Below are 135,207 nucleotides of genomic sequence, written 5' to 3'. Positions count from 1 at the left end.
TCTCTTCTATGACTAGGCAGCTTCGCTTCTAAAGGGACTTTAACACTAACAAGGCCTGCAAGACAACAGCTGAGACATCAGATACGATTTCGAAAGACATTTTAAAAGACATGTCCAAAATCCAGTTGTGCTAGTTTCTGTAATTTCTCCTAATGCAGAGCAATGCCACTGCTTTCTCTGCCGATACTCACAACACACCGTTAGATTCATCCCTCCTGCAGACTGAGATTCCAGTGTTCTTTTTAAAAAGTCTGTGGGAACAGGAAAAATACTATTTAATATACAGAAAGTTCAAAATAGATAGTGGCAAAAGAAAATGGTCCTGGCTCTAGCTCTCTTTTTCTATATTTAGTAGCAGTTAAGTCAAAAAAAAAAGTCATCAGTTTCCTGGTTATGACAGCTAAAGCTTTCATCCTCTTCCTATGGGGAGCCCTTGCTTTCAACAGACATACCAATTCTGTGAGCTCATCTATCCTCTAAAGTACAGAAAGAAAAGTTGTAAGACACAGAATGATTATAAAGTCTTTGCTCTGGTAAGATAGGAATTAAAAGGACTAGGAAAAAAAAAAAAAAAGCACCTTAGGGCCCAAACAGGCAAGTGCATATCCTCCATTCTCTTTTTAGTCTGGTTGATGTTACATTATACTTTGAATACCAGTTCTCTGCAAGGAATTCACATTCTCCGTCATTAAATGCTGTTGTCATTAATGACTATCTCACTTCAGCCTTAAGAGGAATTCCATTTTCTGCAGAATCTCAGGCAAGTATAAAGTGAGTACAATTATTTAGCAATTATGTACCTAATGCTTCAGACAAGTATCTCTGAACCAAATGCCAGGAGATTCTCATAACCATAGCATACATTATCAGAAACAGCTTAAGGGCTCTAAGTAAACTTTCGACTATACTAGAGTGAAGCAACTACCACTCGAAAGAATACAATCACTCTGACTCTTCTCGAGTATGTCATTTTGTAATGGCATATATTTCTACAAATAGTTTCAAGATGTAGCCTAAAACATATTTGTTACCAAAGAAAGCACAAAGACTTACACAGGGCTCTCAATGATGAGGAGTCTTAATTGTGCAAGGCAGACACCAAATATCCTGAAATGATAAACTCTGGAAGTACTGCATTGCTGAGACAGAAAGTTCTCACACTTTTCCTGGCTCAAAGGAAATTCCAAAAGAATGGGAAACAGTATAGCAACAACCACAGAAAAAAAAAAAAAAAAAAAAAAAGATTTTTTTGGAGGTCTTTAACAATAAAATCTAAGATTTTTGAAAATTAACTCTTCTGTCAGAAATTGAGTGGAATGATTCAGAAGTTACTCCTTCTGTTCTCCAAAGAGGAGTTTTTTTATTTTCCACTATGTGCTTAATGCCACTGTGCCAAAAGGGCGGGAGAAGGACAACTGTGCACATCTGCGCACCCATCCTCAAAACCAATCTTTTATTTGTTTACCTACCAATACTGATAGCAAGCTAACATCGCGAATCCTGACATGAACTTGGACAATCTAAATTTTCTATTATGTACAATTTGCAAAGTTATTCCATGGTGTTTTAAGGAAGATAAAAGCAGGAGAAAGCTTTTCAAAGACGATGGCATAGTTGCAGTCTAACTAACTGAAGCACACAGTAGAAATGTTAAACAAACATAGAAGGAAAGCAAAAATAAGAGAACTAAGTTTCTGCATGGATGCCCTAGTAACCATTAATAGAATATAATGGCCCTTATAAGCCTAAGGGGTCAGTCCCAGAAGCTGTATTACATACAGAAGCATTTAAGAAGCAATCATTTTAATAACAGAATAATATATGTAAAATATAATCCTCATAATGTTTTTTATTGTTGTTTTATAATCTTGTATAATGCTTTTCCATAACTTAAAGCCTATGGTGTCGGAAGAAAGGTTCTTTTGCCTTTAAATCTTGTCTGGTGGCAAAAACCGCCCTGGATAAGCTGACAACAGCCCTGGGGCAGCCAGAGTCGAGCTGCGCTGGCAGAGAGGATGGGCAGCTCCCCCGTGTGTCAGTTACCAGGTTTGCAGCAGTCCCCAGGCAGGGTCCCACTGTGACACAGGAGCCTCGTTCCAGGTGAGTGACCCGAGCTGGCCAGTGGTGGACAAATATCTGACTGTATCCTAGACGGGACCTTTGCCAACCAGCAAAATGGAAGGATGAAAACTTAAACGAGCTCGGGGAACACCACAAGCCTCCATTACAATGAAACACATGAAAGTGAAGCTAAGGGACAAGGCATTTCTGTAGTGAAGTCAGTTACTAGCAGAAGGGGATGTTAGACACAACACTGATGTCACACATATGTAACGAGGAGTGAAAGTCTTGGTTCCTCTGCACATACCTCCAGCTGTAATAATCCGTTTATAAAGCTCTGTTTTGGCTCAAAACCAAACTGCAGGCATACTGTTCTCTAGAGGTGGCAAAGCCACCAGAGCACTAGCACTTACTATCAACAGGAGCAAACCCAACAAGCCCAGGGTCACCCGGCTGCAGCAGGGCAGGCTCAGCTGCTGCGGTTGTGCTAGGAGCTGATAATGCCGGGTGCCTGGGAGCAGCGGCCAGGCCTCACCACAGGAAGGACTTACCCTGGCACGCCTTGTAGAAGCAGGGAATCTCCCCAGGTCTGCAACAACTACCGACACACAAGCGTTGGAAACCGGTAAATCTTTCCATCACCTTTATCTGAAGTCCCGTGAGCTTGAGTCACCCTTTCCTACCCATTACTGGGAGGAGTCTGCCATCTACTGACTACACTAGCTCTCTGTGCTTGCAGCTCTCTACCCAGTTTGTGGAAAAACCCAGTTGTTTTTAATGCGATAAAGTCCACTTCCACAATTTAAAATTTGGAGCCAAACTCCTCTTGGATGTTATAAGAGCAGTTGTTCCTTTCCAGAGGTAAATTCTTTTCTAAAACAGTAAAAACAGATGAACTATTTTCCTCCAAATTCTATATGCAGAAAGTTTACACGCTACATATTAGTAGCAAATAAACAGATCTTTCCATCTCTCAGAAAATAGAACACTTTCCTGCATACTTGGTCAGGGCTTAATCAATATTTTTCACAAATGAAAACTCTATTCAGTCATCTCCAATAGCTAGACTTTACGGAATGATTAATTTTGTTCTGATCTTCTGTTAGTCCATCATTACCTGTGCTATACAGAGGGAAGGAATAGTTCTGCTTTACAGATCAGTATTCCCTTGGTTCTACGCACTGTTTTTGTGGTTATCTTCTACTCTGCTAAAGCGGTGTGTGAATTCTTTGGTTACTTTATCTGACAAACTATGTTCATACCACGGTTTCATTTTGTTTTGCTCTTTTAAGCATGTATTATTCTCAGACAAGTAATGTGTAAGGTGCTAGAACCAAAGCATTTGCTTGAAATCAGTAGCATGGGATGCAGTTAACGTTTAATGACTTCAGCATGATGGAAAGCCATTGACAGGAGCCTTTTAATCAACAACTTGAAGGTTTTCAAGTTCATTTTCCATAAAATTATTCATGACAGTAAGGGAGTATCTTATGTCAGACCGCCTAATTCCCGTACCCAGCTAATATGCAGAACCCTAAATGGAAGAACATGAAGAGAAATGTCTTTGCTCAGAGCCTAGCTGTTGGTTACAGGCTCAGCTTTTTTACATTCAATTTCCAGGCTGACTAGGGATTTTCCACCAGCATTTTCTCACCTCTTCTGATTACAGTCATGAACCCATTCCATCATATACTGCCAGTTAATCTGTCACTGGGGATTTTAGCTTTTTTTTCTTTCTTTCTTTTCTTTTTAACATTTGTCATCTGAAGTCAAATATTGGCACATTGCAGATTCAAGCTTTCCATCAGAAGTCAATGAAGGACACATTTGTTCTAAAAGATTTTTCAGGACTAGCAAGCTTGAAACTTTCTACTTCTCTCGTTTGGGAAAAATCTAGAAAATGAAAACAATCTAGAAAAACATGTCATTAATGGATAAACCTATGGTAGCTTGAGAATTGTCTCATGACAAGGAAATCCTATAAAAGTTTCCCTTAAAGATCTCATGTTAGCGTAACTACTGAAAAATGCGAAATACTAACAAGAAGCTAACTATGGCTGCAAATTTATTCAGCTTTTAATAGTACCAGAAGAGAGGCATTTTGGGGGTATCTGAAGTTCATGGTAAAAAACTGAGCACTATCTTGGTGTTAGCTTTTGAAGCACACAGCAATGCTGACTGAAGTACCTTCAGAAAACAAAGGAAGAATAGACTTATGATCATATATATGGATCAAATATAGCCAACAGAGTGTGAAGATATGGCAAAAATCTATGCATTGAACTTTCAGGTCCGTCCTGGAAATCCTCATCTGGGCAAACAGTCATCTCATCTGCAAACACTTCCACTGAGTTTGACTGCCCACACTGACAGTGCCTGGGACTGTGAAGGTTTGCAGAGGGACAACCTTGATAGGCTCTTCTTAGACAGTAAAAGCACAAGTACTGAAATAAAGAACCTATCAGATATAAAAAATGTCCCTAATTTGGAGCTGGTGTAAAATGTCTCTCTACTTAGGAGCTTGAAGGAGGAAACAAAAGAACAAAACAGTAATAATCTGTATGGGAATGTCTGAAGCCAACAGCTATCAGGATTTGAATATACAAATAAATAAATAAATAAATAAATAAATAAATAAGGAGGATCACATGTGATCAGCTTGTTACAAACTGGGATATTGTCGAGCCCAGCTTCAGTTTTTCTAGTTTTGGTTTTGATCAGCAAAGTTCACAACTGCTTACTGGTAACTGAAATAAATTTAAGGCCATGGCTGAAGAGTTTGCCTTTCATCTGCCAAGTGCTGACTTATCACTCTGTGCTTCTCTAATACCCTTCCTGCTGTTCCTATGCAGCTCTTCGAAGGAAAAAAAAAATGTGCAGGAGATCTCTAATGGCTGATCATATAGAAAAATAGCTTGCATTCAAAGACATAATAGCTAGTCATTTTTATATAAGAAAAGCGCAGGAAATAAATTCTTTTTTATTATTATCAAAATTATTAGTTTACTCAAGTACAGTGTACTGCTTTATGGAGAATGTATTTCTTTTCGTGCCTGCTGGAGAGAAGAGCATCATCTGGATGGGGACAAAGTCCAAGCAATTAAAATATCTCAGTCTACCCTCCTCTCTAATTTATCAAATAACATATTCATATAATCCAAATACATTTTATTTGTATAAAATGATAACAGTTTAATGTTTTTACCAGAAAGAAAGTATAAATAGGCATATATTCAAGTTTCTTAACAACCCACCTGCCTTACATTAAAAATGGGACAGCAGAAGTTTCAGTGAAATGTGGCCAAAAGCTTAAGCATTAATAGTATCATTACAGTATGGGAATAAATAAGATTATATAAGTATCCATATGGTTATGCTTAAAAACAACAGCATGTACCTGACACACCATTTGACGGTCACGATCTGTGTCAAAGCAAAGCAAAAAGAGTGGGAAGATAATATAGATAATATACTGCCTGAAATAGATGATAGAAGTGGTGTTAACTTACAGTGTGAAATTCTGCCTTGCTTACGCTTTCTCGGATTCATATACTGCTATTTCCATAAATTTGGGCAAATGTCCTAGTCATGTGATTATCAACCATCCTACAGTTATTAAAGGTGAAAACTCTCTTTTGCCATCTGAAATGACACTTCTGAAATGCTGGTACCTCTACAATACTGAAAGACTTGCAGGGAAATAATGAGAAAACTGCAAGCAGAAACAGCATGAAGAAAACCAAGGTGAAACTCTGAAAACCTAGGGAAAAAAAACTGCTCTGTGAAAACCTGAAAGAAAACAAACTTAAAAACCCTGCTTCAGCTTATTATAGAAAGAGGGAAAAAGGCTGAAAAATTTGCTGACTGAGGTTCTTTTTATGACTCACTGTGTTGGTCATTCTTATACTGCAGAAGTCATTAAGTAACAGGGGAAACTATTAACTTTTCTATGTCCACAGCTAATAGTGCAGGAGTTTAGCATTACTTTGTCTACTGCTAAACACACCTTTTTTTGCAAAATATAGTCTATCAGTGTAAATAACTTTTTTTATTAGAATATTCTTCCTGTATCTAGTAATAATGATGCTGCATATTTACTTTAAGTGTAAATTTCTACCATACCTATGCTGCTCTGCTGGGCCTTTTGTGTAATCATCAAGGAAAAATACATATAAATGTATATAAAATCAAGTATACTTGGAAATTTAATAAAGTGTGAAATTGGAGAAAACCAAAAGCACAGAATGTCATTTGAAGCTAGATTATTTTGGTTATGATTATCATTCAGATTCAAGATGAAATAGCCCAGACTAACTGCTATTTTATGCTTGTTTATTTTGACTCTTCTTGAATGAAAAAAGAGACATATTCCATGCATAGTTTACAATACTAATCCCAAATCCATGAATGCTGATTTATTTTGAATAAATTAACAAAGAGTATTTAACAAGGAAACACAGTCAGAGATTTATTCACACGAAAAGTAAATTAAAGGGTTCCATGTATCCTCTTCAAAACAAACCTTCTCATTGTCTTTTATAGCTTTTAATGATATGGATTAAGTAACCCTAAAGTTAGTTTTATCTCTTCTTAGTTTTTGAAAATGAAATGGCTTAATTTTGATTAGTAAAAAGCTGTCGCTTCCCTTTTTTTTTTCTGTTTTTCCACTGAATGAGACACTCCCATGCTTGTATCTATAGCAATGATCCTCTGCTTCCCCAGTGACTCATGAGGCTCCTGGTTGACCAGCTTGCATTTAAGTATTTTCCAAAAGCCCTAACACATCTCTTAAACAGCTTCAAATAGCCGAGATAGGTCAGATATCTGTGTGTGCCCCTTGTTGACCTAGGCTGAATGCAAACCTGAGGCAGCAGGGCTGTTTGAAAGCGGAATTACTATTCCAAACACACTGTGCAAGGATCAGTCTTTGCAAGGAGATCTGCAGATTTTCATGCAGCAAACAGGTCAGCAGCAGAACCAAGGTCTAAATAACTTAATAATACTGAGCCACAGCTCACTAAAATCTAAGTCTAAAGGCTAAAACCTCTGATCTAATTGGGAAAGCTAATAGCCTTAGCAGGTGCCAGATGCCATTACTGCGCCACCAAAAGTGAATTTCTTACAAAATAAGCAAAGTTTAGGCAGTGGCATTTTTATTTTCTTTTGCAAATGTTTACCATTTCTGCTCCTGGAAGGATTGCCACGTTTTCTATTACAGAATTTAACCTCTCTACTCAGCTAGAAGATGGCTAGTTCTTTGCTAGTAGGATAATGTCCACTAGAACTATAAAAATAATACAGTATATTACAGAATAATAAAGTTTCCGGCAGATTTTCCATATGATAGGGTCTGTGGGAAATTCCCAAGCACTCTATCAAACTTAAAGCCAAACAGTAAATTGAAGACAGCGGCCTTTTAGATGGAAAGCAAATTTTAAATGGGGAGACAGAAACTTCATGAATATTACAAATGTTAGGGAAATTTGAAGAAAAACAGTATGGTAACAGGGCTAATATAGAAATTTGGAAAACTGTGGAATAAATATGGAATTGATGTGGTAAGACTGAGTGCCTTCTTCAATATTATGTAAAGATCATGATTTCAGAACAGAAAGGAAACAAATGTACATTCAATTTTTTTCTTTTTTGGCTTAAAATCCTTACTTTTCACGCATCTTCCTTTTTATATGTCTCCAAGTAGCCCTTGCAGGTAACATGGTATTCTCTGTAGGAACATGAATACAGACAGCAAATATATCAATACACTGAATAAGCCAGGAATGTGCATTATCTTCTGTTTTGGTTCTATTCTCTATTTTTGGTTCTATTCTCCATAAAAAGAGACAGGGAGAGAATAAAATAGCCATTTTCCTTTTTCCCAGAAGCGTGCTTTTGCTAAGAGAGAAATCATTTTTAAAGCTTTTTCTAGGATATTTGGAAATTACACACATGAATCTACAGAAAAAGAAACATTAATGCCATTCAAATATTGGAAGGACTGTGAAAATAAACCCATTCATGTTCCTGAAGCACTTGCATAGTGTACTGAAGAATGTCACAGAAATGCCAATATAGAAATAAATAAATCTGGGGCCTGAAGAATAGAGATTGTATAGCCCATAGTAAATAAATTTTAGGCCAGCCAACTGAGTAAGACAGAGCAGAGCATTGGATACATATTCATTCAAACAGTCCTTTCATTTTGTGCAGTGAATAAGACAAATATCTCATGGAAAAGCAAATGATCGTAAACGTGCAATTATTTGCAAGCAAATTCTGATATTTTCTATCTTTTGACAAGTCTTCTCAATATTGCATAGCCATTTATGGGAGTAGGTGTATAAATTTCCAGGTTTATAAATCCCACAGAATTATGATGTTGGATTTTATGACATATCACACTTAGATCTGCATCACAGACCACTGACGTGATAGCTAACAGATACTAGCTGCATAATTTTGCAGATACTACCTACAAGAACCCTCTTGTGCAGGGGAAAAAGTCCCCTTATCCTTAAATGAACACTTCTGATCATAGCCTATTTTTTTCAAATTTTTCTAAGTCATAACCTCACAACACTCCCCATCTTCCTAAATCTCAGGTCAAGTCTGTCCAAGTTCATCTGTCACTTCCCTGACTTCCCCTCAGCTGTTCCACGATCTTTAACCGTCCTATAGATTCCCACATGCAATAACTGATCTTCTGTCTCCCTTTTCTATATGTGTCCTACTCGCCAGAGCCAATCTTTCTTTCCTGGGCTCAACTTTCTCCTAGACCCCTTGCCTCTCTTTCTGTCTCCTTCTTCTATGCCTTTGTGTCATTCTAATATGTCATTAGGGGAATCTATCTTTTAGAAGGTTAAAAAAAAACAACCAAACAAACAAAAAACTATGGAGCACCTTCAGAATGTCACCAAAAAGGAGACCAAAAGTTAAGATGATAATATTTATCAGATCTATTTGGATGTCAAAATGAGAGCATTAGCCAATCAGAAGAGAGAGGCTTATCACAGCCAAAACAAGTTGTATGAATATGAATAATGTTCAGCATGACTCAATATATTGAAGATGTTCCTTATTAACCATTCAGTACAATTCAGTAACAGTATCATGATCCTAGTTAGCCTGGGCTAGTTATTATCAAGCTATTAGGTAACAAAGAAGTTATCATTTAATGAGTCTACCTAGAAAGACAGAATTGTTAAAAGAGAACATCCAAAAGTTACCTTTTAATTAATCTCGCAGAGATGATACAATATCAGTGTTATCTGCATTTATTTTTAGACATAAAATATATCCAGATATATTAAAAAAAATATGCAGGTTTTGAACTGCTAGCACATTGAGAGCATAGTCTCTGTACATCTTTGGCTTGGCAAAGAATACAACAAAAATGGATAAAGCACAGTGGATCTGATTCCCAGGAAGTTCTCTGGGCAACCCGTATTTTGGCATCTGCTAAACTTTAGGAGTAAAAAGGGCAAAATTTAGAAGACAGGATATTTACCTTGGCGTTGTATCTTTGAAAAACTTCCTGCAGTCCTCTACGATTCCAGTCATATAGTAGTGCTTCAAAGTACTGTTGTTACTGTTAGCTGCTGAAATAAAAAAAAAGACACAGTTACTAAGCATAGCCCTCCCCCTGATTAATTATCCTACCAAAGCTAACAGGAAGCTGGTGTATACCATAGAGATCTTTCCATACTAAGACTGGAGAGAGTCCGGTCAGTGTATGGCCAAATAGCAGCGTCCTGTTTCAGAGTGGGTAGTCACGCACGTGCCTACACAGAGAACTGGTTATGAGTAGGGGGGTGGAGCAGCTCTTCCCAGCTCTGCTATGAACTAATTTCCTCGTAAGACAAGGAAGGGTGGAGGAATGTTTTCTCCTTTCTCCAGAAAGCTGACATTCTGCTCCATCTTTATAGACAGTACTGGGACAGGGAGTTGTTTTGTCCTTTGCTCACTGCGTGCAGGCTAGGTCCTTTGTTACTGCTATAAAACACAATACAGATATTTAAAAATGGGAAGAGCCCCACTATTATGGGTTGTATTTACAAACACCATCTTTGCTGCAACTGCAGAGAATCCCGGCACTGGCTCTGTACACTTTTTCAAGCATACGCTCTGTACACTTGAACAATTCAGACATCCTGAACCACAGTCTTTCAGATTAGGTGCTATCACCGAAATAGTCCAGTGGAGTGTTAATTATTTAGTGGTAGACTGGAACTCTTCATTCCTTCTAGATTTCAATAATGGGATCATAAGGATAGTCCTCGCTCACTAGATTGCAGGTGTCCTTAAGTCTTGCAAATGATAGCATTTAAACTGACAAGGTCAGATCGACATATGCAGTAATTCTTCACATGAAAGGCCTAGAAGTAACAAAGATGGCCGCTCTGTTTCAAGATGGACTGAAACAACTAAACATGTTACCTTATAGGAAGACACCAAAGAAGACACCGTTTTGTTATTCTTCCTTTATAATGAGAACATGCCAATATGGCTCCCAGCTCTGTTAAGTGACTGGGAGTCTGTGAAAGCTATAGCTGAAACATTGTCTCTGTCATAGCGAGAAATAAAACTGTCAATGGAGTGATGATTCTGCTTATTATTTAATTTTTAAAAGTAAATTGTAAATATTAAAATTGGAAGAAAATTATAAAAAACAACATTTTTATATTCCAGGCTTCCCACAAAAATTCAAGTGAACAGGAAATAAAGCCATATACTGCAAAATATTAAGCAGTAGGAAATGTCAAAAAAAAAAAGAAAGAAAGAAAACGAGAATGCTGTTGTCTACGTCTATGCGTGAGGTGGATTAGGGACTGGCTGGATGGCAGAGCCCAGAGGGTGGTGATCAGTGGTGCAGTCTAGTTGGAGGCCTGTAGCTAGCGGGGTCCCCCAGGGGTCAGTCCTTGGTCCAGTCCTGTTCAATTTATTCATCAATGACCTGGATGAAGGCACAGAGTGCTCCCTCAGCAAGTTTGCTGATGATACCAAACTGGGAGGAGTAGCTGATACCCCAGAGGGCTATGCTGCCATCCAGAGGGACCTGGACAGACTGGACAACTGGGCGGTGAAAAACCTCATGCAATTCAACAAGGCCAAGTGCAAGGTCCTGCACCTGGGGAGGAATAACCCCAGACACCAGTACAGGCTGGGGACTGACCTTCTGGAGAGCAGCTCTGCGGAGAGGGACGTGGGTGTCATGGTGGATGATAAGTTGACCATGAGGCAGCAGTGTGCCCTCGTGGCCAAGAAGGCCAGTGGGATCCTGGGGTGCATTAAGAAGAGCGTCTCCAGCAGGTGGAGGGAGGTGATCCTGCCCCTCTACCCAGCCCTGGTGAGGCCGCATCTGGAGTACTGTGTCCAGTTCTGGGCTCCACAGTATAAGAGGAATGTGGATCTACTGGAGAGAGTCCAGCGCAGGGCCACAAGGATGATCAGGGGCCTGGAACATCTGCCCTATGAGGAGAGGCTGAGGGAGCTGGGCCTGTTCAGCCTGGAGAAGAGAAGGCTGAGAGGGGATCAGTGTCTACAAGTACCTCAAGGGAGGCAGTGAGGAGGATGGTGCTGGCCTCTTTTCAGTGGTGACTGCTGACAGAACTAGAGGTAATGGCCACAAACTGAAGCATCAAAAGTTCCACAGGAACTTAAGGAAACATTTCTTAACAGTGAGGGTGACAGAGCACTGGAACAGGCTGCCCAGAGAGGTTGTGGAGTCTCCTTCTCTGGAGATCTTCAAAACCCGCTTGGACGCAGTCCTGTGCCACGTGCTCTAGGTGACCCTGCGTGTGCAGGGGGGTTGGACTAGATGACCTCTAGAGGTCCCTTCCAACCTGAAGCATTCTATGATTCTATAATTTCATAGATGCTTTACAGTTAATCAATCATGAAATCCTAACTTAATTCCTGAAAGATATTTTACCATTTTGTACAATGTAGTATCTACATTTTTCCTTCTCAGTTGCTATTCATACCTGCATCATTTACTTTTTCCCTGAATAATCATTTCTTCTCTGACAGTTTCTCTTTCTGTCACAGTATCTCACTCTTAATCTGTGTTCTCCTTTCCTGCTATCATGTCTCTGCATTTTTTTTTCCGTATGACCAAAGACAGCATCACTGCATATACCAAAACTCATCCAAAAGCACAGGTGGTCTTTAAAAAAAAGGCAGACAAATAATTACATAGTTTATTATTGAAATATTAACTTGAACTGAAAAAAAAAATATGCTGAAACATAATATGTTTAGGTTAAAATCTACCTAAAAATTACTAATTGCCAGTTTTGTTACACCAATTGCATTATGCAAATGTTCTTCTTTGGTATCTAGTAATAAACCTATCAAGGTGACTCTTCAGCTACTATGCTTTTACCTACCTAACAACATGAAGTACTAAGATGAAAGACAACCCTCCCATCCCCAAACCAAACTGTCCAAGCCAATAAACAGAATAGGAAAATTTCCCTCAACCACTCCAAAAGCGCTCCACTAAAGAAATTCCTCTGAATCTTACCACTTTTCCTTGGAAGAAGTTTTCCACAATTCCTAATAAAACATTTTTTTTCTCCAAACTTCTGTGACTAAAAGTAATTTATCAGCTCCCCAAATGTAGCGCTGTTTTGCCATTAGCATTATTCTACCTTGATGCGGCACACTCAGACGACTACAGTTATGAAAAGGACCTTGTAATCTTTCAAATATTTTATGCAAATTATAAGACATGAAATTATATTATGTGGTAACAAAAATGATATTAAAAAAGCAATATGCATCTTATAATTTTCATCTGTTTTCTATGATACTTGGTCTAGTATATCCAAAACCACAGCTTTTAATACATAACAGTTATATGTTCCTCAGCTGTTCACGTGCACATTTTAAGAGTACTCTTTCACAGAAAGGCATGTTAGGACCAAGTGTTCCGGTTTGAGGCATGTTTCAAAATATTTACCCCAATCTTTAGGTATTTATAGGAGATTGCCATAAATTGTCATAACACTGCTGTAGCTTACAGCATGCTGGGAGATCTTCTGTATCTTGTACAGAATATGGGAAACGGATGAAAGGGAGTGCATAAACCCTGTAACTTTCAAGAATGGCTACACAACCATATAAACCAATTGGTGTTTCACCAATATTAACATGGAACTTCATGTTACTTGTACAGTCACACAAAAAACACATAATTAAAAAGCATACGTAGTTTGTTGACTGTGCAGTGTACTTTGCATGGCTCGGTTAAAAAGGAAGCCACAAGTTAGGGACATTTTGCATACAAGTAAGGTACCACTCTTCTTGTGACATGCTTTTGCCACAAGCTGGTAGCAGGCCTCAAAATGGCAACGCAGGGGTGCAGAAGCCATTGAAAACTGGCAACACTGCAGTTTGTTTTCCATCTGATGGCAAACCTGAGAGCTACCTGGAGACCAGCTAACACATGTAGAGGTAGATTCTCCAAGATCATGAAAGGGGGAGCTAAGGTCTGTGGGACTGCCTTCAAACACACATGACTAAAATGGCAGCCAGCTGCCACCACCACCACTGCAGTCTTGAGGATTCATATCCCCTCAGGCCACCATCCTTCCTACTAAGAAAATACCTGCTCACAAAAGCTGTATAACCACAAGCCTCCAGGAGCTGGGCACTGAGAACACTACTAATTTGCCCATGAGTTGTCGTTAAAACACCAGAGGGAGCGAAAACACAGGTAGAGCCATTCAGGACACGCACGTCCTCCATCCTCCCCCATCCCTAATGGCTTCCCCCCCACGCCCAACGGCTCCCTCACGTCCAACGGCTCCCTCATCCTCAACGGCAACTCCCCCCCGCCCAGTCCCCAACGGCTCCTCTCTCTCCCCGCCCCGCACTGAGGTGACAGGGCAGGGAGGGAGGGAAGGAGACTTTGCCCCCGCGCGCGGCCGAGGAGGAGAAGGAGCGCTCAGAGGGCGGGCGGTAGAGGCGGCGTGGCGGGCGGGACCGCGGCTCCCGGCGAGGCGGAGGGCGGCGGGGAGGCAGCGCCTATATCAGCTGACCGCGTCCCGTGACGGCTCCGGGCCTGACGGTGTCTGCGTCGGCAGGGCGGTCTCGCTGCCGGAGCTAAGATGGCGGCCTCCAGAGGCAGCCTCTGAGGGGGCTGGAGAGGCGCCGCGGCTGCCGCCTGCCCGGGGGGCTGAGCGCTCCGCTCTGCGGCCCTTATCGCCGGCGGCGGCGGGACGTGCGTTGCTGGCGGTCGTGGTGGGGCAGGCCCGGGCAGCGCAGGCTCCTCGGCCAGGTAAATGCTAGCGGCGAGGAAAGCGAGGAGAAGGCGGCGGCCGCCGCTGCCTCCCCGCACCCCGGGCGGAGCCGATGGGCAGCGGGGTGGGGGGCGGGGCGCACGCTGGCCGTTGGCGGCGGCCGTTGGGGCTGGGGGGAGGGCGGGGAGCGCGGCCGGGGCCGTCGCCTCCGCTGGCGAAGCCCTCCCTTCCCGGGGACAAGGTGCGATGGCGGGGGGTAAAAGCGGCCCCCCGGCCCGGCCCCGGCCCTCCGGGCGGAGGGGAGCTGCGCGCTCTGCCCGGCGCCGCGTTGGACGCGCCGCGCTGCTCAGGCGCCTTTCTGTAGCTGGCGGGCAGCATCCGGCTCCTTCCCCAGAGGAGTGCAAGCGTGTGCATTAAGAAAGGATGCTTTATTTCTTTATTATTATTTTTTTCTTCTTCTCCTGGATTCGGATCTAAACAGAACCATCCTAGGGTGCTTTGGGGAGCTAATTTAAGAATGGGAGCTTGTAGGTGAAGGTTTGTGCTTAGAGGGGTCAACATTTTCTCGGTGAGGGCAGTCTCAAGAGAAGGTGAAGAACTAAATGCATCTTTCAGAAAATCCCCACTGTTTTTTTTTTTTTTTTCTTTCCCATCCCCTCAAGAGATGTTTAGTTTTTCCTGGTTGTGTTTTGCCTACTTCTTGCCTTCTGGAAGTCAAAGCAAGCGGGTGTGCAAAATGGCTTTGCATCCACAGTGAAGTGCTGACAGCTGTGGAGGTAGAGCCTCCTGCCCTGTGGTGTGGAGCCTGTGTCTTGGTACCTGCGTCTGCACAGCGGGACGAGACCTAGGGTGTGAAGATGTTGTATAGTGGCCATGCTTCCCCCCCTGCCAAATAACTTACTGCCTTTGAGCTGAGGGAGGGGATTGAGCCTGCTATTGGGGGGAAATGTGGGGTGATAAGTTTATAATTGTTATACCTATTAATGCACTTAAATCTTCTGCTTTGTGGCTGCTTTTAAAGGTCATGTAATTGGGAATGTTTTTTCCCTGTTCTGTTGTGCACTTTCATGCACATTGAATTTATAGTAGTGAGTCTGAGAAGAAGTTGAGTAGATAGCTACTTTGCTTCCTGATGTTTCCTGCTGATTAAATAAAACTGTTTTGGAAAGTCGTGCTAGCTTTAGAGCTTAAGCTCTTTGATATCTAAATTTCTGCTTCTGGCTAATGAGAAGATTGTCTCCCCAGCAATAGGCTGCTGGAACGTAGAAAGGGAGGAAGCCTGTCACAGGGATTGCTAGCTACTCTAGTTTCATCTTTGAATTGGGTTAGGAAGCTACTGCACAAACAGACTCAGTGTTACCGTCAATTGTGCTTGGCATACATACTGAGCATACAGATATGCATCTTGGTTTGACTGCTGCCTGCTGTAGGCAGGCAAATGCCAGAGCACTTGCATCAAATACTACTGACTTCTCCCCATTGCTGATGCTGGCTTTTCCCACCTTTAATAAGTTTTCAAGTGTTTGGAGACTCTAAACTATGTTTCTTTGTAGCATTGGCTTTCCAGGAGGTTTACCTGGCATCTTAGGCTTTTGGAAATAACTTTTCTAAGTGAGTTATCTTGCATGTATCACTGTTCTTTTGATGGGATGTGTTATTCATCATATTTTCCAAATACTTGTTTGTCTTGAGGGATTGAATCACTGGATATTTCCAGATTTCTTCTTTTAAGTGGTATTCTAGGGAGTAATGCTTCTAATGGCCAGAATTTTATGTTGCAGTAGACTGATCAAGTGATGTTAGATTATGTTTGAAGCTGGTAGATGAAGCCTTCTGACTTAAATAACTCTTCAGCTGACATTGAGCCATATGACTCCTTCAACTGTTCTGCCCCTTGGTTTGCCTCCAAAATCTATTTTCCTGCCCAAAAAGAAAAAAAACAATTATTGTCTTTCACGACTAATACTTAGAATTGAACCATGCAGTGAAAATAACTATAACTATATATATATATATATATATATAGTTATAGTTATTTTCACTGTATATATATATACACACACAAGATGACTACATTGTTCCTGAATGAAATCTTGTTCTTCCCTCTAGCAAGTAACCCTCTTTGCCAGACAAGCTAGTGAATCATTTTGGTTCATTGATCCAGAAGAAAACTAATGCAGACGAAAAGGCATCTGAATATAGATGAGTTGGTGATCCTCAGTGTTGTTCCTTAGCAAGGGAGTGGCAGAACGAGGTGAAGGACAGACGCTAATATCTGTTCTGGTAGTAGCAAGGTCTGAATTCCCAGTGTGTCCCGATGACCTGCATCCTGAAGCGCTGAAGACAGCGATGCTGCCGTCACTGAGGCACCCTGCACTGTTTTAAAAGGGCTGGGTAGGTTTTGTCTGTCTCCCCTCTCAAAGGGCTGTGACTTCCTGCACAACTTCCTGGGTGGGGTGTTTTTTGTTATGTTTTTTAGTGCTCTGTTCTTGTTGCTTTCTAATTCTTCGCTATTTTACCATGTATGTGTATTCTTTCTCTTGAGGTGAAAAATCACAACTTGACTTGAAATATAGCCTTGCTAAAAAGTTATTGCCCCATAAGACAAAAATGAGTGGAGTAGAATAATGTTGCTTGCAGCTCTGAAATGCTGCCTTAACCTAAAAACAAGTTATGGAAAATGTCTAATAGCATAGGAAGATGTCTAATAGTATCCAGGAAAAAAATGTGATTTCAGTTCTTCACAGAACTTTGAAACATGAACCAAACTTCTGATTTCATGAATAAGTATCACAGTAGGCATTTATGCCTATTGCTTTGATGTCTGCAAAGTCTCAGGTTCACTTCGAACTCTGCAAAGCTGCTTTGTTTGTGGCTTATTTTGTTTTCTCAGGTTCTGATTTTTTTGTTTTTTGGGGTTTTTTGGTAGCAATTTTGTTTATAAGAACATGCAGCAAATGTTAGATAACAGGAATGTGTTTGAGCTGAACACAGCTTGTGTGGGGGTAATTCATATATCTAAAACTCTAGCAGCTCAGTATGTTTAAGTTTTAAGGACTGCTCTTTTTGGTATATGCAGTGCAAACAGGTGCAGCTTTAGCTCTTCCTGCAAAATTGTTTTGCTACTGCTTGCAGTAGGAAAAAATGCAGAAATATATTCCTGAACTACTGTTTTGTGGAAGAGTTAAATTATCCAGGAGATCAAGGACTGATTTAGGTAGGTGCTCAGAGTTGTGTCATGGACAATATTTTGTCTGTGAAAACTACAGAGTATTTTTGCCTGTATTTTGCTCGTAAGAGCACTCTCCCTCTGCCATAAATATGTTTATAAAATTAAACTTTTAAGGTATTTTTTTGCCTGTAGTCCAATAGAAATCAGAACTAAGTATTTCTCCAGTGTTAAACCTTTGGGAGCTGTAAGTACGGGATACCAAAGAGCTGTGTTAGAATATGTAATAACAATCTTCACATTTTTTAAATGAGATGCACTGGGCCGCTAATGTAATTTAGTGGCACTGCATTGTCCTGGTTGCTTTTATAAGTGAAACCATAAAGAGTTGGCTGACTAGACACAAAAGTGGAATTTAAAATAAAGGAGAAAGATAATGGTAACAATAAGAATGTCGTCTTATTTTGTGAAATGAATGTGAATATCATTAAGCAAGCTACTATAATCACTGACAGTATGGCTGAACTGAATCCTGGAATCTAACATGTGTGCTAGCAAATGAAATCCTAGTGTGTGCTCTAATAAATCAGTGCGTATGCTATTTCAGATAGTCAAGAAATATGTGTGACTAGATATTACAACATGAGTTTTGCCACATGTTGTTTTACAAGAATGAGTAAAGGAAGATAACTTCGTTTCCTTTTTCTAAACTGTCTTTGTTTAGTGTCATGAACTAAACTCTTTCATATTGCTCTGCCATGGAGGCAAAGAAAATGAGTGCTGAACTTCCACATAGCTGCTTGGAACACTAGACTATTGTTAGCTGCATTTCTTGTTAAATTGCAGGAAAATGTGTGCAAGAATTGTTGCTAACTTTCAGCGTATTCTGCCTCTTTGATAATATTTTCACTGGGAGAGAGGGTTAAAATCACTATCCAGAAGCACAATGATTTGTAAAGCCTCAAACCTTGAAGGCTTTAATGGTTTTAGTGTGAATAAAACCAAACATACTGAAGTAGACTGTCACTTACAGCTGCATGAAACAGTGCATACAGTGGATCCTGAATCTAGTGAAATGCTGGTATAAAATTAAATTAATGGAGACTGTGGGTACATGTTCAAAGCAATGTTTCTCAGAACTGCATTGTTGAGGCTAGATGCTATCTGCGAGCATAAGGACACCTTGCTTTAAATATTCTGTACAGCAGGTGGTATTCAGGTCTGGGATACTTAACAGAGCTGGTCAGATCCAAGACTTAGTGGAACAAGTCTTGTTATAAGCTTGTTATTCCACTTACGTGAGTCATAAGAATGTCCAAACTGATTTAAATAAAGAAGATATAGAAAGAGTGCCTTGCAGCTTGTTCTGAAAGATGGCGTTAAATCATGAAAATGAAAAAAAGTTCACAGAAAGCTCTGTAATTTGCGATGTTTTGGTATTTGCATGTCAATTAGCTTACTAATAAAACCCCATTCTAAAATGGGGGGAAAGCAGAGAACTTAAAACAATGCTGTTGAACATCTTTTTCCCTATGAAACTCTGCTCCCAAAGTTGCATGGGGGGATTTCTTCATGACAGAAGTCAATGGGGTGTTAACTCTGGAGTCAAATTTAAGTTACTGAAATGTATAAATATCTCTTTCCAGAGACATTACACAAAATTCTTCACTAGGAAGTGATGACTGTGCTCACTCTCCACCTTGAGAACAGGAGTTCTTCATTTCGGTCACGTTATTCATTCTTCAGGCTCACGATTAGATAACTGCCACAGCATTTGCTCGGGAAGTAAATAGACTTAAGTTCTAGGGGTGGAAGTTAACAATGAGATAACATTTGCCAAAATAACTAGAAGAGAATGAATGCAAAGATAATTGAGAATTGAGGCTGTAACTTAACTGTACTCAGTGGGGTACTGACAGTGGGGTTGGATTGCTTCAGTGTTACTTTACCAAGCTGCAAGTATGGATTCTTGCAGACTATTTTCTTAAGCCTGATGTTTTGGTGACACAGTTGCATTAGTAGCATGAACTTGACAATAGTAGCAGTTCGAGTAGTCGGGCAGAGAAGCTTGTTTTGACACACGAAGAAATAAAGCAAGCACTGTAGCAGTAAACTCGGAGTGGTAAATGCTAGCCTTGCAACTGAATCTGAGTATCTCCACTTAAATGCCTTTTATAGGTAATGAAAGCAAAGTGAAGCAAAATGGAAGTTTAAATCTGAAGTACTCAGCATTGAGCAATTGCAGTTGCCGAAGACAATGTTAGGGTTCAGGAGGATTCCTCAGAATTTAGCAGCTCCTGGAGCAAAGATCAAGTCAAGCAGTTTTGGGCAAGTTTAAGTACATTCCTGCGTATATTTGGCAAATAGCTATTCCTGTTTGAACTAAGTATGTCAGGATGTCAGTGGAGGAATTGCATTAACTTGTACAGTACAGAAAGGGTACCTAGCTTTAAAAAAAAAAAATGTAAATCATAACATTTGGCTGATTAATTGGGTTCTCAATTCTGTTTCAGATTGAAAAGTAAGCTGTTCTGTCTGGTCAGTTTTCTCACACCGTTTATTCAAAACAGCAGTAGGAATCTGGCTTAGTTAGGGTTATGAATGTAGCCTCTTTGTTGGAATCATTTTGATGCTATAGAACTGTAAAATGCAGTTAAATCTGAAAAATCAAAGGTGCCAAGAATGTAGTAATGATTACAATGTGGCAAATAATAAGTTACCATAACATAATACTGTTAAAGAGTAACTGGTGGACCAATAAGTGAGAAACTGATAATTAGTCTGTTTCCCCAGGTAGTTAACCCATGCATTCCATCTGGTAAACAGGAATATTCCTGGTATATTCAGTCACTGTTTAAATTGTCAATTCTAAGTAAAGATAAAAACAAAGCCTTTTTCTTGAAGGATATTGATGAATGATTGAATAGGCTTTGGTCTTAAATAAAAATGAGTACTAACAAGATGTCTCTTTTGCTTTCAGGTCTTGGCACAAAATGAATATAATTAGGGAAAATAGAGATCTTGCTTGTTTCTACACGACAAAACATTCATGGAGGGGAAAGTAAGTACTTCAAGTTTTTAAGTGTTTAGTGTGATGTTTATCCTCTCCATTCCTGGGTTCAACTACATACTTCCTGTATTTCAAGCTAAAACTGAACTAAGAGCTTCTGCTGCTCAGTCTCTGAACTGACTGCATCCTCCCTAGCATCAATTTGCAGATAAAACATTGTTTCATTCTCTGTGCATGTGTTACTGCACTTTGGTATAACTCTGGAATAAATCCTGTGGCTTATGCACTTCGGGATTCTGTTAATCTTGCAACATGAAATATTCAAGTGGATAGTCTTCATCTTGGAAAAGGTTATTTGAAAGTCTTGTGCACCTGAATATATTAGGGTCATTGGTCCAGGCATACACTTAACATGTTGTATTATAGATTATCTGCTAAACTGTTGAGATTGCTTGAAAGACATATATTGGTAGAAACATACTTGCCCCAGTCTTCAGCAGTACTTCAGCCTGCAAGAGGCAGGATATTTCTGAAGACTATCCGCTGAACTCTTGAAACACATCGCAGATACTAGTTACAAGTCAGCTATTGTGTACTACTTGAAGCCTGATATCTCATCATAGGCATTTGTTTCGCTTAGAATTTTGTACCAATTTGGTATCCTTGCCCTGTGTGCTTCTTATATCTGTAATAGTACTGTGAGACATTTTCTTGCTACCTAAACATTAGCAGAACAAAGAAAGCCTGTTGTCTGAACTTTAAGAGTGCAAGTAACTGCTGTACTCTAGCAACTATACAGAAAGGTGGTGTCTGGCTCTGATTTTTGGCCAGTGAATTGAAACTGGTATTTTCTCACTGTCTGCCGATGCTTTCTGGAATCCATGAATATTGGGAGATGGAGGAGGATGGGATTGTGTAAGGTAGCAGCCATAAATCTTTCTCAGTCTGTGCCTTCAGGAGCCATGAACTTGTTTCAGTCTATAACCAGCGTGCTCCTAAATCTTAGAGATCAACAGGAACTAAGGCCTTGGGTAGTTCAAAGTCCACAATGGACTGAGCAGCTGTTGCCTACAAGGGTAAAATACCATTTCAGGAGTCACAATGGGCTTGTGAAAGTGTTGACTTGGAAAAACTTAGTTTGCTGTGTTAGAATTCTAACTGAAGATTTCATTATCCATGTATAGGCAAGTCCACACGTCTAGATTTGTGTGAACAGATATGAAAACTGTCTCATTACTAAATGAGATACTGTTTTGGGGGGCAATATTAGAATAATTTCTCCCTCTTATCTTCTCCTGTCCACAGAGTGTATCTTGTCCTTCCTTGTGAAGCTTCTGTGGCAGAGTTGTAAGTGTGGTGGGCCAAAGTGCAGGGCTAAAATTTAGCCACTTGCTGCAGTAAAATACACAGTGCTCCAATTACTTTTTATGTCCAGTATTCCCCATTAAAGAGCTTGTTCCTGCATGATGTAGGCTATTAGACTAAGATTATCTTAAGCTTTGGTAACATTCTAGTAAAAAGACTAAGTGTTATACTGAGGCTTTGTTTAAAACTCAGTAGTTCTTTATTCATACTTAATTCAGTGAGTAGTTGCCTTTTCCTGCAATGCATAAAAAAGCTTATGACCTTTTACAAGGTTTGTATTTGAGTGTTAAAGTCCACTCTGTAAATAGTAGTGTTGCTTCTCTGTAGCTTAAGTCTCACCTCCAGATAGTTCTCATGACATGAATCTTTTCAGTCATTCTTCTGAACATAATTTCTGAGAAAATGCTGTATACGTATTTTCAGCATTATCTATAGATAACGCACAAAAATCTCAGTATCCAAATGTTCAGTGGTAAATTGGCCCGAGTCACTGCTTTGACTCATCATGTGAATTAGCACTCGGTGAAATGTGGGCTGTATGCAAGGCAGTTAAGCTACCTCAGAGTAGTACAAATGAGGCAAGGCATAGATCTGTAGTTTTGTAAAATTAATTAACACTGTTGTATTCCCTTAAGTGTGGCAGTGTGGAGAGAAAAAAATCTAGAAGTTTTAATCAAGATGAGCCTGAATCAGAATGTCTGACTTGTGCAGTGTTTATAAGCAACTAGCAAGCAGGTAATAGCCCCCTTAATGGGAAGAGAATTTATGCTCTGAATTTGTTCTTAAAACAGCGTGGCAATCTCTCTCAAGCTACTCCATAGTATGCAGGGTATAATCAATGGTAAAATCTTAGGAGCTTGGAGATGCATATGTTTTTTTATGTTTAAATCCGGCCAAAGTTCATAGTCTCTTCAGTTCTCACAACAAAATGATTCTCCTGAATTTGTGTAGGGAGAGGTTGAAGGAAATGAACTCAGCAAATCTGCTTTTATTTAAATCTTGTGTTGCTCACTGGGTCATGTTAATGCTGGATAATTTTTCCCATATATTGAAATACTAGTGCTGTACGTGTAAGGTAGAAGACATGGTGCTGCTGTTACTGCACAGTCCTTTTAAACCACAAAAAACTGAAGTTCATCAGTTTTTTTTCTTTTTTTTTCTTTTTTTTTTCTCCTCCCCTTCCCCCCACCCCCTGCCCAAGCAGGTAAAAGCCAAAATGCCTCCTTAAATTGTGCAGCAAGAGGAGAAGGAGCAATCAGTTGTCCAAGAAGTCTTTTCTTGTATTCAAAGAACTGAAATGCTCTTTGACAGCCTGAATATAGTAGAAACATTGAGAGCTAGAGTAACAATTTGAGAAATGATTATGGATTTTTTTTTCCCTAACAATAACTAAACTATAGTATCCTGACAGGCTTTGCAGCTCAACAAGGTTTTGTCTTGAGTTCTGAAACTAATATGCTCTTACTCTTCCAGGTATAAGAGGGTCTTTTCAGTTGGAACCCATGCTGTCACCACATACAATCCCAACACACTAGAAGTTACAAATCAGGTAACTGTCTTCTCTGAACAGAAGACTATAGAGAAAGTTATACTGAGTTTTTGCCTTCTGTTCACTAACCAAAGAGCACAGTGGTATTCTGTTTTCAGCAGCTACTACCAACTCTAAGATCTCTGTGAAAACTAAGAATGGCAACTGCTACAAAGAAGCATAACTGATTTTTTTTTTTTTTTTTTTTTTTTTTCATCCCCCCTCCCACCCTCCCCTCCCCTCCTTCCCATTACCTTTACAGGTATCCAACAGACTTTTGTGCTTTCAGTTTGTCTGTGTTGGGCAATAAATAGTTTGCTCTTGTTCATCCTGTTCTGGATGACCTGGATAGGGCTGATCACTGAGGCTCGGTTCTAGAAGGGGATCAGGATGCTTGCTTTGCAAAGTGTCAGGCAGGAAGCTTGCTCTAAAGCCTCCTTGTGTGCTACCTATTGTCTCATTATATCGAATTAGTTACAGGTATTCTGGTGTTTTGAGTGGAAAACATGCAGCTTTGACTTTAAAGCTACTAATGGTGTAACCTATTTACTTTGATTTGTCTAGTGGCCTTATGGAGATATCTGTAGTATTTCTCCTGTCGGAAAAGGACAAGGAACGGAATTTAGCCTCACTTTTCGGAAAGGGAGTGGAAAGAAGTCTGAAACTCTTAAGTTTTCCACAGAGCACAGAACAGAACTTCTTACAGAAGCGCTGGTAAGACTCTTTTTGGTATCTTTGAGCATGCAAGGGATACTTAGAAGTCATTACAAGTTGTGGAAGTTTTATATGCTTTCCTTACCTAAAAGAAAGTAAGAAACCAAGTTGTGTTTAGAGCAGTTATGTTAATGTCACTGATCTAGTGTCAGCTGGAGTAACTAGTGTGCAATTCAGCATTTATAGTTTTGCTTGATATTTAGGAATGTATTATTTTACAGAGAAATAGAAGTAAGGCTTAGTCCAAGTCATTTAAAACAGTGTCAGCTTAAACTTAGACATTTTGGAAGGATTGACTATAACTTGCATTTTCATTCCTGGCTAACTCTTTTTTCAAAAACAGAGATTCAGGACAGACTTTTCAGAAGGAAAAATCACAGGACGGGTAAGTATTTGGCTTGTCTGAATCAAGGGGTATTTAATAAACTGATCTGAAGATTTAAATCTCCACAGTGAAGAACTAAAACAGATCTCATAAGCTTGGGTCTGAGGTTAAGTCTCCTCTCTGAGGAATTTGAGCTCATTCAAAAGGAGTCAAAAGGTTTCTACCTTTCTAACTGAATATTTGAGTCCTCTTCACTTGGCCTGAGCTTCCCTCCAGTGCATATAAAGACTGAGTGTTATCTTTTAAATAAAGAGCTTTGCTATGTGAAGCTTGTTAGTTGGAGGAAAGAAAGTATTAATCACTACTTAATTGTTAGTATTTCCAGCACTTTATTTTCTGACTGAAGCTTTCTGCATAACATAACTCCTGATTTTTTCTAAAAAAAAAAAAAAAAAAAAACCTGTTTCCTAGCAGAGTCAAGGCAAAACTGCTATTTTCTGAATCTTACTACTTGTATTTGGTAATAAGAAAGGCAATATACAGAGCTGTGACTTGTTCTTGTGGACTTAAGATAGCTGAAGCCCATAAGACATACCAAAAACCTCCTGACCTGCAGGTCACATATGCTAGAACATGCAGTGCCTTAAAGCATTGCATAGAGCAAATTGGGAGCACAGGAACCCTTGCTGGAACATGGACACCTGTTTGTCTTTTTTGCTGTTTAGTGCAGTCCATTAAGTTTTCTGACTTCAGTAAACGTGTGTTATTCATAATGGAACATGACTGGGGTGGAGAGGAGGGAACTTGCACTGTATTTTTTTTTATTAGCTGAAAAACAGCACCTTGTGCAGTAGGTGGTTCTTGTCTAATCAGATGTGCATATGCTATGACCCTAGACCTTCTCCTGCACCAGAAGGAAGTTACTTCCTCTAAGTTGGCTGTCTTGAAATTATTATTCTTTCTTTTAAAAGAAGATATTGTTTAAACCTTGACTGCTATGACTTCCTTGTCAGTACATAGCTATTATCCTTTGATTCATAATCTTCTTATAGCACTTACCTCAGTGCTTTGTGGCTGATTCTTTGAGCATTATACTTATGTTTCTTAATATTTCTTAGAGTTTTTATTTTTTTTAAAAAAATTGCTCTTTAATGGAGAAGTATGTGTAGACAAGTCTGAAAGCTGTTCTCTTTGCAGAGGTACAACTGCTATAAACATCACTGGAGTGATACAAGGAAATCTGTGGTTCTGGAAGTGACCCCTGGAAGTATTGACCAAATTGATCCTGCAACAAATAAAGTCCTGTGCTCCTATGACTACAGAAATATTGAAGGCTTTGTTGATATTGCTGGCTATCAGGGAGGTTTCTGTATCCTCTATGGAGGATTTAGTAGATTGGTGAGTACTGAAAAGCACAATCTTGGCGTGGCTGTTGAAATGTATAGCTTTGTGTTCAGTAATGAGGCTTCAGTGTGACTTGAAAATACCAGTACCTGTGTCTGTGGAACCCAGTGACCAGTCCTAGCTCGTGGCTTTTAAACACTCATTACCACAGCAACTGGAAATTAGTTAAAGCCAGGGGAGAGAGAGAAGGAAAAAAAAAAAAACATGCCTGAGGAAAAAAAAAATCTACTAATTCTTATCTTAACTGTTTCAAAATCACAGAGCATAGAATATAGTTATCCATATTTGGGTACCTAATGTGGCTGCAAGCTGCACATGGAGTGGTGTGAGTTTGCTGGTAGTTCTCAAAGTTACCAAAGTGGCAGGCAACATTATTAAGTTAACTGACTGAGCTGACTTTTTAGATGTGTGATCTGAGATACAGTACCATGGTTTGAGGAAGTATTTGCTGCAGTGTAATGTTAGAATAAAAAAAAGTAAATGGATTTAAGTGTATTACAGTATAAGCAATTGAAGTAGATCTGTAGGAATTCATGATTAGTAGCTGAAATATAACTACTTTATTTCACTACTGGTAAACAAGAATGAGTTTCTACAGTACTGTGGAATGCATTTCTCTAAATTACAAATACCACATGATAAATCTCATAGAGCATCCCTAACCCTGTCCAGCAAGGCTGCTCGGCAGCCCTGTGGATAACTGCTGCGCCTGTCAGCATGATACCCTCTTGCCAGGCTGTCAGAGTATGTTGCCAAGGGTGCTCAGACATGCAGGTCTTTCTGTGGCATATAAGCCTGCTTTAACACAGTGTCTTTTAGGAAGAGCTACTGTAGATTTTTGAAACAGTAATATAAACTGAATAGCTGATTTGAGGACATTCTCTTCTTTATAGCATACACTTAGTGAAGGCAAGTCCAGCAGCTAGGAAGATGCTTTATTGTTAGGCAAATATCTAATGGAAGAGGGAAGGGTGTTGCTTGTGAAAGTTACTGTTCGTTAGTGGGAAGGTAATGCTTGGGGGACTGAGACATGTGATACTTCACAGCCTATTTTCTTAATATAGCATATTTTTTCACCTGTTGCTTCTTGTCAAAATCTGCAGCACCTGTTTGCATCTGAGCAAAGGGAAGAAATTATCAAGAGTGCTATAGAGCATGCTGGCAACTTCATAGGCATCTCCTTGCGGATAAGAAAGGAATCTCTAGAATTTGAACAATACTTGAATCTTCGCTTTGGGAAGTACAGCAATGATGAATCCATAACATCTTTAGCAGAGTTTGTTGTTCAAAAAATAACACCTAGACATTTGGTAAGAGCATACAATCAATATGTGGTTGCTCCTAAGTGCAAGTGTTCTCTCTTCTAACATGTCCTTTCTTTAAGGAACCCGTGAAAAGAGTGCTAGCTCTTACAGAAACTTGTTTAGTTGAGAGGGATCCAGCTACCTATAACATTGCAACTTTGAAACCTCTAGGAGAGGTAAGAGGTGACTTTAATACTACTTGAAACAATTTGAGGTTCTAAAAGATGAAAATAGAAATTTGATTTACATGAGATGACCTTAATCTGCAGAGTAGAAATAGTGCATCTTCATAAACATGATCCTTTTCTCTTATTGATTCTTCTAGGTATTTGCAATAGTATGTGACTGTGAAAATCCACAACTTTTTACCATTGAATTTATCAAAGGACAAATCCGGAAGTATTCTTCAACTGAACGGTAACTGGAGCTTATGTGGGTTAAACTCAAATGGGAGTTATTATTCCAATCTTAATATCTCAACCTCTTTAAATTCAGAGGCTTGACAGTGTTAACTCAAAGCCTTACTATTCTAGTGGTCTGCCTCTTACAAATCTTGAAAGTATAGGGAGGGATTTAGATCTTGCAACAAATCTTCTCCCTTTTAAATGTTTAGGGAGTTTCTGATGGCCAGGTAAGGGTGTTAAAGTTGGATACAGTTTGTCTCTCCTAGGCAGGATTCTTCTGCATTTTTTCCTACTTGGTTAGGCATCGTATTTGAGAAGGAAAGAAAGAATAATTAGCAGGGAAATGTAAAGGCTGTAAATCCTGTGAGCTGTCTGCGTGGCTTAGTCGTCTTTGATTCTATTTAGAACAACCAACAGAATAGTCTGAGTGCGCATGTGGTTGTAATGCAGTCTAATCCTGCCAAGTGAGGTTTTGCAGAAGGTGCAGAGATGGATTCACAACCTGTAACTCACAGACAGCTAATCTAGAGTTGATCTGCTTTAGTGGGAGACTACAGCTGGCTATATTTGGTACAAGACAGCTTTGTTCTTAGAGTGAGCAAAGCAATGCTGAAAGCTAGCAGCCTCTTCAGTCTTGGTAAATGATATTAAGGATTTCTACTGCCTACTTTTTTGTTTTTCTGGATTACTTTTTCTGATATAAGGGATCTAAACTTTATTGTCATCTTGTCCCAACGCAGGGATTCTCTCTTGGCCAGCTTGCTGGATGGAGTGAGAGCTTCAGGTAATAGAGATGTCTGTGTGAAAATGACCTCCACGCACAAAGGCCAGCGCTGGGGATTACTCAGTATGCCTGTAGATGAAGAAGTAGAGAGCCTTCATCTGAGGTTTTTGGCTGCTCCCCCGAGTAAGCTAGCATTTATTTCACAGTTTTATAGTCCTCTTTAAAATATCCAGTAACTCTTAGTTGGATACTGTTTACTCAGCTCTTTTGTTATGTCTTCCTGCAGATGGCAACTTTGCAGATGCTGTGTTCAGGTTCAATGCTAACATTTCCTATAGTGGGGTACTGCATGCAGTAACACAAGATGTAAGAATAACTCGTCTACCCATCCTCTTATGATGTTGTTAATGTATAAAGGTATTAACTCTTCTTTTTGTTTGTTATTTTTTTTAAAAAAACAGGGCCTATTCTCTGAAAATAAGGAGAAACTGATTAATAATGCCATAACAGCATTACTCTCTCAAGAGGGAGATGTTGCAGCATCTAATGCAGAACTGGAAAGTCAATTCCAAGCAGTGAGAAGACTAGTGGCTTCAAAAGCAGGCTTCCTTGCCTTTACTCAGCTTCCAAAGTAAGTGAGAAGTCTCCTAAGCTTGGAAGCAGTAGGTAAAAACTTGAGTTTGGGGGCTTTTGATGTCTGATATTTAAAGCTGCCCACTTGAGTTAAGGATCCTTCTGAAAAGGGCTGGAAGGCTCTGTACATACAAGTTTCAGTAGTATGAGACTAAGTGCTCTGTGAATTGAGAATCGCAAGTGATCAGCTGGAGCTAATTCTCTGCCAGTGGCTTTTTAATTAAAACACTGAAGTCTTTTTTTAGATGACTTTCTAAAATAAACTTTCACTGGTCCTTGAAGTAGACACTTTTTCATTAAGTTAATTACAACTGATAATTGCATTAAGATACATACTTTTTCTAACATCAAATCCTCCTCCTGGAGGAAAGGTTAAGGTTATGGCACAGTTGGATGCTGTGAAGAGTAATGTATTTAAGTCTGAGATCTCTAGAAGCTGCAGGGTGGAGGTGTCAGGAATGTCTTGTGCTGAATCGCGAATTTCACAAATAAGATCTTAATGGAAGTGCTCTCAGCATATTGTTAACAGTGAAGTCTATGTTGGTGTTCCTACCAAAGAATCTCATACTAATGTGAACTTGTGAGTTCTGGCTTGCTAAAAACCATGCAGGCAGGGTTTTATCCTAACTTTTAAGACTCCTCTTTCATCTAACTGGTATTTCTGCTTCCCCTTCTCCCACCGCTTCAAAAGATTTCGGGAACGTTTAGGAGTGAAGGTTGTAAAAGCTCTCAAGAGGAACAATGATGGAGTAACCCATGCCTCTATTGATATGCTGTGTGCTCTTATGTGTGTAAGTATTAAATTCAATATCTCAGAATGTACGAACTTCAGACTGCTGAAAAAAAAATAGGGACGTCAGGTTAACTTAGTGTGCTCAGGCATGAAATAACCTGTAATATAATGGTTTTCTAGCAAGCTTGAGGAAAAGATGTCATGCCCATAATTTTGTGTTCACTATTTGTTAAGGCTTTGGGGAACTAGAGCTATTAAGAGTTGAGGGTTGAAATGTGATTTATGTTGTTTATTTTTTTAATAGCCCATGCATGATGACTATGACTTGAGACAGGAGCAGCTGAACAAAGCTTCTCTCCTTTCTTCAAAGAAGTTTTTAGAAAACTTGCTAGAAAAATTCAATTCCCATGTGGTAAGTCAAACTTTGAAATAGCTTCTTATAGTGTATTTCTAATTGAAATTCTAATTGATATGAAAATATCTGTATTATAATAGAGTTATCTTTGAACATCTTACTGCCTAGAATTAAAGCATAGGAAATGCAGCGATGTCTGGCTCTGAAAACTGTTCTTAGGCCTCGATGTAGACAGGTTAAAATCAAACTCTACTACAGGGCTTTAGGACACTCGCTGGAGCAACGTTTTCATGTTCAGTGTTGAAAGTGGCTATTCCTGTTACATTCCACTAACTGAAAGGACAGTGAGTAGGTAGCTTGCAATATATTGATGTCGTGAGTTTTTAGCTTGCTCTTGGAGTCAATCCTTTGTCATCAGAGTATGGTAATGCCCTGGTATGTGGAACTTGCAACTTGCGTTTTCAGATAGTATTTTATCATATGTAAGGGAAGGGTCCTTTCAACATCGTAATTCCTGAATACGACTTTGAGCGCTGTTTTGTGCAGTAGGTTCTGTATATTACTTTTCTCTCTCTGAATTTCAGGATCATGGGACAGGTGCCCTAGTAATTAGTTCACTTTTGGACTTCCTGACATTTGCCCTGTGTGCTCCATACAGTGAGACTACTGAAGGGCAGCAGTTTGACATGCTTTTGGAAATGGTGGCATCTAATGGGCGAACACTATTTAAGTTATTTCAGGTGAGACTTCACTTTTGCTGTTGCAAAATGAGAATGATGTAATTCCTGATGTTCTTTAGAAATAGACTGAATTTCTTGGGCAGAGGAGGTGCTAGTGTAACTTGCTTGGCATATGAACAGTGGTACTGGACACTTTAAGCAGTCAGTCAGTGAATGTGAACTGTTGTGTTCTCCTGAAGCTGAGTGCCCCTTCCATTGAGGGTATGTAGTGTGCTGAAATCTTTTGTACCTTGGTGAGCTTTGGGTGCCTGTTTTAGCTTTAGTTGTCAATCTGGGTGGTTATTCTACAGTGAATGATATATTGAAATGTTTCAAAATAAAAATGCTGAAGACTTGTAATTTTTAAATACAGGGCATAATATTAAGCTAAATGGACAGATCCTTGTTTGTTCCCCTTTCTATTTTTTCAGACAAGTAAGAGCAGCTCTCTCTTCAATAGTAAACCTTTTAAGGATTCTTGCATTCCTGGCTAAAAAGTCATGCTTTCTACCTGTAAAAAGAGGAATGCTCTTCTGTTCTTTAGATACTGTCTGACATAAGCTGGTACGATAAGTGAGGCTTCCCCAGCACTATTGCAGCATCCTTCATACTCCACTCTTCATTGCCTAGAAATCCAGGTGATAGCTGCATAACAGGTTTTTGTTTGAAGTTATATGCTAAGTGACTGGGGACTAGCTTTCAGAAAACTTGAGGGGGTTTGACTCCAGCTCTAAGTGGGAAGTGAAACAGTGTTAGGTGAGTCGAGGAAGCCGAGTTGTTGATGATCAGACATTCATATTCCGAACTCAAATAACTTTATGAACTTTCTCTTGTAGCATCCTTCCATGGCAATTGTGAAAGGAGCAGGTTTGGTAATGAAGGCAATAATAGAGGTGAGACACTTCCTAGGTGTTACATGGGGCAGTATGGAGCAGTATGGGGCGCTGTTTGTTTCAAAGGCAAAACTGCAGTAATGCCTTACCAAAATAGTAGCTGCTTATGGTAGCTGTTGGGGAGAGGAAGGAAGGAAGAGAACACTTGCTTAATTGAGAGTGTAAATATAGCAACTTGCTTTATAACACTTGAGAAGGGTGGCAGACATGTGAGTTGGGATGTTAGGGTAGTGCCTTGCATGTTTTCATACTATAGTCCAGGTTTGGCTGTTTATCTTAATGGTACGTAGCTCAGTTACATGCCTCAGAGCCAGCAGACTTCTGCATGTCGAAGGGGTCAAAGAGGACAGGCCATATTTCCTGGGATCTTACTGATGCACTGCCAGATAGTATGGGCCTGTGCCCAGAGCAGGCTAATGATGTCAGCCTCTGTTCTTGCACTTCCTGCTTCAACCAAGGATTTGGCTTTGTTAACCTCCATACCAGAGCTACACCATGATGTATGGGCCGAGCCCATACTTAGAGGCTGCTTGTGACTGTTGTGGGGCGACCTTGCTGACTGACTCTCGACACTTCCTGTGTTGAAATTCAGGGCTTAAGTTTCTGCCTCGGTGTGTCACAATGGCTTATGCATCTGAACTGCATCTAGTACTCTCTTGGAATGGAAGTGAATGAACACTTGAAATAGAGATGCTATAAACTGCAGGTTTCCATTGGTATACCAGCTACTCTTAGCTCAAAGATGCTGTGCTGTTTGTTACTACTGCTGTCAGAGCTGTAGCTCTGTCAGTCCAACTAGAGTTGGGCACAGGCAAGGTTTTTTTTTAAAAAAAAAAAAAAAAAATGCAGTGAGATCTATTATATCCACATTTTATTGCAAGTCAAGTAGCAAGTAATTACTTGCAATTGCAGTTAGGAAGTGGCACTTGTAAATGTAGCATTGATTTCTTAACTTGTGCTGAAAGACACTTCCTACATCTTATCCTACCCAGTTATTATCCTCCAAGGCGTAATTGCCATTATCATGGTCTGTGGTTTTCCTGCAACTTCGATCAGTTGAGTTTGAGAACCTCCTAGATAAAGCCCCTCACTTTGTAGCTTTGGCTGTTTGTTGACATAGCTGGTGGTCAAGAAGGTTTCAGAACTGTAGATTAAGATAAAAGCAGCCTAATGAAGATTCTTTCTCTAGTAATCATCTTGCCCTGTTTCCAAAGGAAGGAGACAAAGAGATTGCTACCAAAATGCAAGATCTTGCCCTCAGTGAAGGTGCCTTACCTCGTCATTTGCACACTGCTATGTTTACAATAAGCACAGATCAGAGGATGCTTACGAATAGGTATGTCAGTCTCACTTGATATATTATGCTTAAAAAGTCTCAAGTGATGGCCAGCTATGATTAGAAACTCGGATTTTAGGAAGAAACTGCCATTCTTCAGGAGTTAGTATACTTAAACTGAGTAAACTTCACTTGAGACTGCATCTGCTTCAACTTTTTTTTTTTTTTTTTTTTTTTCCCTTTGCCAAATGGGATTTCAGTTAGCTATGTGCTAAAGTGTCTTGGGTTGTCTTAATTCTTTGAAAATGTTCAGAGCAGAAAAGGCTGTAGAATGTCAGAATATCAAAATTCTCAAAAATTATATTAGTGTATAAATCTTGGTATGCACACCACAATCATTTTGCACGCAGTTAGTTTTCTGAGTGAAAAGCTTCCTCTTAAGCAAAGCATTTCATGAATTTCAGAGAGCAGAATTTGAGCTGTGACTCTGGCTCTGAGGTCATGCTGAAGAGCATATGGGAGTGATGATTCAATTAATTTTTCAAAATGCAAGACTAGGAATGTGCAGCTAAAGCTTCTGTAAAGAGCTAGAAACAGAGCTAATAAGCAATATAATGACATGGGAAGCTTCCTGCCACTGTGTGGCTTTTTGAGGAGAGCTAGTGTGACTGCAGACTTCATACTAGTTTGGTTTGGGCCTACTTATGACTGGTTTAAGTGGTTCTTTTGTGAACGCTGTCACTAGGGTTCTAATACTAGGACTCAAATGTTAGTTGGCATAGAAGGCAGGCTCCCAAAAAAGGCTTTCTAGCCAATAACCGATCTCCAAATGGAGTAATTAACAGTTCTAATAGCTTTTAAACTTCTAATTTTAACTGTAGTTTAAGATTGACTGGATGAATTTACGCTTGGTCATTAGCTGTTTAGTTCTTGCTCTATTGCTCAAGTGTTCTTTTGAGGTCTAGATCAGAAAGCATGTGCTGCTAATGTTCCACTAACTTCACTAGAACTTCTAAAAGGCAACACCTCAAAGCATGCAAGCATATATTTGAACTGGAACCATCTAATGCTCTGTGCCATTGCTCACTTGAAGTAGCCATCTTCATTCTGTCAGCATGGTAAGAGTAGAAGTTTAGTGGGTAAAGCATTGCTAAAAATATTAACTTGCGGTTTGTTCGTTTTAACGGCTTTTTCAGGCAGTTAAGTAGACATTTGGTTGGCCTCTGGACAGCTGAGAACAAAACTGCTATGAACTTGTTGAAACGTATTTTGGTGAGTAAAGTGGGATATGAAGGGGGAAAGAATAAATATCTGACAGGCTGTAACGCTGCAGACCTTGGAATAGGCTGTGTGGCAGGAACCCTCCCCTCTCTCCTTGAGGGCAAGGGCTTAACATGGTGCTGGGCTGCTGAGCCCCCTCCTACTTGAAGGATATTCGTGACTACCTATTTCTCAGACCTCTGGGAACTGTTATTCCATCACTCCCTCCGTCAATCTTAATGGTGCTGGGTGTAATCAGAATATAATGCCTGGCCCCTTTTTTTTTTTTTTTTTTTTTTTTTTTTTCCCCCCTATTGAAAGCAAGACATGGTTCAGGAGGCATGGTGAAAGTCTTAATGCTTAGTGCCATGAAGAAATTAAGGCAGCAGCTCTGTTTATTCTTTCATGCCTATACAGTTTCATCTGCTTATAACACTACTGAACTTAAATGCTAGCCAACACTTCTGGCTTTTCACCTCTACAGCTTTTGGAAAAGTTCTGGCTTAATTGCTTCAGTGAAGCAAGGAATGCTTAAACTAGGGGCAGGGGGCATGCCAGTTTTAGGTTCAAAATAGAAATTCTTGCACTTGTGGCAGTGCAGAGTGTTTTGATGCTCATCACTATCTTGAAGGCTTAGTCTAATTAGACTCTCTTATCCATTATGTTGCAGGCAGCCTGTCTTCTGTAGGGGAAGATATGGGTGAATTTTAGAGTTTTTGGTGGTGTTCTTCAATATTGCTGGAGGATCAGCAGTCTTTAGCTTCATTAGGCATGCCTTGAGTTCCACTACACTGAAGTTAATATTGTGCACTTACTGAAATGATTCTGTGATTTAGACAGAACTGAAAGTGGCCTTTTAGTTATAAAAACAAAGCTGCTCTACTTTCTTCAAAGCTACATACTTTCTTCAAAATCGCTAATTTCAAAACAGAATAATTCTAAGTATTTAACATTGCCTGTTTTGATGATTTCTGTTCTACAAACCACTGGTGTTTACGCTACTTCTAAATTTTTAAGCCACCAGGTTTGCTGGCCTACCTCGACAGTGCTGATCCTGTCCCTGAGAAAGATGCTGATAGGATGCATGTTAGAGATAACTTAAAAATTGCAACTGTAAGTAAATGTTGTCTTGTCTCCTCTGTTGGCTAGATGTATAGTCTTAAAACTAGCTTACTTAAGTATTGCATTGGTCTGCATCACTCTAGAAATACAGCTTTTTCTCTTTTTCTGCAGGATCAGTATGGCAAGTTTAATAAAGTGCCAGAATGGCAGAGATTAGCTGGAAAAGCTGCAAAAGAAGTTGAAAAATTTGCCAAAGAGAAGGTGGATCTAGTCTTGATGCACTGGAGGGACAGAATGGGCATAGCTCAAAAAGAGGTAAAAGTACTTGGTATTTTTTTTTTAAGCTCTTTGTTTGCGAAGTGGTTAGTTACTGTCAAAATTACTTCTCCAACCACACAAAGTCAGTATGGGGACTTGTGAGACTGAACTGTTCTGCTTACTGTTGACCTTTCCTCCATGTGCATCTCTTTCAAGATTACTACACACTTGAAGTTTTGAGGGGTGGGGGCAGGGGAAAGCCTCTAAACTATATTTAGGAGATTTTTATGTGAATTGCTCATTTGTATCCTAATGGTATTTTAGTTACGGAAGAAGAATTTTCTTCCCCTGAAGAAACTCAGACCTGCCTTAGATTTTTCAGCAACGGAATTTCTTTGTCATAGTGGTAATTCACCTGAGTTTGTTAGAACCTGGAGCCAGGTATCTAAGCATAAAACTGCATATAAAACCTTGGTTAAAATCAATTTGAAAAGTTTGTCCCGATCGAAGGCAACCAGGACATCTAGGGGATCACTGAATTCTTATTATTGGTGCCCTTTCATACTTAATGTGACAACAACAATGACAAATTCAGAACCATGGGGTTCTTCCCTTTATTTTCTCTAGTCCCCTGATCAAGGTTGGTTTTCATGCATTCTGGAAAAAAAGAACTCCCTGTACATAAGGAAGTGTGAAAAGGGCAATGGATGGCAGTGTATTGAATGTGCCTGTCCCTGTTGCAGTTGCTCTGATATAACTATACACTTGAATTTAGGAAGACTAACTTGGCAAAATGTAGTTCTAAGTTTCAGGTAGACTGATGTAGACAGGTAACTCCTCTGGAATTGTAATGAAATAGATTCAAAATGAGTATTAATAGACAAAAGTTGTTGAGGGGTGAATTGTCCTCAGGAATCTGATTTCTGCAGTGCGTAGGATGTGTGGTGGTAGCATCTCTTAACATCCTATCTGGACACTGGGTTTAAATAGTTGCTTTTTCTATCTGTGGAATTCTGAGCTATTAAATTTGACACTGAGGTTTCATGCAAGTGTGGTTTGGAAAGAGTTGTAGCAAGTTTGACATTACCACTCTGAAGTATGCAATGGCTGTGGCTTGTTAAATATTCCTTTTCTTTTTCTTCCAACTTTCCAATCACAATCAGGACAGAAACAATATGGTGAGTCTGTGTCTCTGCTACTTGTGTGGATTGTGTTGCTCTGACTTCTGCCTGCATGTGATGCCTCATCTAGAGTACTGTACTGGTTTCATGCTTGGTCAAACTAGGGAACCTTTCAGTGGCTGAGTCAGGTTTGTGACTTGTTTTTGACTTGCTCTAGTCTCCTTGCAAAAGTGCAGAGCAGCCCTGGTGTGGGTTTTCCCTTCCATCAGCTTCGGAGCTGCCAGTCTTACTGTCTTGAAAGATAGGCTGAGCTTTGCTTGTGGTCCAGCTTGGTGCTGAGAGTACTGTCCTGGTGCATGGGTGGTGTATGCATGAAATACAGAATATTGAAACAGACCGGCTTAAACTGTCAGTCATCTTGGCACCCCTCAGTGGGCTAATGGGTGGTGGGAGATAAGCTCTCTCTCATTGAGAAAAACTCAAATAAGTCATTTGTTTAGAAGTAACAGCTGAAAGTTTCCCTGGCATAAATATACTTAATTTGATGTAAATAACACTTGTGAAAATCTGTTGCTATTTACTAGGAAAGGAGAGCTAAGTTAAGGTGGGCTTTTCTGAATAAATACTAATTTTATTTTAAAGGGGGAGAGTTTCTGTTGCTATCAATTTCTTAAACTTGGCTCTTTTTCAGAACATCATTCAAAAGCCAGTAATACTCAGGAAACGAAGACAAAGAATAAAAATAGAAGCAAACTGGGATCTCTTCTATTACAGGTAAAAACTTAAAGTAAATAACCACCTGTATTACCATATTTATCTGGATATTTTGTTAATTTCTACTGAGTTGCTATGTTTTGTTTCCAATTACTTTTTGCCTTGAAATGCTGTTGGTGTTTTGTAATAGGATCCTCTAAAAAATGAGATGCCAAAATACCCAGGGCTTTAGCTAGCCTTTAAGAGAGGGGGAGACTTGGAGAGTTTCTCTGCTGGGATCATGCAAGCTGCACATGCAGGTTCAGCATGAAGCTGAGGGCTAAGCGAAGTATCCCTAGAAGCCCTAGTAGGGAGCTGGTGCTTTGTCCTGTAAGCTACCTTTTCACTTGGGAATAGAAATTAAAATGATTAAAATGCGTAAGGCAGACCAATAGAAAACCTGGATATTAGATTGCAGGTAGTGTCACAAATCTGAAGTGTGACTTGCTTATCTGTGTTGAGGTTTTTAGTATATTTTGGGGTTTCTACACTGAGGAGGGGCCCCCATTTGCAAGGGGAAGTATCACCTTGGTCTGGCTACGAATGTTTATACTAAATGCACTAATAAAGATAAATCATTCTTCAAACTTAAGATTTGAGGAGATTGAGTGACCTTGGTTTGATTCGGTACTTAATATTTCTAAAGGACAATAGTAGTTACGCAGGGCTACACTATGCGAGAGGAAGACTTGAGTATTCTCCTAAGCCTGGAATAGAGATTACTGTGCTCAGTTTCTGGACATGAATGCAGCTTTGTAGTTGCCGCTAGCGTCGGCTGCCTCGTGATGCTTAGACAACAACTTCTGCTTTGCTATGTGAGCTGCCCTTGTGCAACATGTTTGATGTGTCTGTCTGCTGCCCTAAGGTACTGTTTGCTTCTAGCTTTTACTGGACATGCGGTCTGGATAGCAAGACTTCTCCAGTGTATAAAGTAGCTATGCCACTAATGGAGCCCAAATGTGACAAAAGGCATGTTTTAATTATGCTGACCTGTAGGACTATGACTCTATATAAGTGAACGGTCTTATTTAACAAACTAGAAACAATTACTCAGTCCTTCCTACATAAAGTTTGCTAGTGCTCATCCTCTCCAGTTTGCCTGCTGAGAATTGCTTGTGGTTTTAGATAATGTTTGAAGGGCTTAAACTGTAACTTCTGTCCTAGATTTCTTCAAGATCATGCTAGATCAAACCTGATTTGGAACTTCAAAACACGGGAAGAACTGAGAGATACTCTTGAATCTGAGATGAGAGCATTTAGTATTGACAGAGAACTTGGTAGTGCTAGTGTCATCTCATGGAACCATCAAGAGTTTGAGGTAAATGACTTGTAGGAAAGCCTGCATGTGTAAAATACAGGTACCTTAAATGTCACTTTTCTGTCTAACTACCTGAGTGAGTCTTGTGTTAACAGTCTCTGCATGGAAGACAAAATTCTCTTGGGAGTTACGGAGTAAGGGGCTAATATGTTGACCTTGAGAGACACACCACTCATCAGTGTCACTTTCTTAGGTTGGAATCACTTCACCCTGATATGGCCTTGTGGAATTAAGGGTTCCAGTTAGTACCTTAACACTTGTATAAGAGGGGAAAGAGTTTAAGTGACTACACTGATGTATAGATGTGCTTAAGGGAGCATGTTAAAGAAGTTATTTTTAGCTTGCTTCATAAGTCACTTTCTGGTGGCAAGGTCCCTGGCCTCTACTTCCATGCCTCATTTGTTTTGAGACCTTAAATACTGGGCTGCCAAGTTATGGAGCTCCATAGGTTATGGAGCTAAAAGCACGCTGCTCTGTAGCATTAAAGATCCTGTCTTTGTTCTAGCAATGGTAGTGTTAAAAGTCAAAATATTTCAAGCTTCTGCAAAGCAGTTGGTACCATTCTAATTATTGGAGTGGGGGTTTGGAATCAACTTTCAAGATGTTTTCCAATATTATGTCTAAACACCTCCTGTAACTTCCTCTTGTCTCAAACTGCTACATTTTTCACATAGCTATTTGTGCATTTGGCCTGTAATGCTAAAGCAAAACAAGACTTCAACAGCAAAATATTCTTGGGCCCTCTGAGCGCTAGCCTGGTTGCAGAACAAGGTTACAGTCTCTCTGGTTGTCCCTCTGGTTACAATCTGAGCAGAAGAGTAGTAGTAAAAAACCTGCTGCTCTTGAAATTTGCAGATGTTGCAGTGTCTCCTGCTTGTCGGAGTAGTTGTCAATGTGATACTTCCAAGAGGGAGCACTATTACATGTCCTCCCTCTACTTGATGTCGTGCAGCTGCAGACTGCTAGTTACCCTTATGCAATATCTAGCTAAATTTGAATCGATGCTTCTGCACTGATATTTAGTTCTTCAAACTTTCTTCAGGTATTGATGAGCCAAAGTACTTCTGGGCACCCTACCCTGTCTGCTTTTCCCTGACAGTGCCATATAGTCAGAAGAAGTAATCTCTTATTGTGGCCTTTGTCATTTAAAAAAAAAATCTTGCTTTTCCAACACTACTACAAGGTGTTGGTGTGCATAAAACACATAATCTGTCCTTTGCAGGTGCAGATTGGAGCAGTACTGGAGCAGCTTCTGCAGTTATAGTTCAGCAGCTAGGGCCTAGCTTGAGGGGGCTTCTGTAACACAAGCTTACAGAAGAGCTGCTGTCTAAGACTTTTGTTAGGTTAGGTGTTAAGTGTTTTGAACTAACTCTCTAACAGTGACCAAAGACTCCTCTGCAAACCAGAACATGCCAAGGACACTTGCCAAGGTGCAAGCTCTCCTGCTCAGCAGAGCTTTGGAAGGGTGCCGGTTTGGGACCCCTTTATCATGTGCTATGGTCAGATTTGCAGGTTGCCTGATAACAAGTGACTCGTGGACCGCAGTTAAGAACAGCTGCTGTAGAGTGGCTTTTGTGGTGTGTCAGGCACCTCTTGAAATGCTGTGCCAAATGCCTAAAGCTGTTAAACCTAACTATATGGCTTTAAATGTTTAATGTAGTTGCTGTGAAATTAATGATGGTTTTCGTTGTGCAATTTCATTTTAGGTTCTTGCTGTACATACTGATGCCTCTAGGCTTTAATTACCTAGTGCAGTAGCTAGTACTACCAGTAATTACTGATGTTTGTTTCACATTGTGTAACACTTACAATACCACGCAGTGAGAAAACTACTTATTATAGCTTGAGTCACTGGGTAGATCATGTATTATCCAAACTTAGTTACTGAAACAAATCTGACAGTAGGAGAAGAAGAAAAAAAAAAAAAGGGGGGGGGAAGTACTGTAGAGACTAGAAGATAGGATTTTGCTAAGATGAAAACTTTGTTTCTAGGGAGCAGTAAAAGTTTACAGTGTAGTGCTATAGACTTGTATACTTCAACAGCAAATTTACAAAGGATTTAATCTTCCTCCTATTATAAGGACTAGTTTATTAATCTTGATGAGGGTATGGCTACAAGTAAATATAGTATTATACAAGTAAAGAAGTGAAGGAAAATTTTGTGTTAATCTATTTTCATCTTATAGGTAAAATATGAGTGCCTTTCTGAAGAAATAAAAATAGGAGATTATTACCTAAGATTGCTGCTTGAAGAAGATGAAACTGAAGAAAGTGGAGCAATCAAAAAATCGTGAGCCGTTATTAAAATCTTCTCTCATTCTGAAGCTCTGTTTTCTTCCCTAACATCTCCTCTCCTCTCTTAGGTATGAGTTCTTCAATGAACTCTACCATCGCTTCTTGCTTACCCCAAAAGTGAATATGAAGTGTTTATGTCTGCAAGCACTGGCCATCGTTTATGGAAGATGTCATGAAGAAATAGGCCCATTTTCTGATACCAAGTACATCGTTGGAATGTTAGAAAGGGTAAGAATTACTTAACATGACTTGTAGTGCCACATAGCTAGTCCAAATGATGCTCAGGGCTTGCAAGTTACTCTGAAACATGAGCTTTGTTTTTTCAGCATAATGCCTTAGGTTTTTGTATTTCAACATTGAATGTACAAAGGATTTCAATTTTCCTGCTACTATAGGAGGACAGTTTCAGTAGGGAGTAACATCAAAGACCTGTTCCATCTGCTGGCAAAGAACAGCTTGCCTTGCCTTGGTTGTGCTGCCTGGCTCCCTGGGAAATCTGAGTGCCCTTATAAATAGCAGAAGACTGGTTGGCAAAAAAAAAAAGTGGGCCTAAGCTTCAGATCCAGAGGAACAGATTGAGTGGTGGACAGGAACAGGCTGCGGCAGAGCGCTGTTTGTTAGGTGTGTTTGTTAGCTGTGCATGAAACTGTACCCTTAGCCACTGACAGTTTATTCCAGGCACGACAAGAAAGGAAAGGGGCCTTTGCAGGCACAACTGTATTTTATTGACTCTTGGAGGTAACTTCTCATAATAGATGCTATCAAATGTTGTTCTTCTCTTGCAACAGTGCACTGATAGGCTTGAGCGGGACAGACTGATACTGTTTCTCAACAAGCTCATCCTTAATAAGGTAAGAGACATATGCATATTTAGTTCATGGATCTTCTCCCTTAATAAAATTCCCCCTTACTGAACTAGTCTTTCAAGGTGAACTTAAGCAAAAACTTAAGTCTTGTTGCCCAGTAGAGACAGATCTTTAAAATGTAAGTGCTTGCTGCGGTGTTCTTGGGTATGGTAACTGTTAGGGAAGCCACTGCAGAAAGCTGGAGAAAGTATGGCACCTTTGCTAGGTACATGGGATTAGGCAATTCAGAGTCTGCTTTGACTGTGCTCGCGTGTGCTTCATGTTTGGAAACTGTTCACTGACCTGTTCAAAACTGTATTTGTAAAAACCCTCATCTAAATATCCTCATGTTAACTCCAACGCCTTCATTCCCAGAAAAATGTGAAAGACCTCATGGATTCAAATGGCGTTAGGATTCTTGTGGATCTGCTTACTCTAGCACATCTTCACACAAGTAGGGCTACAGTCCCGTTGCAGGTGTGTAATTTTACTATTCCGTATCTTTTTTTCCTTTAAAGCAAACTTACGGGCAAACACTGAAAAAGTGATAATGTGTGGGTTGTGTGTTTGGTTTTTTTTGTTTGTTTTTTTGTAACTAATCATACAAACATCAACTTCTAGAGCAATGTGATTGAGGCAGCACCTGATATGAAGAGAGAGAGTGAGAAAGAATGGTACTTCGGCAATGCTGACAAAGAAAGGAGTGGTCCTTACAGCTTTCAAGAGGTACCTCTCTGCTTCTGACCTTCAAGCTTGATAGAGGATATTTTCATTTTGATGGCAAGGTGGTTTTCAAAGTTGTGAGTGATAGAAAACTTAATAATGCAAAGCAATACTCAAAGTTAACTGCTTAAGGATAAGGCAAGAGAATAATTCTTCTAATGTCATGTAAATGATTTGATTTGTTATGCCAAAAATCCATCCCTCAAGGGCACAGAGAGGCAGAACTAAAGACCTAATTTTGAAACAAACGCTTATAACATTTGCTACAACAGTTATTAAACAATGTCCATTAGAGCTCGTGACTTCTGATATATAGACTTTTGTCTGAGTTTTCCATAGTCTGAAACTTATTCATGACACCTCAGTTGCCATGCACTATTTTAGCAGTTTGGTTTCTCTAATTTAGAAGTCTTAAGTAATTTCTTTGTCACATGCAAGTGTCCTGAAAGAGGGGAAGTAGGAAAAGGGGTAGAGATAGTGTTTGGGGAAAAGGCAATTGCTATTAAAATAGTAGCCCCCCCAACACCTCAGCAGCTCTTCCTCCCAGCAATTGAAAAGTTAATTGCAACAAATCCTGCCTTTTTGGTAAGGCTGCCTGTCCTTCCATGTCCTCTTTCCATGAGGAAAGTGGTTGAAGGTGAGGATTAGAAATAATCAAATCCGTTCCATATTTATTGACAGTTATGAATGTGTTGGTTTCATGCAACCACTTATAGCTGCAACAAGCTCATGATTCTGAGTCTTCAGGAGCAAAGATTAGCTGGATGCTTTAATTAGCTAATACATCTCTAATTTCACTATAGATGCAGGAGCTGTGGGACAGTGGAAAACTGACTTCCAAGACACGTTGTTGGGCTCAGGGCATGGATGGATGGCGACCACTGCAGGTCATCCCCCAGCTGAAGTGGTGCTTGTTGGCCAGTGGCCAGGCTGTGTTGAACGAGACGGATCTTGCCACGCTTATACTCAATATGCTCATAACGATGTGTGGATACTTTCCCAGCAGGTAAACACTGTTCAGTGGAAATGGTTAACTTTCTCTAGCCTGTATATACATTCATAACTTCTCCCTTGGACCTTTTCTTAGAAGCAAAGTAGTGTATACATGTTCTATATTAAAGAACCTCTTTCACTGTAGTACCAAGTCTTAAATCCTGAGTGCAAATATGAAGTTTCTCAAAGAGACAAAGTATTAATATATGAACAAGCTATGTTTATAATGCACTAGGCAGTCCCTTGTTTTAGATGAAAATAAAGCTGCTTTAATAAAAGCATTAAACCGTGCTTAGCACATCAATCCAATTAAATGTAATGAAGTGAATGGTGGCTCTGAATATGATTTTGAGTACCTGGTACTTAATGAGATGCCCATTCTAGTAAGAAAGTGCACATATCTGCTTACTGTTGTACTGCCTGTTTTTAGGGATCAAGACAATGCTATTATAAGACCTCTGCCTAGAGTGAAAAGGCTGCTATCGGATAGTACTTGTCTTCCCCATATCATTCAAGTAAGTGCCTTTTTCTCTCTCTCTCTCTCTCCAAAAAAGCATTAAAACTGACTTTGAGCTGGTTATTTTCAAGCTGAAATTCTTTAACTGAAGTATTCTAATAAGTTGGCCATTTGTCACAATATTGAGTTAACTAAAAAATGAGTTTTTGACTAGGTAACTTGCACAACTCAAATGGCTAATACAAGTGCTTATTTTCTTTGATTTCAGCTGCTGTTGACTTTTGATCCTATCCTTGTGGAGAAGGTTGCTATACTGCTGTTTCATGTCATGCAAGATAACCCCCAGTTACCTCGTTTCTATCTGAGTGGAGTGTTCTTCTTTATCATGATGTATACGGGTTCCAATGTGCTTCCTATTGCAAGGTGAGAAAGAGAATACTTGATGCCTCTTGACTGTGCTAAAAGGGCTCTTACTCTAAATGCCTCCAGGGATGCAGTTCTCTAGGAGCCATAGGTGAATCAGTGGTTGACTTAGTTGTGTGGATGTAATTTTGCTAGGGGTTGATTAGTTAATCCAGTTTTTGAATAGTAACGAGCTATCAAGATTGCAAAAATCCTATACTCCATTTAGAATTGAGACATTGAACAACTAAATTGACCCTTTTTACCAAACTTCACATGCAAATGACTACTGTAGGTTGTTCCAATACTCTTTCCCTAAATTCAATGACTTAAAAAAGCTATTATACAGTCCAGACCATTTCTTTATCAAAATGGATTGGGAAATGATTGCATGTTAGAGTGATGACACCAGTGTAACAAGAGTCTCTAAGTCAAGTCTAAAGCCACCTTGCTTCCCTTTCTGTAAGGATGGTCTGAGGCTGTAGGGAAACAGTTGTAGCTGCCTGTCTCCTTATTAGCTTCACTTTATGGTGTCAGAAAACCAGGCTTTCAAGAACAGAACTTTCAAGCCAAGATGATAAACATGAGCATTTCAACATGCTGTGTGTTCTGGCCTTGGCTTGGTGGGGTTCTCAAGAATTTGTCAAACTCTGGTTACAGATGCATTCAGTGATGGGTGTGTTCTCATCTCAAAGTAAATGAGAACTCTTGAACCGGAGTATGCTTATCTTGCAACTGTAGCTTAAGTATCACTTAAACAATATCTGCTTTCTTCCAGGTTTCTGAAATATACACACGCAAAACAAGCTTTCAAGTCTGAAGAGGTAAGTAGACCACAAAGAAATAACTTCCTCTGTCCCCACATAGTCTGGCAAACCACCTGTAACTGCTTTAATACATTGTTTGTTCTTTATTCTAAGTTCTTAAGAATTAGAATTTAACGCCTGTAAGGGGAAGGTGCTTTTAGATCTTGAATTGCTTAGGAAGACTGAATTCAGCCTAACCTCTGAGATGATTGTGTGATCCTTTCTTTAGACAAAAGGTCAAGATATAGTTCAAAGAAGTATACTTGGACATATTCTTCCTGAAGCAATGGTGTGTTATTTAGAGAACTATGAGCCAGAAAAGTTTTCTGAGATATTCCTTGGAGAATTTGACACTCCAGAAGCAATTTGGAGCAATGAAATGAGGTAACTGTTTCTGTGAGAGGGACAAATCTTTGGCATTTCCATAGAATATCTGAAATGACTGAATCCTGGGCCCCATTTGTCTCCATCCTATCACCCAAAAATAACTAGGGTGAAATTAGCAGAGGGAAGAGGATTATTGCCTTGTACACCTGAGAGCATGCTTTGTCTGCCTGTGTCATCCTCAACTAACTTCATTCTTAAATAACTTCATGACAGTGTAAAACCATAATCCCTCCTGAAACAGTAAAGCTTTTGCAGGAAACAATTGAACTTACAGTTATCCTATTGGAACAGGCTGCCAGGAAAGCGGTGGAGTCGTTGTCCCTGGCAGTGCTCAGGAAATGTGTAGATGAGATGTTTAGCAACATGGTTTAGCAGACATGGTGGGCATGGTTTTACGGTTGGACTCGATCTTGAAGGTCTTTTCCAACCATAATGATTCTGTGATTCTCTGACTGTGCTTAGCAAGTGTCAACCCAAACTTTCTGACTTTCAGGCGTCTTATGATAGAGAAGATTGCTGCTCACCTTGCTGACTTCACCCCTCGCCTTCAAAGCAATACAAGGGCACTCTACCAATACTGTCCTATTCCAGTTATCAACTATCCACAACTAGAAAATGAACTGTTCTGTAATATATATTACCTCAAGCATCTGTGTGATACACTCCGATTTCCAGACTGGCCAATAAAAGATCCTGTAAGAAAGATTTTTAAGGATTATTTTAGTTCTTGCCATGGGTACTTTCAGGAGTATGAAAGAGCAAATACTAAGGATGTTAAATGTTACATTTGTTAAAAGTAGGTGGTTCTTTGCTTGTGAACTGAAAGTCAGGATTGATATGTCCAAGATAGCAAATATTGTTTAAGTAGAATATTATGTCTTTGAGTATATATTGCTTGCAGTGGATACTAAGTGAGAAAGGTAATGCCTCTAACAAGCTCTAGGTAGTGTTTAAGCCTATGGGGAAGATAGATCAGCTTTTTTGGTTTCTTGGCCACGCTGGACATGAAACTGAGTTGAGTTCATACTAGTACATAACTAAACTGGTGCTACGTACAGTACTATTTGATGGTCTAGATCAGTCTAGTCAGCTGCACTTATTCCTGCAGTTTTGTTGCAGGTCATCTAGTATGGAGATGGGAGTTCAGTGAAGTGGTTCTCTCTCTTCTAATACAACTCTTAAATAGACACTCTCATCTCATCTGTTCTTAATAATGAATAGAATACATGCCACTGCAGTGAAGCAAAGTCTTAACCCTGAATTGACTGGAGGGGGAGCTCTGATTACTGAAGGTGAGAGGGTTAGATAAAGCATCTGAGCTCCTGTGGTGGGTGATAAGAATTCCTTAAAGCAGCACTTTGCTGTTGCAGCCCTGTAAAGCAAAAGGGGACATTTCAGTCTGCATAAATTAAACACTAATACATTTTAATTATTCAGGTTAAACTCTTGAAAGATACCCTAGAAGCTTGGAAGAAGGAGGTAGAAAAGAAGCCACCTGCCATGTCAATAGATGATGCTTACGAAGTCCTTAGCCTTCCCAAAGGACAAGGACAGTAAGTTGTTTTCAGTAATTAAAGCAGTGTATGATTGTTATGTTTCTATAGCCTGTTGGAACAGGCAAACTTCTGCTTATCTTGCAACCAGTTATTGATACCAGTGCAGTTACGTCTAGCACCTGTTTCTCTCACAAGAGAAAGTTGCTTTATTTAGTAAGAAACAAAGCCTGAAAAAAACTCCCTACTTTTTTTTTTTTTTTTTTTTTTTTTTTTTTTTTTTTTTTGAGAGAGAGAGAAGTTGAGTCTAGACTAATTAAAACTGAAAAAGAGTCTGAACTGCTCTTCAAAGCATTCACTAGGCTGGTCTACTGGACAGAAACATTAGATGCAGCCCTAATGAGATGTGAACTTGAATGTGTTCAAAGCGGAACTCTCCTCTCCCTTCCAAACTGTCGTCTTTTCTTGGTAGCAACACCCTAAGGATTTTTGTTTTTCCCTCCTGTTTTGCTCCTGGTTTCTCACTTTGGGCCTTTAGAAGTGAACTAACAACACTCGGTATTTCAAAAACTTACTAATTGTAAATATGGTAAGTTGCATTTTTTATAGATCACTAATAGGAATGTCAGTTATCACTTTCAGCTCCCTTAACCTTTCAGAAGGTTCAGTGACTCTGAGCCTTTGCTGGTTCTTGAAACTGAGTAAGGGATACACAAAATTCTTTCTATTCTCAGGCCAGATTGCCCTGTTCAGTGTCACTTGATGAATCAAATTTAAAATGGATCGAAGTGAAACTTTGTAGTCTTCATTTAATTACAGTTACTACTGTTAATGGTGGTGTAACAATCCAGCCTTCTTTTCATGTTACTCAGTGTAACAGGACTTGTCTTGTTCCAGGCATGATGAAAGCAAGATCAGGAAGGCTTATTTCAGGTTGGCACAAAAATATCACCCAGACAAGAATCCTGAAGGCCGGGTATGTACAACCCAAACCTGTGGTGTTAGGTTGAGGAGGGGAAACTGCCCATTTGAGGCAGGATTGAGGAGGGGAAACTGCCCATTTGAGGAAGGATTTGAGATCGCTGCTTTGAAAGTTTTCTCTGGATTTTTCTTTCCTTGTAAAAGTTATAGCCTAAATAAATCTTGGAATACGAAGTAATGCTATTCAAGGATTTTGAGCATTTTTTACAGCAAACTCAGAAGTGTGGTAAGATCTAATCGCATTAGGAAGTGTCTGGTCTAAACAGTTACCCAGTTCTAAAATGAAATAGGGGTGGCTTCTCAGACTTCCTCCTCTGCCCATCAAAGCTTTATCTACTCCTTTGCCATGGAAGAGTCAATACATTGTTTTAGTTCCTCTCATGCGGTGGAGTGTGGGAAATAACACTAAAACTGTCTTTTGAATCAGTTACTTGTTTTGTTGCTTTATTATTTATTACTTCTTCAGAAAATGTTCCAAGCACTGTGACCAGTAACATACAATGCTAGAATTTTGCCTGTGGCTAAAATGGTGCTGCAGAGTTGTAGTGATTCAAGGGGTAGTAGGAAATGCTGAAGGCTATTCCTCTTTTATCTGCAGGATATGTTTGAAAAAGTGAATAAAGCATATGAGTTTCTATGCACAAAGTCTGCCAAAGTAGTTGATGGGCCAGATCCAGAAAATATCATCTTGATCTTGAAAACTCAGAGCATCCTCTTCAACAGGCATAAGGAAGGTAGGCATATGCTATCTCAGATTTTTTTGGTCATTTTCTTAAGGTCCTGTTAATTTGGCTTCCAACTTGCCATAGCATTATGTAGTTATAGTATATGGCATCTAACAACAGCTGTTTTTCTCTGATCCCTAGTTCTTATATACTGCTATATGTTTTCCAGAGCTAATTATATGCAGGTTTAAAATGGCTCAAACTCTGCATGTATATGAACACAAAGGCTTTTTTCTTTCTTTCAGAGTTGAAACCTTACAAGTATGCAGGCTATCCTATGCTGATAAAGACTATTACCAGTGAAACATCAGATGACCTTTTGTTTTCCAAAGAATCTCCTCTGTTGCCTGCTGCTACAGAACTTGCTTTCCACACTGTCAATTGTTCAGCACTAAATGCAGAAGAACTGAGAAGAGAAAATGGAATTGAGGTAGACAAACTTGAAGTGGATTTTTGGTTTAATATGGTTAAAGCTGCAGATCCTTGATTTCCTCTCCACCCACTCCCGCAATGCATATTTCGTGCATCTGTGAATCACTTTTGACCTTGTCAAGACAGTTGTCCAATTTAACGCTCTCTACTGTATCCAGGCAAGAGAAGCTTCTTGCAGAACATACTCCTTTCTGGACCTGGCTTTTCAGCTAAACCATAGATTAGCAAATGATATATGTTGCTCTGTGTTTCTTTACAAAACTCTGAGGTTTTGTGTATTTCTGTTCTGTGAAAGAATAGAGAAATGCAAACAAGTCCCTTTCATTGCATACATGAGCACACATGTGAGAATGCTGTTAATTCTCATGAAGTGCTAGTATTGGCACTTTCAATGAACTTTTGCCCTGTAAAAAGCACTTCTGCCAGCAACAGACTGCTTTGTCAAATCAAATGTTTCCTGTCAAGATACTGACAAACGAATACTTTATTTGATCCTTTTTCTGTTGTGACAACTTTTGCATCAACTAATCCTTGCAGGCGCTGCAAGAAGCATTTAATCGCTGTGTGGCAGTCTTGACTCATTCTAGTAAACCAGATGATATGTCTGTACAGGTAAGTTGCAGTAATTTGAACTGATATTTGTATCAGTCCTTTGAGAATCTATGTGTATATGTATACAATAAACTTATAAACATTCTTCCCTTTGTTTGGAACTCAAAAAGTGTTGTTTTTATAGGTATGTGGCTATGTAAGCAAGTGTTACAGTGTGGCAGCGCAGTTTGAAGACTGCAGAGAGAAGATTACAGAAATGCCCAACATCATTAAGGATCTCTGTAGATTACTTTATTATGGCAAGGTAAGAGTTCTCTTGCTCTGCTTAAATGGATACTTACCTATTAAATGTCTATGGGAATGTGATTGCATATGTATTTTCTTCTCAGTGGAAGCTGAGCAATTTCAGAAAACTGATCAAACACCTCTGAGGTCCTAGCCGTCATTATGGTGTGCAGTGCTCTATTGTAGATAGATGAGGGATATTGAGATAGATATTGAGATAGATGAGGATAGATAGAGGGGAGAGCGGTGGATGTCATCTATTTTGACTTCACCAAGGCTTTTGACACCATCCTTCACAACATCCCCCTGGGCAAGCTCCGGAAGTGTGGGATAGATGAGTGCACAGTGAGGTGGATTAGGAACTGGCTGGATGGCAGAGCCCAGAGGGTGGTGATCAGTGGTGCAGTCTAGTTGGAGGCCTGTAGCTAGCGGGGTCCCCCAGGGGTCAGTCCTCGGTCCAGTCCTGTTCAATTTATTCATCAATGACCTGGATGAAGGCACAGAGTGCTCCCTCAGCAAGTTTGCTGATGATACCAAACTGGGAGGAGTAGCTGATACCCCAGAGGGCTGCACTGCCATCCAGAGGGACCTGGACAGACTGGACAACTGGGTGGGGAGAAACCTCATGCAATTCAACAAGGCCAAGTGCAAGGTCCTGCACCTGGGGAAGAATAACCCCAGACACCAGTACAGGCTGGGGACCGACCTTGTGGAGAGCAGCTCTACAGAGAAAGACCTGGGTGTCATGGTGGATGATAAGTTGACCTCGTGGCCAAGAAGGCCAGTGGAATCCTGGGCTGCATTAAGAAGAGCGTCTCCAGCAGGTCGAGGGAGGTGATCCTGCCCCTCTACTCAGCCCTGGTGAGGCCGCATCTGGAGTATTGTGTCCAGTTCTGGGCCCCACAGTACAAGAGGGATGTGGAGCTGCTGGAGAGAGTCCAGCGCAGGGCTACAAGGATGATCAGGGGCCTGGAACATCTGCCCTATGAGGAGAGGCTGAGGGAGCTGGGGCTGTTCAGCCTGGGGAAGAGAAGGCTGAGAGGGGATCAGTGTCTATAAGTACCTCAAGGGAGGGAGTGAAGAGGATGGTGCTGGCCTCTTTTCAGTGGTGACTGCTGACAGAACTAGAGGTAATGGCCACATACTGAAGCATCAAAAGTTCCACAGGAACTTCAGGAAACATTTCTTAACAGCGAGGGTGACAGAGCACTGGAACAGGCTGCCCAGAGAGGCTGTGGAGTCTCCTTCTCTGGAGATCTTCAAAACCCGCTTGGATGCAGTCCTGTGCCACGTGCTCCAGGTGACCCTGCGTGTGCAGGGGGGTTGGACTAGATGACCTCTAGAGGTCCCTTCCAACGTTAGGCATTCTGTGATTCTGTGATTGTCTTGTTCTTAACACTTGTAGTTCCATCCATTTATTGGACTTAATTCAGTGACTATAAAAATTCACTGACTTGTGCCTCTTAGCCAAGCAGCCACACAAAATTCAGTTGAATGCACTGAGTCGGCAGATGTAAATTCCTGAGCTAGATCTCATGCAAGCAGATAAACTAATAAATTAACCTAGTCTCTGGGAACAGCCTTCAAGAATTTTTGTTGCCATTAGCTCTTGGGAACTTACCTTGTGTTATGTAAATATTGTGGTGCGTTGGTGGTTCCCCCCCCCCCTTTTTTTTTCCTAAATTAAGAGTGAGGATCTCATCTTGGAGCTTTACAGAGAAATGTGAAAACAGAAGCACCAACCTGAGTAGTATTTCACTGTAGATGTTTCTCACTCACTCAGTTTTTTGACTTCAGCCTCCATACAGTTTAAGCAGTGTTCCAAAACTAGCAACAACGTTTAAATCTCTGCTTGGTAAGGCAAACAGCTGGCTGGCTTTGGTCACAAGTACTAAAATCAATTGCTGCTTTCTCCCCTTGCTCCCTGCCAGAACATACCCCGAGTAGCTTCCCTGGGAGTCGAATGCGTTAGCTCCTTTGCCTTAGACTACTGGCTGCAGACGCACTTGTTCCAAGCTGGAGTTCTCTGGTACCTCCTGGGGTATCTCTTCAACTATGACTACACGCTGGAAGAAAGCGGCATTCAGAAAAGTGAGGATTCCAACCATCAGGTAATGTTAACAGCGTGCATGCCTTCAGACATCCATCTGTCTTGCCATCTCAAATTAACAAAAACTGTTCTAATGCTTGTTAGAACAATTAACACTATTGTTCATGCATTTTGAAGCTGTTTGGAAGTGGTGTTTGACATAATGCAAGTGTAAATACTATCTCTAAAAGAAACTTAAGTAGTTCATGTCTTGTTCAAATGCCACTGCCGCAAAACAGCGGTCATAAATAGACTAAAAAACTTGTCTTCTGAATTGTGAAATGAGGTATTATAACCTGTTGCTCAGGAGTTTTAAAAATTACATTTCTTCCTATGGTAGAAAAAAAAAAGAAAAATCTCTTGAAATGCAACTGAAAAGATGGTCTAGAAACAATGTAATGAACTTATTTCAAATCTCTCTTTGCCTTGTGACCATGAAGGTACCTTCATGTTCATTCCCCTTAAATGATGCCATTCTAAGTAGGACACTTATTTTTCTCTGCTACTGGACAAGTTAATTACAAGCATTATGCGAAACTGATTCTGTAGCTTTCAGCTTATCTCAGTTACTTGGTTTCCTACTTATGAATGATCATATCTAACTAAACCTTTTAAGCCCACAACACAATGATTTGCAGCACTTAATGTCTTATGAGAGGGTCCTGTATTAGTGGGGATGCAGGTAAACTGTTCTGTTCATTTTGGTGTGCAAGTATTGGAGAATGCTTTAGCTCTTCTGATGTGAAATCAGCTAGCTCCAGCTTGCTCATGTCTTGTATTTTTCAGGAGGTAGCAAATAGCCTTGCTAAACTCAGTCTCCGAGCCTTGAGTCGTCTTGGAGGGTACCTCTCTGAAGAACAGGCTACCCCCGAAAATCCAGCTATCAGGAAAAGCTTGGCTGGAATGTTGACACCCTATATTGCAAGGAAGCTTGCTGTGATCAGTCCTACTGAGGTAAACTTCAGTTGGCTAAAATTGTTCAGTAATTCACAGAAGTAACTGTGCTTCTAATAGAGCTCTCCAGGGAAACATGGCTTCAGAGACAGCAGTGCAACTGCAGCTGCAGTTACTGATCGCAAGGGAAATGTTCCTTAAACAGTCAGACTCGGTGTGAACAGTAGCTTATAGAATAATGTTCCCAAAACTCATATGGGACAAAACTTGAGTTAAATTGTGCAGATTGAAGGCTACAGTGATGGTAGCAATCACAGGTTCAACTCTCTTCAGGGTGCTGCTAAGGAAATTGTAAAATGAGACTCTGTAGATGCTTGCTGTCAGAAGTAGAGGAGTCTGAGAAGCACAGTGAAGCTGGAAGAAATATAAAGAATTTTTTTCCTGTACCAAATAACTTCCACATACTGTTTTTCTGGAATACAGAGAGCTTTACATTTTAAACCTGTTTATGCAATCAGTCTGAGTCAAGCTATATCAAACTTGTATCATGAAAAACTTGTTACTCTGCATAGTGATCCTAAACCTGAGTTTGTAAACTTGCTAAATTACAAATTTCCTTACTCCTTAGATTTTGAAGATGCTTAACAGTAACACAGAGAATCCCTACTTGATTTGGAACAATAGGACGAGAGCTGAACTACTGGAATTCTTGGAATCTCAGCAAGAAAGCATGATGAAGAGAGTAAGATGCTCTTAACTTAAAGTTAGATTTAAATATTTAAAAATAAGTGATTAATACATTATTTAATAAATATCTTAATAGTGATTTCTAGTGTTTCAAGTTGTCTTGCGTTTTTCTATATGCCAAAGTCTCATTTTTTCCAAGTATTGCTATATTGTATTATTCAAATTATTGCTTTATATTTTCTACAAGTTTTCTGTGCATCTGAGCTTGTGCTACTCATCTGTTTTGTTAAAGGGAGACTGTGACAAAAGCTATGGATCTGACTTTGTCTTTGGCGACCATGCAAAAGAACTTATTGTGGGAGAGATCTTTGTTAGAGTCTACAATGAGGTCCCTACCTTCCAACTAGAGGTGAGATTTAGCTAAAAACTTTCTGTTAAACTAGTACCTGATGTTGTTTCCTACCAGTCTGTCAGTGCACGCAGATCTTTTTCCATAAGGCTTAGAGCGGGTAAAATGCTTCAGTCCGAGTAGAATGTTCCGAGATACTTCTCTGTTGGAGCAAGATACAATAAAAAGAACACTGAATCTATCAGGGTAAGACTGCTGCTTCAAATGCTTCAGTGCCTTTTCTCTGTGTCCTTGTAAGGCAGATGCTGAGGGTGATGCAGTAATTTCAGATGTTATTGATTCTACCCGATATCATTGTTTGTCTGCATATACAGATATACATAGCTTGAGTGCTGTTGAAATAGAGGTAACTTTCTAAGGGTTTATTTGGACATAACATGTTAAAATAGTCCAGATGTGCAGTTGTTATACTGGAAAATTCTTTGTGTGGAAGAAGCTGGTATGTTAAAAGGAGTTAGTCAACTGTACTGTCCTGTAATATGAATACTGCTTCATCACACAGCTAACAATGCTCTTCTCTCTGGTTTTTAATGTGAAGCTTCCTAAAGCGTTTGCAGCAAGCCTCTTGGATTATATTGGCTCGCAAGCTCAGTATCTCCACACCTTAATGGCAATAACGCAGACTGGGAAAGTAGAGTCCCATCAGCATGGAGATCGCCTACGAAGGGTTGAAATGGCTCTGGAGGCCCTGAGAAATGTCATAAAGCACAATCCAGGTAGGCTTAAAATGAACTGTGCTGGTAGACTTTCTTTTGGACCACCTTAATAAGGCGACAGAGTTTTACACTTTTGGCTCCTTTATAGGAGGAAGCCTATTTGCTGGCACTCAGGCCTTAGCATTGCTAATAAGCTATGTATAGGCTTGCTTTCTCTACTGGAGAATGTTTTCAGTAAACACCTTGGTTTGGTGTGAAGTCTAAGCCTTGTCTATTTTTCTTCCCCAATAGAAATTGTAGCCAGCCAGTTGCCAAGAAGCCTTACACTTCTTGGATCAAAACTGTTCCTTTGTTCTTTCAAATCATCTTTAGTGGATTTTTTTTTTTGAGCTTCCTTGCATCAAAGAAGCCCCTTCAACTGTATACTAGTAAATACTTTCCTCAGAACCTCATGAAAGGAGAAGATGCTCTTAAGAGTGCAGAGACCTATGAGCAGATAAGGTACAGATAGTAACCTGCCTCTGAACTGAGAATTGGAAACAGGGGAATTGTCTCTAGAGACAAGCAGTACTGGCAGCTAATGTTAGATAATCAGACTTGCAGTTATCTTGGAAAAACAAGAACAATTGGCTTAGTTAATTGCCTTGGAGAAAGCAAGAAATTCCAAAATACTCTTGGCCTTGAGAATGCCTGTTAGTGTAGCTTCTGCACAGAATTTAATCTTCTAACTCTGTTGTGGGAGCTGTTGCAATTGCTGTGCCAGACTGCATACAGACATCTCTAGTACCTCCTATGCAGCCAGATGTGGACTTGGAATGACCTTCAGCAAATGTTTTTGCTAATATGAGAATAACTTATTTGGTCTTTTGCAGGTTCTGAATGTGAATGCATAGGTCACTTTAAGTTGATATTTTCCCTTCTGCGTGTCCATGGAGCTGGCCTGGTGCAGCAGTTGGCTCTGGAGGTAAAAGAAAGAATATCATGGATTTGGTGTACACACTATAACTGTGTAACTGCCGAGTGGCACCTACAGACAGTCCAGATGGAGGTTTCCTGGTGTCAGGCAGCTTCTCCCCTGAGGAACAAAATGATAGCCTCGTGCCTGTGTCTTTTGTGCTCTCAGGCAGATAAGGGAATAAGTCAGCTTTGTAGCAGGAATAAGCGTAGTTATGTTGACTAACAAGACTGATTTCTTCACTGCATACTATGTTGTCTTGATTGTGGTGTAACAGTTACAATACAGTTAACTCCTGTTCCTCATCTCTTACAGGTAGTGAACATAGTAACCAGTAACCAAGAATGTGTTAACAACATTGCTGAGGCAATGGTTCTTTCCAACTTGCTGGCCCTCCTGCATTCCCTGCCTTCAAGTATGTACCATGTAGTTCTTTGGTCTTGCACGGCAACAGGTTTTCAGCTCACAAAACTCCTTAGAATGCAGCTGATTGAGCTTTCTTGCTAATTTTTGTGTAAAAGGGTTTCAATGGGGATGATCAGGAAGCCATTTTACATGACCAATTCATAGTCTTAGGTACGAGCTAAAAAGGTTGAGTTGGGAAGATTTGCCTAGCAGATCATGGACTACTTACTGAGTATTGACTGCCTAAATTCTCTAAACAAGCAATGTCTGACTAGATTGTATGATTGGATGCTCTTTAACCTGCCTCACCTAACTTAACTTAGCCAGAAATCCATAAACTGCTCATTCTTAGTGTATGTACTTCTGACCAGACCTTCTTATTTTATTATTTTAGTGCAGTGTTCTGCTAAAATGACTGGTTTAGTTTATCTTTGATCGATTAATCATGTATATGGCAGATATAGTTCTTGAAGTTTTTCTTGTTTATTTTGACAGGTCGGCAACTTGTTCTTGAAACTTTATATGCTTTAACATCTAGCACAAAAATAATTAAAGAAGCCATGGCAAAAGGTATAGTAATAAATCAGAAGTTACATTTTTTGACAATACTGGTTAGTGGCCAAAACTTTTCTTTAAAACAGCATAGAATCTGATTTCTATGACTCAAGATCATAAGAAAATCTGAACATTTCTGTATGTTTCTACAGGTGCTTTAATCTACTTATTAGATATGTTTTGTAACTCAACTCATCCCAAGTCAGAGCCCAGACAGCAGAGCTTTTTGCCAAAATGACTGCAGATAAGCTGGTGGGTCCAAAGGTAAGAATCCTAAGCGTGCTTGTTGGAACTGTAATCTTGACATTCGCAGCCTCTCTCTAAAGACTGTGTGGAAACAGCTCTTCCATGACAAACATTCTGTGAAGAGCAAACTGACTTCCTCGTGATTAATACGCAAGCAGATTTTTTTGAAGCAATTTTCTGCTTGTAAAGATCCTCCGTCTCCCTAGATGTGTTCACTTTGACAGCAGCTCAAGCTCGCTAATGTAATAAGTGGTCTCAACTAAGAAGAGATACTTAGGCAACAGGTCTCCACATACTCTACATCATTTCTCGCTGATCTGTTGTTGATACTCTCTCCCTGGAGTTGTCATTCCAAGATTAACTCAGGATTTTCATGAGTTCCCGAGGGAACTCATGAAAATCCTGAGTTAATTTGGAATGACAACTCCAGGGAGAGAGTATCAACAACAGTTCGAGAAATGATGCTAGAGTATGTGGAGACCTGTTGCCTAAGTATATCTTCTTAGTTGAGACCACTTTTAACATTAGCGAGCTTGAGCTGCTGTCAAAGTGAACCCTCTAGGGAGGAGGATCTTTACAAGCCAGACTCTGTAGTAAAAAGGCTTGTTTACTCCTGTGTGTTGTGCATGTAACTGGTGACTGGCCACGTGCAGTCTGTGTACACTCCAGGGTAACTGCTCACAGTGACAAGATTCTGAAAGGAGAGAATATGGGGGTATAGAAACTGGACCTAATTCATGAATGATGGAGAGGGAGGCTAACAAGGGGCAAAGGAGGGACAGACTGAAACTTCCACCACTCATTAAACTCTTTTCTTTTAAAGGCACTTTAAACTTCAGAGGGACAACCCTGATACTAGTTGGAAGGTAAGAGCAGAATATCTGTGCTGTGGGGTCCCCCTAGGGAGACTGTAGAAAAACCTGACGAATATATACATATGTAACAACTCAAATGGTTTCCTTGTCCTTGTATTGATAAGCGCCAACAGAAGTCAACGTTATGCTAACATAATATTTTAGCATCGAACTGATGCTTTTATACTTTAAAATCAGAGTTACTTTATTTCCTTTTGTTGGAAGGGCAGGTTCTAAATATTTTGAATTTTATGAAAAGCTCAGGCCCTTCATAAAGCTTCTCAAAAGTTGGCAACTAAGGAGAATACTGGTTTGCTGGGGAGAGCAGGTCGCTTACTGCATGGCCGTAGTAAACTTGCTCTTGGTGAGTATTCAGGAACACCACTAAGCTACTGAACTGTAGTGAAAGTGGCTGTCCTGAGCTGTTCCATATGTTAGCTCAGTCACTGAGATATGTTTCGCTCTCTAGCATTACCCAATATCTATAAAACCAATAGCCAAAGCTCAAAATAAGCTTTAAACAGAAAGAGGAAAACCACGTTGTTGGAAGTGTAAGCTAGAAGTTTCCCTGGGTTGGACGGTGAAAGGAAGAAAGGAAAGGGCTTGACTAATCAGCCACACAACTTAATATTGCTTCTCTGAACTTGCTTAGCACCGCTCTAGCTGCACACCTAGCTACTTGGGATTCTTTGCAAGGAAAGTCCATTGTGGGTAATTCTACCTGTATTTTTTTCTACCACCACTCTTTTTCATGTTTATAAAAGATATTTGATATTTGTTGGTCTTGTACCAATGCTAGCTCCCATTTTAGCTGGTTCAGAGTTCTTGTCGTTGGAAAAGTGTGGTATTGTGGAAACAAATGCTGCTTTCACAAATATTCCTTGCCAGGTAATAATTCTTTGTGTTTGTTATGATTCTACAGCTGCCTGAAGACTTTGCTGTGGTATATGGTGAAGCAGAAGGTGAACTTTCAGTAGGGGGAGTCTTCTTAAGGATTTTTATTGCCCAGCCGGCCTGGGTTTTACGGAAACCAAGAGAATTTCTCATTGCACTGTTGGAAAAACTTACTGAACTACTGGAGAAAAATAACCCCCATGTAAGATGACTTTCTCTTTCTGCTCTTTGAACTCTTAGTAGTCTGGTATTGCTATACAGTTAGTTTCTGATTAACTCTGCTTCTCACACTTTCTTCCCACCATAAATGACAAATCATATCTCTGTTATTTTAGATAGTCAGGAAGGTAACAGTCTCTGATCCCAATTCAGTGTTGTGTGTGGGGGGGTTTTTTGTTTTGTTTTGTTGTTTTTGTTTGTTTGTTAAGTCCCTGAAGCCACAGAATTGGCCTCAGTAAGTCTGAGTCATATGTTAGGGTGGTAATGAGTCTTTTAATTATTCTGCAGCTGACTGATATGGCACCTGTTTTCTCACAGCCTCAAATCTTTCAAGTCTTGATGCACTTTCTGGTGTTTTCTTTCTGCAGTACTGGTTTCTCATGCTGATGGTGTGAATTTATGGGACCTGGAGTTGTCATCTGACAAATAGCTTAATACAAAACTCTTATTCAAACTGAAACATTAGTTCTATGTGCAAGTCAGTGGCTTAATTACACTGGTAATAAACTGATTTTTAAAGTGTTCAGACAGATGCTAGGGGCAAATTAAAAGAGGCAACTTACTTGTGATATGAATGTAATAGCCTTAGTACAGAGATGTGCTGGAGTTTGCATGGGCATGCAGCATTCAGCAGGTGTGATCAGTCTGGCTGCAGGCACTGCAGAAATCCCTTCAGACAGCCTAAACATCCTTACTGTCGCCAAGCTTGTGTGCTGCTCTGCCAGCCAACAGCTCCTCTGGACTGAAAACAGGGTTCAATTTCAGTGTAATCCGTGAAGTTCAGTGTGTATTTGGCCACGGCTACTGGAACTGTTTCTTCTGGTTCCTTGTTTTAACAGTTTCAACAGTAAAAGTATGAGGCAGTGTGTACTGTAATGGCATGGAAGTGTGAATCATTATTCCTAATATGATGAGACATTAGGCTTTACTGATTTATTTATTTATTTTCCCCCTGCAGGGGGAAACCTTAGAAACTATAACCACAGCAACTGTGTGCCTATTCAGCGCCCAGCCTCAGCTTGCTGACCAAGTCCCTCCACTTGGTCATCTTCACAAGATAATCCAGGCCATGAATCACAAGAACAACGCCATTCCGAAAAGTGCCATTCGTGTCATGCACATACTGTCTGACAATGAGGTACCAAATCACTCTTGAGAAATTATTTTAAAAGCTATAAGTAGGTTTTTGTTTGCTAATGATCCTAGTGCATTATTCTGATTATAAATATTGCATAGCAGATAAGCAGAGACTCAGTGGAGAGTCAAGAGTTTAATGACACTGAGAAGCTTGGTCTTGGCTGATCAGAATCAAGGTTGGCCTAAAAAAAGATAAAATAAAACATTCTGGATGCTTGTCTCCTCATAGCTTTGTGTTCGAGCAATGGCATCACTTGAGACCATTGGCCCTCTCATGAATGGAATGAAAAAGAGATCCGATATAGTTGGTGTAGCCTGTGAAGCCCTTAATCGGATGTTTCAGAAGGAACAAAATGACTTAGTAGCCCAAGTAAGTAGCATGTTCTTACTCTGTAGAATGATGTAACTTTTGTTCATCTAATCTCTTTATAAAAAGAGGTACCATCCAATTCAAGAGTCAAGCAATGTCAGAAGCCATCCAATAATGTACTTTCCATATTGGAGAAGACAAACTTACCCCTTACTCAAAACATAAGCCTGCTCAAGGATGTTAACCCCAGTACTGAAACTTAGTGCACAGGAAAAGGTTTGAGCCTGTTTCTTGAAAAAGCAGCAAGATGTGAAGGTTGCTAATCAAACTAAACTTGTTAAAACGTGTTAAGTGCATATCAAGGTAACTCACTTGTGTCTGTTTACAGGCTTTGAAAGCAGATTTGGTCCCTTATCTTCTAAAACTGCTAGAAGGTATTGGCCTTGAAAACTTGGAAAGCCCATCTGCCACAAAAGCTCAAATTGTGAAAGCTCTCAAGTCCATGTCTCGCAGCCTACAGTACGGGGAGCAGGTATGTTCTGACCAGCCCTTAACTGGGCTTTGTGCACCTGCAAAATCCAACACTGAACAAGTCTTGTCCCATCTTACTGTGGCTTTTGTGTTCAGCTCCACCTGGAACATTAACAACCTATAGCTACAAAATCATGATGGAGCGAAACTTCTCTTGTGGAGAACTCGTATTGACTCAATTGAGTAGTAAAAAGCACTAGTTGGAGACAAAATCCAAATGTAAGAATGTGCTATAAGCATCAGCTAGGCTTTTACAGACAACTCTTCATTTGGAAACCACAGTTGTTCTTTTGTTTGATGGTGATGACCATTGCTGTAGACAACTGCAGCAGTATAACATACTTGTATTCAAGTCAAGTATTCATTCAATAAAATCTTTCTTGAACTGGATTCTTCTCCCCTTGACCTTGTGTTGAAGGCTAGGCCAAAAGCAGTAGGTTTTTCCTTCAAATTGGGCATATTTTCCTGCTGTAAGCTTAAGCTCTAGGCACAAGGCAAGTGGCTGTTCCCAGGATTGCTTTTCTTGGCCTCCCAACTGAAGGGAGAAAAATCAAGCTCCTGAAGACGCTGAGCCTTCCACACTGTATGGTGCAGTGCTCAGCTGCACAGCTCAGTTGGAGAAGCAAGTTCTTAGTCTCCTCTGGAACTTCAGATCAGGATATGAAATCACAAATACTGCTGTCCTACTTGGTGATCCCTTCAAATTGACTTAGCTCTCAAAAATTAGGTTGTTTCTTCTAGACCCGTGTCACTTGTTCATTGTGTTAATCTCTCTTAATGCTGTAGGTAAACGAAATTCTGTCTCGTTCCTCTGTGTGGAGTGCCTTCAAAGATCAGAAACACGACCTGTTCATTTCTGAGACACAAACATCAGGATACCTCACAGGTTTGCAACTCTTTCCTATTCATGTCCTGAATAATACTGACCTCTTTGACTCAGTTGTGTCAGACAGAACTCCTGTAGTGCTGATGCTCAGGATCTGGTGTCGTCTGTTGCCTAAACAGCTGAACTGTTAATTCTGCCCTGCTGCTCTTGCTAGAGCATTGGGCAGTGTGAGTGTTAGTGGCTTTCTGGGAGTGTGGGGATGTTTCCCTGGCTCAGCAGTGGTTCTCCAGTGATCACCCATGCTTGTGGTACCCACCGACTGTGCTTATGGAGTGTCTCTTGAGGGTTTCCTGGGGGTGCTGTCAGGGCTGCAGCTGTCTCCAAGCTGGGAGCACAAGACCTGACTTCCTGGAAGTGGCTGCCCAGGATCTTGGGTAGATGCTGAAGGAGCAATGCCTGAAGTCTTGCCCTTTTCCACAGGCTTGTTCCAAACTGCAGCCCTAAACAGCAGCTGCCTGTTCTCTTGCACCATTTACTCTCTGATGCCACATTGACAAAGAATGTAAATTGTTAGCTGGTGCTAAAAAAGCCATTAGTAATCTGTAAACTGGGGAGTAAACCTCAGCCAAAAACAACTATGCTGGAAACTTGCAGGCTTGCAAGCGGGGGCAGTGTGGCTCAGCAGCTCTAGGCTGGGATAATGTTGTCTTAAGGCCTGTGCGTTGTTTGACTTGCCTGGTGTTTAGTGCAGAATGAAGACGCTGTAAACTGAACCACTAGCAGCTTTTAATCTGCATTTTCTTGTGTTCTGCCTATTTCTTGCTTCAACTTGCTTTGCAGTTTGCACTTCCCTTAAACTTCCCCTTGCTTATTTCTTTCCCTCAGGTGTCTCTTCTCCTTCCCTTCTAACTGGCAGCAGTCCCCTTCACCTGAGAAGTGGGCTTTAGGTCTGCTGTGCCAGGCAGCTTGCTAACTTCTGTGTAGCTCTCTAAAGCAGGTAGATACCACCTTGTGAAATGCATGCCGCGCTCCACGGAACAGGTGCATGTCAAAGTCGTAGCAAATGTGGACCCCCGAGCTGGAAAACTCAAACTTCTCATCCTTATGCACACAGCAGAAAACTAACAGTGCCACAACTGGCACTTGCTGGTTCTACAGATGCGTTAATCTTCTGAAGTGTTCAAATGCCCAATTATGGGAAGATTCGAAGGTGAAGGGGTGGCCTTCTTGCACCAGGACATGCACAAGTGGGTCTGGATCTTCGCAATGTCCCCATGGGCTAGTGAAGAGCAGTGCCCTTGGGGTGAGGGAGCTTTTACCAAAGGCACCGTGTGCTTTGTGCGCTCGCTTGCAGTAGCATCATGGGGCTGTTGCTGAACAAACCCTGAGATTCTGGCTCCAGGCTGTGGTGTGAGAAGGGAGGGTGGGGGATGAAGGGACAGTAAATATGGGAGAATTTAAGGGAAGTGTAAAGGGCCAAGCAGAACTTTTGCCTACTCAGGACTATTGACTTTGTAGGCTGAAGAACTGGTACCAAGTCAATCCCTAGCAACTCAGAAGCGTGTTGAGTGTGGGCAGTTTTCTACAACTACTGATCGGAAAAGACTTGTCCTTAACACAATGCCTTCTACTGCAATAGGAGCAATTTTATAGCACTTGGTGGAGATTTCTGTAGTGTCCAAGTACAAACTGACTGAGAAGAGATGCTTTGCTTTCAGTACAAAATTGTTCAGGGCAGCTGTTTGTGCCTTCAGTTAAATAAAACAGTATCCTTGGGATGCCTGGGCTCTGTTCCAGAGATGCAAAGCACTTGACACAAGCCAGTCTAACAGATCAGTGCATGGGTCAAACATGAGGCAGTTCAGTGAACTTGCTGCAGTCAGTCAACTTGCTGCAGTCAGAAAAAACTGTGCCTGGGGCTGCTGTACTTCCACAGTCCTTTCCTTAGCATTAGGAAGCCCCACTCCACTCTTCCCTGCTGGGAGATGAGATGGCTGATACTGTTGGGGTTTTGTCATCCAAAGGGTGTATAGAAATGGAAATACTCTGTGTGGCCTAAGAATGGTCTATGTCAGTTTCTTTACTAAGTAGCTAAGAAATTCAGCGGTCTTAGTTCTAGTGTTCCTGGATTGTGAAAAATTGAATTCCAAAACTCTGATCTCAAGGAAGTTGACTTGAATGATGTATTTGAGCGTTACCAGAGAGAAATTACAGCTGTTCAGTCACTTTAAAAGTGCAACTAATCACCACTGTTCTCTGTGTGTGTTCGTGTTTTTGTTTTTTTTCTCCCCCCAAGGCCCTGGAGTTGCTGGTTACCTCACTGCAGGGACGACATCATCCGTAATGCTCAACGTACCACCCCCCGTAGACAACGATGTGGGAGATGTCAGCTAGGGATTGGAAATTCTCATGGAAAGACACAGAAGCAGCCTGGCCAGTGATGAGGAACAGCCTTTTCCTCTAATGTTGAAGTGAACTTACTGCCTTTCCAAATCTTTAATGACAGTGTTATTCCTTTTTCTATGACTGTTTTTTTAGGAAAAGTCAGTGATTCTAACTATCACACTGTAACATAAGAAAGCACTCTGTGGATCAGTTGAAATGGGTACACAAGAATTTTTTTCTTGTTGTACGTAAGCACATTTTGTTCCTTTATATTTGTTTACAAGACTGTGAATCAAACTTTCCTAGTTTTTATATTTTATGAATTAGCATGACTGGAGTTGAGCTACAGTCTCAAGGAATTGGGCTAAATCACTTTGACCTCACTGACCCCACTAAAAGGGCACTCCCTTCTCCCAGCCTGACACGATCACTCTCCATCGAATGCGACTTGCAAAGGATTTGTCCCTGTCCCCTTCACCGACCTTAATCATTAACATGATCCTCGTGAGATCAAACTGCATTAGACAGTCGTATGTATAACTGGCTTTACCAAATTGAAAAAGCTTCAGCAAAAAACTTAAAGTTGACATGTTATGTAAGAAATTAGTGTAATTGTGAAATGTTCTATACATTATCCAGTATATAAAAACTTTCTATATAGAGTGTACATTATACAGATCATTCACATGTACATAAAATTTTAAAAATAAAGGGAATTAAGAGCCTTGTTAATGAGAAAGGAGGTGTTCTTATGTAGCTGTTTTTGGGAGGGGAACAGGAAGAGAAGCAGGGGGGACCTTAATTTGAGTGCAGGTAACTAGGGCTGCTTGGGAGTCTGTAGGGGGAGAGATGGGGTTGTGGGTCCTGGCCCCTACCCCTATGGGGCTAGACCTCCTCGAGCACAACTGTGAGGAGGGGGAGCTGCTGTGTTTGAACTATACTTCAGCAGGGACTTGCTGGTATTCTCGACTTCCTCTGAACTAGCCTTGGCAGGAAGTGAGAGGAAACTAGGATGGATGAAAATATAAACAATCACTACTGCAGTGATGGAGCAAGTGTGGAACTTGTTTGCAGGCAGCTGTCACTTCCCGGGAGCTGTCAGGGTGTGGCTGCTACCGTTCAGCTGAGCAGGCAGCTCTGGCTCCTCCTGCAGGAGCAGATCCAGCAAGTTCTGCCTTTGAGCTCTGTGACTCCTCACTTCCCCAGGCTCCAGCCAGAGGCCTGTAATTGTTAGCTGGGAACTGACACCTCTACAGTGAAGGATTCTTTATAGTTCTTTAGCACACACAAAAATCCCTAAGTCAGTTGTTGCTAACTGTACCCAAGCTGTAACTCTGCCCACATGCTGGAAGAAAGACTCCCCTACCTTACAGAACAGTGCCCCCTCACTGCTGTTTCCTAGGCTGCACGTGGCTCTGAACAGTTGCTGGTTAGCACTGCAGTGCTGTTAAGGCACTTCTAACCTTTGAAAACATAAGAAATATTAAGAGTTTAGCTCCGAACAAATAAAGCAGTCTGTTAGAAAATTTATTTTATTCAATGTTATAGAGAATTCATACGCTTTTGAGCATTTGAGGTGCTTTTCACAGAGTGAAATTCTACAGCCTTGCAGTAAGCCCCTGATTTGTAAGTGCAGTAATCATAAGGAAGGGTTATAAGAATATGTCTTGCTTCAAGACAGAAGCAAATCCTTTGTACTCATCTAGCTATAGCTTTAACAGGGTTATTGCTTTGAACACTACAATCATTCCTTTGATCTGTCCCCTGTAAGAGCTGCCTTAAGGCTGGCATTAGATTTTTGCAGTGAGCTTCTTTGCCTGGTCACGTAGCTCCTGTTCTGCAATGGTGGAGAGATGAACTTCATCAGGCCCGTCGGCCAGGCGCAGGGCCCGTACGTTAGCAAACCTGTGTAGAGAGGCCTGAATTAGGTAGAGACTAGATGAGACCTGCTACAGCAGGAAGCCAAGCAGGGCAAAAATGTCTGCACTGCACCTAGAGCAAGGCAATTGCTCTAGGATACGTTTATTAAAAGCAGCTGGTGACATTTCATAACTTGTGTAGTAGTAAGCTTGACGAAGGAGAGGCTCCCAGAGGTAAGCAGGCAGGTACAGGCATTATAAAACTGTATGGTCTTAAAAGGAAGCTATCTAGAAATTAGAGATAAGTCTCCCCTACTCACATGGCAGCCAAGGGAAAATCCTGCGACACTCCACCTCCACCACAGACTTGGATTGCGTGGTCAATCACTTTAAGGGCAGCTCTAGGCACAACCACTTTGGTCATGGCTACCTGCAGTTAAGAGAACTCACATGATCAGCCCTAGAAGGGAGGGGGACATTTAGGTGACAGTTTCACTGAAGCTTCAGTCCACCCAGGACAAGATTTGCTCTCTAGCCTGAGAGACAGCCCTACTGTCTCTATTCCATACATAAAGTAAGATTATCTCTAACGGCAATGATTATCCAGAACTACATCTTCGTGTTAAGAGACTATTGAGCAATGCTTTTCCTTCTTGAATTTTTAAAAGTACCTCATCAGCTTGATCTTGGACATCTTCAAAGGGACTGTACTGTCCAGCATTGTTAACCTTAAGATGGACTCTTGGCTCCCTTGTTTGCCTTCCAGAGGAAGTTGTGCCATAAAGTCTTTTTTTTTTTTTTTTTTTTGTGTGTGTGTGTGTGTGTGTGTGTGAAATACTGTAGCTTAAATTTCAACCATCTGCCTTCTGAAAATGCACCAGTATCCCCCCTCCCGGCCTGTCACCCACTCTTCTCCTATCGGGAAAGAAAGTCACCTCCTTCCGCGCATGCCTGTTGCCCAGCCGGTCGATCAGGCTGGCCGTTTTCAGTGTGAGCAGTCGGGCTTGCTCTATGGTGAGGCGGCTCTCAGCAATCCAGTGGGCAACCACTTCCTGAAGAGAAAGGCCAAGGAAAGGAGCAGAAAGTCAGTTAAGGTGGCCAGGCTTGCGCCTGCCCTACTGCAAAGCCATCTTCTATTCCTCAGCTTCTGCATTCCCACTCGTTTAGCAACATCCTGGTGCAAATTAAAGCTACTCTGACACATAATCTGATACAAAAACAAAACCCCACCCTGTGAGTGATACAAATGCTAAGGCTACAACAAACTCCTTGGCAGGAAAGTGCACGAGGAAAAAAAAACATGGACTCCCCTTCATTTCCCTGATGAGGCACATGCAAACCACCCTCCTGCAGCCATTTGGAGTCTACTCTTTGCTCTCTATCTATCTTCCTCAACCTGCTCCCCCTACTCCTAGCTGGGCTCTGCCCTTCCCTGTGCAGAGGCAGGGGCTGGGAGAGCAGAGCAGGACGAACAGGGCTGTTTCCTCCAGCTAAGGCCAGGGTGGGTAGCGTGTGCCCAGGCAAACAGCTGCCGCGCCAATGGGGAGCCAGGAGCAACCTTGATGCAAAAGGAGTTTGGGAATGGCCCTTGCAGGCCCTGTTAGGAAACTGTTCCCTAAGAACACTGCGCCTGTTGGTGCTGAAGCTGGTCGTTAGAGGCTCCACGTGCGTGGAGGTGACAGTCTGTCATCCCAAGGCAGCCGACAGCTTCACCACGAGAGGTGCCCTGGAGCTGAGAAGAACCGCAGCCCTGGCCCCAGCTCTGACTCCTGACGCACGGGAGCTGGAGCTTTGTCAAATGTTATTTAACCTCACTGGGCTTCTGAGAAACCCAGGGCTCCTCTCCACCCGCTTATGGTAATTCCAGGTCATGGCAGGGAGTGGAAATTTGGCCATGACAGGATGGAAACAGAGAGAATTTTCCTCTCTCTGCATCTGCACAAGTCTTTTCTATGACTCGTGCCAGACACTAATTCAAATAAAAGCGATGTGAAGAGGAAACTGTTTCTTTCCAATAAATTCATCTTATCTCTTGGCTGAGAATCAGGAACCCACAAAATGCGATAGCCCAACCATCAAATGCTAAAGAAAGATCCCTACAAAAAAACAAGCTGTTCTCTTTTTCCTACTCCCCTTAATAAAAATATCGTAATCACCGTCCTCAGGTGTCAGCATTTCACCACCAGAGCTAGATAAGCCCAAACCACCCCCACCCCGCCTCCGTTCAGCCCCTGCCCGGCAGCCTCCGTTCCCGGAGGCACAAGGTGAGCGCCCCGCTCACAGCGCGAGGCCTGGCGCCCCTGCTCACATGGTTGTAGAGCTTCTTGCCAAAGGCCTCCCGCTCTGCCGCGCGCTTGCACAGGATCTCCAGGGCGGCCTCGGCGGCGCCAATCGTCCTCATGCAGTGGTGAATGCGGCCCGGCCCAAGGCGACCCTGAGCGATCTCGAACCCTCTTCCTTCACCTGGGTGAAAAGGAAAACGCGTGCGCGGATCACCCCATTCCTGCCTGAACTGATCCGTGGCTCAGAAGAGAAGTGGCCACACTGCCACGCAGCTGGACGCCAGCTTTTTATAAGTTGCTTGTGCAGGACTGTTTGTTTACTTCAGCTAGATCCATGCTGGCACACTGTTAATGCTAGTCACAGCATGCTAAGCTGGTTTCTGAGAGGGTTTGATATATTTAACTAAAAAATTACTAATCTTACATTGAAAAAATACATTTATGAGATTTGGCATGAGGATCTGAGAGAAAGAATTGAGGTTTCCAGATCTAATGTCTATTCGAGCAAGAAGATTCTCTAAGGAAAGAAAGATAGCTGGGAGGAAACTATGTAAACCCTGGCTTCCCTAGGAGCAAGTAGAGCAAAGTTCTCCGTGCACAAAGTTACAAGGGCTGCCTGCTCCTTTTTTGCCTTTTTTCTTTTTCTCCAGTGCTGTAAGTCTGCAGGCACGCAGGCTAGTGCAGCTCCAGGCTACCACAGAACCCTGGCTCTTAAACAGTCAAATCCATGAAAACTGTGTTTAGGGCAAGAATATCACCAACCCTCTCTGCTTTGCTTCAGGGAAAAGAGTTGTAGTGTGGTAGCTAACGCTGTCCCACCCCTGGCTCAGCCAGGCTTGGCTCATCTTACCTAAAGGATCCCCTACTAGGTATCTGCAATAACTTATGGTGACTTATAAAACAAATCAGTGTTTCTTAAAATTTCTGTCATCCATTATACGTACACAAAGGCATTAATACTGAAACTCACCTAGTATTATATTAGACACAGGTACTCGCACATCAGTGAAGTGTACCTCAAAATGTCCTCCGTGGAGCTCATCTACAGATACACAGAAAACACAACAGAGGGTAAAACAAAGGAGGCTGGTACATGCATTAAAAAAAAAAAAAGGCAAAAAAGAAAAAAGAAAAAAAGCCTTTTGATTCATATCCCTTTTTCTATACATGCATTTTCCTGGCCTATTTCATACTGAGCATTTGTTAGTACTACTGCAGCTCCTGAGTTGATTGCTGCCAAATCAACACAAACCCAGCTGATAAACCTGGTCTGCTCACCCAGGTAACCAAACAGTGAGAGGGGTCTTATCAGCTTCACGCCTGGACTGTCCATAGGAACAAGGACCATGCTGTGCTGCTTGTGCCTGGTGGAAACAAGAGCAAAAAGTTCTCATCGATTCCATCAGCTTTGGCCACTTGGCCAGACCACCACCACCACGTTCACTTTTTAGCTTATAGTCCCCACTTAGCATTTGCCTAAAGCAATGGTTGGATTTGCCTAGACTGACTGCAGCGGTCCAGCTCGCTGGCAGTGGGGCACACATCCCGCAGTGCTCCCTGAGCCCCCCCATCAAAAATCAGTATCACATAATGCCTGCCACGAACTTTGGTTCATCTTCCAGAAGCTCAGCAGCCACCTCTGCCCGTACGGCACTGGGCAAACAGGCTGCAGAGTCAAAGAAAGCTGTGACTGCTCCCGGGCAAATCCAAACTTAAGATTTCTCAGCAGAATCTGGGCTCACATCCAACTAAGAGGCATGACTGTTTCCAACTTTATGCAGCAGGAGCTGCTCAATTTCAGTGAAACCCGTCATAAAGCAAACTACTCATCACAGACCCAAGGGCTGATAAGAGGTGATTTTAGTTTTGTACTAAGCTCAACATCAGATGACTTAGTGTTTCTTTTAAACATCAAGAGGGAAGTGTTACATTTACATATACAGGAATGTGAATGATTAGGCTGATGAAAGACACTTTTTTATTCTCTCCGCTCTTGTAATTCCGAGGTATGTATAACACGTTACAAGTCCTATTTCATGCTGATTTTCCTACCTGCAGATAATTTTGTGAAAAATTCAGTACATAACTTCAGGTCTCAGATACAGCACTTATATTCGATCTGTTCAGGAACACTCTAAAAAGGCTTGCTTTTATTATCCCCTTCACAACCAGTTTAAGCTGGCACAAGCCTACACTGCCAGCAAAGGAAGTTTTCCCACCCTCCTGTGGGTCGGAGAAGTGATCCAGATGAGAATAAGTGTGGCCAAGGTGAAGGCAGTGAACCCCAAATTTTCCTGATTCGATTCATCAGGTGGCTGCACAAACACGAGCTGGTGTGTGGCAGAGAAAAACCCACGGATGCACCTTAGTGACAGTGAGAAGGTTGGGAGGCTTCAGTCAACAGTAAAATGGGAGCTTGGTCAGACACATTTTTCTCTAAACAAACACATCACAGAGGGTTAAAAATTTCCCTGTAAATCAAAACCACATCAAACAGATCAAAGCAACTAATACTATTCCACTTAATGAAGTTTTTGTAAACTTCTTTGCAAAGGAAAGTTGAGTAAGTCTTTAAATAGCCTAGATAACCATACCTGGATGCTGAGGAATTTGGGGTTCTGCCCATTACAATTGCAATCTTGCAGTTTGGATTTGCAGCACCTAAAAAGAAAAAAAAAATCCAATATAAAAAATTCAAGTGGAAGCATTAAGGTTCATATTAGTAGATTGCCTGCTATCCCTTTTCTGCTGGAGGAGCAGAAGGCTACAGTACGTTTCTATGTTTACACACTGAACAATCAGGCTGATACATCTTATTGCTTAACAGGCTGAAGAGAGTTGACTTGCAGGAGGTGAACACTCAGAAGCCAAAAATCCAAGCCCTCCAGGATCTGGCTCCATTTCTATTCCTACTAAAGGAGGACAAGAAGGTACTTGAAAAGGAATCCACTTATCTCTGCTTCCCTAATAAGCAAATAGGTGTGAAATAACAGCACACATGAAGGTTAGATGCTAAACTTCAAAAGCAAAGCTTCTTAAAGCTATAAAGGCGAGAGCATCTATGCAGGAATTAAATGTTGACCACATTATAGCCACCAAATCCAGCAAATTAGCCTGGCATAAGAGTTTCCATGACTACTTGGCTACCATTTCAGCCAACTTCTCTGGATGAAGGGGTTTTCCCCTCTTTATACGAATGATTCTAGTTCACACTTCAAACAAAAATCTCAGTGGAAATTGTTATCCAAAAATTATCTGCTGACATCCCAACCCACTGACGACATCATTTGATACATGTTTTTGTAGCACGAAAGCTAGAAGTTCAATAGAAAAGTCTAAAAGAAGATTCTACCATAGTTTAAACTGCACCATATTTCTAAGACAACTTAATCCTCACCATTTAATTTTTTCTTTAAAAGTTTCTTAGCAAAAAGTAAGGTTCCGACTCCTTTCAGTATCTCACAGAGACAACAAAGCCGGGGGAAAGATGGCAGGATTATACTTGACATATGTGACAACCAACAAAATTCCTGGTGCTGGCGGCTACCCCAATAAAGATGATATGCTTTGAAAAGAGAATTCAAGGCCTGCTCTCCACCCACGTCGCTGGCGTTGATGTCAGAAGCAAAGCTAACTATTTAAGTCCTCAGGCTGCTCCTGTCACAAGGTTTGGGAGCCTCTGGTGCACAAGGTGCAGCAGGCGGCTCTGAGATGAGTGGCTTCTGCACGAGAACGGCCCCCTGACAGCTTGGAGGGCAACCACGGCAGGAACCGTCAATCTGACGGTCAATCTGACAAACGTGCCAGTTTTGAGGGCCAGACTACTGGTTGTTTATTTGCCTCTTCTGCAATATGCTGTTCATAAGTGGCTTTAAAAGCAGGGTTTTTTGTGGCATGAACCCCCTAAGTTGCACAGCACTAATGAGCTAAAATAGATGAGTGAAAATTGAGCAGGGGGAGAATGGAATCAGACCATTAAGAAAAACGGGTATCTCAAAGAGATGTCCCAGTTGGGAAGCTGGCAGAAGCAGGTGACCAACTGAAAAATAAAACAGTGGCTGTCTTACAGTAAATTCTCCTGCAAAGAGAAATACTACACTCAAGAGCTCTGTGACTTTTCTCCTTCTCCACAGCCGGTAAAGAATTGCACAAGTGACATTTTCTAAATCACATTCACCTTGAAATGAGGCTTACAGCAAGCGATGTTTTGACTTTCTGTGATGACTGCTTAAGCAGTTCTATAAACTGTCCTCAAGTTACATCCCTGCCTCAAAAACAACCCCCCAAAAGACAGAAGAATTTCACCACATTGTTTGAAAGAAAAAAAAACAAAAATCAGAAGAAGCTTTTATGTTGAACCTAGAGAAGAGTTCACAATGAGCTGGACATCTGGTCAGAACTCCTAGATCACCCGTACAAATAATTTCTTGGAAGGCAAATGAGTAATTCAGTTTCCTATGTATTTTTTCCCATCTGAACACACCAAATGGCTTCCTGGCCTTTCCACTCCTTAGGGCCCAAAGCGCTGAAAACACCAAATAAATTTTACCCAACACTGATCATAAATGCTAGAGACAACTTCTCATCTCAGGCAAGACTCTGGCAGGCTCCAATGCTTTGGAACAAATGCAGAAGGCCTGAATTAAATAAAGCTCTCATTTGTAAGTGACATTTTTATTTTATTTACAGGAATCAAAGAAGCTGTAGGAGGACAAGGGGAAGAGTAGGAAAAAACCTGTCATTTTTGCAAGAATTGAAAGCAGCTTGGCCAGAAACTCAAAATTCAACAAATAGAGCAGAGATTTTAGAAGGTCGGTTTTAATCATATATTAGCAAGCTTTTGTATAAACTTTTATGGAGTTGCCTTCCTCCAGCATGCCCGCAGGGCCTCCTAGCCACTGATGGCACAAGTACGTTCCCCCAGGCATGGCATACGTGTATTTTTTGGGAGTCTTCTCAATCCTGCCCGCACTTTTCTAGCCTTGCTGGGCACCATGAGCTGAAGAACTGCAAGATACGCTCTGGGTTTCAAAGAGACAGCCGAGGCCTCTAAGCAGTGACACTCCTTGCAAGAAGCAGGGCCCCAGGTCACCAAAATGTCCTTATCTGCTATTGCAAAGAACACAGGTGCTGTGATAACTCAGGATGAAAGCAATACAGAAACATGCATGATTCTGAGATGCACTTTCCACAGCCTCTATTTCTTTTCCCAACCTATTTTGCGTTCCTTTTGGGAATTCAAATGCAGCTAGAAGCACTGGCAAACACCTGCCTGCTGCACTCTTAGTGGCTCATTTGGAAATTCTTTCCTTTCCCAAATTCTAAAACTGTTTAAGCACAGATGCAGCTAGTCCAGCTGTAGCAGGTCCAATCTTTCAGTCAGCGTGCCAAGAGCAAAACCTGACCCAAAATCTGCCCCAAACATCTATTATTTGGTATCAATATTGCATTTAGTGAAACTCAAGGGGCTGCCGCTACAGGATACAGGAAAATCCATACAGAACAAAGTCCTTAGAAGGCTATGGGAGGCCCCGATACCCTCCACACACAAGAAAACAATTTGATGCTGAGCAGGCTGTTCTAACTTGAGCAATTTACAGTCATTTTAGGAATTCTTAGTATGAGAGTTCATTCCTCAGTGTAGAGATAACACTGTCTACATGTCATCACAGAACTCTTCCATCTTCCCTTTCCTGTAATGGTATCAGCTTTTCATAAGCTAGAGAGCACTCTGCAAAGGGAAGGAAAACTGCAAATGGAAGGAACGGTATCTTTCTGATTTTCCTCTTGCCTCCCTGCATTGCGTGCAGGGCCTGTACAAATACTATCAAACACACGCTTGAACTGTGAACCCGCTCCCAGGCTGCAGGACTATCTGCTCCAGCTCTGGTTAAACACTTGCCACTTGCTTATGTCTCTTCCCTCCCAAATCCCCAATTTGTTCACCATCACACAGCCACATAAAAAAGAGCCCCAATCCTTTCAAATCACGCAAAAACCAAAGCATATCCTTCTATTACACCCTGCTAAAGAGTTATTTAAAATAAGGATCCCTTGAAACCCTGTACAGGCAACCACCAAAACTGCAGTACTGCCAGGATGTAAATATATACTGATTTTTCATTGGTGACTCTGCCCCAAGCTGACCGTTTCCCTCCTTTACATGTTCTCAGTGTGTGATTTGTTAAAAAGCTTTCGATTTTGTACAAAATGTTTGCTCTTTCAGGTAAAAACAAGCTATTAGCTAGTGAAATAGTAAGTGAGCCTTGCAGCCCAGCTGGAGCTGGGAGGAAGGCAGGAAACCTGTGTTCACACTGAGAACGGCTTTCAAAAAGGCAGGACTTACTGTTTTTTTAGTGGCAAGACAAAATGAAAGTGCAACTGCCTTCCAGATGAGGGTGTGGTGCTGGAAAACAAAGTGCAGCGTGCCAGACCCTCTCAGATCATTGCACTGAAGCACATCCCAACTGCAGTACCAGCTACCGGCTGCTGACAAAGAAGGTTAGTTTCCTTTTAGTCTTTACTAATCTGCATTTATTATGATATATTGACTTTAAGTAGAAAAGGTAGGATTTGCTCTTACTAGAAGTTACAAAAGTTGGCTTAACAGAGAATTGACATTTCACTAAAGTACCTGTTTATTTCAAGTTTTAAAACTAATTTGTTAAATAGAAGAGCGGGTTACTGATCGATTCATTCCAAAGGAAAAAAATCTGTTTAAGCTACTAATATTAACAGGATTCAACATCTATTCATGCAATCCCACATCAAATCCAAACCCACTGAAAAACTGAATTTGTATGTAAGCAGAAAGCTGGTAATTCCTGGAGTAATTCTGCCAAAAAAAAAAGTGCAAAAAAAATACAAAAAAAAAAAAAAAAAAAAGCTGTCTATTAGTAAGTCTCCTAGAAAACAGGTGTGTATCGGAATGCATTGAAATGACAAATATGAACAGAAAGGGTAGCCAAAACATGACTATATTATTTTGAGAGAAATAGCAACTGTTAAGGGTTTGTTCCTGCCAAGAATTCGGATCCGCCAAAATCAGAGCGAGGCAGTGGAGCAGGCTCCCTGGTGCCGCCAGACTGCTTTGTGGCACTCAGACTTCTTGAAGTTTGCACCAAAAAGTCTGTTCAAGGCTTTGCTTTCAAATATATCTGCCAGTGATCCAATTTAATTAAACATTCCCAGATGGGTTTTATAATAAGTGCTTACAGCACAGCCAAATCTTTTCCAATTAACTTTTAATTTGCTTCTGATCTTGATTAAATGGTTTAAACTCTCTGTACTGCAGTTTCTCTTCTGGTGAGGAAGGAACATTTGCCTCTGTACGTTTGAATCTGTGCTAGGAAACTACTGCTAACCTCTGCTAAAAATCCTGCTAACCTGGGCTGTTGGGCATGGAAGGCACACGTTATGAAAACAAGGAATAAAATTAATTCCTTTTCTATTCTGCACGCCAAAAATATTTCATGCAAAAATAAGTGTCAAATGACAGGAGTCAAAACATACTTACTGTTTAAAGTTAAGTGGAAAGTGTTTGGAAATCTTAACATGAAAGTCCAACAAAGTCATTAAGGATCAAAACCAAGCCAAAGAGTTCATTTCTAACTAGCATGTGTTTTTAAATTTAGAAGGATGATTCACTGAAAACAAATACATAAATATCAACCAAGGATGAAAGTTATTCATTCTTTCCAAGTATTTGGTCTGTATCCCTGGGTATGAGATCAATAAGTTATTTGTACTAATAGATGGAAAACACTTGGAAAATATTTTTAAAGAGCTACTGGATTTATAAAGGTTCAGCAACCCTTCATTTAAAACTTTGTTTAAAAAAACAGAAATAGGATTTGAATTTTTTTCAAATTTGAATATGCCAAATTGTAGCTCTGGGCAGAATCTCAGAATTTGTTTTCAATACTACTGGCCTCAGAATCTGAAGCTCTCCTGAAGACGTGAGACAAATCTGTTTTTCATTTTCAGCAGCTTTATGCCACTGTTGCTGAGCAATCTTAATCCCACTTATTTCAAGAAAATGAGGTACTGCAGAACTCGAGTTTTCAGCAGTTTTCAGTAAATTAAGACATATATAATTACAGGAAGAAAAGAATATACTGCAGGGGACAGCCTGCCTCAGATTCAGTCTGAAGGTAAGAATACTTAAAACGTCACCCTAAGCAGACACTGGGAACATAACCTTAGTGTTTGGTAACACTAAGTCAAGTCATGAGATGAACTTGAAAAAACAGCTGAGGTTCTGAGCTGCTTGGGAATCTGTGGCTAGTTGTGTACACGATAAGATTCCTTTCCATACATAACACGCTGAGAAGTTTCCAGCCACGGGACTCAGCGCACCCACGTTACGGTGATTCTGTAAGAAATCCCACTCGGACACAAAGCTGGGCGCTGCGGGGGACGGAGCCTAAACAGAGTAATTCAGTTCCGCTGCTGACTCCACTAGCCAGGTGGCTGATTCCACCAGGCAGCTTTAAGTGACCAGTCCGTATGGGTGTGCCTGAGGAACAAAGCAGCACGCTCTCCCTCTACTGTAGTCGCATCCTGCACTTGCCAAAATACATGAGTAGGCACTAAATGCTACTACTTTCCTCTCAGCTTTAAACTGTTGGTGCTCCTTATCCACTATACGGTGTTAAGAATCAGAGCCTTTAACCAGAACTGCTTTGCTTTACTGAGGCTGTATAGAGGAAGAAAAAGAAACTGCACAGACAAATTAATTTTGCAAGAGAATTTGCTCATACACAACAGAGTCAGAGCAGTTTAAGCACTGATGGTTCCTGGGCTGCAATGTGGCAACCAGCGAGGTGCCCTCCAAGCCTCTTGCAGCCTTGAGCGCCGCGGGGAACGCAGGCATCTCAAGTGAATCCGTTTTACCTGGTGCTGCCCCGATTATGCTCTGTCACCCATTTCACGGGAGCAGCCAAGACCTGGTCTGTTCTGCCTCTGTCACTGTTTAGCTCTGTACTAGCTCTAGTACTTTGACTATTTGCAAATGCATTCCTCATATCAAACTTGCTGGAATTGGAGATTTATAAGCAATTCTGGGACAGAAACGTAGGTTTCAATAGAAACTTTAAAGCTCGAAAGTTGCACTTTTTTTTGTCTTGCAGCCACGGCTGAGCTATGAACAACTCAAGTGATTACTGGATTGAGGATGAGGGTGATCTCAACTCTGTGATAGATTACAACGCATATGAGCTGCTTTGTGAAAAGGATGATGTAAGGAATTTCAGTAAATTATTCCTCCCTGTGTTCTATGCATTAGCCTTCACCATTGGAGTTGCTGGAAATTCGTTAGTGGTAGCAATTTATGCCTACTGCAAGAAACCAAAGACTAACACGGCTGTGTACATCATGCATTTGGCCATTGCTGATTTGCTCCTGCTCTTCACTCTCCCATTTTGGGCTGCAAATGCTGTGCAGGGCTGGGAGCTTGGAAGCGCAATGTGCAAGCTCGCGTCTTCCTTGTACACCATGAATTTCAGCTCTGGCATGCTGTTCCTGGCCTGCATCAGTGTGGATAGATACAGGGCCATCTCCAAACCCCAAGGGCAGAGAAGAGCTGGAAAACAGTGCAGTATAACCTGCATCTGGGTCTGGCTGGCTGCTGTCGTTCTCAGCATCCCTGAACTGATATTTAACCAGGTGAAGAAATACAATGAGAGGAATGAATGTCTTCCTGTATTTCCAGTGAACATGGAAACACTCTTAAAAGCAACCATTCAAATCCTGGAAATTATCCTGGAATTTCTGCTTCCTTTCCTAGTTATGCTGACCTGCTACTCAGCTACTGCTAGAGCCATCTTCAAATCTCCAAATACTAAAAAATCTAGACCCTTCATAGTTCTGTTGGCAGTGGTGGCCACTTTTATTACCACCCAGCTGCCTTACAACATTGTTAAGTTGTGGCGAGCCATAGATATCATCTACCTGTTGATCACCGACTGTCATGCCAGTAAAGTGATAGATGTTGCACTCCAGGTAAGCAAGAGCATCGCTTTGTTCCATGCCTGCCTGAATCCTCTTCTGTATGTCTTCCTGGGAGCCTCGTTTAAAACACATATTTTGAAAATAGCAAAAACATACGGATACAGGAGGAGACAACAACAGAATGGAATAACTGAAGAGATTTCTATGAATTATGAAGACCATACAGAAGAAACAGTTAGCTTCACTATATAGACAGCCAATTACTTTCATTATCTTACATAACAAAGGAACTATTTACTAATTAAGGGGTATGGTTTCCACATCTGCTTTGCAATTCAACTTTCAAATGAATTTCTAGATCTACAAACTAACCCAAACACTACAATGCAGTTCAAAATGGAACATGTTGATCAAAAGCAAGCAGCAGGCAAGAACTGTTATACTGAAAGTGCTAGAAACCAATGCAGATAGTGAGGTTAAAAAAAGATTTTAGAGAGTCACAGCTTTTATATAGCTGAGTAATCAACAATCTATCCATGCCTAAAATGGAAAAAGAAACCAACAGCAATAAAGCCACAGTACAGGAACTTATATACCAAAAGTTATATTTTCACGCCTTTCAAATGTAACCTTGTAAACCTGTTTCTGTATTTTGTAACAGCTTGGAACATTTTTCTAAAAAATAATTTCCATGTTTTTCCCTAACTATCATCCCATAGATAACCCTTGCAGCAGTGAATGAAATGAGGAATCAGTTCACAGCAGAGATTTAAATTGGGAGGAAAAAAGCAATTGCATGTTTCCATACATATATATATGTATATATACATAAACAACAACATCTTCCATGAAAACCAACAACTCCTTCTCTGGAAGTATCTAAAATCACCTTTCACCTCTTTCTTTCATTTGCTGCTCACTCTGGACTTCGGCAAGTTCAGGGGCCAGTGATAGCCACATTCCAGTTCTCTGGTTCCAATTCTAGATTCCCAAGAAATGATTATCATTCTTGTCATTTCCTAAGAAATGGCTCTGCTTTCCTCTTATGCCCAAAAAGTCCTTGGGCAACAACTATCAGGGCCACCAAGGCCTGGCCTTATATTTTGCTGCAATCGCATATCTTAATTTTGATCTACTAGAAAAATACAGACTTTTGTATGTACCTTTATTGCATGTCTGTAGCTTTTACAGGAGTAGTGGGGGCTCTGAACTTTTATACCTAGCTCAAAGAACTCACATCACTGGCTGAAAGAGGAGGATAAACTATATGCAGTAGGGCCAGATGCAGACAGCTATAGTCCTTAAAGAAGAAACTAATGATAGAGAAACACTCACCTGTGAAAGCAAGAAGGGTGGGTGGGTGTGTGTGTGGGGGGTGTATATATACACACAAAACCTACCTATTTCTCCCATCATTTTTTACTGTCTTTGCCCAAGGTTCTAGCAACTGCTTATATTCCAAGAGCCGTTCATTTTGAGCAGGCATAAAACTTCAACTATGTCCCTGGATGGCACCATGTGGAGATTTGGCTTTGTAAATGTCAAAATAGCATAAAGTATTAGCAAGAACGTAAGAAAACAGTTTAAGCTAATCTTCTGACTCAGGACCTGGAATTTCTAGTAGGAATTTGTAAAATGAACCAGATATTGCAATAATTATAATCTTCCAAAATAAAGTATGTGAAGACATAATAAAATGTAAATATATATGAAGAGTGAGTTGGCTCCTGTTTTGTGTGTCTCATTACCTCTGCTTTGTTTTAGTACATATTGACATCTCTCATCAGAAAGGCCAGAGCTCTTGCTTCATGAATGAGGAAGGCTCTGACTCCTTGTGGAGCTCATGCTTGATGGCATTTGCGGTCCTTCATAGAGGGATACCAAAGCTACCCCTGCCCAGCACTGGCCGGGATTCCAGGGAAGCAGCAATTTTTCATGGATTGCAGGAGTCATTCCAAATGCATTGATACATTAGCTTTCAAAATTTAAGAGTAGTGTTACGCCACACTGCCCCACATCATCTGCTGCTTATGAAAGCCAGCAAGAGTATCTCATTCTTGGGGACTTCTCCAAGTTACACAGTTATAGGCTTGAAGAAGAAGTTCCAAAATAATAGACAAGGAACAACACTAGCATAAACAAGCCTCTTCTCTCTCTCCTTTGGATGGCAGGAACTTACAGAATTTCTGTCCAGTATTTTGCAGAAGCACAACAGTATGAACTGTAGAGTCAGAAGTGTTTGACAGATGTGCTACACAGATGGTCGGCTCAGACACTGCAAATCTGACATGTTTAAGCCATAGCATATTTACTGAGCAAATGTGGAGTACCCGTGCAGAGCAGAAGAAGAGAATGACTTTCTGCATGTGTGAGTTGTGACAACTAGTGGTTGCTCCTGGGGTGACATAGTGACCAGCCTATCAGGCTTCTGGAGTTCCCAGACAAACAGCCAAGGTCCTCAAGATTCGCTCAGGCAGAAAACCAAAACCAAATCCACCACTAACCAGACAAAAGAAAAGGCAGAAAAGGAGGCTCCGACTGCAACACAGTCACATGTTTGTGCCTTTTGCATGTCTGTCTTCATACAAATCTGACTGTCCTAATTATTTTATTAGATATAACACAAGCCAAATCACACTCTGTTATGTTTGTTCTCTCCCTTCTTTATAATTCACATAATTTATTTTATGAGCAATATCTTTTGTGTGTGACCTCCTACAAACTCTCCCACCAGCCCCTTGGGGACTGCGATGTGCACTTGGGAGACGCTGCCCCAGAGCAAGGGGAAACAGCTTTTCACAGATTCACAGGGAAACAGATGAAGAGACAAGAGGTTCATATCCTGCCCCTCTAGCCTCCAGCTCTGAAGCACCAGAAAGGAGATGAAGAGCCCTCTCTCCTGGTGAGCCTGAGTACTGCACAAGCATAGCAGAGTATGCAGCTTCCCCAAACAAAGATAAAGAAATAAAACATCCAAGTTGATCTTGGAACTCAGATATTTTTTGTTTTATCAATTCTAAGAAAGAAAAGTAGACTCAGCCAGTCTTTAGATTTCCTATGCTTACCACTGCTCCACCACTTCTTGCCATTAATCACGTAGCTGTCTCCATCTCGCTCAATGCTGCATTGCATATTGGTGGCATCACTTGAAGCTACATCAGGTTCTGTGTTAAAAAAAAAAAAGGATATAGGTGGCACTATCACCACAAATACAGGGATCTACATATATTGCACACACACTATGTTGCTCCCAGTGGAAAAGCTGTTTCAGAAGCTCATTGCGTGTGGTCAGAGGCAATCCATTTTCCTGTGATATTTTATTCATAGGCAGTTTAAGCTGACATGTTCTTGGGCCCAAACTACCCTTTGTACACATCCCTTCCAGACATTTTTAAATCCTTCCCCTTTCCAGCGTACTATTTATAGATAATAGTCACATCTCTTCTCAGTCTTTTTCTAGGCTGCTCTCAAGTGAAAGGGGTTTAAACCACTTTTTGATGGAACTTGACTACTTTATGAAATAGGTTACATCAGTTGTCAGCACTGTCACCAATGATCTTAAACAGAAAAAAAATCATTCTTTCTCCTTTCACATTAAACTTTTTTGTTAGGATATCTTCTCTCAAGTAAAAGCACCTTTTTACTCTTGGAAAAGAGAACGAAACAGAAAAGACAAAGTAAGGGTCCAACTCTAAGACCGAGGTCTCTCAACTCCTGCTGAGACAGGAAGGCCAAAATTTTTGACATCACACATGTTACCTTCCTATATCAAAAATCAAGCTTTTCAGAGGTGCTGAAGGCCACGAGATTCCAAGAGTAAAAAAGTATATAATGCTGAGACATAAAGGAAGTATATCATGTGTTTCAATAGTTATTTTTAGAGTTAAGCCTCCAAAACTCCAATTATGACATGATAACTATGCAACTTTAACCACAATCGTCAGGCTTGTACAACGAACCAGTGTATTTCACTGGTACGCAAAATAAATTGAAAATACGTGGAAAGCAAATGCTAGTGAGAAATGGCAACTAATCAGACAGGCAGCTCTGAAAGTAGAGCAAGAGTGCCTAACTTTGCACTCATACTTCAGATGCCTCCATATTCACACTCAGAAACCCAGTGGAACTATCTGCACTAAGTGATTAACACATAACAACTGTGTTATTTCATAAGCTTTTGTGACAGTTGTGCCAGTTGCCTATAAATCTCTTCTGAAGAGAAATTTACCTGTCATGCAGAAGCAAGAACTAATCTTCCCTTCAAGGAGAGGCTCAAGCCACTTCTTCTTTTGCTCTTCAGTTCCATACATGTGCAGGACCTCCATGTTTCCAGTGTCTGTAGGAAATCAGCAAACAAATTTACTCTTGATACACACAACTGGTAAGGCTTAAGCTGCCCACCTTTCTACCATTCTCAGTACTGTAGTTAAGGCATGGGGCTTGCTAACCAGGCGCGTGACAGTTGAAAACTTCAGGGGCAAAGAAACATTTCCCAGTCTCTTCAGCTATTAACGCGTAGTCAAGCTGGCTGAGACCACTGATAGCTGGGAGAAAAAGGTTCCACAGCCCTTCTGCTTTCGCCATTTCCTGTTGAAAGAATCAAAGGAAAAGGACACTCACAATAAGCCTTCACCCTGCAGTGAAGTTTTGCCTGCCATCCATCTTTTTCCTTCCTGCCTAGCACAGTCCAATACATCTGACCTTTTATTTTTTTTTCCAAATAGTTATTTTCAACAGATACAGTCTTTGAGCTAAAGTTTAGATATAAGCAGAACTCACTTTTGCTGATCTCATCTTTTATTTTTACCTCTCATCTCCTCTTACATGCTTCCCTTGCTTACTTCTTTCTCTCCTTTCACTGTTCTTCACTGCTCCATGAAGTCAGAGTAGCTTCTCCAACAGCAAACTTTTCTACTCTCCGTGTCACTGCCTTAGTTTCTTTTATCGCTAAGTGATCAAGAATATTATTGAATACCTTCAGTTTCTCAAGCAGTGGTGGTTTCTTCCATTTTTCCTCACTTCTTCCATGTTCAGCAATATATTTTAGCATTTTCTTAAAGAAAAACCAAAAAGTTGCTGTTTAAATAAATAATTATATTTAACATACACACAAGATTATATGGTTTGTTTCCCAGTCTTATACTTAAGAAACTATTAAAATTATTCAGTATATCTTTCTGTCATATACTCATTAATATTATACACTAATTCAAAAATCAAACCACAATCTATTTTACAAGACATCAAACGCATCATAGAGATGACTGAAATCAGTACATTTCACACATGAAAATGTCTTACAGTGATTTAAAACATGTGATGATAATAGTAGAAGATACAATGGCTTCTAAAGATACAAGTTACTAGTATCAACTGGGAGAAATAAATCTGAAAGCCAAGTAACAGATAAAGCTTAGTCTGAGGTACTGGCACTTAACATACAGATTTCCCATCACAACACTCAGATATACAGGCTAGTTAATTATTTTTAACAGAGCAAAACCACAAAGAATGCAAGTTTTCTTCTGTCAAAATAATTTCTTGAGTAGTATTTTCACAGGTATATTTTAGTGAGGCACAGGACTTCAAAGTTGGCCCCAGTACTAGTTTTACAATTTAAAAAACACTCCCTTCTCCATACCTATATTCTTCTTCTTCTGCAAACATGGCAATGACACTGAACTGTAATCCTAAACTTCAATTCCAGGTACATATTTTTTGTGTGCTGATTTTATGAAAGTATTCGATCTCCTTTATTCAGGGATTTCAGGTCATCTTTTCACACAGCTTTGCTGTGAAAAAAATAGCATGCTAGCCACACGGAAAGATTAAATGACTTTTCTAAAAACTCTACAACAAGGGAATTCCAGAATTAGAGCCTAGAAGAGCTGATTTGCAAGCCTGCACCATTGACTGAAATAACTTACAAAGACATCGCTCTTCATTACAGAACTTGCATGATATTTGTGGTTCATTTGCTTGTTTTTAAAGCAAGTACACCTAATTACTCAAAAGGTTTCCTTCCAGAACAATCCCGAACTAGTTACAGACAGACTTTTAATAAACTTTGGATACCAAGAAAGCTTTGGATACATCATGGGAAATCCTTTGTGGCATGCAGGCATATTCATAGGTCATTTAGATTGATGTGTTCTCTATACTTCCGCCTGAATGGAAAACCACCGCCACCCTCAAAGAAACACTGAATTCGGCAACGTCACCTGTGCTTCCACTAGGTTAAAAATTAAATTAACTTTCCAAATAAATCATTTTTAACATTTCCCTAGATGAACATGTAAAGAAGTAAGCTTCATCTCATTTTTCCTTTCTCCAGTTATATATTTCTGTTTCCACTCTCTGATTTCAGTTCTTCACTGGTATTATTATAATATATCTAGGAATGAGGCCACACTGATATGTTATGGAATCATGTTCAATATTATACAAATAATACCTTTATAAATAAAAAAAAGGGCAACAAACAGAAGCATTCGACATTGCATGGCTAAAAGCAGTAGTTTCCTTTCTGAACTGACAACCCAAAGTATATTTCTTTGACACAAATAAAAAAGCCAAAACTCTAATATTTTAAAAATACGAGATCTAGAGTCATACCAAAAAAGGCAATATGCAATCACAGAAATTATGCAACAATACTTTACAGAGCATTGCATTATCTTTCCACAACAACAACAACAACTCAGGATACTTGCAGCAAGTGAAACCAAAAGCAAAAAAGAAAATCCTCTCCCATCATAAACTGAACTAAGAGTAAGAGAAAAATCAGGGGAATGACACACTTGTCCACATTCTAGTGGAAGATGACTCTCTTTCTCCAACTTAATTACTACATTTCTATCAAGAAATCTGATAGCCATGGTGTGCTGCAGCGTGCTGCAACGAGCACAGAAACAGCAGCAGACACAAGGCAATACTCAGTATACTGAGGCTGTCCTGTGAAACTGCTTTCTGGCTACTCAGTTTCTGAACAAGAGAAAGGAAGGTGTGTAATACACTCATAAAAAAATGACAGTTCTGGTGTGTATGATAACATACCAGAATTCACAGAAGTAGTACGTTCAATAAAGGTTCCCAGATTATAAATGGATTAAAAAAAGAGAAAAAGAAAAGGAAAAAAAAAAAGAACAAATATTTCATAGAAGCTAAGCATCCTAACCACACTGACATTCTAAATCAATTAAAATAAAAGGAACACTAAAAGCTTTTACCTTCTCTGCTGGGTATATGTGCTGTGCCATGAACTGCTTTACCTTCAGCAGAATTTCTTTGCCTTTGCTGCTTTGATGGAAGTCTCCTGAAATTCTGTGATCTGCTTTGCTGCTGAAAGATGATCTAAAGAAGAATATCCAATAGATTAAGAAATACCACCAAACTTCCACTGATAACAACATAAGCTGCCTAATATGAGCATTAAAATAAGTGAAGGAGTTGCAAGCACTTACTTGACCTTATGCCAGGAGTTTCGATCTCCTACCTTTTTGAGAGCTCTAACCCTCTCTCTGCCAAAGGCTTCACTATCTCAGCAAATTCATGACTATTCTCTGCAGAAGCATTTCCAAGGAGATATCTAGCATATATGCCCTGAAAACAAAAGGAAAGGCATCTGTGGTACAACCAGGTACTTCAAATTGTCTCTCTCCCAGATAGCTGATTTCTTCTGCTAGGTAACTAGAACTTAAATGCACATAGTAAGAAATACATTAGCAGCCAATGTAGTTTTATGACTTACAAGCTCAACTTACTGAGATATGATAGTATTGCTTCTGGTCCACATCTGATATAATAGAAAGGCTCAACTCTCCTAAACTAAACTAAAGGAAATCCCACAAGAACCAAAAGAGCAAATAAAGATTATGTTTGTACATGGTACTGCAAGCAAGCCCAGCCTGTCCTTAAGCTGACTGACACCAGTATACATATATGCTTATTAACCACAGCTACACGAACTGTCCACACATACACTCTAACCACACATTAACATTAGGAAGTTTATGTCACGTTGATTAAGGTGGGATTTGGACTGCCAGCACACTGACACATCAATCCCCAAAATATCCAAACCTCTCATTTTTATTCTCCTTTACCTTACTCTCTTAAGAATTTAGCTACATCTGAGACAAGGTAATTCACACAGTAGGAACTTCACCCTAGAGAGTCACCAGTCATAACCACCGAAGGTACTGCTGCTAAAGGGACAAACTGGAGTACAATGTTTTCAACTATTTTTAAAACACAATTCATAATCTGAAGAAATATTATCAATATATAAATACTCATAATAAAAACACACAGCATTTCAGAAATATCAGTGAACTTATTACCTGGAATATTCCTGCCATTTTAAAATATGATAAAGCAAGAAAAAAATTCAAGTTGGGAATAGTAGAGCTAATACGACGGCAGCGGCAATAAATGGAAATCAGTTCTTCAAATGAAGGAGTTTCTACAAAAAAAAAGTAGAATATTTTAAAGACACTCAACATTTTCTATTTTTTCCATCTTATTTTTTAAATGTTTGAACTGCTTTTCCAGTTTTAGAATATCTTCAACTTCCACAGTTGACAGAAAAGTACACATGACATCATCTCTTATGAGCTAAGTGATATAGGAGGAGCTGAAAAGAAATAGAAGCATCAGAATTCCCACCAACCATAAAATTTCCTACTCCACATCCCACCCCAGCCATGAAACGAACTGCATATTTTCTTTTCTCTCTTTTATTTTTCTTTAAATAAGCTCCTATTTAAATAAATTTGCCTTTGGTATCTCCAAGAAAGCTCAAAAATAACCTTTGTAAAACTAACTACTGTGACTAATCCACAACGTATTACAACAGGATTACCTGTTCTCATAATAAAACCTACTAGCAGCACATTTCATTGCAGAAAAACAAACAAAAAAAGAACAACTTAAACAACTTCATACCTATATTTCCTTTGTAACGAGTGACAGATCCTTCACCTAACTCCTTAACAGATGTAGGCCAAAAGTAGAAGAAAGTGGCATATGCAAAATCTGTCAAAGGATGACCAGTAGTTGAAAGTTCCCAGTCCAGCACTGCCAAAACACGAGCCTTATATAAAAATAAAAACTTTCATGAATTATATGAGATAAACAAGTTGAATTCTCTACACTCGCAAATGCTCAATCCACTTAATATCCAACTTTTTTTTGCTGGAATATGCTCCGAGGTAACCATATAAACCATATTACACACACGTGTTGTAACTGTCTACAGCAAAACCAGTTCTGTGTATCACAATGTTAGGATCTACAGGCAGTTAAGAGTCACACAGTTGTAGAAAAGTGGCCATGTTAACAACAGAAACTCATTCTGTATTATACGCCTTTGAGCAATGGCTTTCTTGTCAGTAACTTCCAAACTGTTCTATTCCAAATATACTTGAAATGCAATATTCTGAAGAATCGTAAAAGTATTGATAGGTTTCTTTTGTCTCTAGTCCTTCATATATAATCCAATCCATACACAATCCACTTCATATAGTCCAAGATATAATCTGCAATAAGTGTTTATAATCTAGCTCTCCTGTAGCCCTGCATGACCACGCATGTCTCTGCATGATCCTTTGCTATTATCTTGAACTAGGTACAAAAGACTTTCCTACGTGGCCATTCCTGCATATGCAGGAACCATTTCTGTGCACTATTTACAATTTCATCTCCCAGTAGTTCTTTAAGAAAAGTAAACAAAAATTCATTAAGGTTGCTATTTTATGAATAACAGAACTGCATATATTTTGCTCTTGGTTATGAAGAGGCATCAGAAACAGAATAGATTTGGAATTGATTCTAGGAATGTCTGACACCTCTTGCCATCTCATGATGAACAGTGGAATAAAACAGAAAACACAGAATGAGTATATTCTGTTTTACTTATAATAAAAATTAACTTATGAGATAAGGTTGCTAAGCCTGATAAGGTGATCATGGTCAATTTTAAAATTACTATCTCTAGATCATAAAAGGGCAATTTGTCCTTTACAGAAGTCAAACCACATCACAAATTATATTTTAAAGTCCAAAACCCTATCTATACTCTGCAGGTATTGCTGAGTCTTGGTTACAAATAGCAGGCCTATCTTTTTCTCACAACCAAGCAAATAACTTGGAGAGAACCATTATGAAAATGTGATTAAATGGATACACAGTTTCTACAAACTAGAAATCCTCCTTTCCTTTCCTTTAAAGATGAAGGAGGAACATTAATTGTCTCAATGTTTTACATGTCGTTAACTAATGAGCTTTGACAAATTCTTCTTTTCTTCCACTGATACCACATATGATGCATTTAGATCCTTTTCCAAAAGCTGCTGTGGTCAAGTCCTCCTGCAGATTTCAAGGGGTTTTGGAGCAGATGCTTATGTGGTTTAATGAAGTGAGCCTTCAGCATGTTCTTCATTTTCCACTGCACCCAGTAGGATTTATATACATGAAATGTCTTGTTTCTGGACTTTGAAATAGGAACATCTAACGAATGATTCAAGTAATTAACTCCTACAACAGAAACCTGTACTCTATTAGGTACCTAAGCTCCTTGCACAGAACATATGGAAGAGCTAAGTTCTCTGCTTTTCCTTTCTAAAGATATATAACATCAGTATACAAAGGACAGAAATATTATTTACGTCATGATTTGCCAAGACAGTCAAGCAATTTTGATGAATCAATACCCATGCTGCACATATTCTAAGTAGGCCGTACACAGACATAGGGCAAAACATGTACTAATACGCCAGGAAAATATCCCATTAACTGGTAGGGCTTCAAACAAACTGAGGACCTTAATGTATTATAAAACATGTATAAACGAGTATCAGAACCTCTGTTGGGTGGAAGATGATGTTATCTATTCTAAAATCCCCATGAACCAGTGTCTCCTCATTGTCATCAGGTGGCAAGTTGTTTGTTAACCACTCAGCCAGCTGGTTCATGGCAGGAATATCCGTATGAGCAGCAGCATCGTACTGTTTTTTCCAAGTTGACACCTGAAAACATAAAACACTTCAACAGTTTTTTCAAACTGACTGACAAGTTTTTCAAAAGCACAAAATTATGAAGCCAGTACTCCTAGGTTTTGACTATGTTACTTGTGAATTCAATAAAACCCAGTTAGCTTTGCATTTTGTACTGTGTGATTAAACAATTCAAAGAAGACTTCCTCCATTTCTTATTTCAATTCTACTTCTGTAGCCAAAGCTAGTGTTATACGTAAATGAATGAATAACATTCACCACTTGCAGCATTACAAGAAATTTGAAGGTAGCAACAATTTTGCAGTGTGTACAAATAATTGAATTAAGCAAAGCTGATTAATAGCTTAAATATGATGGTCACTTTCAAGAGACATTAATAGAGACATTAATTAACTTGCAATTCAATATATCTTCAAAGACTTAACAAAACAATAATATTTGAAGATCTGTACCTGTCTTCTGCAGTATCCTGGTCCTCTGCCATATCCTTGGAGGCCCAAAGACTTCAGGTCCAAAGAGTGCAGCAGGGCCAGCGTTTCTATCATTGCAATGTACAAAGCAGAACGCTCTGCCGGGCCCACTTCAGGCAGCGAGACATCTCGGAAGATGCGACCCTAGAAGAATCATAAATCAGATATTTGGTGAGATATACGCCATCAGGTGCAGAGAAGTAGAGCTATGCATATCAGAGGCAATGAAGTGAACTAATCTCCCCAAGCGCAGTCCAAGATCTCTTCTTTATTTACTTACTTTCTTGCCCAGTACAGGTGAAGAGACTCACAGGAATCCCAAATCCTTCATGCCTAGGATGTCCACTGGAAACTGAGCCCTCAGGAGTTGTTCAATACGGAATGAGTGAGACTGACCTTTCCCATCAATAGCTAAAAAAAAACAGCCCTTTTTTTTTTTTTTTTCCTTCTGACAGCTGGTGTCACACAACAATTGAAAACAGAAGTGGCCGAGCTTCTGGATGCCAAGTGTCACCGGCTCTGACAAAGGGCCTGGGTTCCTCTACCCCACCGCAGACTTTGAGGGGAGGTGCTACAAAATCAGGTGCCGCAGACACAGAAGCAAGACAACAAAGCAGAGAATGGTGCTTCCCCAGACTTCACGGACAGACCCAATACAGAACAAAGATCCTACTGCAATACAATCCTTCCTTTTCTATTGTGGTTTTCTACTCATTTTCATTGGCTTAAAAAAAAAAAAAAAGTTCCTTCCTCAATATCCTGGAAACTTTTTAAACTTTAAATCAATCCAACTGTTGATATTTAGCAAGAAAGGTTGCAGGCTGAGATATCACTAACAGGCAAAAACCATCTCATTTTTTTTAATTAGTTTTCAAGAAAATTTGATTTTATGTAGATTACTATCTTCAGTGTTAACAGGGTGCCAAAATGTTCAAGGATTCAGCACAACTTTACAGCCTCACCTGATCTCCCTCTAACTTCTGCCTATGATTTTCACACATTATTATTAACTCACTTCAAGATACCCTCCTGGCAACTCAAAATATAACAAGGTTAAATGCTGAGCTTAATACTCCAACACAAAGGGAAGGACGCACTGGAAAAGCTGAAGCTAGAAAAAAAAACCTCTGATAAATAGCACTTTCTGAAAATATCAGGAAATTACTTCTCTTTGTGTCCTTAAGATATGCTGATATACATATCAAACTCCTCAAAGTTAAGAAAATACTGGACAAGTCTCTATAGCATCAGAGGAAAAGTTAAAATAATTTAAAAGCAGCTTAGAGCAATGAGAAGAAAAAAATACGTTCATATTGGTTGACCAACCTGCACATGCTGCATTACATAAAACTCTGTTCCAATGACAGAAGCATCACTGCAGTACATCAGGGGCTCAGGGACTGGAAATCCAGCTGAAAATAAGGCTTTCTGCACCTGATATTCTCTATCAATCTGAAGAAGATATAGAGAGTTAGGTTCAGTAAAAAGTTTCCAAACATAGATCATTATTTTACTACACACAGTGAATGAAAATGTATCTTTTAAATGTTGTTACACATATCACACAGAAAACTGGAAATGAGCTCATTAATTCATTGCATTTTTAGACAGATAATCACTGAAACATGTTGCAGAATCATTTATAGGACTTGAACATCTGCAGTAAAAAGTGTTTGGTGCTTGTCAGAGAAAATTACTTACCTTGTGAGCTCCAGGTAAAAGGGGACCATGAGGCTTCTTCCTGAGTACATAAGCCTGCCCATCCTTCTGAAGATAAAAGGTTGGGTTTGACTGGCCTGAGCTACAAATAAGATGATTTAAATTACTTATGAATTCAAGTCGTCAAGCATTTAACATAAGCAATGCAAAGTGCACTGTGACTTGCCCTGAACAGAATGGCAAGACACAGGAAAGAGTTCTTCTCAAGAGTTTTCTTTCAAATGAAAACTCACAAGGATGCTAGTAACAGCATCTACAAAGTCAGATCTGCTATTGCCACATGTAAGAAAGATGTCACCTTTCACTGTGAAAAAGTCACAGTTACGCAATTTGTTCTCCTGTGAAAGGAAGATAACATTCTCTTCTCTCCCCTAAAAGATATGATGATTGCTTTGAAGATCTGCAGTGAATGGATGATACTAACCTTTAAACTACTTAGTCTGAAAGAAGTTAAACTGAGCAAAATTTGCATGAGACCATAAGTGTTTTCTTCCTTTTGGTGAGCTGCAATTTCAAAAATGCAAATGTACAGAAAGCTTTCTAAGTAACTGAGGAACTTTAGTATCAAGTCTATTCATCTGCTTACATACATAAGGCACTGCCTAAAGCAACGGCGACGAGTGTCACAGTGACAAAGAATTAACAGAAATTAGACTTTTCAATCACATACGCAGATAAAGAGAGGAACATTCTAGATAGATAAATCCTTCATGACACCTTGATCCTCATTTTTCTAAAGACTGAGAAAATGAGCTAATCTAGTTCTAGACAAATCCTTCATGACATCTTGATCCTCATTTTCCTAAAGGCCGAGGAAAATGAGTTAATCCATACGCTGTTCTCTCCCCTTTTTGGATTCTTTATAAGAACTTTTAAGATCTAGTCCAATAGAAGATTAGACAACCATTATAAAAAAAAAAAAATCAAAGTCAAGCAAGTATTTGCTCTCATGCTCCCTAGGAGGCTTCCATTTTCCCTGTGCCAGGCAGAGCACAGTCTACACAAGAGTTCAGCAGGCAACTGTGCAGATCTACGCTCCAACAGACACAATAAAGCACTGGATTGTCTGAAGCCTTGAAGCGCAACCACAAGATGAATCAAGTAAGAGAAACGTAAATACCGACAATTTACTAGCAGATTTTACTATTGGGCGCTCTCCTGAGGCTCCTCCTAAACTCTCTTGGGCCAAAGTACTCCTGAAGACTTTGGAAAAGCTAAAGATTTGGACAGATGTTTCAGAACTGCATCAGAAGACAATAAAAATAGGGTCAGCAAAGTTTCTTAGAGATAACTTAAGATAAAGCAGTTGAAGTCATGTTTACTGAGTAATTAAAATATATTTTCAGAATCCTTTTTCTTCCCAGTTGCATCTGCTTTGAAGTTACATTAGCGATTTGCTGAAAAGCCAACTACAAAAACAACTTCTCCTGCGAAATGGGGTTTTGGAGGCCGCGTGAGCACCTCACTTTTGCCACACGTTGTCCTCTGGGCATTAACGGGAACTTTGGCCCAGCACGATGCTGCTCATGGGTATCTGCCTATTTTTTTAACTGACACCTGAAGCCGTTTAGGTGACTCTGGACATGACTGCCAGTTGAGCAAGGAAAGAACAGGCAGATAAGACACGATCGATAAGTAGGTGAAAGGCAACAAACACCGAGGCGCGTGCCCAGGCAGGCTGCACCCCAGAGCGTTCGGCGACCCCAAGAAAGTTCCACCCGAGGCATCACCCACTTGCGTTACGCAACGCGGGTGGCCCAGGTCCAGCTGTGGCAAAGGTCGCCCCCTTCGTCGCGGAGAACTTTGCCTCTGCGGCGCCGCCAGCCCTGAACCATGGCCCGGAGAGCGGCGGCCGCCCGGAGCCGCCTCCACGGTGCCCACCGCCAACTCGCTCCCTTGCCGAAGGTGCCCCCCGCTCGCCTCCCCCAGCGGCGGCGCCTCCGGGGCTGCCCCTCAGCGCAACAACCCGCCCGCTAACGGCCAACGGCCGCCCGCTAACGGCCAACGCGCGCGGCCCCGGCGGCGCGGGCCGCCCGTACCTGTACTGGCGGAGGGCGAGCGGCGCGGCGGAGTGCCGCGGGAAGCCGGGCAGGCAGCGGCACAGGTAGCGCTCCAGGCGGCCCTGGTCGAAGCGGTGCCCGGAGCGCACCTCCGTGGTGCCCGGCTCCGCCACCATCGCTCCCGTCTCGTCCCGTCCCGTCCCGCCCCCGCGTCGCTGCGGCAACCGCGGCCGCCTCGCTCCGCCCGGGGAAGCGGCGGGGCGGCGCTCCCGGAAGGAAGTTGCGCCGGGCCGACGTGTCGCCGCGGAGCTGCCGGTGTCGCCGCCATGGCGGAGCTGGAGCGGCTGGAGCGGCGCGCGCGGGAGCTGGAGGCAGCGCTGGCCCGCGCGCGCGGAGGGCCGGCCCCGCGCGCGCCCATCGGCAGCATGAGCGCCGAGGTGACCCCCGACAACCCCTACAGGTGCCGCCGCCCGGGACGGGGAAGGGGCCGCCGCCACCGGGGATGGGATGGGACGGGATGGGACGGGATGGGATGGGATGGGACGGGGCGACCCGGGCCGCCGCGGCGGGAGCGAGCGAAGCTGGCGGCCAAAGCGCGGCTGTGGCCCGAGGCCCGCCTCGCTCTTGGGGAGGTACCTGCCGTGTTGTTCGCGCCACATGCAGCTGCTGTGGGCGCTGCGGGGCTGAGCTTGTTTCTGGGCTCGCTCGTCTTTAAAATAGGCACGACTTTAGGTGCTTGTAAACCAAAATTCCCTTTAAAAACGCAGAGAGCCTCTTGATAAAACTGTTGCTTTTGTTCTTTGTAGCCGTCTCATGGCGCTGAAAAGAATGGGAATAGTCAAAGACTATGAGGTAGGATTATATATGCATTAAAACAACCTTTTTTTTTCCTCTCTCTCTCTCTTATTAGGATCAGACTTGATGTACTACTGATTTCTGTTTTATTGCTTCCTCCAGAAAATCCGCACCTTTACAGTTGCGGTTGTGGGTGTAGGTGGAGTTGGCAGTGTGACTGCTGAGATGTTGACCAGATGTGGCATTGGTAAGGTAATGGCTTTTTCCCTTGTTCCCCTTCATAGTAGAAGGGCTAGCTGTCCCTCTAAAGAGATAGATAAGATTTCCCATAGTACATTTTGTCCCAGTCAAAGTATCTTGAAGAAAGCACTCAAGAACACTCCTTGGGTAGACATCAGTCTTGTCTATCTTGTGCTGGTGAAATTCCTCTTTGTAGGGTTTGATCTTGTATCATAGAGATGAGCCTTCTTTGGATGATTGTCTTCTCAGTGCTCTTATAGGAGTCTAGCTGTCTTGTAATATTTATTGTATGGGATTATTGCAATAGGAAAACAGAGGAAGTTTAGCATGAAATTCTTAAAGACTAAAAATATAGTAACAGTTAAAAGCGATAGGTATATTTTGGGGTTCCCCCCCTGCCTTCACACCCACGCACAAGGATTAGCTTTGCTATACAAAATGGGTCACCTTAGGGCTTTGTTTGCAGAGTCTTTAGGAGATTATTTATGTTGATATAATCTTTATTGTAGCTGCTTCTGTTTGATTATGACAAAGTCGAACTGGCAAACATGAACAGACTCTTCTTCCAACCTCATCAAGCTGGATTAAGCAAAGTGGAAGCAGCAGAGCATACTTTGAGGTATGTAGATAGGAAAGCAGGTATCAACATGTATATGCCCAGGATGCTATTATGCAAGTGATTAGAAGAGTAATATTTGTTGCTAAAGTAGCACAGTCTAAATTAGAAATTTGGATATAAAAATATCAGTGGAATATTTGAGTATAAAACATCAGTGGAAATGATTGATACTTTAAAGATGTTTTTGTTTTGGCAAAAACCTTAATGTAAATGTAATATTTAAGTATAGATAATTTTGCTTATAAGATTGCTTTGCCACTCAAAGCATTCTTTTTCTTCTGATATAATCTGTCCACATGGACATACTAGACTTGAGAGGAGACTGGAAGTTCAAGAATAAGCAACATTTGTGAAGTTAGGAGGTAGGGTGCCAGCTACCCTTGTATTTGTTAGTGTTGACTCATTTTGTTTTCTCTATAAGGAATATTAACCCTGATGTTGAGTTTGAAGTACATAACTACAATATCACTACACTGGACAACTTTCAACATTTCATGGATAGAATAAGGTAAAATCTGACAGCAAAAACAGATCGCTAACTTCTGGTGCTTGGTTCTAAATAGGGTCTCACATTTTCACTGAAAACTTTTAATTTAGTAAATTCCAAATGAAAATCAGTGGGAAATATGTATATATGAAAACCCATTTCTTCATAGTCCCCAAGAGATTGTGCTAAAGAACATTTATTTTATCTATAAAATAGTAATACCTTTTTAGTGCATCTTTAGATTTCCAATCTAACACTGTTAAGTTATGAGTTATGTTGTTTTTTTTCCATTACAGCAGCACAACAAATCACATTTTGTCTGCTCTGGTAGTTTGAAGTGTGCTTCAGAAAGAAAGCAGATGCAGGTGTATACTATATAAAACTTCCCTTTATCTAAAATACCCGTATATTTGAACCCAGCTTCAGTGTGCTGCTCTTATGGCAGCTGATTTTACTTCTGAAATATAGTTGTGCAAGTGCAAAAGAAGTTGCACATTTTGTTAGAAATACACAGGACGCATATTTCTCTAATCTAAACATGCATGTCGATGCCATGTGGGTATTTTGGCCCACTAGCAATTTCACGCAAATGGATATTCATTTCAGTAACGGTGCCCTAGAGGAAGGGAAGCCCGTTGATCTTGTTCTGAGCTGCGTGGACAACTTTGAAGCTCGTATGGCTATTAACACGGTAAGACCGTCAGGGGTGTTTGCTTGGACTCTTGATGAGCTTGTGCAGTAAGTATTTTTCCTTTGCAATAGTTGTGAATTATGGGGACTAGAGAAAAGACAGGATCTTTCCAAAAATCTTTTCAGAAAGTTCTTCCTCATGTTTCTTTAAATTAATCTGAGCTTTTATCTGATTCTTGTAAGAAGCATTCTCTGTGCGTGAGTACAATTGTAGTCTTTTACTCAGTGTTATCAGCTAGGTATTTAAAGGACTGTTGTAAACTCTCTCTGAATTTCCATATTATTTTCTTTTTATAAATGTAGGTTCAGTCTAGTATGTTGAATCTTCCTTAAAACCATATATAGCTAATTGTACACTTCATATGACTTTTTATATATTAAAAATGTCTTGAAGTTGTGCACCTAATCACACTACTTTTCTTTAGAGTAGCACCCAGCAAAGACTGTTACGCAAAACGCATGTCTTCTGTTTATCGTTCAGCTAGCTGACCTACAAATTATATGCACTAAAGGTGGACAAATATGCTGTATCTGTGCCACTGAAAGTATGAGGATGTAGGGCATCCAGTTAGATTTGGCAGTATCAGTGTGTAACTGAACTTCTAATGCCTGTACCCGTTTAAAACTCTGTGTTAACAGGTCTTCATGCAAGCACAAAGGCCTAGCTTCATTAGGACAATCTGTCCTTTAGTTTTTACTTTTGTGTTTCCTGCCTTTTCTAATCTTCTTGACTATTAATCTTCTGGCTTTTAAGACAGAAAGGTGCTGTGCTTAATCAGTCTCAACTTAGAACTTATTTTTCTATTAAACTCTTGCATTGCTTATATGTATATTTATGTGCATGTGGGTTTTTTTTTTTTTTTAAGGCCTGCAATGAACTTGGACAAATCTGGATGGAATCTGGAGTGAGTGAAAATGCAGTGTCAGGACATATACAGCTAATCATACCTGGTGAATCTGCCTGCTTTGCGGTATGCAGCACTTGTTGGGATTGCAGTTTTGGGTTTTGTTTGTTTTTGTTTGTTTTCTTTTTAAAATGGGGCTGGGAATATGAAGACCAGCTGACTGGTGAATGTGACTCATTCTGGCACAGCTGATGAGAGTAGCTTAAAATATGATGGTAATGTGATCTATGTTTGTATTTAATGCATTTTTAAAATGCATTTTTAAAACGGAACTTCTTTGTTTCCCACAGTGTGCTCCTCCACTTGTAGTTGCTGCCAATATTGATGAGAAAACGTTAAAGCGAGAAGGGGTTTGTGCAGCCAGTCTTCCTACCACCATGGGTGTTGTGGCGGGGATTCTTGTGCAGAACGTTCTGAAGTAAGTGGCCAGTTGCTGCTGCTCGGTGCGTGCAGCGCTGCGGGATGAAGGGCTCCGAGGAGATCTTTCATAATGATTGGTCTGGTTCTTCATAAATATCTGTGGCGTATTTCCAAAGGGTGATTGTGGCATTAGGCAGGGCTGAATTACATATAGCTTGAATCACAGAAGACTTTTTTTTGGCATTGCTGTTTTTAATAGTACTTTTAGGAATCAAGACCTTTCCCTGCCCCTAAAGAGGTTTTTATTGTGTATGCACATCGCTTTTTGTGTGTGTGTGTATAGTTTTCTTTCTTCTCTTAATTCTGTATTTAAACAAGTTTCCCTTAGACATCATTGACTTACAGGCAGAAATGACAAGAGGGCTAACTCTCCCCTGAAATTTTGTACATGAACAAGGGAGAAACAATTTCTCTTGCAGCCTTGGTGTTATAAAAATCTGAGGTGTACAACAAAAGTAGTTCTACATCAATACGAAATACTATTTCATTTTTTTTTTAAAAAACCTGCATCTCTCTGCGAGGAAGATTTTTGTACTTTTTTTTTTAATGTTTTATTAAGATATTGCATATCCATAGCAGTTGGTCTTTAATGAAGACCAACCTCAAATGTTTCACTTCACAAAGGTTTCAAATGTTACACTTAAATTTAACTTGCATTTGCATTGCACATTTGACCCCGGAGAGAGGGTAATTAGGCTTGAAAACTGCCTTCGTAATACCTGGAATCTGCATCTGTCCAGTAGGAATGTGCTTAGGCATAGGAGAATTACTTATGTATTTAAGCATATTTTGTCAGAAACTGTAGCTGACTCGTTTTTGCACCAAAACAGCCCAAGAGGACCTGGTTCTGTTTTGATTCAGCCATGGTGTTGTCAGTAACTCAAGTGACCACAGCTGATTTCAGGATAATTGCAGTAACCTTTCAGTACTTCACTTACTGGTCAGTGGTATGAATGTGCACTCCAGGCGCTCCTTAGAGGTGAAAAAGAAGTGATTGTCCAAGCAATTGAACTCTTTTGATTGTATCCTTTTATAAGGACCTGCTTTCTCATTTTGTTTTGCTAGATATTTGCTGAATTTTGGCACTGTGAGTTACTATCTTGGTTACAACGCAATGCAAGATTTCTTTCCAACTATGGCTATGAAACCAAACCCACAGTGCAGTGACCAAAATTGCAGAAAACAGCAGGAAAATTATAAGGTAAAAAACAGAGCAAGCTATGAAGCTGTCACAAAAGAAAACTGTCATTGCTATTCCAGTTTTCAGTGGCTTTATCTTCATGTGATTACATGAGATTTTACAAATTAGTTACCTTAAAGGGAGGCAAAGTGACTTGCGTGCAGTTAGGTAAGATTTGTCTGCAGTAATTGCTCAGCCTTTCTTGTAGTCATATATTATTTTCTTTGAGTGTTAAAGTTTTTGTTTGTTTTTGGTTTTGCTTATACTTTGTTTTCTTATGCCTAAGAAAGTTCTCGACTAACATAATCCTAAATATTATAATAAATGTTAATATTAAATTTGATCATTCTTGTTGAAAGTTATACGTTTGCATATATTTTTAGTCTTTTTTGTGTTTTTCTATTTTTCAGAAGAAAGAAGTTCTGCAATCAAAACAAGTAGTAGTTGAACAGGAAGAAGCAGTAGTACATGAAGACAATGACTGGGGTAAGTAACCAATGTTAACACAAATTGATGCTGTGTTTTTACTATATAGAGCAGATTTTAGGTTCAAGAGTTAACAAGGTTTAAGTAAAGCAGTTCCTCAGATGATGATCTGAGGATAGAAAGATCTCAAAATTCATATTCCTTAGATGATGTGTACCTTTAATACAGAAAGCAAGTCTTGGATTTGTGTCTCAATTTGTGTTTTCCTTTTAAAACTTAAGAACATTTATCATTTCGACCACTACTTATACTAAGGCATCCTCACAGTTCTTTATAATCCTCTGAGGACTTTGAATTTGAAAGAATTATTCTTAAGCTTTATAAACATGTCAAAAATGCATATGCAGGTTCCACTTATTACATTATGTAGAGAATAATCCTACCATACTATTGGGAATGCTGCCCTCACAGTAAGATTTAAGCTGTGAGAAAATGAAGTGCTACAGAAGTACAATTCTTGCCCGTAAGGTGCAGGTATGGAAATATTTCATATAATCTAAATTAAATAAAATTACTTCACATTGTAATGGGGATGAAGCAGTTGAAAACAGAAAGATCTTCTATTTCAAATTTTCTGTATTTCAGAAAGGTGATTGCAGTTTTTCTCTCAACATACTGATCGAAAAATTCTTTCTCTTTTTTTTTTCTTTTTTTTTAACTGGGCTCTCAATTTGTTTTAATGTCAAGGCATCGAATTAGTATCAGAAACTTCGGAAGAGGAGCTGAGAGCTGCCTCTGGTCCAGTACCGGATCTTCCAGAGGGGATTACTGTAGCATATACAATCCCAAACAAGGTAATATGCACTCCACAATTTATTCTTTTAGAATTTAGAATACTTTTTTAGTATATCCTGCACATTAAAATTTATAATAGCTATCAGTTTGGGTACCATTTAAGCCTACACTAAAATTCTATTTTACACAATTTCAATAAAAATGTATCTAAGCCCATTCCATGAGGATTTTCTGTGGTCCAATCTCAATTGTCCTTCTGAAAAACAACTTTCTTTACATAAAGTTAGTGTGAATACAATTTTGAGGTGACAATAGTGATTTTACTTCACATTTTATGTGCTAGTTGTAAGTAAACATGACTTTCTCACTTGATATTTTGGTGACTAGTATTTTTTACCCTGCTTGCCTTTTAAAAGGATTACATAGTCGCAGTGAAATGAATATATCTGGTGGCCGCAATTTGTCCGTGTTGCTGCTGGAACATTCTGAATCCTACTGAGAATGGGGCATGCAGTTGTAAACCCTTTTTCTGTTAAGTTATTGGAGCCTGATATTAGAGTTGGGTTCTTAGTTCCAAGAAAATGGCACTGTGTAACTGATGTAAAGCCAATAGAGGGGGGAGAGGGGATTGTGGGGCTGTGCTATTGTTCTTATTTTTTTTCTCCTGTTCCTAATAGGAAGAGAATGCTGTAACTGATGAACTGGTGCCAGAGTCTGAGGAAAGCCTAGAAGAACTCATGGCCAAAATGAAAAACATGTAGCAAAACATGTACCAAATTCCTGGGAATTTGGATTGACATTGGATTATGAGGAAGAACAACTTTTTGCGTGTTTTTTTTTTTTTTCCACTGAAGTTTATCCTTGAACTTCTGATGAAATGGAACTGTTACTTGGGGTCAGGGGAAGAGATGGTGTTTGTATTTATTTCTGCCCGCCTATTCAAACGTCTTCAAAATACAAAGTGCTATTTAAGTTTTGGAAGTTAAAACTTACCAGTGTGTCTAGGGTCCAGCTATTCGGTGGAAAATTCAAGGTGATGAGTGAACTATCAAGAGCATGGCCTGTTACCAGCAATCTCATGTCATCAGTTGAGCAGATAACAGGACAAATGAAATGCCCTCTGCAGGAGTGGCGCGCGTAGGTCCTTGGCTGCTCATCATGCCTCGCTCTTGCTGCTGCTTCCCATCTTCCATGCCTATGTCCTAGTTAGTGCTCACGGGTCTTGGTTGTTGACAGGGATTGTGCTGTGGTTATTTTTTTGAGTAATGAAGAATTTTAGTCACTGAGATGGAGTGTTTTGGAATTTCTTTGTTTCGGGCAGCTTTATTCCTGCGTGTTTTTAACTAGCTGCGTGTATGTTGCCCATGTGATGGCCCACTAGAATACACCATAACAAGGCCTAAGAGGTTTTTTGTTAGCAGATAATTGTGCTAGCTGGCAGGATATTAACATGTCATCGCTTCAGCTGCAAATAATCCTTATGATGAAATCTGTGAGAATTACAGTAACACTGGAATGCAGAGGAGATTTCATCTCTCTCTTTGAAAATCTAAATATTTTACTTTTGTTCATTTCTAAGACCTTAACTATTTCTGAACCAAACCCATTTCATGGCATATGTTAGAGAGCACTTACTCTGATTTGCCTATTAATGTTTCTGAAATTAGATGGTCTAAACTTATAATGTTGCAGATACTTCAGCTACTCCACTGAAGATGTTTGTCTTGTAAGTAATGTTATTACAGTACTACTAACTTTGAAATTATTATGTGTTAAGCTGACCTGTAAATTATCCTGTAGGTATACACATTCTGTAGGGCCAGTACCCAGCAGATGACTAATATCTTGGAAGAACCAAGATATTTTAACTGCTCTTGTTATCTAATAGCAGACTCTACTGCTATTTAGATTTGGCTCAGAAGAATGTACATTTTGGTCTATAGTGTAATGCCAGTATTTCCATATTTTCAAAATTCTGCTCTTAAAGCTTTTTCAGAGCAGGATGAAACCAACACAGAACTGCCTAGTAGATGATAGTAACAGTATTCAACAACTATCTACTATTTTGAAGATGCTTCTTGTGATAGTATATTTAAACAAAAGTCATCTCTGAGGCCACTGATTTTTGGACAGAAAATGTGTTATAGTATAAAACAGAAGGCTGAGCTCATTTCTGGAGAGACCAGAGCTTAGGAATTAACTGTACAGAGCAGGGGGAAACAAAAACAAACAGTGAGGCCATTAAAAATGTAGACACTTGAACCGACATCAGAGTCCAGAGTCTATCATTCCAGAGTCTGCACTAGCTGCATCCAAGGTCAAAAGTAAAACTTAAATTATTTCTTTGGGAGAGACTACCTCTCCTTTGGGAACAATAAAAAATGAGGCACCCCCATGACTCCGGAGATCCTGAGGCAAAGGGCAGACTCAGTTCCATGAACGCTCGGTTAAGCTGGAGTCTTTTTGGCTACAGACATTACTGCTATCATGATTCACAGCTTTACAGTAGGCAACTGCTTACAGTTTTATTTCATGTACAGTTTTAGGAGTAAGCTCATATGTTACTGTCAGCACACTTTTGGAGCATGCAAAGAGTTCTTATATTACTTTCTCACTCTCAAATCACATGCAAAAATTTAAAATCATTAATAATTTGAGTGTATTAATGGTGCAAAATTTAGTTCAGTACTGAACTAAAACGATCAGCTTTAATAATTTTTCCGATTAAAAAGGAATTTACAAGCATAATTCATTCTGCCTGGAAAACCTAATGGACAATTATGACTTTTTGTTGTGATATAATAAATGAAACATACTGCAACAGTTAGTTGGACTTTGTTCTTTTATTTGGCAATCTTAAAAACATTCAATTTTTACAGTGCATCACAAATGCTATTGAGATGTTGGGATTGTGACTATTAAATCTCCATTGAGTCTGCAGACCTTCACTTGAGGTGAAGCTCTGGTGTAGAGGTATTAATATATTACAGCATTTGGCTTATACCAGATATACAAGTGACTCCTCTCTGAATGAGGTAAAACTACAACCTAGAAGCAATTGTCTCGAGAGCACAACCAGCTGTGGCTAGAGCCTCCTAAGCTCGTGAGCACCAGGATCCTCCACTCTTACTCAGGGTCATGTTTTCCATAAGAACTTTTCTTCAGGGGGCCAGGGAAAAGCAAACTGTTTGCTCCTTCGCTTTGCTAATGGACAAGGGGCCATTGCAACTTGCTGCTTTTTAGGGACTGATGTTTCTTTCTAAAATAACAGTGCAAGTAAATTTATGCATGAATAGAGGGGAGAGAAGTAAATTAAGGAAAGAAGTAAATTAAGGATTTCAGAGTTAGTAATCATTCACGGGAGAAAGCTTAATAGGATACTGATGGTTTGTCTTCACTTGCACTGTCACTGTGAAGGAAAATGTTTAGGAGAGGAAGACACCATTACATGCTACGTGTTTTACACGGTACCTGTTGAATGTGAGCAGGCACCTGCCCCTGTGCTATACTGCCCTTGGTGAGAGAGGCATCGGGGCTGAGAAGAGTAACAGGAACAAGTACAGGCTGTTGAGTGAAGGAGAAGGGAGATACTGCGGGGGTTTATTTGTTCCTTAATAGTGTAGCAATCCTTCAGAGAGACAAGACCGTAATGTTCTAAGAGGACAGTGAAAAAAATGGCTTTGATGGGACCTGTTTTCAGAAGTAAGAAAAGGTGTGAAGAAATCTATTACAAACTGGAGACTGTAGCTATGCTGCACTACCTTCAAGTGCTACTTTTGATCTTTTTATTAAATATGTAAAGATCAAGCTGAGGTCTGTAGGTTTGTTTAGAACACTCTGAAACTGGTAATTTGCCAAGTTGCAGCCTTACCAAAACATTAAATCATTTCTAAGTTTAAATTAACTGCATTATAAAAACACAAGTGACTGTGGAAGACAAGTATCCCTTTGAGGTAAGGGTCGTTTGTAATTCCATACTGGATCAAATATACATCAGTTACATCTGAAATATTTTAGTGAAGTCCCTTCTAAGAGACTAGAAATAACTAGAAATATTTCTGTAGAACATAGCTGAATCTGACACCCTTTGGATATCTTTAACTGTAGATTATTTCGTAGTTAATTTTCCCCAGAGCAACCCTGGAATATAAACTTGTTCAAAGCTGAAATCAAGCTGCAAATAAAAATTTGGGTGGAAGGGTATTTGACTTTCTAAAAACTATATCATCTATACAGAAATAACTTTAAAATATTCTGAAGAGGCAGAAAGACAAAAAAAAAAAGTAGAACTGGCCTAAGCCAGGCTATTGCAACATAGAAATAAGAAGTGTCATCTGGAGTATATACAATTAGTTTAACCTATATTTGTCATTATAATCCCAGCTCTTGACCTAAGAGAGATCAAAGTACATACCATATTTTTAGCATTAGCTGTAACTTCAGCAAGATGTTCATATGCATGTCTATATACCATCGAAGAAACTCAGCTTGTACCGTACAGTCCATAAAGTTTAACATGGAAATCCTTTCATGTTAACATATTTCTCTCTTCATTCTGGAATTTTTAGGTACTGAAACACTATTTCATTCCAGGAAGCATAGAGTTTTAGAGTATTTTTATGTCTAACTTAGATGCAAATTACTGTCCTTACATTTGAGCAGCTTTCTATCACCTTTGTCCATGTTCCAGGAAAACATTTGGTGACAAAGCACTTTTCAAACTGAACGTATCTCCACTTGATGAGTGCCGGGAAGTTGCTTTTCCACCTATCAACACAGTCTCTGCTTCTTTTATTTCCATAGCTCTCTTGTAAAGTTCAGCTGCCTTCTCAAAATCCCCCCCTTCGTAGCTTTGGGAGAAGAGTAAAAAAGTTGAAACAAAAGAAAATTCCCCATGGAATCAGTCTAGAATGCACACGCTGCTAAATACAAATTTAAAGCTGTCTGCTTACTTAACAAACAAGCAGCTCTAGTACATTTTATCTACCTTTTTTTTTTTTCATTTATAATAGTAATTCCTCCTTTATACGCCCAGAACTAAAAATCTTACCTGAGCACAGCCAAGTTCTTTAGAGTCTCTCCCACACGAGGATGCATATGGCCAAAGCTGTCTTCGTAAATCTTTAATGCACGTTCATAAAGAGGTAAAGCTTCAATCTGCTTTTTCTTTGGTTAGTAGGAGAGTCGTTTGTTAGAGAGCTGTTTTACATTTGTTCTTTTCTTACATCCTTTCAGTACAGCCCAAGTAGAAATTAATCCATACTCAAACAGGAAATTTTTACCAGGAAACCGGGTCTTTTGAAGGGTTTTGTTTTGTATTTTTAAACTACTAGTGACAGATGAAGATGACTGAGCCTGCCAGAGCAGTTGACTTTCACTTGCAAACCAAGCTGGGTCTTTTATTAGGGACTGGACAGTTTTGAAAATTTCTGGCAGTTTTGAAATTTCACCCTGCATACCTGAATGATTTGAGTTATGAAATGGTCTTTAAGCATTTTTCCTCAATTAGCTATAATCCCTGTTGAAAAATCAGATAGGCACACTACAGAAATGTGGAAAACAAGAAACAATATACTGCTTGCTTCTAATGATGCCAAGTAAGGAATTTGGCAACAGGCTGATTGCTTTTCCTGTAATCTCATGTTAATGTGGACTACAGAGTCAATTGGTAGAGCCAGCTCAGACAGGTAGTTACACAGAGCCACGGTTGATCAGGGTGGGCACTTGTCATCCAGGGCCACATGTTTCAGTGGGTAACATCTCCCAGGCAGCCTGTGGGGTAGCTGTGCTCCGTCATGCTGGGACAATTGCTGTTTTGTGGGAATTACTCTATTCCAGCCACACCTCTAAAATCACATGGGCATTTTGAATAATTTAAAGAGCATTAGCACAAGTGTCCTAGTGTAGCACCAGTCAAAGCAGTTCCTGGTTGCCTGCATACATTTTCCTTGCCAGCTTTTAACACTGAATTTAAGAACTGGCAAGTAAGTCCTATAAGGAGTTCTCTCTTAAATGTAATTATGCTCCTTTGATATCACTTAAGTGCAGCCATGAAAAAAAAAAGCTTCAGATAGGAATAATAAGTACATACAACATGAAAACTTACCATCTGACAGTAAAGAACAGCAAGATTCACCAAAGCAGTAGCTACACTAGGGTGTTTTGGGCCAAACGATTTCTGTCGAATTTCGACAGCTAGTTCATACAGAGGAACAGCCTTGTCAAGTTTCCCCTAGAAAATAAAAGAGAAAGAATGACTCCGTTGTCTTGGTGTACCAGAATGGCAACAGTCAAATATTCTTACAATAAAAAGCTTGAAGGAGTTCAAATTATTTCCAGAAGAAGTGTTTAACTTTGGTCAACTCATAGTTATATTCAGCTGAGATTCTTTATCATGAATATTAGGACCTAGTTTTACAAAATCATATTCAACTCTCATTAAATTCTTACATCTAAATTTAAAGTTATGTATGCTGCAGGATTGGGAATGTGTTTCTTGGCTATATCTACTACTGGCTACATCTTCCTTTTTTCAATATTGTTTTCCACAAGTGTCCAATTCAGAAGACTAGAAGAAAAAGATTCAGCTTTACTTTTATCCAAATTATTTTCTCCATCTACATTTCTTCATCCTGCCATAAATGACAGACTAGAGCATTTACTTTGGTATTAAAGGGCCTATTTTTTAACTAATAATATGAGATGTGGTGTTCACACCATCTTCTTAGGAGCACCAGCAATGCTCAATGCCATTGCAAATACCTGTCCCCCTCCCATTCCCCCCCATTCTCCAGTGAGAATTCAGATTCTTGACTTTCTGTTTCTCTGTCCCTCTTATTTTCCAACTGGCTTAGTGTAGATTATTATTTTCCTAGTATATCTGTTTTGCTGCAAGTCTGAATCTGCTCACACATTAACTGGATGTACTTGAGAAATATGCTTAGTTTTCCACTATTCAAAGGTGAATTCTCATGCTTAATAACAATTACAAAATCCATAACTGCAAACTTCCATGGTATATTTCTTCACTATAATTACAAACTTCAAATGTCATCCTTATTTCTTCAAAGCATCACCATGCCCCAGCTGTGATGATCAGCAAGTCATATGGATTGAGCACTTATCTGTAAATTGTCATTTTTTATATCAGACTCCTGTCCCTTTTCTTCCTCCGCTCTGCCTTGTATGACTGGTTCACCCTTCATTTTAATTCATGCTCTTTCACACTGTCAGAAAGCTGCTTGGTGCGAATATGCTTTCAGAGTTACAGGTTTCTAGCAACATCAAACTTCCAGCCTGGAGAGGCTCAGCCACCAATTAGAGTTATCTGAGCTAGTATTTTTTTTTTAAAAAAAAAACAAGACAAGAGGCCTGTGCTCACCATCTTCTTGTAGAGCACTGCCAGGTGTTTCACGGTGTAAGCCAAGGAGGGGTGGTCGGGAGCGAGCGCTCTCCTGCGGATGTCCAGGGCTCTCTCGTAGAGCTCCTCGGCCTTGTCGTGGAGCTGCTCCTCGTTGTACAGGGCCGCCAGGTTGTTGAGGGACTGGGCGCAGTCGGGGTGCTCGGGCCCCAGGACCCTCTCTCTCATTTCCAAGGAGCGTTTGAGGAAAAGCTCTGCTGTCCTGCAGAACACACGTGTTCAGCACTACTTGACAACTGGTTACAGCTGCAGAGGCTGTAGGGGCTGCTGGAGGTGCAATAAATTCCACCTTGAAAACTGCAAAAATTCTGACATCTGCTAAGGGCTTTTGTTCTCCCCAGACAAGCACACACGGGATTAGTGAGCAAATACATCTGCCAGGCACAGGCCTGCCATGCAGGCTAACCACAGGAATGAAGGTACAAAGTTTATTAATACATTTCTGTGCATCTGCAAGCCCCCCTTCTAGGGCACAAAAGCCAGTCTAAGGGATTTCGGCAAACGTTATGCAGTTCTGTGGCTACCCATTGCTCCATCTACGGTTCTTGGGCATTCAAAAACACTGTCCTTCCGTGCAAGCCCTCACAGCAGCCAGGTGCTTTTCTGAATAAAGCAGTAGTTGAACATTTGAATGAGTTAAGGCTCACTCATTTTTCTAATAACTTTAAAGATCATAGTACAATTAGGTTTAAATACTAGGTTTAAAATAGGTTTAGATTTAAAATTAAGTTTAAAGCAGTTTTAATACTAAAGATGGAGAGAGAGAAACAGCATTTATGTATGTTATGAGCTAGATTTTCATTATAGAATCTGTCTAAAGGTGATGCTACGGGAAAGACTGTCTATAATGGCACCATGCCAGCATTTCCCTATCACACAATTTATATCAGTAGTGTATTATTAATCCACGGCAAATCCACAGCAGTTTTCTATCACAAACAACAGCTGATCCCCATGTAATATTGGCAGCATCTGCTGCAACTATGTAGTTTGTCATCCTGACTTACACACACATTCGGTGTGGCTCTATTCTCAAGAGGTCTGTTTAGTAAATTGGAAAAATCCATTTCGTACTATAGAGAAAGGGACCATTTACACCCAGAACTGTAGGTCCAGTTCTGGAGCTCCTAACCAGTGTCAAAAGGTGTTCTCTATATTTAAGGGCTAGAAGAGCAAGTGTCATAATACGTAAGAACTGATAAAGCGATGCACCTTTCTGTCATTCATCAATAAATCAATCTTGGACTTGCTGATTTAGAACAGATGCACAATCCCCCATGAAAAAAACGGGGTTTTGTGCCACTCTGTCCTCTTGTGCCCCTACACAGCCTGCAGGGTAAGCATTCACAGATTTTTACCATGCTCGATAAATACTTAAATTCATGACTTCTAAAAAGGCCAACATTTTGAGTGCCGTGAGTAACAGCAAACATCCTGTTCAAGGAGGAGCACTACAAAGGGAGAGTAGTTAAACCTGAACTGTAGAACATCAATTCTAAACACAGGAAATGCACTGACTTGGCTTATAAATACTTCTGATGGCATCTACTCTGGAAAATTTAAGTGAATCTCACAGTGAACAAAAAAACTTGTAGAATGAATCAGGAGCAGCACCTTCTCTGAGCTTGTTTCTAGATTAAACACTTGTACCCAATGCTTTACATCTGCTTAGATCTATGAGAAAAATCACTGGATGCGTCACAAAGAACAAAACTTACTCAAGATTATTCTGCAGGTAATAAAGGACTCCGAGCTCATTGAGGGTTCGAGCATTGTCAGGAGTATCTTTGCCCAACGTGAGTTCTTCCAGCTGCAGGGCCCTCTGACGCAGGAGAGCAAAGCCACACTGCAGCAAAACACAAGGCAACGCAAGCCAATCGTCACACTTCCACAGTGAACTACTGAGGATGGAAAAGCCAAATACTTCGGTGCCAAAGAAACACGGTAATTCTACCTACCTCTTATTTTCAGGCTAAGGTGCATTGGCATTCTGCTCATTTACAATCTAACAGTGAATTTCACTCATCAGGCTTCCAGGAAATAATTCAGACTTCCAGGCTAACTTACTGTGCTGTTTTATAGCTCTGTCTTCCCTCTACTGTACAGGCTAAGTTCCTTGAGCTCAGTTAATTCAAATAAGCTATTTAGATTACATTCTTATTAAAATAAATAAATAAATAGATAAAGCTGATTTCCTACCTGAATACTGTATGCAAGTAGTAAAAGAATATTATCCTTCAAAATGCCGAGAAACAAACAATGCTTACAGGAAAAGCAAATAAGAAGTGTAGCCTTTGTTATACACTCTGCCCAATTCTTGAGCTTTGCAGTTTCTATAAAAATATTTGTGCAGCAAAGCTCATAACAAAAATTGACAAAATCCCTGTGATCTGAATACACTGTATTTAAGCACAGGGGAAAGCCCAGAAAGCCCACCACAGTTACACCTAGTCACAGCTAGGTGCTATACCACCTGACTACACATATGCCTTCACAGTTATCAAAAGCACTTGAGGAGCAGATTTCTAGAACAGCTCTGCAGACACACTTCATTATCCATTTACGAGAGCCACAGCTGTACTGCATTCCTACTAAATATCAAGTATTTCCTTACCAAACTGCCTTTCCGCCTTGCTGCCTTTTGGCGTATTTTGAAGGACTTTTTCCTCAGCTGCTCAGCCTGTTCATATCTGAAAACGGTTACAGAGGTTATGCAATGCTAGAAGAATGCCAAATATAGCATCAACAGATATTTTGGACAGTAGCCTAGAAAGCTTCTAAGTTGCTTGAGAGAAGAAATTCCATTCGAAATCCAAAGCCACTTCGGAACTCTGGGAAAATTTACACTTTTTGTAAAAGGTAAAAATATCCAAAATGCTTAAGCCAAACAGTGTTCTTCTGGTAACTCTGACTTGCTGGAATCCTGGGGACAAAGGTCCAGGCTACTGGACCAGGTGGCCTGCCCCAAGACTACACAGGGGATGTTCACTTTTGCATGGGGAGTTAGGAAAAAACAAGGAAAAGAGCCACGCAAGCATGCTGGCTTCGGGGAGCGAAGACTCAGGTCCAAGTTACAGACCTCCACATGAAACAAAAGGCACCGACACAGTTAATCTTACTTGTTCTGCTTTTGGTACAAGGTTGCAAGGGCATCAAGCTCTCGGGCTACGCGGGGATGCTCTGCTCCGTAAGCGTTTTCGGAGATTTCCAGCGCCTGCTTATACAGCTGCTCAGCGTTTCCAAACTTCTTCCACTGAACATAAACTCCTGCCAGCTGGTGGAGTGACTGGGCCACCCTTGGGTGGTCTGGATCCAGCGCGGTCTCTCGAATCTCCAGAGAACGCTGCAGGGGGGCTACAGCCTGCAACAGGGCAATTGAGACTATGAAGGCAGCAGGCACCATCCCAGGCACTGCAATAGCTTCACCAGTGCTGAAGGAAGGTACAGACTGAGCTCTGCTTAATTTGCCTGCTTGCTGCTACAGTCTCTACATGTACTCACCTGACTGAGAAGACCTAGGTCCTTAAGAAACCGTCCCAGGGTCTCATAAAGATCAGCCAGGCAGATCATACTTTCCTCTCCCTCACAGCTTTTTTCATATTCTTTCAGAGAGTCAAAATATTCAGCTGCCATAGAGCTTTTATCTTTCCCAACCAGCTGCCAGTAACTCAGCAATTCTGCAAAATGTCCCCTGTTTTAACAAGGAAATAAGAAGCCCATCTTATCTCTGAGATCTCTCTCTTCAGATTCACACTAGGTTAAAAGGGCCACAAGCATGAATTTGCTCTTTGGCTAAAGCACACTGCAGAGACAATTCACGTGGACTACTCCACAACAGCAGTATTTATGCATTTACTGAGCCCCATTCGTAGCAGGATAGAAAGAAGTTTCATAAGACAGCAGGGTCATCAAGAGACTAACATTTAGCCTCTTACTACTTTAAGTTTCTTTCAGCCATATCTGTCTTTTTTTTTTCTTATTTCTTCATATTTAAAGGTGATAACTAGATATTACCTCACATTTCACATATTTGATAAAAAATTACTTATTACTTTGAAATGTTTATACCCACCAAAGCAGTGGAAACTTTTGTACCTTTTGTAAAGATTCTGCGATACAAAGAGATTCAAAAGACACTTGTGTAGCTTTTGCTTGTCACCTTGTTGCTGGAAGAGCCACGGAAGTTCATCTGCACTTCTCCAAGTCACTCGGTCTTGACTATTGAAAGAAAAATAAACAAAACACAAACTTCGAGTGGCTTAATACAACTTGTCCATTTGATGTGAAAACCAGCAAGAAGTAGCCCACAGACGCTTGGGACCACATCAGGACTGCAAATGCAAATCAGTTTCCAGGCTGGGCACGAACCTGCAGCCTTCCAGCTGCTCTACCGGACCTCCTTTGTGCATGTGCTTATCACCTGCCACATTCAAGGAGGTCTCTCCTTCTGCCTTCAAGACACCTCAAATTTCCTAGCATTTAGAGGGAGCTAAAAAGAACAGGAAGGGGATGAAGAGGGGGGCAGTAGCCACAAAAATCGGGTGCATTGTGAATTCATGTTCTACCTCGTCACTCAGTAACCTTTTTGCATGCCCACCACACCTACCATAGTCCTCAATCTTTTCCCAGGAACAAAAAACAACATATCAATAATAAGCTGCTAAACTGAAAAATATTATTTTATCCTTTTTTTTTTTTTTTTTTTTTTTTTACAATATTGAGTCGAAGAAACTACATGAAGAAAACTAAAATATCTGAGAGCTATAAAGCCTGCAGTTTAGAACATCTTGAAGAATTGTGACCTACCTTAGCTGCATGGTAAAATAGTCTACTAATTTTTGTCTATAGTTGGAAATAGCATTTTCACCTTCCATATATTCTAATTTCACCATTTCCCAAGCCTAAAAGAGAACAGAATTGAAAGAAAGAATATTTATTTTAATTGTTCAGTAAGCTCTGTTGATTCACAGGAAACACAGATTTAAATATCAAACGAGTCTTGTGTTGTGGAAAGAAAATCTTTCCATGCCAAAGATATTACAAATAGATCATCTTGTATTAGACCACAGTTCATGCTATTTGGATCATTTTTCCTTCTCCTTAAGTTCGTTTGTTTTCAAGGAACACCTTGAAACTAGGACACATGCAGTCAGCACTGAATGTAGCAGAACTCTAGTTTAATTCTTGTCTAGTTTCTCGGAAAAAAAGACAGAACTCTGCTGAGATGTAACTGGGTGTAAAGCTGAGTGAATATCCGAAACACTTCCCCCAATTAACTTAATACAGTCAAAATCAGAGTCAGCACAAAAACTTATGCAATGGTGGAGTGTCACTTGCACATGTTTAGAAACATAAGATTTACCTGGAGGTGCTGAAATTTCAGCAAACCACAGCCATAGGTGAGCAAGCACATTTTGTGCAGGCTGTGAACGAGCAAGGCTAGCATTGCAGAAGACAGTTCAGGATAAAGCTCCATCAGCTCTGACTCACTCACACCGTTGTGGCTAACACCGATGACACATAGCACCTACAGAAAGCAGAAAAAGCACCTTACACACTTGGCAGAGCTCAGCCTGAAATTTGAAGAAAAATATTGTGTAAAATATTGTATATTACCCTTTATATGCTAAGAACAAAACTACTCACATTAACTCTTTCCCTTTTCTGTCGTCAAAGAACAATCCTCAGTGATAACAGATTAATATTTGAACAGATAAAGCACCATTAGGGCAAATACTTGACATTTACAACATACAAACATGTCACTCTAAAGCATTTTGGGGAACAGTACCTCCAGTATTGCAAGGGATTCCTATTGAGGTAAAGCATGCCAAAGAAACATGCTGCCAAAAAAAGCACTGTTAGAATTTCTAGTAATTGTTGAGGATCATTTCCTAAATTAAGAAATGTTCCACACAACACAGGGAAGTTCTGCAGAAGCATGGAGAGGAATCACAAATCAAACAAGCAGTGTCTTGATTTTATTTGCTATGCTCATATTAGTTTCTCAAAAGAAGGTCCAGCAGAAGTCTGATCTGTGAAAGAGATTCTGGTAACGGAGTTTCTTTAGTCTAGGAGATAACTGTTATAAATAAAGTCTTGCCTAAAAAGTAAATCTAAATGAATTTATATTAGAAACATCTTGTAAAATTTTAGCAGTTACAATAACTAGTTATTGGATCAAGACACCAAAGATAGTGCTGATATTACATCACATAATAGTGACAGGGATCTGTTCTGTTTTGTAAGATTATACCTTTGTTAAAATTTAAGACAGAGAGGCCGTATATTCTGTATTTATGTAATAAATAAAATTAGATTAACACAACTGTCCCTGCTATGCTAAAAATGCAGTAGTCTCTGAATGGTCCCTAGGAACTAACACAAACCTGTTTTTATTTTTCATTTAACAAAAACTGTCTATAGGAAAGAATATACATTTCCTATATAAATCCTGAAGCCTTCTCTGCTTACCTCTTTCAAAAGATCCTTCTCCTTATCGTTCCGCAAAGACTCCTGAACTGATCGCAGAACAAGCCTGTAGAGTGACACTGTGTCCTGACACTGGAAACACTGCTGAAGGGTTTCGTCAATATTTCCGGTGCCTCCAGCACTGAGGACAAAAAACTTGCTTCAACACGTGCAATTTGGCTCAGCACGAAGAACTCTTTTCTCTAAAGTGCACTGAATTCCCACTGGGTTTAAGAAATGCACAGCACCTGGCAAGATTACACTCAAAAATATGACACCTGCTGTCATATTGCCTGATTTTTCTAAATATCGACAACATTCTTATTAAAAAAAAAAAGAAAAGAACAGAAAAAGAAAACGTTGCAATGTTCTTTTCTTCTAGCAGGAACACAGTGATAACACCATGCTGGGTAAAAATAGGAATATAAAACCAGATGCTGCTGTTCCATTTAATGCAATGTTTATAAGCAAATTTTCAAAAGCAGTTAAGCTTTCTAGAACATAAAACAAAACACTGAAAATAATTAAAATCAGACCATCAGACTAAGTTATTGAAGTATAATCTTTTGGGAGTCTCAGTACTTCTCAATATTGTCTCTGCTTTCTCAACAAGATCTAGGTTAATAAATAAGCTAATGCACTTCTTACACATTCTGTTGCACACAAGATTAATCTTTTGAACAGCAGGAATTACAGGGCAAAATATAGTCTACAGGATGGACAATTGCTGAGCTTCCTTTTAAACTTGCAACATAATACACAAACTACCTGATACATCAGTAAACCCAGCTGACCTCAGTTAAACCATTTAACAGCCTCCAAATAACATTAAAGCAACCGATTCACCCAGAGATCAGAACAGCAGAAATATAAAAAACGAAGGGCTTAAAGACAGATACAACTTAATCTTGGATTCGCTTAATCTTGAAATTGCAGAGATCATAGATTATCTGATCTTCCCTCCTATTCAATCCGCTCCGTGAAAGGAGAACAACAATTTTGTTTTACTCTATTTTTTCTTAACAAGATTCATTCTGTCATGTCAATGTATTTAAAAATGGAACAAAGCTACCTGGAGCCTTCTAACATAGGGGTCAGCACAATGATTTCAGGATCATGTCAACTTACCAGGCAACAATTTTACCCAGAAGAGTGACATATAAGGCATTGCAAGTTGTAGCAGAACGACAATGTTTCTCAAGCATCTTCTCCTACAAAGTAAAATTAATCATACCAATCAGAAGTTAATAATTAGACAAGAAAATAAAACCTGTAGATATGTGTCGATCTGTAACATCTGAAGAGTATGATATGATAGCTATTGCAAAAAAAAAAAAAAAAAACTTTATGTTTTCCCAGGTAGTGAAGCATGTAGGTCAAAGTTTCCTTTCAAATTTAGGATCAAATGACTTACAGTCTAATCATCAGATCACTAAAGATGAAGATTATGTTACAGAATCAGGCCATGAGGCAAACAGACAAAATACTTTTTTTTTTTTTCCACTCAGCTAATCACTGTTACAGTACCACACAACATAAAAGCTTTTACAATTCTAAAATGAAAGAGAATGTTTTCAGCAATATGTGCAACTGTGCACTTTTTTGTTAATAATTTATGCTGTTCCATCTGTATTTTGTGCTATGAGCCTTGAGGTAAAAAATGTTCAAACCAAATGCTGTCCTGACCAGTACACTTTACTCAGCTAAACATAATCCTCCTTCTGGTGCCTCTGCTTATTTCATATTTCCATGTTTTCCTTAAAAGTTATACTACAGAGAATAACTTTTAAAGAACTACAATTGACATACCTGCTCTTTAGTCAACTTAACATTTGCAGAGTTACACTCCGCACTAATGAGGGATTTAACATCCTTGGAATTCAGTGGATCAAGATGAAGAGTGGGCCACAACCTTTCGGCAACAGAACAAAATTACATTCAGACCTCATTAAACAGCACACAAAAGGAAAAAAAAAAGACATAGAAGTTGTAGACTTTTTTAAAGATTGATATCAAAGCAGTAATTGAAGCTATTCCCTGCTACTAAGAAATTCTAGTCCTCACAAGTCAAAGTTCCATTTTTAGCCTTATCCTGAATCTACATGACTATAATGGTCTTTTTGATGTACACGTGACTACATTTAATATTCTCTTTCACATGCTCATGTGAAAAGATCCATCAAAAGAAAATAACAGCTTTACAACAGAGAAAACCTCTCCTCATTGCAGTATCGTTACAGAAATTTCCATTATTCCTCTGTGGCTGCAGAACCTAACTGTATTCATTACATTTCCAGATCTTGATAAATTTGGCCTTTTGTTCTTTAACCATAAAATAGTAATTTTAACCCAAACTTTTTGGAGACATCCCAGAAATATAACATACCTCCAAGCCTGGGGGCACGTTTCTACATTCACTGATACAATCATTCTCACATTCACTGGCAGAGGATCTATCAGCCATTTCATATGTTTTTCAGCTTGCTTAAAAACAAAAATTCTGTTACTTAACAATCAGATCGTTTAAATAAAGAAGGAGAAAAAAAGCAAGAAGTTGATAGGCTTCATCAACTCTTTAGCTCAGTAAAATGAGTCTTAAGCTCTCCAGTGCACCTAAAAATAGCTTATGTAATTTCTGGTATGTATCGGCACAATTGAATATTACATAAAGCAGCTGGAATACTATTATTCAAAAGCTCTCTGCATGAGGACTAGGCTATTCACATGCCTACTAGGTCTGCTCACAACCCTGATCCTCTGCATAAACAGTGTAACCAGACTGCTCAAAAAACATCATGGTAAAAAACAAAAACCAACTGAACCCACTAGACTCATGCGAGTTTATCTTAAGACTGGCGAACAGCAAGTATTTTGAAAACATACCTGTATTTGGTCAATAGAATCAATAATTATAATAATGCTGCCTTGGTGACGTGCAGAAAGTTTTTCCAGCCAACGGGGAAACTCTTCCAGAAGTTTAGCTGGATCCAGTGTCAATGGTGACACCAGCCAGGAATGTTGCATAAGCTGCAGAATTATAAAAATGTATTACAAATTCTGTCTTAAAAAACAAATAGCAAAGTTGAAGACACCAGAGGGGGAAAAAAAAAATCACTCATTTTTGGGGCAATTTCGCGAGACAAGCTCAGAGTTTGCTTTCCTGCTACTACATGAATAAAGGTGGCAAATCCTGAAAGCTAAGAATACTTACAGAACTCATTGCATAAAATCTAGAGGAACTTTTTTTTTATATACAATGGACAAAGAATTTGGAGATTTAAAAAGGCTTGGAAGTTGGACAGCTTGAAATACGCACAACACCCCTAAAATACATGAGGGAATTGTAAGGGGCAAACAATTGATCTTGTGTTTCTAAAGGGTTTAGTTTTGTGAGGTCTTTAGCGCCATTATGCAAAGGAAAAAAAAGCTCAGACCCTGGCACAGAATACTCATTTATTCCCTACATATCAAACACACACTTCAAAACTAAATTAACATAGGAGAGAGACTCGTCTAGGAACAATATGGTGCCAACTGGCAACTGCAGCCTCAGGTTTCTAAATGCACAGACAGAAGAGATGCCACCTGCTTCTCTCTTTGGCCAGATGGTAGAAAATTTTGGAAGAAGTTTATATGATTGTATAGCCATCAATATTGGTCATCGTAAGCACTACTGCTAACACCAGAAAGAAAATCCCAGGAATACCTTTTAATTCATCTGCATTCAGTATACAGGATGAGAGCCCCCACTTCTATCATGTCCTTCATCTGTATTGCTCTTAGCTGATGTAGAAAAACCCACAAAAAATGGCTGCTTTTGACGCATACTCACTGACCCTTTCTAAAAAAAAAAATCAAATTATGCAGTGTAAATAACAACACAGCTTACCTTTAAAGTAAGGCGTTTAATTATCAGTGCAGACTCTGAACTGGTAGACATGGGCCTCCCCACAAAGTGATAAAGAATCAGAGTATTTGGCGAATGCTTCTGTTGCAATTGAATCCTAGTGAGTGAAGAAAAAAGCACCTAGCAGACCATGTTTTTGCAAATATATTTACATCTCAATTAAAAATTATCTGTTTTGACAAAGGAGGTAGAGTATGCTAGATAGTGACATTGGGTTATTTATCTGACATAGTAAATCAAGCATTCTGTAAGATATAATTGATTTTTTTATATCAGTTTCCATTCTTGATCTCTCCAGAACTGGCAGTCATTAACATTAGCCCTTTCTGGGGGCCCTTTTCTGGCACTAAACAGTCACATTCCCAAGCTTTTAAGAAATAATGACACTATCGATTTATTTTTACGGCAGCAAATTCTGTCACGGCCTAAAAGTGACTGCAGAATGCATTTCTGGGATAAATTATTAGGGCAGCCCCTTCCTTCCACTGGTTTCAGTAAAAGACTCTAGAAGACCTCATTGGGTATCAGAGAAGGACAAACTACTGAAAGCATCTAATGCTGTACTTTAGGCTGTGTTTTCTTAACTTCTCTCACTGTACTTCTGATTAAGGTGATACATTCTGAGCATTGTAATGGAAACTTTTTTCTTTAAATTTCATACAGGGAAAACATATTTTTAACTACCATTTTGATAGAAGGAGAGACTTCCCCGAGCCTGGTCCTCCTGATACAAGCAGAGGTGGAATAGGTGCTGGTGCCGCTACTAGGTCATTCAGACGTTCAAAATACTATTTAAAAAACAACAAAAGCAAAAAAAAAATTACGAAGTGTTTCACTGTTCAAGGAAGAAATACACTGCTCGGTATGGTAAACTGCCTAATGACAAAATGCATGTGCAAATTTACAGAGGTAAGGCGATAAACACTAAAACTTAATACATATGGAAATAACTTTATTGGGTAAGCATTAAAAACACTAAATTGATTATCTATTTTAAAGAAATCATAAAAAAATGAACTTTTAAAAATTTGGTTCAGTAGGAATTTTTAGGGCTAACGAACTGAGTCAGTGTTGTTACAGCAAAGCAATCAGGTCCCATTTACCAGGACTCAGCCTTCAGACTTGAGATCTGCTATTACATTTTGAGACACCAAGTGCACAACTACATGAATGCCCATGATGTTGTGAAATGGTTTAGCAACATAAGATAACATTAATCCACTTGGGATAGTTTGTCATGGCACAAGGGGAGTGGAGGCTGGGTTAAGATGCACATATGTGTATATTCTCTTACTATTTTATTTCTTTAACTGTTCTAGTATGTAGCAAAGATGGCACATTTCTCAAACCCATTGCCAAAATATGAACAATGAAGTCAAAGGAAAAGCTGTGCTAATAAAAACAGGGTGCTAATAATTTAATTAGAATAATAAAGATACTCTATTCTTATACTACAGCTCACCAAAGAATGTTACACAAATCCAGCTGCAATATCAGTCCATGCTAAGGGCCACTTTCAAATTTCTTCTTCATACACTCCTCCTACCCTTCCTATCCACACACCTGCTCTTGACATCCCTAGTTTAAAATGTTTTTAGAATCTTATTTCAAATAATGACAAACAATGGAGTTTTTAAGCATTGCTCTACTTTCAATTTTCCTGTGTTCTCACACATGAGTGGCTACAAGATGAGAGGAAACCTTTTGGTTACTGATCTCCAAAGGATCCAACTTAAGGTGTCAAGACAGAGCTCTCATTCGAAAGACAGACAGACAGACAGAAAGACAGACAGACAGAAAGACAGACAGACAGAAAGACAGAAAAAAAAGAAACCACATTCAGAGTCTTTCCTACAGACTTCAAAAGCCTAGAAGGACGTCCTATTCCTGGCATAGGGTTATAGTGCTTTCCTCCAGTGTAAAAACAGCAACCACTTCTTCACCAACACCATTCAGGAACAGGCAAACTGGCGTAACTCCCGGAAAACAAGTAGGTCATCTACATAACACATGTGCTTTCCTCTAGCCAAAGGAATAACAGCCCTGAAAGGATGCTCTCAGACACAGGTCCTTCTGCAGAAGTGTATCTTGTCCCACAAGAGACAGAGTGACAGCTTTCTCTTCATCCATATACATTTGTAACATACTTACTTTCTCAAATCCTAGCTCACATGTTGAACTAGAGGCCTGCTGGAAAGCTTCCATCTGTTCTTGTTCATCATGTGCATCCCACAACACGTCACCAAAAACTTCTTCTTCAGGAACACTGGCCTCTTCCTTATTATCTCCATCCTTGCCTTCTAGTTCTGTCATTTCACAGCCCAAAATATCCTGAGTAAAAAGAAAACTACTAGGAGAAACGTACAACTGCTGTTCTTAAACATATTCTGCTGTATTTGGTTGCAACTCTATTAACCCCAACAGCCCATTCCCTTTTAGACTACAGCAAACACAACTAAATGGGTAATTAAATGATCCCAAGTGAACACTGAACGCCAAGATCTCGAGACGTAGAGATTTAGTTTTCTGATTTGATTTCTGCTTTTACTCCTCTCAGAGGGAAGTATCTATCACATGAGATGATAAAGATTATGCAGCCTCTCCTTAACCCCTGATGTTATCCCTCCCATTCCATGATGGAGCATGATGTTAACAGAGAATTTCCAATCTTATGTGATCCTTTTCCACTGCTTCTGTCCTTAAAGCATTGCTCAGTTGGGTTTTCTTCCCACTTGCAGAATTCCTTAATGTATTAAAGTATTAATAATAAAACCTTTGAATCACATCAAAGGAGCATTTACCAACATTTAAGATCAGAAATCAAGAGTGGGAACAGAAAAAAGGTGAAATTCATCAGGTACTCTACCTGTTTAATTATCTTTTCCACACAATTATAGATTTCATATGCTCCTTCTTCAACACTTCCCATATTGTCAACTGTCTGAAAAAAAAAAATGACAAAGCATGGATCAACTCTGAAACTAAAGGGGAACAGTATTTATGACTACCCAAAAATCATTCCGTAACATATTCAAAGTCCATTCTTTTCTACTTCTTAGGTAGGATTCATCTTGCCTAAGCATTAAAAAATTGGACATCTAGTCTCAGCTGTTTTCAACAGTCATCTCTATAGAGATTAAAGGCAAGTGATCTATGTTCATGTGAAAGAAACCTCTTCGGAGGTTCCCCTTTCTCTCATCAGCGGCTACAGAGATACCAAAGAGGTAAATACCTAGATAAATGCCTAGATGTCAGCATTCAAATAGCTAAACTTAGGTGAGAAATTTTATCCCTATAGCAAAGGGGTTTGCAGTGAAAATGCAGTGTTTTTTCCTAATGAAAGTTTCATTATCTTCATAAATTGAGCTTCATCTGTCTACTTATATAATGAGCATCCAGAATGAGTGTAATGCAACTTCTCCTAAAATCGGGTGCTAACACCACTCTGTTGTTCATAACAGAAAAGTAGCCTTTTAAACCACAGTCATTGTTAAAGTATCATACCTTTGCTTTGTTCACATAACGAATCTGCTCAATTAGCTGCTGCACCAGGACTGAGCTGTCTTTGCCATCTTCCACTCTGTGGTAAATCACCCGGGGCTTTTCTTCTGGATTTCTCAAGAAGGCTTCTTCACAGTCCTCCAGCAAACAACTAGATTGGAAATCAGCATTCTTGTGCTATATTACACTGCTGTAGCAAATAGTTCAATGAACACAAGCTCCAAAGACAGGTTTCACTGCAAAATCTAATTCGAAAGTCATTTACCCTCTTACAAAGGCAACCAAGTACTTCATCAGAGAATTTAAGAAAAACTCTGAAGGACAGAGCAGCGGAAAGAGCAATTTTCGCTACTTAAAAAAAAAATCAAATCATTTATTAATCCTTACATTGCTGCTTTTTAAATTAAAAGTTGATGCTCCTGTCACATCAATACACAGAGTGAAAAGTAATTGTCTTGCATCAAAATAACATGGATTCACATGTGATGAAAGATTGCCACATTTATGTCCTGCCATTACTTATTTGAAGGTTCTGTCCTATTTCTTCACTTCTTAGACATAAGCTAGGTCTCTTAATATACACTGATTGCAAACTTACAGACCTCTGATCTTGAAAATGCTTTATATTTGTATATGCAAAGGAATAACCCCCACGGTTCCATGTTATTGTATCCAGTGAGCTGTTCCTGGGATTATACAACTACACAACTTGAGGATGCTGACAGTGGCAAACAGGATCTCCCACACATTATTTTCTGATATGAGCAATACAATTTTAATCACAGCTTTTGTATGATAAATCTTTTGAAAGACTATTGTTGGCAGGAAGCCCTCTTTCGAACTCTTTTTTGGAGACATTTTTCAATACGGATTTCATTCTTAAACACTTGTGGCCACATACATAAACACATATATAAAACTGGATTATTTGGCAACAGCATCTCTCGGGGTGTCAACGCCCCCTCAGCTGCTGACACATTCTTCTTCCTAAGGGCATAAAAGTATGTCAGCTCTAGCCCAGCTCCTCTCAAAACACAAATCTGAATCTTCTGTAGTACCCGACTGTTTCCAGAAACACTCCAATGCTGTCTTAGCTGCTAGCATTTAGCTCTCTAGGGAAGTATGTTTTAGAGACAGAAAGAGCGCGTCTAGTTAATTTAAGATCATAGGATTTTCTGTTCCTAAAATTTCAGGAGTATGCACAGCAGAGCTGTTCTTGGAAAGTATAATCTTTGCATACTAATATGAAGGCATCTTTCATGCTGTTTTTTAATAGAATCTATAGCTAGAGGATGAAAGGAAATGTTATGAAGCTGATGCATTCTTTTATCTACCTGCACTTCAGTAAATCCAAAGTCTGAAGGAGTATCATATAGAAGCTGCTAATTAGGAAATGTACTGAGCGATGGATCACATACATTTTAATAAGCTATGCACTATGCAGAGTTGCCAGTTTCCCTTTTCTTTACACACCGGACAACCACTTACCTTGCCAAAGTTAAATGTAGGAGCAAAAGGACTAGCGAACTTTTTTCAATTTCCCATTTCCTTGCAGCCTTAAAATGACTTTCATTTTCTGCTGGAAAATGAACAACTTGAAAGAAGTATCCCATTGTTTCACAGATTCTTTGAAGTTTTGGTGCGTAGCTCTGAAAGCAAATTTCAATAAGTGTTTTATTACTAAATCTGCATAACAGTAAGGATTACTAGATAAATCCCAGTTCCTTTCCTGTACATCGTTTCTCCCCCTGAAATCATTGACAATATTACCTCTAACTTCACTGAAATCATAATACAGTTACTAAAGATTTTGTGGAATATTGGACCAAATTTTGAGCAAGTGTCACAGTGAAAATGAAACTCAGCATACCAGTTAATGTAAGTTTGTGAGGTACTCACCCTAATGAAGATGTCCACTTCTGGCTGAGTCTCATCAGTACTAATTATAAAGCACCTTACTGTGTTACTCCACAGAGAGTGAGAAAACAGAGGAGTAACCTGTAACAAACTAGCAACAGCAGCATCCCAGTCATCTACAAATGAAAAAAATGGAAGCAGAGATCTTTGGATCTGATTATACTATAAAACAGATAATAAGTCACCTATCAATATTACGAATAGCTCATCTTATTTCAAACAGCAGTAATAGTTTTACTCAAATATTTTTGATCTAATTTAAAAATTTTCAGTTTAAAGGACTCCTATAATTTTATAAAACCACACAGCATGACAATGTGGCAAAACATAATAGTGTTAAATGTATTCATATTATTGCTACAATCGTATTTCATTTAAAATAGGATGGATGAAATGTATCTACAAAACCAAGTTGATAGTTGTAAAAATATGCAGGAATAATAAAAATCACCCCTAATCCAACATATTTTTTTCTAGGTCTAAGTACATTTCAGTTAAACTCTGCTAAAAAATGCCAATTAAACAATATGGAAAATTCTTCTTGAGATCAATTCTTCTTGGGATCAATTCTTCTTGGGAGCAACGTCCCTTGCTTTAAGTATTATATGTCCCTTTTTATATTCTATGTCAACTCACTGTAGAAAAAAAATAATTTTTTTTTTACAACTTATTTTACTCATTTTGTGGTCGGACATTCCTTCAAGCCAAGGATACACTGTCCTTTCAGTACCATCTGGCAGGATAACAGTATCAGTATATGAAGCTGGAACCACCACAGGGCAGACCCTCCCCTGCTACTTTGCAGGCAGAGACTTCCATATTGGAGGTTACAAAAATAAAAAAAGGAAGAACTCTGTCCAAAGACAACTACAGCCTAGGGACAGGTTGGAAGACAGTGGAAGATAGTTTGCCATGTGGGAAACAGTTTTACAACAGGAACTAGTGGTATCCACAGCATAATGCTGGAACTGTTAGACATACTTCTTAGTTTCTGACATCTAATAATGCACACATCCTGGTGTTGCAGTTAGATTTCCACGAACTAACCCCTAGCAGAACAAAAACTGCAATTCCAATGAAAAAAAGAGAAATAATTTATGCATGTTACATACGCAACATTCATAAAGCAGTAGAGAATTTTGGAAGGAAAAAAAAAGAATGCCAACAGACACTGAAAAAAAAAAAAAACTTTCTTGATCCATATGAATAAAATGGCATTTCAATTATTCACAGTGAAGCATTTTTTACTTCAATTTGCTAAAATCCCTGCTGCACATAACCTTTGTTATCAAATACATAAGCACAACTTGGCACGTACACCATTACTTACCCCTGTTTATATTCGCAAAAGGTCCCTCAACATCTATAGAGCTATGAGCAAACTCAGGTCCTCTGAAAGACTGCTGAAGCTGCATCATACTCCCCATGGACGGCTCGCTGCCCAATGCTCCTCCATTCCAGTACTCAGATTGTGCCCCAGAAGCTAAGAATCAAAAAAACAAAAGAAAACAAAACCCTCATTGTCAGTAAACAGGGTAAAACACCAGTCCTAAACAGCCTAGCTGAAACCTGCTCTCACACGCTACTGATCAGAACGTTTTCTCCTCAAGCAGATTCACTCGCACCTTTGGGGGCTCTAGCTCTAACTGGGCACTTGCCCAAAGTCACTGAGAAGCCATGCTGCTAAAAAATGAAATAAATAGAATTTGTTATTACATGGATTGCTCTGATCTGTTGGGTTCAAATGCTGACTCAGATCAGCTAAAGGAAAACAGTTCACAGCATTGTTGCAGTCATTTGTGCACATTACAAAAACCTTTGTTCAACTTTCGTTCAGCAAAGTTCTGCAATTAGAACAGCATGAAGTGGCTGTAGGTCAGGATTGAAATAAATTTTCTGCGCTGTGTGAAAGAGCTTTCACAGTATCTCTTCACCATATGCTTGGATTGCAGCTCTGCCAACCAATACGAGACTTTCAAGGCACTACATAAAACTTTCATGCAGAAAATAAGAAAATGAGAAGGATTTAGAAAAAAAGTGGGAAGGGAAGTAAAAATCTGAAACTGTATTTAATATAAAAAATATAGAAAAACTATACATAGAAAGCAAGTCAAACTGTGAACTAAGAACTGTTCATGGGACAACTTCAAGAAAGTTTCAAGTCACTGTGTCTAGACAATGATCCCTTGATGATTTTTTCCCTTGATCCATGAATATGACCAGAAATTTAGGGTCTCCACAATACAAACTATGGTTGTAAAGTCAGCTCCTTTTATCCCTTAAAAAATTGGAAAAAAAAAAACCCAGTCCAATAAACCTTTTATCAACAGAATCAAAGTATTTGTCTTAGGCTTTCTCATTCATACACTTCAGCCACATTTCAACATAAAATGCAAAACATGGAACTCTCACCCGTAACATCTGTACAATTGTCATCAGAATCAGACTCTTCAGGATCAAACACTTGGATTCCTTGGGCTTGTAGTCTCTGAAGTTTTGCCTCTAGCTCTCGTTTGGCTCTCAATAAGTCCTGAATCTCATTTTCTTTAGTTTCCCTAAAAATCTATAAGTAAGAAAAAATAGCTTTCAAGTACAAACCATAACTCTCTAGAAATTCAGTATCAGTTCCTCCAATGCTAGTATTCACTTCCACTTACAAATATACATTTTTAGCATTCATTTAGCATGGAAAGGCTAGAAAATGTGAACGAAAAGACATCAGGAGCATTACAACTAGTTGGAAAACACAGCTAGAAATTACCTTTAAAAAAAAAAGTTTCTCTTTTGCATTCTGAAAGTTAGGATTCTACCTTAATACAAGGAAATAAGAGTAAATTATACAGAGCAAAAACTGGGCCTATTGCCACATTTTGTGTGGCAGAAAAAACAGAAGCACCCTTCTGCCTTTCAAGGCATCCTAAAGGTAGCCTTAACACTTCTTTAGGTGGCTCTCTTTTAGCAGCCAAAAGAGATGTATTACACACATTTTTCCCTCATGTAAGTGTTAAGCATTACAGTACTAAATATACAATTTACTCAGAAGTAATCAAAGTTTGTGTTTAAATCTATACATTCCTTCAACAGGTAGCAGACAGGCAGCCTGTGCTCACTTGTCACTCTCAGGCGTGAAGGCTGTAAGGACCAGTGTAAGAATGACACAAGAATTCAATTTCAGAGCTTAGTGTCTACATAGTGTCTAAAGAAAAAAAAATAAGCTATTTTTTCATTAACCTAAACTCTGTCTTTGGTTTGCAGAGATGGATGGTAGGATTATCTTCAAGGAAATAATTAGGTAGAGCTAGGAGAGCGCAACTTTCTTGAGAAGGAGAGGGCCTCACAAAGAGCTCATTAGGCAAATGGGACCTTGCAGCACCATCACCTTTTTCTTTTGGTCACTTCCCCAGAGAAGTAAGACAAAACAAAACAAAATAAAATCTGTACCTTGAATTGCCTTTTGACCTTGTCTCGGTCGTGCTCAAAGGTAGCCGCTCTCTCCATGGCTTGGTACTTGGCTTCCAAGGCGCTCTCCTTCTCCCTGAGTATCTTCTGGTATGTTTTCTGAAGCGCCTGCAGGGATTAAACACGCGGTTACTCCCGGAGGGAAGCAGGGAGGGATGGAGCAAGGCCAAAAGGTGACATTTCCACAGCTAAGGCCCCAACCTGCCATCCCACAACTGCGCCAACCAGGTGGCGCGAGGGTGGTTTCTCCTTGGAAGGGCCAGCCGCCCGTGCCAAGAGTTTTTGGGGAGAAGCGGGATGAGCAGCGGCCTCGAGCGCGCGGGCGCCCTCCCACCTGGAGCTCCGCGCGCAGCCGCTTGTTCTCGCGGTCCAGCTTGGCCTCCTTCTTCACCATGGAGGCCACCTCGTTGCTCTTGCTCACGCGGAAGATCTCGTACTCCTTCCTGAGGCGCTCGTACTCGGCGGCGCCCTCCAGCTCCTGCACCGAGGCCGTGGACTTGAAGCTGGCGCCCAGCAGGCCGCCGGCGCGCGCCGCGCCCACGCGCCGCAGCGAGCTGCGCAGCAGCCGCGCCTTGGGCTTCACCTCCACGGGGATCTCGCAGGCCTCGCCGCCGCCGCCGCCGTACGCGTCCTCGATCACCTCGGCCGCGCCGCCGCCCGCCGGGCTCACCAGCGACGACGCCGTCCCCATGGCGGCGGGCGGCTCCGGGCCCCGGGACCGGGAGGGCGGGACGGGAGGAAGCGCCGCCGCCGCCGCCGGCCCGCGCCCGCCCTCCGCCCCGGCCGGGGCAGGGCCCGGCCCTGAGGGAAGCGCGGGACGGAGCAGCGCGGGGCGGGCGCCGGCCCGGGGAGGGCCCCGCGGGGCAGCGCGGGGAGAGGAAGTTCTCTCTGGAAAAATCCGGGCTTTTAGTTTGTCTTAAATAAATAAATAAATAAATAAACAAACTTTTTAAAAAAGAAGCTGACCTGGAAAGTTGCTCCCACCAGATATGGGGAAAGTGGATGTATTGGGGGGAATCATGTGAACCTGGAGAGCAAAACCCTTTTTCTCGTGAAAATGCTGAGGCAGGAGGTGGCGGGCTCTCCCCAGCAGGTGTTTTGGAGAGGGATGTTTTTGCCCACTGCCGCCTGGAGAAGCCCCTGCATCCCAGCCCTGTGGACTTGGATGGACTCCCAGGTCCGGTGCCAATACCTAGATCTTTACCAGATGGGGACCCTGCGTGGGATTCTCCTTAGCACCCAAAATAGTGATTTTTGAGAGCAGTTAGCATGCACTGAAGAAGAAAAAGTGAGAACTGCTGATTGAACGGAATTCTTCTCATGTTCTGAGTTGATGAAAGTCAAAATCTCCAGCTTTTAAGCCTAGAATAAAACGTGCAGCATTGTAAAAACTCCTGGATTCTTTCTAATTCTTTCTACTCGACAGAAACAAATATTTTGGAAGATCTGTAGATGCTGTATTTCTAGTGTTGACTCCAGATGCTTTGCAGGGGTTTTATGGGGAGCAGATTCTGTATTAACAGAAGCCTTTCTAGAAATTCTAAATTTCTAGAAATTACACTGCTTCCCTGTTATTCATGGATTATTTTTTCTAATGTGTAGAAATTTAAATAGCTTGCTTCAACATCTAATTTGTAAACTTACAAAGATTGGTTTAAATTACCCATTAGTACAATTCAGAAGGACATGCAAGTGTTCATATCTGTGTACAGCTGTTTGAAATCATGCCTCAGAAAATCTGAGGACAAGCAATCTTAGCTTTCAAAAATAAATTGATCCTGAAAATTTATGAACAGAGAAATTATCAGATCAAGTTCTTCAAAAATGGCCCTATAATCTTATTTTAACTTTTTAACCTTCCACAGGAGCAGGCTAACCCCTAGTCATTCAAGAGTGAATTATGTTGTGAAGTTCTTCATCGGTTAGGGCAGACATTTGGAATATTTCAGCAGCTTCATATTTAACATTCTTGTCATTTATCCAATATAGAGGGGCTTTAGGTCAATTCATGGGTGAGATTTGTTTATCAGTTGGATGAGAACCTATGGTTTGTAAAGCTCCTTCTTGACTTGAACACTAAAGGAGCAAGACTGCTTTCCACCACCGAAACCACATAGTCAGAAATACAGTTGGTCCCTCTGATAACTTACCTTTTCTTCCCGCCCTTTTGTGGTGCGTATACAATCCATGCTCCTGATGTACCAGAGAACAACTGCTCTACCAGAATTCTCCTCTCACTGAGGGTCTTTTTTTGATAGGTAACTTAGAAGCCCATGGATTTCTGTATTTGGTCCAACAGTGTTTGTACAGCAGAGATTATTTGGTGTGAACATTGTTAAAACTTCATTTCCTCTTAAATACAAATCTGCTGGGCTAAAGTTTAAAATTATCTACATGATATCTGTAAGGGCATTGCCACTGCTTTTCTCGTTAATATATCCATTTATTGCTGAATGCTTTATTGTGTATTTTTTGTAATATTGACTTTATTTCATTTTAGGAACTGTTGAATGTTATCAAGCAAAATCCATGGATCTATGGATCTGTCCCTTAGAGATAACTACAGCTGCAAGAACTGTACTTCTGAAAGAAGGTTGGTTTCAGGATCTTTTGAGTTTGCCCTGTGCAGCATCTTTTATAAATTTTAAAATGAAAGTAGATGTATAGCTCTGATGGAAACAGAATTGCTTTATTTTTTACATATACTAGTACATTCAGCTCCAAATTAGTGAAAGAATTTTTAACAAAATAATATATTCAGTGTGCTATTACCCCTGTATTCTTGTAAAATTTAACATACAAGGCCAAGAAGCAGCAAGGTAAGAAGAATATGATTTGAGATTATAGGTTACCACAGATTGACTACCCATTAAAAAATATTAGTAATGATATGAAAACAGAGGATGCTTTAAGTGAAAAGCAGCTGAAGAAACTTTTACACACCATCCTCTATTTAATTCAGACTTTGGAGTAACTTTTAAGATCATATACCACAGGCAGAAGCAAAGTATGTTCATAAATCCTTATTAAATTGTTTGTGCCCGCACTGAATCAAGTTAACCATTTTTTATAATGCCAATTGTTATTTAAAAATATCTGTATCCACCACAACATGATTAAGAGAGCTCTGCTGTGGACATGTGGTAAGAGGATGTAGCATGGTATTTTTTAAAAGATCAGTTTTGTCATAGAGCATATATTTCGCCTCCTTCTTTTTAGCGATGATGAAGACCATGCTCTGAAAGGTTACCTGTTATGGGGCTGTTCTTCACTAGCTGGTTGGCTTTTTCCAGTACTCTAACTAGTCTGTGCATTTAAGCACAAGCTTGGACAAGTGAGTTGACTTGTCTATTCAGTCTGCTTCTTACTTTCGCATAGCATGAGGCCTGGTGTAAAACACAGCCAAGTCAGTGAGAATCTTCCAATTGAGAGGACCATTTTTTTGAATCTAGCACTATTATCATTCCAAAAAAGTCTAAACTTGCCAGATCTTAAGCTCTGAGCATGAGAGGTACTTTGTTTTCTCAGTCCTTCTGTGGCACTTGCATTTTGTTCACCTGCATGAAAGGCATCTGCCTCTGTCCTGCTCTCAGGCCAGTGTGCTAAGCAGCAGCTCATCAGCACTTCCATGATTCCCCAAGCACGATGACTGGACAGTGCGGTCCTGGGGCAAAAAAGAGGCAGAGACATTGTATGCAGCTGAGGAAATGGCTGCTAGAAGATGGGGAGGTCAGTCCTCCTTCCCCTCTTTTATATGCCCCAGCATGGCTGGGGTTATATCCATCGTATGACTGACTTGCACCTTTGCACAGTCTTCAAGTGACGTAGCATGAAATTGTGTACCTGGGGTTCTGGTAATTTGAAGTGCTGTATGTGGGAATGTCCCAGAAACTGATCACAGTTCATCATTAGATATCAACTTAGTTTACATTTATAAACAAGACTTGGTCATAATCTTCTCCTTCGTAACATAAGACTGCAACTGAAGTCTGAAGAAATGTGCTGGATATGTTGTCTAAAGTCTTAAGACAATATATGTTTACAGGAATGTTTGATGAGAATTTCTAATGAGTCTGACTTTTGTTCCTGAGCTAAAAATAAAACAATATACAGGTGGTTAATTGTAAATTACCTAGCAAATTTTGTCTTGGAGCATGGCTACAAGTTCAAATAGCTATTGAACTTACTACATTTCACTCAGTAATTTTATTATAGTCTATCAAGCTGAGATCAGCAGCTTCTTTCAAGAATTCATTTCTTGAGAGGCTTGAAAATTACCTACAGAACTGATGAAAATCGTAATGAAGGAGAGGACATCGACTTTTAAAAGCTCCCATAATTCTAAATGTCATGGCCCTTCACCACTAGAGGACAGCAAGACTTCAGGAAAATGGGGATGTTTGACTGGGTAGGAGAAAAAGAAGAAAGTTGCTTATAGAGTTAAGAAAGTCTTATTTCAAAAGGAATATGTTTTTAGCTATGATTGTGGTTCTTAAAAATCAAGACAGTCTTGGAATTGTTTGGAATTGAAGTACAAAAGAGAATGGTATACAGATAGCAATAAAGTTTTAGTTTATCTAAACTTACATTATCAGTCATAGATAACATTATTTGAAAAAGCATGATACTTGCTAGTTCTGAGCGCCAAATACTGTTTCCATTCAATTCATTGGTAGTTTTGTCCTGATTTCAGTGAGAAGCGGACTTTCTTTTGCAATATTAAATAACTCTGGGTGTACTGATTTTTACATTAAAGAATCAAATGCCCTTATGCAGGAAAGGTACTGCAGTCCATTGTTCAAAATGGAAAAATTAGTTTGAAACCATTGAAAAGGCACGTTCTGCCTCTGCACCTATCTGTTAACTTTAACCATGCTCATGTTTACCATCTTGTAAATCATGCACTCATGAAATGTTTCAAAACGAAGTAAAGAAACTGGGTTTAGAATAATATGATTCATAATCAAAACTGAACTTTTCATCTTCATAGACTCAGGATGTCAGACAAGATAAACTTTCGCAATCTTCATGGCAAATAACTCAGTGACACTTCTCCATTAAAATCTCAGAAGCAGCAACAATTTTTTGTCATAAATCTGAACTGGCTTTCACTGAAAATTCAACAATGAGTTATCATCCCAGCTAGAAAAGAGCTTATGAGCATCCAGTTTATCATCACTGAACTGAGAAGGACATATCAGATTTTGCAGTCTCATGGTCATTTCATCTCAGGCCAACTGGCTGCGTGTTGTGTTTGGGCACTATGCCCTAGGATCAAACAGTCCTGATCACCAGAAATAGATCTGAAAGGAAGGAAAATGTCCAAATAAACTGGAAAAAGGACAACTATTAATAACAAGCAATTGCTGTACCCTTACCTTTTTTATCTTCAGTCTAGAGCCACAGAACTACACAGGTACCCAACATGGGATCAACATAGAAGAAACATGCTGAAGATTGCACCAAATACGTTTTTCTTAGGCAGCTTTAGAGTGCTCTGTACAAAATCTTCCTGCGTTCTTGGGAATGTGCATTTCAATAGGATCTAAGTGAAATCTTGTGAGTACTGGAGTGTGTCATTATTCATACAAAGAACATCTGCTTTGCTAGAGCCAAGCGTCCCAGTAGTGTATCCTGATGTGGATTTACAAATTAGGCACCCAAAACTATGTTCCCAAAGGGCACATCTGGTAGGTTTTGTTTGAGCATGCCTCACACTATGAAGTTCAACAAAATTTTCTTTAAAAACGCATCTGGAAATGGTGCTACCACACAAGCCAAAAGGTTGGTACCTGAGTTCTTTGCTTTAGTCTATATCAGTTCCACCCTGCATCTTTTTTAGATGTAGATTTTCTAGAAGAGTGTTCTAGCCAAGTGGTCGTAGAGAAGAGTGGGCTAGGACCTTCTGCAACAGTCCTCTGAGACTTAGCATGTTGTTCATCAGAGACCGCATGCTTCAAGGAGCCAAAGAACAAGAGAATTAAAATGAAGTTTCTTAGTAGTTCTTAGCACCTACAGCATCAAGGAACACATGACTTGATTCTGGTAACATTTGAAACTCTGATTTCAGCTCTGAACAGGTTCCCAGAAAAGCCTAATTGCCCTAAACTCCTGCCTTCTAGAGTAAGGCCCCTGAAAATTAAATACGGAATTTCTTCAGCCTTCCCTTCCCTCCAGTTTTCATTGTGCAGCTAGAAGTGCAGTGTTGAAGAAAGCAGCTGTATTTTATTATTTATCTTGCTGAACAGGATGCCATTTTAAACAATTAACCTGGACAGTGGGACAGCTGCTAAAATGAAGGGAAGAATCTCAAGCATTTTCTGCAGAGTTCATGTTATTGCAATGAGCCTGTGGTTTCTTGGGTGCTGCATTAATTTTGTGTGCATGACCAGGATCTGCCAGGATCTGACAACTAAATGATGCAGAATTTTACTTCTAAACTACTGTGTGGTAAAACTTAGTTTATATGGTTTTCCAAGAGATATCTTGGGCTATTGGGCTAGCAGTTTTCTAGCACTTTTTTTTTTTTTTAGCAGTGTTTAAATTCTCTGTGTGAGATGTGCATTGACGATGATGATGATTCTCTTTTTATAACTGCAGCAGATTCTGAGTATCCTGAGGCCATAATTGACTGGCACACAGAAAGATTAGATAAGCATTGCATAACAGGAAAGGCTGAGGAACAGTGGAGCCACATATACCCGTTGAAACATACATCATTTTAAAAATGTGCCTCAGATGAAGAAAGGCTTTGTGGTCAGATATAGATTATATTGAGTTACTAGTGTTATTTAAACACGGTGATCTATGTTGTGGCATTGCTGAAATTAGAACAATGGGGTATAACACGGTGAAAGATCTAGTTAATTTTTCTCTGCAACGTGAGGCATGCCATTACAGTAACTCTGCTGTGATGACTTCAGATTGAAGGCGTAAAGGTCTGTGGTTACATTCCAGGTTCGTGCCATAACTCATCTTACTTTGGGAGTTTTGTAGCAGTGAACTGTGACCAGAGAGAATAGGAGGGGAGAAAAGACTCATTTGGAGCACACACAGCAGAAATGTGCACTTGTGGAGTTTTTTATGGTGTATTGGTTAGTACCTTGTGTCTCCACATTAGGAGTAGCTGAAGTTTGTGGACACTGACTATGCAGATGTGTCTGCAAAGAGGATGAGATTGTTACCAGATAGGAAATCCAGTGGTGATCTTGTGAGCCTCTGGAGATCTGGGACTGAGGAGCATCTTCACAGCATCAAGTGGTTCTAGTTCTTATCAGGTAGGTCCAGCTCATCGTTGTCTAGTGAGATATGCTGAAGGTTACCCACCATGGGCACGCTGAGCAGCTCTGCAGTGACTGCACACCTAGTCTGGTGCTGTAGGAGCTCTCAGCTCACCGTGCAGCTGCTGTGCAGATGATCTGTTCACAGGGAGTGCACCTGCTCGATTTGGGATACGCTGGGTTTACAGACCATCCTCTGCAAGTTGCAGTGTGTCTGCAGCACTTTTGTCAGGAAAATATGACAAGTCTATTTTGACATAACAAGTCTGTTTTTATGTGCTTTGCTCCTGGAGCCAACCTTCTCTACAGTTCAGCAGTAGATAGAAAAGCATCTCACAAGTGAGTATTACAGTAGACATTACCAAAAATATCTTGAAGACTTCAAAAGAAAGGACATACTAATTAATTTTTACTTAATTTCTGAAAAGTTGCTTGCCTTGCTCTCCTTTGCTCTTCCAAAAAACATCTTTCCTGCCTCCAAGAGTTCGTTCCCATTCAGTTTCACCTTTCACCATCTTTTAGTGCATGGCTCAGGAGTTGTAACACAACCAGGTAGCTACCAGGTAGCAAGGTCTCCTCACTCCTGCTACTCAAACATAGTTGTTGAAATAGCCAGAAATTTCTTTGCATTCCCTTAGGTACTGCTCAGCACTTCAAGTTTGACTCCTTTTTGTGTCTCATTCCCTTAACTCCTAAATCATTCCTCTCTCTCTCTTTCCTTCCCACCCCCACCCCTATTTTGTGAGGGAACTCTGCTATGTGAAGAAGTATCAGGTATGGTAAAGAAAGGAGAAAAAGATAAGAGCGAGCTTTTCAGCTTGGAGTCAACATGGGTGAAAGGCTCAAGCAGCTGAAAGACTGGAATTTCTTATCATCTCCTCTGAGGTAGGAAGCAGAGCACAGGTACCACAAATCGTTGGGAAAAGACAAGGCAAGAGTTTGGTCTGAGATGCAGCCTTTAATACCTGCTGGTGTCTCTGCACATTAGAAAGCTGTCGTTGCAGTCACAAGGGCTATGCTTCTTTTATTTTTTACTAAAAGCTTCAGTTCTGTACAGAGAAAGCTGCAATGCGAAAAAGAGATTAAACTTCCCAGAGCAGTTTCTAACAAAAACAAATCAGACAAAGACTTTTGAAATTTTCTGCTTTTTTAAATAGCTTTTATATTAACTTCAGAGGGAGAATATGCTCTAAAATACTTTTTTTTTCAATGTATTTAGAAATGACAAATTGACACTTTATTCTTAAAAAAGGTAAACAAAGCCATGAAAAGCATATCTCAGGCTTGTCAAAAGCCTCAATCAGAAGAAATATTTTTACACTGCATCTTCAAAACAA

The 135,207-nt window shown here is 40.1% G+C and overlaps 6 protein-coding genes across 6 annotated transcripts; 4 read left to right on the top strand and 2 right to left on the bottom strand.

The window, feature by feature from the left end:
- The first annotated feature begins 14,151 nt into the window (after nucleotides 1–14,151).
- On the top strand, nucleotides 14,152–56,925 carry DNAJC13 (DnaJ heat shock protein family (Hsp40) member C13). Its single transcript, XM_088521114.1, has 49 exons — nucleotides 14,152–14,344; nucleotides 20,456–20,536; nucleotides 23,324–23,399; nucleotides 23,943–24,092; nucleotides 24,436–24,477; nucleotides 25,615–25,815; nucleotides 26,925–27,131; nucleotides 27,206–27,301; nucleotides 27,451–27,542; nucleotides 28,270–28,436; nucleotides 28,540–28,619; nucleotides 28,715–28,884; nucleotides 29,578–29,677; nucleotides 29,924–30,031; nucleotides 30,559–30,714; nucleotides 31,530–31,586; nucleotides 32,801–32,922; nucleotides 34,059–34,134; nucleotides 35,140–35,235; nucleotides 35,356–35,499; nucleotides 36,606–36,620; nucleotides 37,255–37,337; nucleotides 38,481–38,634; nucleotides 40,821–40,924; nucleotides 40,998–41,157; nucleotides 41,718–41,780; nucleotides 42,150–42,251; nucleotides 42,396–42,500; nucleotides 43,301–43,503; nucleotides 43,921–44,005; nucleotides 44,216–44,370; nucleotides 45,128–45,173; nucleotides 45,385–45,539; nucleotides 46,036–46,237; nucleotides 46,980–47,095; nucleotides 47,933–48,011; nucleotides 48,615–48,750; nucleotides 48,987–49,171; nucleotides 49,711–49,785; nucleotides 49,910–50,029; nucleotides 51,942–52,121; nucleotides 52,886–53,053; nucleotides 53,622–53,735; nucleotides 53,973–54,089; nucleotides 54,628–54,805; nucleotides 55,618–55,709; nucleotides 56,016–56,115; nucleotides 56,601–56,675; nucleotides 56,813–56,925. The coding sequence occupies exons 2-49, from the start codon at nucleotides 20,469–20,471 to the stop codon at nucleotides 56,896–56,898; spliced, it is 5,661 nt and encodes a 1,886-aa protein (XP_088377240.1). The 5' UTR covers nucleotides 14,152–14,344; nucleotides 20,456–20,468; the 3' UTR covers nucleotides 56,899–56,925.
- Nucleotides 56,926–57,295: 370 nt separating this feature from the next.
- LOC104579675 (dnaJ homolog subfamily C member 13-like) lies at nucleotides 57,296–64,802 on the top strand. The gene is made up of 8 exons (XM_088521115.1): nucleotides 57,296–57,375; nucleotides 57,730–57,772; nucleotides 58,683–58,856; nucleotides 59,832–60,011; nucleotides 60,240–60,380; nucleotides 60,709–60,852; nucleotides 61,638–61,737; nucleotides 63,974–64,802. Exons 1-8 carry the CDS (start codon nucleotides 57,365–57,367, stop codon nucleotides 64,069–64,071), a joined length of 891 nt encoding a protein of 296 aa, XP_088377241.1. The 5' UTR covers nucleotides 57,296–57,364; the 3' UTR covers nucleotides 64,072–64,802.
- An 827-nt stretch (nucleotides 64,803–65,629) lies between these two features.
- ACAD11 (acyl-CoA dehydrogenase family member 11) lies at nucleotides 65,630–93,549 on the bottom strand. The gene is made up of 20 exons (XM_088521113.1): nucleotides 93,398–93,549; nucleotides 91,341–91,440; nucleotides 90,966–91,091; nucleotides 89,622–89,783; nucleotides 89,017–89,181; nucleotides 87,101–87,248; nucleotides 86,497–86,618; nucleotides 85,650–85,756; nucleotides 85,384–85,507; nucleotides 83,130–83,207; nucleotides 82,603–82,741; nucleotides 82,383–82,490; nucleotides 81,220–81,318; nucleotides 70,798–70,864; nucleotides 69,482–69,567; nucleotides 69,174–69,245; nucleotides 68,230–68,384; nucleotides 66,857–66,973; nucleotides 66,242–66,351; nucleotides 65,630–65,967 (listed from the first exon to the last, which is right to left on the bottom strand). Exons 1-20 carry the CDS (start codon nucleotides 93,532–93,534, stop codon nucleotides 65,853–65,855), a joined length of 2,337 nt encoding a protein of 778 aa, XP_088377239.1. The 5' UTR covers nucleotides 93,535–93,549; the 3' UTR covers nucleotides 65,630–65,852.
- On the top strand, nucleotides 74,672–78,736 carry ACKR4 (atypical chemokine receptor 4). Its single transcript, XM_010220276.2, has 2 exons — nucleotides 74,672–74,704; nucleotides 77,335–78,736. Exon 2 carries the CDS (start codon nucleotides 77,348–77,350, stop codon nucleotides 78,404–78,406), a length of 1,059 nt encoding a protein of 352 aa, XP_010218578.1. The 5' UTR covers nucleotides 74,672–74,704; nucleotides 77,335–77,347; the 3' UTR covers nucleotides 78,407–78,736.
- Nucleotides 93,550–93,656: 107 nt separating the features above from the next.
- On the top strand, nucleotides 93,657–100,748 carry UBA5 (ubiquitin like modifier activating enzyme 5). Its single transcript, XM_088521109.1, has 12 exons — nucleotides 93,657–93,818; nucleotides 94,165–94,210; nucleotides 94,316–94,405; nucleotides 94,903–95,012; nucleotides 95,434–95,520; nucleotides 96,106–96,190; nucleotides 97,056–97,160; nucleotides 97,385–97,512; nucleotides 98,580–98,715; nucleotides 99,105–99,180; nucleotides 99,868–99,974; nucleotides 100,593–100,748. Exons 1-12 carry the CDS (start codon nucleotides 93,685–93,687, stop codon nucleotides 100,674–100,676), a joined length of 1,188 nt encoding a protein of 395 aa, XP_088377235.1. The 5' UTR covers nucleotides 93,657–93,684; the 3' UTR covers nucleotides 100,677–100,748.
- Nucleotides 100,749–104,471: 3,723 nt separating this feature from the next.
- On the bottom strand, nucleotides 104,472–127,281 carry NPHP3 (nephrocystin 3). Its single transcript, XM_010220282.2, has 27 exons — nucleotides 126,925–127,281; nucleotides 126,573–126,698; nucleotides 125,544–125,694; nucleotides 124,462–124,614; nucleotides 123,114–123,247; nucleotides 122,703–122,863; nucleotides 121,218–121,365; nucleotides 120,580–120,654; nucleotides 119,865–120,044; nucleotides 118,398–118,501; nucleotides 117,696–117,810; nucleotides 116,690–116,833; nucleotides 116,193–116,290; nucleotides 115,616–115,718; nucleotides 114,935–115,017; nucleotides 113,810–113,948; nucleotides 112,698–112,862; nucleotides 112,142–112,236; nucleotides 111,431–111,553; nucleotides 110,837–111,026; nucleotides 110,455–110,696; nucleotides 109,950–110,025; nucleotides 109,054–109,181; nucleotides 107,297–107,537; nucleotides 106,022–106,147; nucleotides 104,966–105,081; nucleotides 104,472–104,765 (listed from the first exon to the last, which is right to left on the bottom strand). The coding sequence occupies exons 1-27, from the start codon at nucleotides 127,279–127,281 to the stop codon at nucleotides 104,585–104,587; spliced, it is 3,954 nt and encodes a 1,317-aa protein (XP_010218584.2). The 3' UTR covers nucleotides 104,472–104,584.
- Nucleotides 127,282–135,207: the final 7,926 nt, after the last annotated feature.

This window comes from Tinamus guttatus, unplaced genomic scaffold (genome assembly GCF_059628265.1).
Source record: "Tinamus guttatus ecotype Peru unplaced genomic scaffold, ASM5962826v1 Tinamus_guttatus_pri_ptg000115l, whole genome shotgun sequence".
NCBI lineage: Eukaryota > Metazoa > Chordata > Aves > Tinamiformes > Tinamidae > Tinamus > Tinamus guttatus.
Note: the sequence above shows the minus strand (reverse complement) of the source record. Positions and strands in the feature narration are given on the sequence as shown.

Excerpts from the sequence above, each read along its gene's own strand:
- UBA5 (XM_088521109.1), top strand. The coding sequence starts at position 93,685 with ATGGCGGAGCTGGAGCGGCTGGAGCGGCGCGCGCGGGAGCTGGAGGCA. Across the intron at positions 94,406-94,902 it reads CCAGATGTGGCATTGGTAAG|CTGCTTCTGTTTGATTATGA; the intron begins GTAATGGCTTTT and ends TCTTTATTGTAG. Across the intron at positions 97,513-98,579 it reads CTTGTGCAGAACGTTCTGAA|ATATTTGCTGAATTTTGGCA; the intron begins GTAAGTGGCCAG and ends TTGTTTTGCTAG.
- ACKR4 (XM_010220276.2), top strand. The coding sequence starts at position 77,348 with ATGAACAACTCAAGTGATTACTGGATTGAGGATGAGGGTGATCTCAAC.
- ACAD11 (XM_088521113.1), bottom strand. The coding sequence starts at position 93,534 with ATGGTGGCGGAGCCGGGCACCACGGAGGTGCGCTCCGGGCACCGCTTC. Across the intron at positions 85,508-85,649 it reads GGGTTAGAGCTCTCAAAAAG|ATCATCTTTCAGCAGCAAAG; the intron begins GTAGGAGATCGA and ends ATTCTTCTTTAG. Across the intron at positions 83,208-85,383 it reads ACATATACCCAGCAGAGAAG|AAAATGCTAAAATATATTGC; the intron begins GTAAAAGCTTTT and ends TTTTTCTTTAAG.
- DNAJC13 (XM_088521114.1), top strand. The coding sequence starts at position 20,469 with ATGAATATAATTAGGGAAAATAGAGATCTTGCTTGTTTCTACACGACA. Across the intron at positions 30,032-30,558 it reads AAAAATTCAATTCCCATGTG|GATCATGGGACAGGTGCCCT; the intron begins GTAAGTCAAACT and ends TCTGAATTTCAG. Across the intron at positions 48,012-48,614 it reads ACAAGAATCCTGAAGGCCGG|GATATGTTTGAAAAAGTGAA; the intron begins GTATGTACAACC and ends TTTTATCTGCAG.
- LOC104579675 (XM_088521115.1), top strand. Across the intron at positions 60,012-60,239 it reads ACATACTGTCTGACAATGAG|CTTTGTGTTCGAGCAATGGC; the intron begins GTACCAAATCAC and ends GTCTCCTCATAG. Across the intron at positions 61,738-63,973 it reads AACATCAGGATACCTCACAG|GCCCTGGAGTTGCTGGTTAC; the intron begins GTTTGCAACTCT and ends TCTCCCCCCAAG.
- NPHP3 (XM_010220282.2), bottom strand. The coding sequence starts at position 127,281 with ATGGGGACGGCGTCGTCGCTGGTGAGCCCGGCGGGCGGCGGCGCGGCC. Across the intron at positions 111,027-111,430 it reads TCGCAGAATCTTTACAAAAG|GGGACATTTTGCAGAATTGC; the intron begins GTACAAAAGTTT and ends TTGTTAAAACAG. Across the intron at positions 105,082-106,021 it reads CTGTTCTTTACTGTCAGATG|AAAAAGCAGATTGAAGCTTT; the intron begins GTAAGTTTTCAT and ends TACTAACCAAAG.